General features: G+C 36.3%; 6 protein-coding genes across 11 annotated transcripts in view; 4 read left to right on the top strand and 2 right to left on the bottom strand.

Annotated features, from left to right (window-relative positions):
• The first annotated feature begins 16,535 nt into the window (after positions 1 to 16,535).
• On the top strand, positions 16,536 to 26,046 carry LOC144443824 (uncharacterized). 5 transcript variants are annotated; one of them, XM_078133424.1, is made up of 7 exons: positions 16,536 to 16,633; positions 19,777 to 19,922; positions 20,355 to 20,387; positions 20,690 to 20,749; positions 21,859 to 21,921; positions 23,278 to 23,578; positions 23,740 to 26,046. In XM_078133424.1, exons 2-7 carry the CDS (start codon positions 19,802 to 19,804, stop codon positions 23,849 to 23,851), a joined length of 690 nt encoding a protein of 229 aa, XP_077989550.1. In that variant the 5' UTR covers positions 16,536 to 16,633; positions 19,777 to 19,801; the 3' UTR covers positions 23,852 to 26,046. The 5 variants fall into 5 exon arrangements, with proteins under 5 accessions (XP_077989550.1, XP_077989647.1, XP_077989653.1 ...); XM_078133508.1 differs by having other exon boundaries at positions 16,552 to 16,634; positions 19,780 to 19,922; XM_078133521.1 differs by lacking the exon at positions 20,355 to 20,387.
• Positions 26,047 to 28,825: 2,779 nt separating this feature from the next.
• Positions 28,826 to 35,681, bottom strand: LOC144441984 (peroxisome assembly protein 26-like). The gene is made up of 5 exons (XM_078131259.1): positions 35,365 to 35,681; positions 33,537 to 33,683; positions 31,914 to 32,221; positions 29,849 to 29,998; positions 28,826 to 29,430 (listed from the first exon to the last, which is right to left on the bottom strand). Exons 1-5 carry the CDS (start codon positions 35,544 to 35,546, stop codon positions 29,315 to 29,317), a joined length of 903 nt encoding a protein of 300 aa, XP_077987385.1. The 5' UTR covers positions 35,547 to 35,681; the 3' UTR covers positions 28,826 to 29,314.
• A 278-nt stretch (positions 35,682 to 35,959) lies between these two features.
• LOC144453830 (F-actin-capping protein subunit alpha-like) lies at positions 35,960 to 51,720 on the top strand. Its single transcript, XM_078145199.1, has 8 exons — positions 35,960 to 36,020; positions 41,827 to 41,890; positions 42,422 to 42,473; positions 43,080 to 43,143; positions 45,362 to 45,574; positions 47,185 to 47,264; positions 48,705 to 48,861; positions 49,219 to 51,720. Exons 1-8 carry the CDS (start codon positions 35,994 to 35,996, stop codon positions 49,429 to 49,431), a joined length of 870 nt encoding a protein of 289 aa, XP_078001325.1. The 5' UTR covers positions 35,960 to 35,993; the 3' UTR covers positions 49,432 to 51,720.
• Positions 51,721 to 54,898: 3,178 nt separating this feature from the next.
• LOC144444852 (TBC1 domain family member 25-like) lies at positions 54,899 to 86,822 on the top strand. Of its 2 annotated transcripts, none has more exons than XM_078134510.1 (4): positions 54,899 to 55,016; positions 65,898 to 66,007; positions 76,705 to 76,856; positions 79,087 to 86,822. In XM_078134510.1, exons 1-4 carry the CDS (start codon positions 54,963 to 54,965, stop codon positions 80,802 to 80,804), a joined length of 2,034 nt encoding a protein of 677 aa, XP_077990636.1. In that variant the 5' UTR covers positions 54,899 to 54,962; the 3' UTR covers positions 80,805 to 86,822. The 2 variants fall into 2 exon arrangements, with proteins under 2 accessions (XP_077990636.1, XP_077990564.1); XM_078134438.1 differs by having other exon boundaries at positions 78,880 to 86,822.
• Positions 86,823 to 95,998: 9,176 nt separating this feature from the next.
• LOC144434435 (metabotropic glutamate receptor 3-like) lies at positions 95,999 to 100,574 on the top strand. Its single transcript, XM_078122887.1, has 3 exons — positions 95,999 to 96,971; positions 97,601 to 98,766; positions 99,852 to 100,574. Exons 1-3 carry the CDS (start codon positions 95,999 to 96,001, stop codon positions 100,572 to 100,574), a joined length of 2,862 nt encoding a protein of 953 aa, XP_077979013.1.
• Positions 100,575 to 113,919: 13,345 nt separating this feature from the next.
• The window catches only part of LOC144434425 (NACHT and WD repeat domain-containing protein 2-like), a 25,499-nt gene continuing 1,297 nt past the window's right edge, over positions 113,920 to 138,121 (bottom strand). Inside the window, exons 3-25 of the mRNA XM_078122878.1 lie at positions 137,968 to 138,121; positions 137,400 to 137,509; positions 136,728 to 136,813; positions 136,194 to 136,310; positions 135,765 to 135,880; positions 134,776 to 134,993; positions 133,774 to 133,920; positions 133,161 to 133,274; positions 132,200 to 132,396; positions 131,523 to 131,665; positions 130,689 to 130,791; positions 129,830 to 129,935; positions 129,513 to 129,619; positions 125,914 to 126,244; positions 125,103 to 125,405; positions 124,158 to 124,377; positions 123,512 to 123,662; positions 123,004 to 123,175; positions 120,209 to 121,792; positions 119,624 to 119,737; positions 118,756 to 118,928; positions 115,070 to 115,165; positions 113,920 to 114,012 (exon numbers count right to left, since the gene is read on the bottom strand). The exon at positions 137,968 to 138,121 is cut by the window's right edge and continues 60 nt beyond it. Of these exons, the coding sequence (XP_077979004.1) occupies positions 113,962 to 114,012; positions 115,070 to 115,165; positions 118,756 to 118,928; positions 119,624 to 119,737; positions 120,209 to 121,792; positions 123,004 to 123,175; positions 123,512 to 123,662; positions 124,158 to 124,377; positions 125,103 to 125,405; positions 125,914 to 126,244; positions 129,513 to 129,619; positions 129,830 to 129,935; positions 130,689 to 130,791; positions 131,523 to 131,665; positions 132,200 to 132,396; positions 133,161 to 133,274; positions 133,774 to 133,920; positions 134,776 to 134,993; positions 135,765 to 135,880; positions 136,194 to 136,310; positions 136,728 to 136,813; positions 137,400 to 137,509; positions 137,968 to 138,121 (4,913 nt within the window). The 3' untranslated portion in view covers positions 113,920 to 113,961. The remainder of the gene's footprint in view (positions 114,013 to 115,069; positions 115,166 to 118,755; positions 118,929 to 119,623; positions 119,738 to 120,208; positions 121,793 to 123,003; positions 123,176 to 123,511; positions 123,663 to 124,157; positions 124,378 to 125,102; positions 125,406 to 125,913; positions 126,245 to 129,512; positions 129,620 to 129,829; positions 129,936 to 130,688; positions 130,792 to 131,522; positions 131,666 to 132,199; positions 132,397 to 133,160; positions 133,275 to 133,773; positions 133,921 to 134,775; positions 134,994 to 135,764; positions 135,881 to 136,193; positions 136,311 to 136,727; positions 136,814 to 137,399; positions 137,510 to 137,967) is intronic.

The following is a 138,121-nucleotide window of genomic DNA, read 5'->3' as shown; positions in this document are numbered from 1 at the left end:
AAAAACCCACCAATACATTTGAGCTCTGTTTTTGCATATATCCTTAGCAGGTGTGATAAATAGTCACAAACTACAAAGTACAGTAATTTGTGATAATACAACCCTCAATAAAACACTGTTACATTTGAGCTCTGCATGTTCTTTGAATATCTCTTAGTAGTGTGATAAATTGTCACAAACTACAAAGTATAATAATTTGTGATAATACAATCCTTGAAAAAACACTGGTGTGTTTGCTTGCTCGTGTTTGCTAGCGCGTGGTCGTGGTAAGCAGAAATGAGACAAGCTTAATGCAAAGATATATACAATACAATTAGTGTCTGTAACTTATCCCAGGAGCTTAGATCACATGATAATTGAGTATGACTTACTTTTACATTACAACTTTGACAGATATTAGTCAAACTGACAAAAGTGTCAGTATGAACCTACATCATAGGCACTCGCTGGTTTTTTTTATCACTTGTATGTCTTTGTGTGAAGTCTTTTCTCAGCTCACTTCATTCAAGCAATCCCATCGGTGTTTTTGTGTGCCAGTTGTAAAAAGAGATGAGGAATGGAGTGGCGAGAAGAAAAGGAGGGGGGGGGGGGGTAAAAGATTTGTTACAGAGAGCTCTGAAGATAGTCTAGAGGATCTGTGGTTTGGAATCTGAAGAGCACTTTCTCTGCATCTAGTATAAAAATGGATGGCTCTAGAACCAAAATAATTATAAAATTTGAATTACCAACAGCTGTATCTGATTGGGAACATGTTAATATAATACTAAAACCATATGTGACATTATCGCGTCCTCACATGACTTACTTTCAGACTTAAGATGGAGGTTGTAGTAAACATTATTTGCATGTCAGACACAGTTGAATATTAATGAGTAACTGTAAAGGAAGTGGTTTAATTATACAAGTGCCTGTCACTGTGTGATGGATTGTTATCTTTGTTTAGACATGTGGTCTAGCTAGATTTTTCATAGATGACATCTATTTTGATAGCTAGATGTGGTAAGTCACAGATAGCCATATATGTAGCACAGAGTAAGGAAATGAACTGCAGACAGCATTATTAACTATCTAACAGTGATTCAAGTATTATTGTCTATTTTATCACTCCTGCCTTTAAATCTCTTAAATATTACAGCCTTAGCACATCAAAGAGAATTGATCAAGCTATACACGAATATTGTGATAAATCACTTGTAAGATAGGAGTAACAGCAGCTGTGTTGTCTTTTACTGATTAAGGTCTGTCCTGAGGATCCTGAGTGTATTGACCCAGATAATTGTGACAGACAGGCAGTGAATTCTTTCTTTAATAATGATCCCCAATTGTGTAGACTGTAATATACAGTTGTATTGTTCGGCCCTCTCTTCATAAATGACTGACTTGAGTGCTGGCTGCATAGGTCGAAGGCTCAACATAACTTACAGACTACCAATTTTGCAGTTCCTATGTAAATATAATGTTTGAATACTTTCCCTCAACAAAAGCCGTTCAGATTATTTGTGAAACCACCATGTTAATTCATGTATTCAGCCCAAGAACATAAATGGTACACGTTCAGTGATAATACAGCTGTAGCTACCTTTTGCATAGATTTTAACAGAAACAAGTAAGGCATTTATAATGGTTGGCCATACCATCACTCAAAATATCATATTTCAAAAAAACATATTTTTTTTGCATGATATATGGTGTCACCAACAAAGCACAGCATGCAGCAGAGTCACTGAGTGAGTGCAGAAAAATATGTGTAGTCGTGAACTTTTCACCTAGATCACTTGTTAATACATCCAATCAGTGGCCTACTCACAGCTCCAGGCTGAGTGCTTGTCAGTCTCAGATGTAGAAGCCACAGGAGGACAAATTAAAGAGATGGCTTTCATAAATTTTGATTGTAAATCTCATGAATCTGAATGTTTTATGTGTGATACTTTTGTTCTACCTTGGCGAGTGCTGAACACTAGCTGCTCAGATAGGAGATTGTCAATGATTGTATTATATGAATTCATACACGATTGATTGATACTTTCAAAATTGCAAATATTACATGTAATCAGCAGATTTTAAATAATAATATGACAGGATTTATGTAAATTACATTGCCTAGAGTTGCCATCAACAAGGCAACTGTAATGACAAATTTTTCTGATATCCCTGCATTACACTCTCTACAACTATGGATTGTCGGAATCATCAAACGACATCTGGTGTTACTGTCTGATGTTAATGCTGCCCATTTATTTCTATGTGAAAGGCCGACACAGCAAAGGCTACATACTAATAATAATCCTTTCCTCCCATCTACTTTTCTAATAGGATGATTTCTTCCAATTAAATGGATACAATTTTTTTTTCATATGATTGCATATGTAGGCTAGTAGAACATAAACTGTATGATATACTATTTAGATTGGCATACCATGTCAATGCATATTAATGTTTCTGTGTTGGATTTATTTGAATGAAGACACACAAAAGTTTTACCGAAGAAGTAACAAACTAACTGTACATAACACAAATTATAATCTACGTTTAAATTATAGACATACGTATACCAATATAACAAAACAAAATCTTTACTGCCAGAAAAATGAAATCCCAAATACATGTAGGTGGCCAAAGATGGAATATGTTTTGTTGGAAAATCAGGTAGTTATTGCCATCATAGACCCTTTCGTGCAGGGTCTATGTTTCCATTGGCAGCACATTCTCTGTATCAAGGTGTTAATGACAGGTGTTAACAATAGTTGCACTGAATACAACATAGATAAAGAAAAGTCCCTTTCTTGTTTGTTTCTGTTAAAAAATCCTGTTTAATTTGCCATTACACTCTCTGCTAAAGTGAAGTGCATTTGACTTGTCCTAAAATGCCAAATTCCATCATTTTTTCCATGAGCCATAATGAATTATGTTCACAATATTTTTATGTGACTGTATAAACGTTTAAACGACACATAACCACACTTGGGATTGTAAACATTTTCTGTCTGAAAAGTCCCGAATTTTCCCTGAAATATATATGCATGGAATAGGAAAGAAAACAGAATCTATAATTTGGTTAAAACTTTAAAAAGTATCTCCACTTATAATTTCCATGAAATATTATTTTATCCCTCATGGGCTGTAAATTTAGGATAAAAAGGGTTTTCTTGATTTGAAGTTTGGTACGTGCAAAGCAATGGTATCAACAACCAGATAAAATCCTTTTTTAAAACAGTGGGGGGAAATACATAGAAGATTTTAAATTGTTGAGTCTAATCAGCTTTGAAAGTAACTTCATAATTTGTAAAGTGTAATAGCACAATATAAATCTTTTGTATTTCTGTCTGTTTAGACTTTTTGTTCAGGGATATTTTAATTGTGACATTCATTGTAATAGTTTACGCTATTCGATGCTGTAGAAGTTATTTGAGTTCTTATTGTTATCGTGACAAAAGTGACTTGTGTTATTGTTATCATTACAAAAGAACACAGTGACAGTTCAATAAAGTACATGTACCACAAATAAATTCAGATCAATACTGTCCAGTTCAAATTGAGTGCAGAGCATTGCAGTACATTTGAATTCAGTGCAGTCCAGTTCAGACGTAGTGTAGAGCAGTAGAATTGAATTCAGTGCAGTCCAGTTCAGATGAAGTGTAGAGCAGTACAATTGAATTCAGTGCAGTCCAGTTCAGATGGAGTGTAGAGCAGTACAATTGAATTCAGTTCAATCCAGTTCAGATGGAGTGTAGAGCAGTACAATTGAATTCAGTGCAGTCCAGTTCAGAGGAGTGCAGAGCAGTACAATTGAATTCAGTGCAGTCCAGTTCAGATGGAGTGTACAGCAGTACAATTGAATTCAGTGCTGTCTAGTTCAGATGGAGTGCAGAGCAGTACAATTGAATTCAGGTCTGTCCAGTTCAGATGGAGTGTCGAGCAGTACAATTGAATTCAGGTCTGTCCTGTTCAGATGGAGTGTAGAGCAGTACAATTGAATTCAGGTCTGTCCAGTTCAGATGGAGTGTAGAGCTGTACAATTGAATTCAGTGCAGTCCAGTTTAGATAGAGTATAGAGCAGTACAATTGAATTCAGTGCAGTCCAGTTCAAGTGGAATGTAGAGCAGTACAATTCTATTCAATCAAGTGCAGTTAAAAATGGAGTCCTAATAGAAGCTCTGCACAACTGCAACTATGTCACATTTTATAGTTCTGCACACTGCAACTGTGTGCTATTTTACAGCTCTTCACCACTGCAGCTGTATGCCATTTTCTGGTGCTGCAACTATGTGCCATTTTACAACTCAACACTACTGCAACTGTGTACCAATTTTACAACTCTTCACCACTGCAGCTGTAAGCCATTTTCTGGTGCTTCAACTATGTGCCATTTTACAACTCAACACTACTGCAACTGTGTGCCATTTTACAACTCAACACCACTGCAACTGTGTGCCATTTTACAACTCAACACCACTGCAACTGTGTGCTATTTTACTGCCCTGCACAATTCCAGCTGCATGACGTTTTCAGTTTCATAAATATATGCCAATTATTTCCCCCATCAGTCATACGATTTCGAATATAACAGGCTCAGGCACCAATTTCATTTAATTTACATGTAAATCCAGCTGGTTAGTTTCTATCAGAAGTCATAACTTTACAGTTTCTCTACTAATTAAGAGATTCTTGTTATCGTAAAATAATCTCTATGGCAACCTTTGAGTATCTATAGCTAACACATATGACTTCAGTGCCTAGCTAATTCAGTTGCATATGTCCAGGTGTAAATTTTCTTTCAAATGGATGATATTAATTTTCACTTTTTTATAGACTTTGATGACTGCTTTGATGATGATGAAATTCTAACTACCGTCATCCCTAAATGACCAAACTCAACCAGCAAGAGAGCCCAGCAGAGTGGGAGGAAAAAACACATAGTTACCATGACGACAGTTGATAAAAGACAGGAATGCCCTGGCAACAAATATGAGAAAGGAAGAGGATTCAATGATGACGATCACGACTGCAAGGTATATAACTTTCTTGAGCCATCATTTCAAAGGTTTTATTGCGGGGTTTATCATCCTTCAAGACATTACTGTAGCCAATAACATAAGAATTAATATCACCAAGCGCTGCTAAGTTGTGTCAGATCTAATTCAAATAAATTGCCCCCATATTTCACCAATTATAAAATTCTCAAATAGTTTCCATCACATATGTGGTCATATCCTATCAGCAAGTACATGTAATATACAGGAAGATAGGAACTTGCATGTTACTAGTATTAATTTTCACAAATAAAATTGACTGTGAAGGAAACCCTGCAGTATACCTTTACAAATTCTAATAAGTCACATCACAACCAAATTAAGATATGCAACCTTTTAGTTCCTTCAGTATGAATAAATATGTCATCAAAATTTAAATTTCAAATCAGTTTATGAATCAATTCATTTTACACATAACACAGCTGAACAGTTTCACATCATGACATACATGTATGTCATATTTTTTACAAAAATCAGAGATGTAGATAATGGCTAATAGCAGTAAAAATAAACAGCTACTCAACAATGTTTTTGCCAGCTACTTTTTCAGGAATTTCTTTTAAAACTTTATTTCAACCAGTACATTTCTGTCCATGGGGCATTTTTATGGGTCTTGTTCCTAGATATTACTGCCTAATTTTCACATTTTGGCAGCACCTTTTAAAAGTAGCTACATTCCTGAAAATATATATTCATTTTCATCCACAACCTTTCATACCATATTATAGATTGTAATATGTAGCATTGCTATGTGTTTTACTTTACCAAAATATGGACTTTTTGTTGCCAGATCCATCAATTACAGCCCTTTGGCCATCAATTACAGCCCTTTGGCCATGAGTTTTGCAACAAATTATGCAAATTTGACCTTGACATCTACAAGTAAATAACCTCATAGGTTGGCTTTTACTCCCAAATGAGAAAAGTTGTACATAGCTGGCAGTATTTCTGTTGGCTCAGGATACTCACTGACCTGAAAAACACTACATGCACATATACGTAAGCCATTAGGATAAAAGAATAAAAATAGATATGTTGTGTTTTCACAAACTTTTACAGAAATGCATTCACAGAGATTCACAATCACACATCACTGTCAGTACATAAGTATCTGTGTTTACTGGAGAAGGTGTTTTTAGACTAAAATTTCTGTAGTGGAGCAGTGAGATGGGCTGTAATGTTGACGTTTTTAGTACAGTTCCATTGATGAAAAATCAATGTAAGAACCAACATACAAATGTATATTTGTAATATTGGCATATAAGGTATGTCAACTTGAATATATAGCTTTCCAAGGACTTATGAAAAATGGCAGGATTTGATAACTGAGGTCAACGTACGGAAATGTTAATTTGTTTTCTGAATAGCCAAGATTGTAATCTATTTTGTTCAGTTTTTATTCATTTCCTCCCCTATCAACTGTGTAGATTTGATTGTAGTAAGCCAAGTATTGCATTCAAACACTTATAATGGAAAGGTGCGCTATTCAAATTAGTGTGAATATCTACTAATTTTAATGTCATTTGCTACGAATAGTCTTGCAAATTGTCACTAATTAATATATTATGATATTTGATGACTCTAAACAGTCACAAGGATATCGCCGGTGATGGTTTATTGATGACTGTTTGTAATAAGGCTGAAAGATTGGTTGTCCAAGCAAATGTGTGTGTGTGTGTGTGTGTGTGTGTGTGTGTGCGTGCGTGTGTGCGTGCGTGCGTACATGCGTGTGTGCGTGTGTGTGCATGCGTGCGTACATATTGACAGTAAATTTACTATTTTCAGCAATTTACATGTCTCAAAAAAGGAATTATGCCGCCCAAGTCTGAAAGGCTATTAATAATAATGTCCCTGTATGCAAAATCACATTGTATAAAGATGAATTACAGAATTTGGTTGGAATTTCATCCATACTACTGTGGAAGATTATTATATTTCATGAAAATTTAAATTTAATTATTTTAAAGTGGTCATATGGATGAAGATTGGCCATTTATTTTGGATTTTTAATTTATAAAACAATTTTATCACGGCATCCTACTTGAAAAATCAATGTCACAACATATATCAAGTCCTTGTTTGTAATTCAAAGAATTGCACAATGTACAATCGTAACATGCATTTCTACACATTTTTTGGCTTGTTGCAATGGGTTATTAAAGTTAAGTGACAAACACAGACTTAGACAATGTTGTATCACATTGATTTTTCAACTAAGACGCCATGATAAAATTGTTTTGTAAATTAAAAATCCAAAATAAATACCTACTCCTCATCAATATAGTAACTTTCAGTTTATAAAGACATTTTATTTGTTAGAGACATAAGTTGAATAATGATGTCCTGTTTTCATTTTGGAGGTTAAACTTTACTAATAGTGATTTTCTGTGATCATGTATATCCAAATTAACATAATTTGCATATCATTTGCATATATATCATAGATTACCATACTAAGTTTAATATATTAATTTATGTGAGGGCAAACTCAACTTCATTTTCATTTGAGACATAATATATTGTCAAGCAAATCAGAATGGCAACATACAGTCTTCTAGTATGGTAGCATACAGTACTGTATACAGTTTTCACGTTCATTCATTCATGCATTTATTCCTAGAAATATAAATACAATGTATAAAAGCTCACATTCTCGCAAACTAGAGCTGATATTTCTTCTGCGATATCAAGTCTTGAACAGTGCTGTAAAAGAGGTTTTGGTTTATAACGATGAAGCTTATAGTGTTCTAATGATGATAGTATATTAATAGTATATGGTAGTATATGGAACACGTCATGTATTCTCAAAGTACAACTGAGCACTGATAGCTTCTTGATTTTGAAGCAAATGATATTTAATACCTAACAAAAACCATATGGGTTAATATTTCTTTTGACATTAGTAATGAATCACACTAGTGTAGGTCCATATATATGTATATGACTCAAAGACAATATCACAAATGTGTAGAATTCTCGCAGGTGACTGTGGGCGTCATTTAGCTGGCCTAGATCAGTTTTCAACAGTGACAGTGCTTCCATCTTTTGTTTCCAAAGTAATCATGTTGAGAATAGATCCATACAAGATTTTAGAGCTTGCCAAATAAAAAGGATATAATCTGGCATGATCGTACAATTCAATACCTTGTATCAGGTATACATGTATGGTCACAGTTAACAAATTGTCGATGACCTTATTATTTTCCACGAGAATCTATCACTTTCAGTGTTTTGGAGGCATATTTTATCTCAAAGCTTCTACTGAATTTATCGAGAGTACAGGCTTAGTGTTCAGGGGCATTGTTTTAATTTAAAACTTTGATCTATCTACATCAGAATTATTACAAGCTTCTGAGTTTGCCTGTCACAGGCTGTGCTATAATTATACCTCCATATATATAGACGAGTATACCTTTGTTTTAAATAATAAAGTCTATATCGTCATTAATCACTCTAAATATAATCAGATATCACTTTAAGTTACACTCGCGCATGACTTTTTTCATTACACAGAACAACAGCCCACATACTGATGAGTTCACATGCAGTTTTCAATAAACTTGTTAGTTTACTGTATGGGTGTGTGGGTGTGTGAGGGTGTGTAATATAATTATGTGCACTAGACTTGCCAGCCATCACATAATCAACATTATTTATAAACATGGGCATGCGAAAGATAACACCATCATAAATAGAGAAATTGGCCACCACAAGTAAGGAAGTAGGTAGTTCTACTTCTAGGTAAAAGCTTGAGACAAACATATTTCTCCAGTTGTGTCATGTGTAAGAAGAGAGTTTGAGCTGAGGGGCATGTTTTAGCTCAAAACCTTTCTGCTAAATCCATCGTGTGTGTTATTGAGGACATGTTTTAGCTCCGAACCTCTCTGCTGAATCTATAACATGTACAGTTATAGTCTTTGATGACACCTTTTAGCTCAAACCTTGTTCCTGAGTGTATCACGTATACTGTTATGGTTTGAGGGTATATTTTACCACAAAGCCACTCAGCTGAATCTTCTGAGTGTAGGATGATCTCCAAAATGTCAAATGGGGTCAGCCTCACAATCATCACCATCTAAAATCTTTCTCAATCTGTTTTCCTCCCAGGTGAAAGATGCAGTGTTAAGGTTGCTAGGAGACCAGTCAGCCATGGTGATGATTCAGTGATGCGAATAGGGCTGTTAGTGATGACAAGAAATTGAAACTGTATGGATATCATGAACAAAATGTACATACTGGAGTCTGAAAGACACACTGATGAAGAACGAAGAAGAATTTAATATGGAGTATATTTCTATTCTTCTATTACCTAAGAATTACCTTTATTTCTTACAATTTCTGGAATGAATATAATGATTTACATTTAAAATGACTAGTACCTTTATGCCTTGACCTGACCCTGAAGCCAAGGATGAAATCCTTGGTTACAAAATCCAGTAGGAAATAATCACCCAATGTACAAACATAAAAACATTCTGTGTCAAACTAAAGTATGTGTTGTTTGAATAATTTGAGTAATTAATTTCACTGGAATATCAAGTAGGGATACAAATACAGTATATTGAACCAAAGTGTGTCTTTTATAAATACTTATTAATTTCACCGATATACAGTCAAAAACATTCAGTCGGGTTTTATGTTTTATGGAAAATTTGAATAATTAATTTTACTACTAACCAAAGTTTGTGTTTTATCTAAGACAACCAACACAATGGTGGTTATGTGATGTTTTATGAATGATGCCAAAAGTTAATTTCACCAAAATACCAAATGGGACACTATATGTAGTACAGTTAAAAAAAAAAACAAGCCAAAATATGTGTTTCGTGAATATTTATATCGTGCTTTCTAATTTTACAAGATATATATTGTATACACCTTGACGTTCTTACACAAGCTGTCATTGGTCAAAATCGAATCACATGACCTACTTTAAATAGACTATTGCGCGGTGATATAGCCCACGCATGCACAGACTAATGCCTGGCACTATTGCCTGCTCGATTTATTTCGACCATTGCACATCTATTCTGAAAGGGAAACTTTTCTATCGATGACAAATGATGATGAATGAAGAGTAGCTATATGAATGATTGGACGAATATAACACATGCGCTCGGGCAATATCACAATTTAGTGCCTGCCCTCGGGCTGGCACTCTTTACCAAAATGTTGATGATGCCCTTCGGTTTGGGCATCATCAAAATTTTGGTAAACAGTGCCAACCCTTGTGCAGGCACTAAATTGTGATATTGCCCTTGCTGGCATGTGTTATTATTTGAATGTAACGCTTCATCAGATTTTAACAAATTGTGTTACTTCAGTATACTGAGTCATATGTGAGGAATGAAAGACTTGTTGATAATATCAGGCAATATTGTCATGTAACAACAGAAAGATCAATTTTGTACAAAAGTTATAGTATACATTTTAAATGAATAAACAGGTTCACTTATAAAAAATTTTAAAAAATGTGGAAATTACCGAAAAATATTTGATGAAAAAGTTTACATTGTTTCAATACATATCATACTATTAAAGGTGTTTGGAAACATTATATTTAAAATAACTGAAAACTATTGTCTTATTTCAAAGCCCTAGTAGCTGTATTTTCTTAATATTTTTCATTTATTGTTAGTAGTTTGCGGATAGAATATAAACCAAACACTTTCTGGAAACAGTTCAGTCCTAAATACTGAATTGACCTGTTGACTAGTCGTTGATGGTGCTGTGAATACTTACTTGATGTCCATATGTAAACAGTACAAATAAATAATGCACATTTTAATTACTTGTAAACAAGTCTAAAATAAGAAGAAGTAAGTTATTGTCACAGCTACTAAGACGTCACGTCAAGTTGTAACAGCTTTTATAGATTTTGAAGTTTTTTTAATCTGAATGGAATTTGTTCTATTGAACCCACAGAGAATCATCATAGTGTTACTATCTCAAGTTGGGGATAATTTCAAATTCAGAAGTGATTTTTTTTGCTTCCAACGGTATAAAAACAGTTTCTTGAGATAGTAACACCAAGACAAATCTCCAAGCTATTGAGATGTGGTCACTGATCGACTAGAAATACCATATGTATATAAAAATGATAGTTGATGCAGTATGACTGCAGCAGTACACTTCCAAAAAAAATAATCAGACAATATTTATGAAAAAAAAGAAGAGTTCTGGTTACAGCTTCTATGACTTCAAAAGGTTGATAACTTCTGTTATGAGTAGCACAGAATTCACATTTTTTTAATTCTGTTATTTACAAGAATTGAAAACATCTCTCAGTGTACCGGTAATTTTCTTTTTATCAAAGACTAATACTGGAAACCAGGACATTTTCGGTAAGGACTTACTTTGGCTTATTTCACTGGTAAACTAAAAAGCAAAAATAAGTAGTGACTAAAATGCCCTCTTCTACATTGAACACAATGTACCAATCTGGTAATGAGAAAAAAATTATTCTTTGAGGATAGCTGAAGACTTTAAAATTGTAAAATATTTTAGTAGTGTAAATATCTTGGTCAACAGAATTTGGATTTCTGATAACACGTGCACCAGCTGTAGTTACTGATACATTCAAATATAAGATAGCACTGAGGATGTTGATGTTTGTCTTTAGTATGGTTCCAGAGATTTCAATATTACATAATGCAGTGTACTAATACAAATACAAATACAAAATGTGTATTTTAAATACAGTATACAAATTCCTTTAAGCGAATCCCAAATTTCACTGACATCTCATCAACATCATGATGATTGGAATCAGTGAAAATGTTTGATTCACAAACTTTGACTCTGTAAAAAGTTTATTCAAACTCGTAATAATTCCCAAAGGTTACAAAGCTCAGATGAAATAAGTAAAATAAAATAGACTGAAGTATACTGTACAGAAAATTAATATTAAAGTTAAAAGATAAGTTATGTTGTGCTGTCTCATGTCTGAACATAGATTTATATTGTGAGACATTAATTAGAATATTTTCGTTAGTCATATCAATTTTAAATCATTTGGTAAATTTTCAAAGGTAGGAGCATATGTTGTTTAATTAATGTTTGTCTATGATGGGAATATACTTGATATATATAGGTTAATAAGAAATGTATCTTCATCTTCAACATAATTTGATTTACAAGTTAGACATGTTCTTTCCTGTAAAGGATAAGATCTGTGATTTATAGTCATGAATGTAACTCACAAAAGTATATATAAATGAATAATATATGCACATGTAGTGCATATAAGCTAGTAGTATGCAGCGTTGTCATAAAAAGTCACCATCCACTACTTAATTCCCATCCAGCTTTCCAAAGCAACACTGCATTCAGTTGAGGCCATGTTGGATTCTGTGGTAAAGACCATAGCAATCAAATACTAATGATAAACATCGTATTTAAGGGCAGATTTGTTCATAAATGATATGAATATTTCTGGTTGGCAAAAATTTCTATATCACCAGAACAGATTTTTGGAAGATATGTAAAGGAACGCTGGTAATTGGTTGACATGCTTTGTATATATATATGATGCATTTAGCTTTTGTCTATAATTTAACAAAATATATCTGAGAATTGAGGCATTGTGTATTTTATTGATGAATTAATATTTATGAACATCGTGAATGTTGCATGTTGAATATTAATTTTAAAAAAGTGGTGAATGTGTGACATAAACTCTGTGATAGAATAAAAGTGGCCACCATTCAGTGAAGGCTACAATGGATAGCACCGTTATAATGTGTAGAAGCTTGGCAGTAACCATCATAATCTGTGTCTATGATTACACCATAATATGTTCTACCTGATATACATGTGTCATGAACTTGTCCTATTTACATATGACCTTTGACCTCGCACACACCTCAGGGATGGCTTTTTACATACATGTAACTTTTAGAGAGTTGATAGGTCACTCACAGAACACAACTTATGATGGTTTGTGGACAATTTTGCTGTCATAGAATTGTTTGTAAGGACTAAGGAGTCGTCTCAGAATGTCGCATGAGCTCCAGAATATTTTTTGTTAACAAGATATGTTTGTTATTGCTCATTTCTAGAGCTAAACATGAATATTTTTGCTTGACTTAATAGGAGACACCTTCTGTCTCGGAAAGCATAGACATTGTGCAAATAGGAGGTAAAAAGAAAATTACCTCCTCTGTATTTGCAAAGACGATTTACATACTGGCTCCAAAGTATACAATTTGTACTAAATGTGCATACATCTTGTGCAATAAATGACAATAAAAAACAGCTATCAGTATATACATGTATAGCCTGTAAGGTACGCTGTGACGGGGCACCCTCACACATCGGCCAACCCCTACCATGTGTGAGAGGAGGCCAGTGAGGGCAAAACGTCACGACGTATCTTACAGTGTATACATATACAGATAATTTTGTATACTCATTTATTGCAGAAATATGTGAAAATAACAAACAGGTTGTAACCCTTTTGTATCCTTGCAGTAGATAAAAAGAGGAAACATTTATATTGTTCATAAGGTGTAATTCTTACTAGCATATGCATGAACTTTTATTTTGGAAGGCATTTTTATAATAAAAAACATTCACTTTCTTAACCCATGAAATCATGATTTGATTATACTTTCAGGACATATTCGGTCTATACTTTTGTTGTAGTCAGAGTTGAGAGGAATTTTGTGTGGGGGGTTGGATGGGGTAGGGTGGGGAGTGCGGGTAGCACTTTACTGATTTACCTCTACATATATATATACATGCACAGTACTGTTTATATTTAGATGTGCCAATAAATGTATGGCAGGGTAAGCTTTGTAAGAAACACTTGGATTGCCTAAACTCAAAGTATGTAGTTGATTTGGGCTATAACCTAGACTGCCGTATGATACGTCATGTCATTCCGCTTTCACCGATGTGTGAGTGCGTCGCCGTGTCATGAGCTCCCTGTCATGTGATTGAAAATTACAGCATATTTCTATGTTGTATTGTATGAAAGAGTACTGTTATTTACACTAATATTTTGAGATATGATTGACTCACAGAGAGAAACTCAGGACATATTTTTTGCTGAAATGTAGTATTTTTCATTTGGAAATAAAAGAAAATTTTAAAACTTCAAGCATAATGTTTATATTATTTCAAATTATTCAAAATTGCTGATACAGCCATTATCATCATAGATTAGAAATTTTACTGATCAGAACTTCAGTTAATCTGTGGTTAACAATTAAAAGTGGCTTTGAAGGAATCAGAAAATCTAATAAAATCTCTTTTACATATAGCATGTAGTGAAACTTGTAATGAAAATTTAAAAAAATCTTCATGCCTTTTAACAGTACAGACATGAATATTTTTCTGGTATTTAGCTGTTGCTATGGGTGTGGTCTTGTTGCTAGGCATGTTTGCATACATATTTTGAATATACCCATCACTTATCTTTGTAATATGCATCATCATGTCACTGTTGCTAAGGGTGTGGTCATGGTTCCTAGGGTCAATTATGTCATAATATTTTCAACAATAATTGCAGAATAAAACCTCCAGAAACATCCCCACCAAGTTTCATGCAGTTTCATGGTATAAGTTTTTGATCAAAATTGACAATTGTAGACCTATTAATTTGGATATCGTTGATGGTATCATCACCTTGTGAATACAGATTCATTTACACTTGCCAACATGCATTCCCCCTGAATTTCAGCCCAATCTGCTTTATATAGTAGTTTTGGAAATATAAATTTTTGACCAAAAAGACACATTTTAGACCTAATTTGCATATCACTGATGGGATCATAATTTAACGATGAGCAATTCTTAATCTAAACAATACTGACGTTGTAGTGAGTACAATTATGATATTTTACCATGTGAGGGCGTCATTACATTGGCTACATGTAAAACTTTGACATGACCGGTCGACCACATATGCTTTGCAGGGATAATTGATAGACTAGTAACTCCCCACACACAAACACTTCTGACGAACCCTCCATATGTCTCGGTTGCAAGTATTTCAACTCTTATTCCACGTATTTTTCACAAATAAAAATTGTGCAAGCAGAGACACTCCAAGTTCCATCAAAAGGTTGTGAAGAGGAATCTTTCGCTGTAGTCTCAACGGTATTACATTGTATTTCAGGTTTGATTGAGTCCGTCGGGTGTCCTCGGATCTGACGCTGAATATGACGCTGAATAAGACGCTATCTGAATCGGAATCTGACGCCAACTTTATACTCGTCCATATGTTTTCTACCTGCAGTACACAGGCATTTGTTTCCCGAGTTATGTCTCAGAATATTTCTATCAGAATACAATAAAATGACGATACTATCGTTAATATTGACGTATTTAGCCAACACTATATGAAAGGGGTAAAATTACACTTGTTTCTGTGATCGCGCAGATTTACTCACTGCGAACATGGCGAAAGAAGACACTCACTGGTATTGGGAAACAAATGCCTGTGCTGCAGTAGCGCCTAGTAGTAGTACAGGTACGTAGCTAGGCCCATAACTTTGTGATATTACAGCGTAGAGTACCAAGAGAAACTCCTCGTACAAATTATATTGCACATTATTTACATTTAATTAATTAATTAATTACTTGATTGACATTACATGTTTCTCTGAAGATGTGTTGTTTTATTGCAGAGGATTTTGTAATCATGTTGTTTCAGCAAGCCTTGAGTAGGAGGATCCGGAGTAGGATATACTTCAGTCAAAGTTAGGTTTCGTCTCGCTGCCAGTACAGACTTCGTGACATCATACACACGAAGTGCGCGCTGCTGAGAGGTGAGTGGCCGCGAAACGTTCGTGACAAACTCCGGTCTCAACCCCCCTCCCCCGTGATTTATGTCTAGTTCGTTATTGTTGGAAAAAAGTTATACTCACTAACTCAGTAAAGAAAAGATGAACTTTACTTTGATGTTAGGGGGGGGGGGGGTGAGTCACACATTAAAATCTGAGTAGTCTGTGGGCTACGACAATAATTGGGTTAAAAAAATGTGTTCTATCAGTCTTCTTACCTCACTTTGTTTTGTTTTGTTTTGTTTTGTTTTGTTTTGTTTTATTTTATTTTATTTTGTTTTGTTTGTATTGTTTTGTTTTGTTCGTTTGTTCCGGTTTATGTTTTTACTCGTAATTTTTAGTAGTGTATGTATTTTAATTTTTGTTAGTGCTACTCCTAACAATCTTTAATAGTGAGCCCCTGCCCCCTGATACATAAGGGATACATCATACATACAATAAATAAATAAATAAATAAATAAATAAATAAATAAATAAATAAAAGGATCCTATCTATCACTGTCAATAGTTGCATGGGTTAATTTACATATATACTTAATATTCACATTTTTTGTTTATATGTAAATATCGTATCGTATTTTCCACTCTCCCTATCGTATTATTTAAACGAATCCAGAGTCTGCTAATAAAATAGGTCAGGCGCTAGGCCTACTCGGAAGTAAACACACACACAGCGCTGTCCTTAATTTGCATAAAAATATCAGTCAAACTTTCGTATCGTGTGCAAACCACGTGTAAAAGGTTGGAAAATTGTTGCATTTGACACGAAAACAAAATTTCCGATCAAATTTGACGGGGGAATCTTGGTGAGAGGTAAGATTTATCGATATCAACATTTGCCTGAATGACCTATAGTCCCCTTGGCCTGTTTATAGAAGGTATTATGATTGTAATGTCTCACAATGTGTGTTTTGATTCTACTGTGTGTTGTCCTCTGTGAACTTGCTGGGTACCTAGATCGCCGCGGCATTGCGCATGTAAAAGGTTTTCACACAGGTCGAGATACTACTTCGTCAAACCAGTTAGTTTCGTACTTTTCATGTCGTTTTTTGACCCATTTTTAATGGGATGGAGTTAGTACTCCAAATCTTTGCAACAGTTGTAACCAGGAGTTACACGTGGGAAGTCCTCAAATGTTCTTTCAAACTCCATCGTTCCGTCTGTAAATTCCCGTCTCCCGCTTTTTTTTTTTTTTTTTACCTCATCGTCGTTGACAGCGGGTCAGTTCGTACACGATCCATATGTTCATGAAATTGTGTTCAATGTAGTCGTCTAGGCAACTTCTAATGACATTTTCTGCGTAGATAGTATTTCGCCACAGCCTAAAAATATTTCACAATGTTCTCGTAAAGATGTGTACATTTCATAGGAGATAGAATACAAGTGAACTATTTTGACCGTGACATGTCTTTGTCAATGTCATAATGATAGCGGGTATATACATGCCGTGGTGTTCACGCTTTTGGAGGTGGTGGGTGTTCTTAGTTGCTTGCTTGCCAGGCGGGAAGGGAGCAGAGTCAATACTTTATTAAGCATGATTGGTTTGAAAGGGCCACTGCAATTCTATTTGTCACTTTTCATCAAGTCAATAAAAAATAGCCACTTAACACATTTCTATATATCGTTGAGGAGAAAAGTGACCAAGAATAGTGAAAATCCCGTTAGAAACTATGCTGCTTCCACATTCATGACACCCTCTGCTGAGTGAGTATTTATATTTGCATATGAAAGCATTCCTGTTATGTCATCATAGTAGGAACCCATAACCTTGAACTTCACCCTCGTAACATGAATGGCTATGGAGGCTCAGTCACAACAAGTTCTAGAAACTGTATCTTTCGAACGGGACGGCGAATGTTCGTCAGATTTTTCAAGTGAAGAGGATCACAGCCTAGCTTTCATCTTTAACGGTGTTATTGAACCCTATTCCTTTGAACCAGACGGTACAAGTGAAAGTTCAACGGGTGGTTCTGACGATGAAGATCTTAACACTAACAGGCCACCTACACAAGATCAAGACAGACTTTTAAACAAGAATTGGCATTAAAGTTGTCTTTTATAGTGTCCTGTCTGGTACTATAGTATGTTTTTACAATGTGTTGTTGTGTAGTTGTGTTCCGCGGTATTCAATTCACTCCAGTGCTTTCTAACCAAAGTGGCACATCGAAAAAGAATGTTTGAGCGACAGCGACGCGATATGTCCTTTGTTACATACTTGTAATACAAATTGACCTTTGCTAGGTTTGGCTTCTTCACTTTGTAGAGGTTGACTTTGTTGTAAATGGAAACAGTTCGTCATACTAAAAGGCAATATTCAGGATGATAGAGTTTACATGCAGTATATTATCCATGTGTATCTTGTACATACATTTCGATGTGTCATCTACATAGTATTGCGGGCGGCAATGCACCAACGCAAATGCTCATATAATATCGTCTGGTTCGTCATGTTGCACATCACTGTTCTGTCACGTTCTACCTAAATACTCGTGAAGCAGGCCGGGAGGGGTACAGATTTCACCCTTCCCATTTCTATATGACGCATGCAGTAAATCAACATTTAATCATACATTCCTTTCATTAGGGGGCAGTATGAACATATTAGTGTAAAGAAAGAAACAGAATTGCAGTGGCCCTTTAAAATAGCTCGGTAACATTTCCTTTTACCCATCATGGAATTGTTACACGACAAATATATTGAAACGTTTTTAGGCTTTCACTGATTTTGTTCGATCCCACATGTGTTAATACAAGTATTTGTAAAAGTAAAGACTGATTGAGACTCGTGCAGAATGTGTTGCCCCTTGTCCAAGTGCCAGTGAAGTTGTAGACTTGGACATATTTGAGTAGTACAAAAGCAGAGTATTTCTTCACCTTGAAATAGGTTCATAAAGGCCGTCCAAATAATCAAGTTTTCATGATTAGTAAATGCTACTTTAAATTCAAATGTGATTTATATCTTGAAGCATGTGATTTGAGCATTGCAATGGTACCAATTACTTAAAAAGTATAAAATATTCAGGAAATGGCTGACATTTCCATGTGGTCACTGAACTATAGTAAAATAGTACTGAAAATAGAGGATGTGGAAGTGTGGGTCATTTGAATTGAATGTGTGTGACTGTTTAGAGTTGCACCTGTCTACAAAGTCATACATTCTCCTATCTAAAACACCTGTTAATTTATAATTAAAGTTTGGGTAAGGTCATTAATTATCATGCAAGTTTTGAAACATTCATTAAAAGTGTGCAATTGGAAGTGTTGTATTTGCATGAATTTAATGTAGCCTAACTCGTCTCAATAGACAGCTGATTGCAATGAGCAAAATGTAAAAAAAAATATGACCTGGCTGTTCTAATAGGATAGTCATCAGTACGTTACTGTGAGAATGAACAAGTTAAAGATTAACCCAAAATGTTGTCATTTGAATAATTTCTAAATTCATTACATATGGAAAGCTTTACCACATACATTGTATATGCCTAACACCTCCTCTGTTTATGTAAAAGGTTTGTGCACTTGTCCTCAAACTTAAAAGATTTGGTACACAAAACGTTCTTGAAATTAGTAAATATTTAGAAAGCTGTGCCTCAATTTGCATTTCTAATATGGGTTGTGACCGTCTCCTCGACAGGTTCATCTCATCCCTATGGTGTTAAAACTGTGCCTAAAATAAAAATGAAATTCCTCAACCCTTCAAACGTTGTGGAAATGTATTTCATTTTCATTAGTCATTTCGCATATTGATGTACACTTTGGCGAACGGCAGCCCCATGGAAGGCTTGATCATGTTCAACCAACATATTATGAATATATGCCTTTCAAGAGGTGGGTGGGGGTTCATATTGACCTTAAGTTTTGAACTGAGAATGTAGCAAATTGATGTACCTTAGAGGAAATTTTGTTTGATTTGCTGAAAAGATGAGTTATTTAATGTGACCAATGTTATTTTTCAGGAGAGAGAGAGAGAGTGGAGGAGAGATGAGTAGCAGAGATACTGAATGTTATAATTGTCACCGCTACGGGCATTACGCTCGTGACTGCAAAAGTCGTGGTGGTGGAGGAGGCGGCGGCGGACGTGGAAGAGGTGGTCGTCCTAAAGGTGAGACTTTGTGGGTGGATTGATTTGGTGGATTGCATGCGTTTCGTATTGATATTTTCATTCATGATGTCACCGGGACAGTCTGTCCTTCTCATACCATCATTTCACTTGCCTTACTATATTATCCATGTACATTTGAGAATTTGAACATGTCTCTTGAGTATGAAGCTTGTGAAGTTGAACACAGAAAGTGGAGTAGAGAAATGACAACCAATATTGCAATAAACAGACTGTTGACAAAAAGACTGCATGCTGGTATTTAAGACTTGATGTTTCTTAAGAATGCTACCACTTGTTTGTAAGATTGTTTCAAGGACTCCTCCACCTTTGCCTGATTTGAGTGGTCATATCTGAGGGCTTTGTAGCCCCATGATGATTTCCCCCTCTGTTACATTGCACAGTGTGACAAAATCACGGTGACTTTATTAATAGGTCCAGGTGGAAGGGGCCGTGGGGGTCTGAGAGGTAAGATTTGTTTGCTGTGTTGTTTATTTCTGTTCTAAAATTTTTTTTCTTTTTCTTTTCTTTTGGTTATCTTTTGACATATGTTGTGAACCATGGACAAGTCTATACCTTGTTGTATGTTGTACTTTGATGACAGGGTCTGTGATTATGTACTAGTGATTTTTCCCCCTGTCCGTGCTTCAAAGTAGTAGTGCATTGTACTCCTGTTTTTTAGTAGAAACAAAGTACCAATACTGTGTTTGTTTCTGTATTTGCTAAAACTCTTAGACAGTAGTTAATTGTTGCCCTATACTTCCCTACAGAGAAATGCTTCAAGTGCAACAAAGTTGGTCACTATGCTCGGGACTGTACTGCTGATGCAGGCAAGTTCTTACAAAAAAACACTGTATCTGAAAGCAAGGAATGATTTAGGGTTGGGGTAAGTTTGGTTGACAGTTTTGAGCAGTCGTGGCACTCTAGAAGTGAAGTAAAGGGTTAGTCATTGGTTTGTGAATTGGATTTGTGTGATTTCCCGGTTACACTTGTCAGGTTTGCAGCCATCATCACAACGATAGTTGCAGACCTGACTACCACCGTAGTCTGTGGTAAATTGCCTGTCTCTAAATGTGAGTGGTAAGGTCAAATGAATTTTTACTAGATGATAACAATCACCATAGTTTTCAAGTTGTAAAGACATGCACTTCCACAGTATGACCCGTGTAAAAACGTTAATCAGTGCCTCTGGTTTTATGTAAAGTTGATTGCTTTGAGAGCCCATCTTTCGGCTGACTGAAATCTGTTCTTAATGTTTGTTTATTGTGAATGCGCAAACTATGATTTGAAATAATGGTGTTCAGCATTTGAGGTTTCACTCATTTTGATGGTCTGGACTCCTGATTGAAGCTACCGAGTGTTCTTTCAGAGAACTAACGCATAACACTTGTGATTCATACAATTTCATCAGAATTCTTGGTTTGCTGTTGTCATCTGCAAATACATTTGCATAGCACTTAATACATCCACTGACCCTTGCATATTTCCGTTTTAAATTACATTTGGCAATCTTCCAATCAATGGAATTAAACTTGTGATGCATTATTTTCAACTGTGTCTGGATTTCTGTGTCAAGAGAGAAGCAGAATAAAACCAAAAAAAAAAACATTCCGTCCTGACCACTTTCATAGCATTTTGTTACAGATTCTTACGTCAGTGTGAGCATGGTGCATTAAAGCAGCTAACGAAACCAGCTTTTGCCATGAAATTTGCACACGTTTCCATGAAGCAAGACAAAAAATGACTGTCTTGTGTGTTCATTCAGTTGGCTTCAGGCTTCTTGCTTGTTAGTTTCTCCCACACTTACGAAGCATGGCTTTCCTTTTTGAGCTGCCTAACTCTGCAGGTGTAACCTTCAGCGTCTTGTGTTCGAGTTTCTGAATAGCCAGCCATCTTTCAACCAGTCGTGGATATTAACTCGGTGTGTTTCCTTTCACAGATACCTGCTATCGCTGCAATAGGAGTGGACACATTGCCCGAGACTGTCCAAATGCAAGCGAAGGTGAGTTTGTGTCAAGTTCAGAACTTTGTATACTGATTTCTGGTGATATGTGGGGGTGTGATGCGTGTTAATATATAGACATTGGAGAATCTCAAAAGGTTTTGTGTGGTTGTATTGGCCACATTTCACTGAAATGGGCAGTTATTCAATACAGTAGTGTACTAGCTGTTAATCTGTGGTCATCTTCTTTTTGATCGTGATTAGATTCATATCAGACCCCAAAAAATAGCCCTTAATGTCCCAACATCTTTTATTTTGTTTTCTTTTCATAAGGGAAATGCATACTAGGGTTTAATGTGTAGTTCAGCCCTCACCATGTTTTGTCTGCTTTTCCTCTGGCTTGTGCAACATAAAGGAATGACGTTGTGTTTATCAGCCTTTACAAGGTTGTTCACACCTTATCAGCCTTTTCTATGTTTCAAAATGTTTATGGCATTTTTAGTCCCCAATGGGCATGGCCTGGAGGGAGTTTATACGTCGAGTTCTGTCCGTCTGTCCATCCGTCTATCCGTGTGTGCCTGCATTCACCCTCATATCTCTAGCTTGCACCAACCGATTTCAACCAAACCTAGTACAAAAGTAACATACTATGTGAGACATATGCACGTCACTTTGTTTTGTGATGGAATCAGATAATGTCAAATGCAGCCATATTTGTTGTTTAATTTCACAGTATGCATCATAATTCAGAGGTATAATGCACAGTGATTCCATTCATGTGCCTGCTGTATTATCATATATGAGCTTTCATTTTATTTTGACCTTGAAAGTCTTCAAGGTCAAACAGCCAAGTTTGAATTATGTTCACACCTTTTTGAATCAAACATTTCAAGTGATGACGATTTAATCATGACATGTTCGACTGAAGCATATGCATGTTACTTAGTTTCGTGACATTTAACGTGCATAGCAAAATAGTGGCCATATTTGTGATATACAACACATTTTGCCTGTTATCTCCAAATGTTTGAACACACATGGACACCATTGAAGTGTCTACCCTCATGTTATCAATGAGCTTTCAAATACGATAACCTTTGACCCCAAAGTGAAATTATCAAACTTTTTCTTTCAAAGCTCCCTCAATTTGAATACACAGACTATTTAAATGTCAATACCATACGCAAAATTGTGATGTTTTGTATCAAGAGAGCATCATTCAAATTTGCATAATAACTTTGGAATACAAAACACCAGTTTGGGACTCTGTCTTCAGTAAAGACTTAAGATAATACATATATCCTAACTAACTGATGATCGTGCCTTCACCGGAATTAGTTCTTGATTACACTGATTTTTCATGTTCGTGTGAGCTGATTTAACATGAGAGTATTTTCCTGATTTTATCTTGCATAGACTTATGTTACAACTGTAGCCAGAGTGGGCATTTAGCCCGTGACTGTACTGAACAACGTAGTGAGAGTAGTCGTACCTGCTACAGCTGTGGACAAACTGGTCATATTTCTCGCGACTGTGACAGAAGTGGTGGTGGCGGCGGCGGCGGTGGTGGTCGAGGTTCCGATGACAAGACCTGCTACAACTGTGGCAAACTGGGACACCTTGCTCGTGACTGCCCAGAGGGTGGAGTGATGAATAGTGGTGGCGGTGGCGGCGGTAGCCGTGATAGTGAAGGCGGTGGTGGCCAGACCTGCTACAAGTAGGTGTTATTGTGCTTTGATTATGCTAGATGAGTGTCGTATGTCTTTCATTACATTGTTACATTGTTCATTACGTTGTATAGCTTTGTTACATAGTTCATTACATTGTTATATAGTTTTGTTACATGGTTACATTTATTTTCCTTCTCATCATTTGTAGGTGTGGTCAGGTTGGTCATTACGCCCGCAACTGCTCCAGTGAGGACTCCAATAACTGCTACAAGTGTGGTTTACCTGGTCACTATGCGCGTGAATGTGGCGTCACCGCTTGAAAGCCTTCACGATGACTGAAGGATTATGAAGCCTATCTTACAGTAGTCAGAGTGACCAGTACCAGTTGCAGTAAGTCAGGGGGCACAGGAGTTTATGTTTTGGTCAGAGAGCAATTTCTTCTTTACAAAAAAAAAGGGGGCAACATTATAAGAAACAGGTGACAGCCTGATTCTAGATTTCGACATTTAGAACTGGTAAAAACTGGCTGGTCCAGGCTGAAGTGAGATATGGTGTAGTCTTTAAAGAAACTGTATTTGTTGCATAAACATTCAGTTAACCCATACCAAGTGTTATAATCATTATATGCGAGTAGTTTTCTAGATTTTCCTTCTGTTTTTGATAGCCCTGTTTTAGGGTTCCCACTGTTTTCTTGTTTTATTTCTTGCTCTCGAGTGATTTGTAGAAGCCAAACCACCGTAGAATGACAGACGTCATTTTCAAAATATTACAAACAAGGTACCTTTAGTAAAGAGTTTTAGTAGGTAAGGTGTTCATATGTTGAAAGATGTCTGTACAACAATGAGGAAAAAATGATTAAATTGATGATAGAACTTTGCACAATTGCAAATCATTTCTGATGTGTTAATTTTGTAAGAATTTTGAAGAAGATCGGTATTCAGAGTTGCTGGAGAGAAATCAACTGATGTGTGTTTATTGTGTAAGAAGTGTTATGTTTGACACAGCGAATTATGAATTACCTAGTTGGAAAAACAATGGATGCGGAGCATTAGCTAGTTTTCATTTGAAGGAATGAGTTGATGGAAGACAAGTCCTGATCAGTGGAGTCAAGGCTGTCAGTTATACTAAATAAACATCTGAAGTGTTGTACATGTGGCCTGTCTTGATAGTTGCCCCCTGTTGCTGACTGGTGATGTTGAGAAGTTGAGAACTTAAAAAAAAAAAAATTCATGAGGAGAGGAATCAACCAAAAGCATTTAAAGCCACTTGCTTGGCATTTTTTGAGACCATGTCTATTATTTGTGTAGGCATTATGGAGTAAGGAGGAGGGGAAAAGATGTTTTGAGTTTTACACGCACATTAAAGAGACCATCGTGTCCAACCAATCAGTCCCTCCGTGACGGAACATTTGTTTAGATAATCAGTCGATGACGATGTTTTGTATAATCTAAGTGTCATCTGAATGCACTTGTATCAGAGCATTGGTCGGTAATATTTAGTGCCTTCATTTATTAAAGGGTGAAATTAATCCAACATTGTACGGTTGTTAACAAGACAAATCTAGATGTACAAATATATGTAGTGGAAAACTTGATTAATTCAGGGGGTTCATTTATGCTGGCTGGTGTAATAGCTCACGGCCATTGTTACATTATCTTCAGCGTTCGATTAATTTCGCATACAGCAGTTCGAACTTATATCAGAAGAAAAGAAGATGGAAGCATCAATGAATCCCTTGTTTTTGTTTTTTAGTTACTTAGATCCTATACTACCAAATAACATGGGTTGTTGTTTTTCCCCTCCCAGTATGTTTACATGTAGGACGGGCGAAAACAATACAAGTTGGGTGTGAGATAGTCGTGTAGGTTCTTGGGCATGTTTATTAACTGGACTTATATCATGCTTAAAAAAATTTCCCTTTACTGGTAAAAGAAAAACCCACCAAGGGGTGTCATCCATGTATTTTGTTTGACAATTCATTTATTTATGATCTTGTTAAATTCTTTTGTTCCGGATTTCATACATACATACATATAATTTTGTAGTCAAGTTTTGGTGATGGTTCTGCACAGTTCGACTGTCAACTATATGAAGGGTATTTTGTCATAAAATTTATTGAAGATATTTCTACATTGAAAAGTTTGTGTTTTAGAAAAAATTATGTAGCCAGCCATAAGGCCGATTACTTTATAAATTAGCTTTGTCAAGGAAAGAGAAAGACTCACGAGAAGCAGCTGTTCACTTTGCATTATGAATATTATCGAAGTACTATAACCGATTTAAACAAGGTTGACTCAATACATTTCTTACTATGTGGTTTTTTTGTTGGTTTATTTTGCCATGTTACATGGACTGCATGTCACTCACCACCAATGTTTTGGGGGTTAAAGAGGAGAATTGAGATCTTTTCATCGTTGAGAATGAAAGTCCCTTGTGATACTGAGAATTGTTGGGGAATTTCTGTACTTGGAAGATACTTTATTTTGCTTTTTGTAAAATGAAATAAATATGAGAGCATCAAACTATTGTGACTTGTCTTCTGTATGACAGTAGCCTACATGTAGACTTGGACTAGCGCTACCACTTTGTTATCCCAGCTCACGTTTTGATTTTCACTATTCTTCGTCTATGATGCTAGCCATGTCACACTGGTCTAGAAGCCACACTCATAACGTGTGCAAATATGCAATTTGAATAAGGTTGTGTTTCCATGACAACACAATTGCGGTTTCATCATGTGACCAGATAGTCTGTAAGGTACGCCGTGACGGGGCGCCCTCAACCATCGGCCGAGATGAGGGCGAAACGTCACGACGTATCTTACAGTCTAGTGACCAGATTGTGTGATTCAAATGTCTAATTATGTGTTTGACCAATCACGCTTCATATATAGGAATGCCACTTGAGACTAGCTCTGAATGGTTGGCAAGAGTAGACTTGTAACAGAAAATTCAAAAAATCTCAGGTTGGGGTAGCGGAATAGGGTAGTAGTGATAGTAGTTCAAGTATACAGGTAGTTAAGCATGACAACTCTATTAGTGCCAACAGTGGCTGGGATTTTATATGTGCTGTGTTCCTGATACATTGATCTTAATACCCCCCCCCCCCCCCCAACATTAATTAAGTTTGGGTTTTTTTGTGTGCTGTGCTGTGTTTCTGATGTCGACCTTGATGACCCCCCCCCCCCCCCCCCCCCCAGTAGTGAACTATTCAATTGTGACATGTTAGCTCTGTGATCACCCTCTAGTGCTATTTATTATAGGATGGCATTGTATGTGAGCTGTGTTTCTGATACATAGGAGCTGGAAAACTCTAGTACTAAGAGTGGCATGTGCAGTATGTATGGTGTGATCACCCTGTAGTAGTATCGTGATATTTAAAGGGAGGTGAAGATCCGTGAATGGAGTTAAATATCTGAATGGGTGCACTGAATTATATCTATTAAGTCCTTGTTAATAACTCTCGGGGCACGTGAAGATTTATGAGATTCAACATAGATTCATAGTTCTGGTGTGTACAGTTCACTTCTAAAATTGTTTATTGATAAAGCATGAGTGACAGTGGACTAACATGGTCATAGAGTCAATCACACTGCCATTACATTTACAGTTTTTAAAGAACATTATTATTTCACTATTATATGCCCAGGATAATTAAATGATGCCATCAACAGACTACAATTTGATATTAAGTTCATTTATTGCACGAATTCGGCTAAAAAATACAAAATGTGTATCTGCTGATAATTATTCAATAGTACTGATTTCAATACGACTTGCATTGAGGGAGATGCATGTTGGGGGGTTTATCAAAATCGGGGATTGGGAATTTTGGTCAAGGTATATATACCAGTAGAACATTTCACTAGTTTCTGATTTGAGGAAAATGTTCTTTAGGACAATTTGAACTTCAATACAACCACATACTAGTAAAAAGGAGAAATGCTACAATGTCTTGTGACTGATGATTCACTTGACCAAAGCAGATTGCTTAATCACACATGTCTGTGGTGCCCATCTGATTCAAAAAAGGTAACTTCATCTCTAACAAACATCTTGTCTCTAGTAATAACATGATTACCGGTAGTTGTCGGTGGCCTAGTGGTTAAACCACTTGCCTCTTACCACTGCAGTCAGGGTTCGAAACCCCATTTCAGGGTTCAATTAAATTTACCACGCTGTAAGTAAGAAGAGTGTCGTTCAGTTTGACTCTACTGAACAACGCAGGTTTTCCCCGGGTACTCCGGTTTCCTCCTGCATTAACACTGAACCCATGAGGGATGGCCCTCACTGGACTTCTTGGGAGACAAGTGTTTATATACTTAAAGAACTATCCAGTATAAATAAAGATTAGTTGACAGTTCTGACTGGTAAGAAATGTTATTGAACTTGTATGAAAGTTTACATAAGTCATTTATTACCACATGTTGATATTGGGTGGTCATTGACAGTGAGATTTGAGTTGTCATCCAGTGTTTACACTACCTTGAGTACAGGTTGATTATATGCACATAACCAAGACATTGCTAATACCCACTGGTATAATCTACCAAATGTAATTTACTTTGCGTCGTCATAGTTTGCTGATAGTGTGCTTTCCATAGTAGTAAATATCCACTAGGCATGTTATCAACTTCCTCTTTAGGACTTGCACTTTTCGAACAGTTGCATTTACAGGGTTGCCACCAATGTCCAGTCCCCTCTTGACAACAGATGAAATTTTTTTGTTGTGGGTCAAAATGATAGAAACAGTTTTCTTGTTAGTCACCAAACAGTAAAGGGATATTCACCTCAGTTTGGTGCATCACTAAATATTGGTGTGTGTCAGTGACATGTTAAATTGGCATAGAGGGCGCACTGGTAACCAGACACAACATGGAGATGACATGAGTGCCACAAGCGCAGTAGTAGTCTGTATTCTGGCAAATCAATGCACATGACAGCAGAATTATAAATGTTTTTTCTATAGGTCTGCCAGACAACTGTTTTTATGCACTTTCACACTTATCTTTCAATCCCTAATCCAAAGTGGGTCTTTAACAGCTGTGGTTCAACGTTTAATAGAAATGGTAAGTAAATAGTAATACTATGTTCTTGTTCCATGACCAAGGGTTCTTCTTACTTACAAGTAATGTTTTGCTCGTTCAGGTCGGCAGGCTTTGTCAAACTGTCCATTTACTGGCTTTACTGCTAGGCGGTGTAGTGGCAATGACGTGATCACAAAGATGATGCAATTGTATGCCCCCTCGTCCCTGTTCATGCTATTCCCCCCCCCCCCCCCCCCCCTTGTCTTCTGATGTGGAGAGATTCTATGCCTGGATAACCTGTCCCGTTCTCTGTTGACATTAGCAGAGTTTCAATCGATGATATCATCGCCACTACACTGCCCAGCAGTAAAACCAGCAAACAGGCAGTTTGACAAAGCCTGCTGACATAAATAGGCAAAAATTTACTCGTAAGTAATAAGAATCCTTGGTCATGATACAAGAATGTATTATTACTATCTTTTACCAACCAAATGGACATGTCTAAGTAAGTAAAATTGATTTCCTCATGGGTTCATAGCTGGTTCTTACAAACACAGATATAATTAGCTTACAAAATTCACAACAAATATGTACACCTTGAACCTGACATACATGATCATCATGTAGATAACTAAATTTCTCAACTGAGGATTTTTATAAAATTAAGCACCATATGTTTCTTCAGTTTTGATTACAAGATAATCCTGAGAATAATTAAGAATTGTTAAAAGTGGTGAAATTACTGAAGCACACCACATTAATGTCCGAACTGCTGAGAGGTACTGGCAACATGGTATGGAGCAAACATGGATTTCCAGATGCGTACAATACCACGCCAAAGCTGGGATGCATATGCAAGTCCAGACACGGTATCTAATGAGAGAGAAATTGTACAAGAGACATAGTTACTATTAATCAAATATAGTGTGTTGAAAATAAGAAGTCCATTGATGTGTGTACATTGTGGTCTTTCTCAGCTTTATGACATCTGCACTCACTCACTCACTCACTCACTCACTCACTAAATTAAAAGTTATTGTAAAGTTTCCAGCTAAGATAAAAAACATAGCTACGAAAACTTCACATTTCTTTCCATCACTGGGGACAAAAAAAATCTTCCTTGAAACTTCAAATTCCTTGTAAGCTTCACACAGATGAAGATGAGATGAAAACAAATATGCTGCTAATACACATTCACGCAGTAAGATTGCTTTCCAAACATTTGATATACTGGTAAATTACTAAAACATTAGAACATGACTTTTCTTATCTCCTAGACATGATTACTCACCTAAGTTTGTCTTAAACAAGATGAGATACAGGAAAACTGCAACTACTGCCAGTCTTTTGATGAATGTGAAATTTGCAAATGGAATAGAGCTGAAAAGATGTTGGCCTAACTTCTGTATACTGGCATTGAATCCTTTGGGAAAGACCACACCTGTAACAGTTAACAATATTTAGATTTGCTGTTACAATAGCAGTATTTTTGTTAATGTTTTTTTTTCTACTTCTTTGTCTTTAAACAATTCAAATTTTTCATTCCTTAAATGACAAAAATAAATTTTTGCATATTTTGACCTCTGATGATAAACTTCCCTTTGGCAAAAATTTTCTTGTTGATGAAAACAGTCCTCCAACAGTTGGGTAAAGGATTGTATTGTATTCACTTTATTTCTGTATGTTATTTTTTGTATGTTTTACCATGTTTTCTATGGTATATTGTTATGCAACAAAGATTGTAAGTATACAGGTATGGTATATCATGTTCCTGAATAGAAGCCTTTAGGGTCCATCAAGTAAGTTACCATAGAACAAGTACATGGCATGTAAAAAATGTACACAGTAACTAATCAACTCAAAGATAATGTTAATTTATGGGAAATTCAGATGTTAATCAAAACACTATCAGAGCAGATCCAATTCTCAGTATCTGAAATAGAATATTACTGCCTAGGCACATCATAAAAAATAGCGACACCATAACTTCCACTCCATGCACTTCACATGCATTACTATAGGCGAGTATGAGAATAAGTCGACTTTTATTGTTCTATTTTGACCATCTAGCACGAGGTAAAATGCTATTGCAAATACTTAGAATTAATGACACACATATCATATGTACAAAACAACACAGACTTGTATGAAGTACACTGGAAACTTGGAAGTATGGTTGAATAAAGTGGAGCATAATCTTGGAGTGAACTACATCAAACTTACTAGTATATCACCACATTTAGAAAGGCGCGATATACCAGATTTACGCATTGTTTGCTTGCTATTGATATCCCAATGAGAACACACAAGTATAGGAAATTAGGCATTTTTGTAGTCAGTCTGTCTTAGAATATGATTTTATCACACCTACAGTTACTGAGTGCTTTTGCTAAGATCTGAGAACCCAAGTACAAAAGGAATCTGGTAACGCTTGCATATATTCCCATACCGTGTATCATCAATTTGGCAAGGATTTCGATAGGTAAAACCAAGCTCCAAATTAGCAGGACTTCTAAACATTGTATCGAGACTCCCAAATTAGCAGTAGTAAAGGGTATATAGACTATTAAACATTGTATGTTACTGTGACTACCAAATTAGCAATAGTCCATGGCACATAGACTATTAAACACTGTATCTAGACTACCAAATTAGCAGTAGTCCAAGGTACATAGACTACCAAACATTGTATCTAAACTATCAAATTAGCAGTAGTAAAGGGTATATAGACTACTAAACATTGTATCTAGACAACCAAATTAGCAGTTGTCCAGGACACATAGACTACTAAACATTGTATCTAGACTACCAAATTAGCAGTAGTCCAAGACATGGACTCCTAAACATTATAACTAGACTATCAAATATATGATGTGGTAGTCTTTTAGACCAAAGGAAATTATTAGAAAACTGTAGCTGAAACAAATCACTTGGCTAAAATCTGATTACAAAGCATAGAAGTTAAATTTGCATCGTCATAAACCACAGCCTCTTTTACAGCACCATCTAAAATGCCAATGGGCACCGGTTAGGCACTTGTTATTTTGCAGCGTTGCAGAAGAAATAACAGCTCTGGTTTGCGAGAATGTAAATTTGAGCCCTATGAAGTACCTGGGGAACACAGGTAGATTTTACCTACTTATCACCTTAAAACAACATGGAATAAAGAATTGCTTTCTTATTTGATTTCATTTCATGTTAATACTAGAATGTTATAATGATAATCTGACAGACAAATAAACTAAAATAGTTTTATTCCTTACTTGTCTTCTTCCACTATCAATACTTACAGAGAAAATATTTTGTCATTATAAAAATTGTAATTTTTACTTCAGTTGAATCAAGTATTTTGTTACCTTTTCCCTCATTTTGTTGATCTTTCCCAGCTCCATCCTGCTCCGTAGTTTTCTCCTGGGCCACAGCATTTTCAAATTTCTTAACAAATTTGATGATTGCAATTTTCCTGTCGATGTTGACGACCGTGTCGCTGTCTGCGAGACGTATGGCTTCACTACATTTCATCTGTGGGAGTAGGATGTTGAGAATGTACACTTCTAATATTCCAGGATATGCCGGCAAACGTTGGTTGGGTGGAAATTTCTTCCATTCCCGAAATACTGGTTCTGCTGTCTCAAAATCTTCAAACTTCCCATAGAGAAGAATACTGTTATGAAAGAAGAGTTTAAAGGACATTTAAGAAAAGTAAAATGAAAAGTACTGTGCTCACATTAAAATGCAATAAATTTGTAAAGAACTTTTTTAGACTCCAGCGAAATACAGCAAAATATGAAAGCATTACCATTCCTAGAGCTTTTGACTAGAGTCTCTAGTCTTGTTCATCTACTGCCAATTGTTGGCATAATAAGGGATCGTTTTTCTCTTTACCTCAAAAAAAAAAAGGTAATTTTCGGGAGAAATATTGTTTCCTCATCTTTGGACGTAAAAAGATGGATACTTTTAGCAAAATTTAAATCATGAAACATAATTGGAGGCACTAAGATATAATGGAGTCCTAAAAGTTGACAAGAATTCAACAACTTCGATGTGGAAAGACATTTCTTTCCTATGGAAACAGGCACTGGATATGAATGTTCCCTCGTGCAAGCTGTCATATAAAAGGTAAAGTTTTATACTTTTGTGCTTGACTGAAAGATTTGTTATTGTGGGGGGCTTGATAAATCATTCTCAACATCCTCGATGCATGGTTAGTAATGTCAGTAAATGGACAGCAACCATATGAATAGGCAAGCACAGTATTGTGTTTTCAAACCCTAACTCTCTGTAGGTCAATTGCAAAGAGTCATGGTGAGCTTCAAAAAATGTTGATCACTTTTAAAAAATACATGTCAACAAAAGATGTCTGTACAATCAAGGAAAAAGTCATTCACTTCTATGGCTCCAGTCTAGGTTGGTTTAGTCTAGTTCCTATACTTGTCGACATTCTGTGCGATCACTATCCTCTCTGCAGATGATCGTGTAATCATAACACGTATAGGAAACTAGACTAAGGACAGTTCGGTAGAAATTCTCCAGGAATAAGGTATACCGTGTTTCATGATACTCTCTCTGTTAGATTTAACTGAAAGATCAGCCATTTTGGGTGCTCTTCTCAGGAGAGATGAGAAGGATGCCCTGACGACATATTTTTACAGTGTATTTACTGAATATAACTAATTTACTATGTGTGTGTGCTTTGAATTCATTTGTCTTAAGATCACAGTGATGGTTGTTAGATGGTACGAGAGCATGTAGTGAATACAAATTCTCTTGTGGCATACAGAAATTGTACCAAGAAATAAAATGCCAGTCTATCAGAGTGTACTAGTATGTAAAAGTAACACAAATATACAAACTGTATTCAATGTTGTCTGTGAACCATACCAATGTTACTATTACAATCATAGATATACCACTATTCTGTCTCGTTTTACATTACTCACACTAGCCTTTATCTACAATTAACCTTTGTACAACCTTACCATATTTGTATTAGTTTTGCAGGCAGATGTCTAATACCATGATAACATTCTTTCAGAAAAGGTAGTACTTGTTGGTGCTGACTAGTTTCACCATAGGCCTGCACAATCAGGATACAGAGAGATTCCACCAAGTCTGACAAATATGGCCTACCAAAGGAGAAAAAACCATTATCATATACAACTTTTCTTTACAACACATTTCTGGTCTAACAAGATGATCAGATTTGATCCCATCTATTTCAGAAATAAAATACTCAGGAAGCAAAAGAAAATGATGGGAAATGGATATTGAAGGTACCAGCACAATTGCTTTCCAATCTGTTGTTTATTACACATGCACCATTGTGCACACATACAAGTGGTATTTGCACTGTGGTGCAATACTGGAAAACATTATTGCATACTTGCATGTACATAATATCCAAATTGCACAGTGCCATTTTTACCAAACTGTGTTGTTTTGGATAAACATATTTAATAGTAACAGAACCCCCATTCCATGCGAGTTCAAGTGTGTGTACTCAGGGGTATTTGTACTTGTGCTTGCAGTGTTTTCTTGCTGCACATTCACTGGCAATATGTTCATGAAAGTATGGCTGTATAGAACCCTGCAAATACCAAGGGAAGCCTGGCATGCTTGCACTTGCGCCTCAGGTTCCATAGTACTGAACAGTTACCTAAACTTTGAAAACCCAATAGTTATAGAAAAGTTGGCCACATAGCTGAATCCTGCATTGTTGGAATGTCATGGCATATTCACTTTTCAAATGGGATAATTTACCAAATAATTTTGTAAACAACTAGTGGCTATCTTTTTCATATTCAAAGACTTGACAGATAAAAGATAAAATCTAAAGTACAATATTTTTTTGGCACAGATTTTAGCAAATTTGAAAAGATATAATCAATGATAATAGTGATAACTTCAAAGAGATTAGTTAGAAATGATAGATGATTTAAGATAGGACATAATAAAGTAATAGGGGCGTATATGTGTATGATTATTTTAATGGCTATGAAACTTTCACCCCAGTAATTGGCTATGAAGTTTGCAATTTTGCATAATTAAATTTAGTCATGTTTAACAGACACTTGGTGGTTCTTAGCATAAAAGAGGCTGTGGTTTATTATGACAATGCTGACAAGGATGATCTCGGCAATCTTTAGATTAGGATCTATCATGGGATTAATTAATTGATTTTGATGAGATCATCCTCTTCTTTAAACAGAACAGGTTAAGTAACAGAGAACACAGATGGAGAGTACACTTTCTGACTTCCCAAATATACTACTGTGATAAAGCTGCCAAGAATATGAGCTACTGTTAGACTTTCAGCATCTGGTTCATGTTGTTTATCAAAATTAAAAAAAAAAAAAAAAAAAAAAAAAAAAACATTCTCTCATTTGACAATTCGTTAGAGTTCCTATTCCTTGCAATTTTTGTTTTGGCTTTTACACTGTAGAGCGGCTTCTCTTTAAGTATGTTCATAACTGCATTACTTTATAATAATTTACTTTTTTATCAATAATTTAATTATCATCCTGCAGGGGTTTGTTTAGCCTGAAGTCTTGGCTTGAAAATGTAGTCAAGTCAGTATGTCGACTCAGATAGCCACGACCATGGCTGAAAGAGTTGAAATAAATTGACATAAATAACTATTACGGGTAAAACTAAAATCACTTGACTTAGCCGTATTAAAGAAGAAGAACAAATTATGATAACTATGCCCCCCCCCCCCCGACGCCCTCCTCAAATTCTCCTCCTCTACACTATTACCACTTCGCTTTCAATCCACTAAAAGGTGAAGAACATAGTCTTAACTCTTACAATAAATTCTCTGACCCTCCTCTGTCACGTTCAGCAAGTTTCTGATATTGTTTAGCTTTCGTTATCACATCAGTACAGTGTTGCAGCACCTGCGAAAAGTGTCTGAACATGAGCTGAGTATTGCCCTTTTCCACCACCCCTCGGAACTCCTGAAAGCACTCAACTTCGAGTTCATTAGACATGGCTGAGCTATCTAACTTGTGGGACTGTAGTTATCACAGTCGCCGTTATCTGCTTGAAGACTTGAGTCATTTGTATGACAACGGAAACAGGAATCTGTGCTGCAGATAATAGTATGCACCGCCGTGCGATGTGTGTTGTATCCGAGTAATTCTGAGTGTGAAATACTGATCATATGTTTCACTTCCTGTTGACTAGCCAACTAAGTTCGAAATTCTTGTATGGCCGCTTTCTTTGGACTATTGTAATGTATTTTTTTTCCATTTGAAGTTTTTAAAAGGAATATTAAAGATTACTTTTGGGTCACTTACAGTTCCAACATTGTATCAAAATCAATATTTCTGAAATAATTGAAACTTGCAATCTAAATATATTTTAAAGCATTTGTCAGAGATTACCCACAATTCCACGAAGATCAAGGCGTGAAGGGCGGACGCACAGACAGCACCATGGAGGAGATTTCTGATAGCGAAAAGGTACAATTCCACTACATTCTTGAACTATTTTCTAATTTATCGAATCAAATGGTTACTGTGAACCCATCAAAATCATGCGATAGAAATGATATAGCTGGTTTTAAATATCCACGGTTATGCGATTACACTTCCTGTTCAGTCAGTGTTGGATGTACACTGCCCAACGATGATATTTGTCAGGAAGTTTTTTTTACTGGCCTGGTTATTTAAGTTTCGCACAACGCCTAAAGCGAAACTTTTCCGTTGTAACCAAACATTGGGTTTCAAACAGTTCTGTACAGTTATTCCACGTCATTAATACACATTGATATGAGAAGTTTAATTAATTTGAAATGTCGGTGGACATTTTGTCTGTCGAGTCGAGGGCGTTCATTTACATTTGGAGTGTTGTGAATGGGCGTGTTGTATGGTCACCTACGTATATATTATTGCATATCTCCTTATATGGATATTTTTCGTGACACATTTCTGGTTTGAATTATTTTTATTTCGTTGATTAATTTGGATTCACACTGAAAGCTGTAGAAAGATAAACAAAATAGTTTTCTTGATTTGAAAACTTGATTTATTATTACCTGTCTAACTGTTCACCACAACAGTACCAAAGTTTTGTTGTGCATTGAAATCCAATATTGTTCATTGATAAGATATTATGAACAAAATTTTGGATGGAAACCCTACAAATTCGACATTGATTATGTCACTACCTTTGTAATGACATGCATGTAATCTAACAAGAAAGTTAACCGTTGGCATAAACAGGTACTTGATCATGCACATGTTTTGTGTTAGTACTGTTTTGTTGTTAATATCCGGGTTAAATTTTGTTCATCAGATACAAATTTACACTGATTTATTCTGAGATGTAGTAATATAACAAACAATGAGTACAGTGGTAAAACCCCCCAAAAAAGTCCTGAGTGTTCGATCTCAGGTGACCGGTTCAGTACAGTACATGTACTGTGTAACCACTTCCCTTAGGAATTTTGAATATCAACTGATTGAGTTCATATTAAGCAGCAGCCAAAGCCATTAGTCTGCTGATAATTCACATTCAGATTTATACATTACTGAAGGAATCATGTGATTCATAACATGTTTGCCATGTGTTAATGACAGTGACACCTTTTAAATCAACCAATGAGTACAGTGCCACTTATTGTATTCAAGTAAATTTTGATATTCCAATTGGTTGGGGTAGTGCTGAAAGATCTTCGCAAACCACGACCTGTTTTACGGCAACGTTCTTTACAAGCCTCCCACTAACTCTGGCTTGTGAGAATGTGCTGAAAGAATTCCTTATCAAGTACAACTACAACTTACAAGCCATTTGAAACTTGTGTCACTGAGTGATTATAACTTTTGTAAGTTTGCACCTGCCAGCCTTGTATGGATTATACCAATTTCAGAATAGGTAAACAAGCTTGTGAACTGATGAAAAAGGGCACATTTAGGTTAAGTCTTTGAAGTCAAGCCTGTAAATTGTAATATTTCATAGTTTGGGAGAGTTTGACATTTTAACAGCTCACTTTGTAGTTATGTAAAAATCATAGATGTGTGGTATTAGAGGTTTGTTTCCGATGACGATGATGGTATGTATATCACCGAATGCTTACAACTTTCTATGAGTCACATGCTTCCCTCAGTAGGGCTTGCATTTGGACCAATAACAAGTGTTGCAAAGGATAGTGTCTAGGAACTGAGACCTCTGTTAGTAAAATATGGGTTGGAAGTGTTGTGTAGAGCTGAAGAACATAGTTGATTTGTACAGGATTATTTTGATCATTGCATTTTCTAGAAATGTTTAAATTAAGACAAATATAAAGGTACAATGTAGACGGCTTGCTGCTTCAAATACTTTGAATCCATACTGAAAGTAACAGTCAGTTGAAAACAAACTTCCAGTTGGGTCATTCATGCTATGCTTCATGTATTAATACAAGGAATGTAAAAATTAGATCTCAGTGTAAATATATTTTTAGTTATTTAAATTGTTAAATCAAACAATTACTGGGTGACTTATTACAGTGATAATGAGGTAAAAGCCCTCTCATGTCATCAATCATAATACAGTAATCTGTATTTGTTCATTTAGGTGATATACCAACATTGAAATTGGAAACAAACCTCTCATGCAAGGCACCTGTGGTAAAAAAATCATGCAATACAGGGTCATAAGACACATGTATGTATATCTTTGTTGTATGACTGTAAAGAATTAAGTCTGTAACTCTAAGTTTCATCCCAATGGTAGTATTGTGAAGATACATGTAGCTTTTCAGAATGAAGAATTGAGGGACAGCATTACTGTCAACAGAATGACTAAGAATAAATGCTTTCCAAAATATGTGATCAATATGGGGAATCAGAGGAAGTTTTACTAGTTTGAAAAAAGAATGAATTTGATTTATCAAAAATGTCTGAGTCAGCTGATGTCTGTCCTTGGTAGGATTCTTCAATATGTAGTCACTGTACATACATACGTATACTCACACAAATATCTGCAGTGTACTTCCTACTTTGGGTGTATTCATGTTTTGTCTAATCTCTAAATAGAATGGCAGGATTTGATGTTTTGTCCATTAGACAATGCTGTCATGATGGCTGTTCAGAGCATGTGACAGCTTTCTTTGTAGTGTGTGTACGATACTATACAATTTTTTATTACATGTACAATGCACAAGCCAAGATGTTGTCATTTAACAGAAAATATGGATATACCCTGGATGTTTTATGTCACGACATGTGTCTACATCACTGGTTCTGCAGTGCTCAAAATGTAACTCAAAATGTTCCAAATCGTCATTATTTTTTCCTGATTTTTGCTGGAGGAGTTATAATTATATTATTTCCCAATATTTCTCTTCTTTCAGCTGGAAAATACTCGTAACCTAAGGGTTTGTCACTACTCATCTGTGGTCTAGCAACTCATACTGACAAGGTCCCTTAGGTCACTTGTATTTTCCTTGGCTGAACGAAGAAAAACATCAGGGAATAATATCTAATTGTCCTTCCAAGCGGTGGTAAAATGTAGTATACTAGATTAGACCATACAGTGCAGATGTTTGGGTCACTCTATACTTTTCGCTTGCTACTGTAATTTGAGGTACATGAAAGTGAAACATATACTGTATTTATAGGAATACCATGCTATTTATGTAAAATAGACATAATGTTACAATGTGGTAATAGTGTCAATAAATCCTTTATTTTTAGTTTTGACAAGGTGACAAATGCTGATTTAATAGATTTGTTTTTAAACTTTTGTTAGTTAAAAGCTCAACCAGTGTTTCAATCCTGCATGCAGAGAGGATCTTCCTCATGAATCTAAACAGAATAACAGCACAGTAGAACAAATAAAAAAATATACAATGAAAAGAAACGAAATTTACTCATTTTTGTGTAACGGAAATTTATAGGAGAATGTGCCATGGCTGATATCCGTACATTTGTATTTATTTCAGATAATTAATCTTCTTTCTATCTAGCTAGGGGGTATTTGTTTGTACACAAAAAACTACAAGGTGGGGAAAAACAGGATTCACAGCAAACAATAAATGTTATATGAATGTTACAGTATAAAGTATTTCCATTAGATAATTGTTAAGAACCTTGGCTCCAGTAATTTACAGAAACAGAACAAAAACAAAATTGCAAGTTTGAGTTTAGAAGGCCTTTTGATGTACCCGTAATGTTGCAAGGTTGTAGTGTAATCTGAACTAGTAAGATTAGCAACTTAGATATTTTATATTTTGATCATTGTCATATCATGGATCAATAACTGAGGTATAAATCCGTGGTCATATACTGCTGTAGTGTAATGATATGTATTTAGTTTAAAAGTCACTGTCAATACCAGATTAATTGTAAAAACAAGTAAAAAATCAGAACAGTAAACAAAGGCTTGTGATATCTAAAGGACTGCAAACTATTACCAGGGAAATATGAAAGACAATCTATCTGACTAAGATAGACACAAATTAAAACTATTGTTGTTGCATGTAGTAGATTACACAGTATTGGATGATAGCAGTGACTTCACTATGCAGATGTAATCACTCTTTAAATTAGATACTGAAAAACACTGGAAGTCCTCAAAAATATGCACTAGAATATGATCAAGTTAGAAGTGACTATTAGGTAGAATGTGCTAGCACTTGAGAATATTCACTATTAGAGTCAGAGATGCCACTCTACTGTTAGTGTAGTAACACCCACATCCCATTAATAACACACACATATATGTATATGGTTTGTGTTAGCTTGCCTGATAGTTGATTTTCCATTTTCATAATTTATTGCAACCTTGATATGTAAAGCAAACAAGGAAATGCTGAACAATCAAAAATACTTGCTGCAAGAAATTGTAAAGAACAATGTTTCGTTGTATTGGACTTATGAACCTAAGTACCACAAATGAGTAGATTTGTCACAGTATACCTATGAATACGTTGTAGTAATGGTGGGTTGAAGAGTCAGGGTGAGGGGTGGGGGATATAATATTTAGAGCTTGACGTCCTGATATTAGGAATTTTGGTAGAGTTACCCCTGTTCTCACATGAGTGAAGGAACTATTTCCAATGTATACAAAATGTAATGTACAAGGAAAGCGACAAGAATTGCATTATGGTCAAAATATGTATGTAAAACAGTTTAAATCCTGATGGAAGTGAAAGAATACACATCAATAATTAATCACATTGTTGGAGTATGCAGTGGTATAATGCAAGAGTTAATGAATTATTTTCCATAGGGAATTCTCATTGTTCTTTGCCCCACATCCTTGCTTTCTTGATGTCCTTTCCTGTAATGTCAGTGGACTGGTGTACTATATTTAGAAATACCCATGATATAGTGTCTGTGGATATACTAACATTATATTGACAGTTCAAGGATGGACAGTTAAATTTGTCATGCTAAAAATGCCAACATCAGTCTAGGATAGTAGGATTAACACTTGGGTATGACAAGCAGTTGTCTGGCAACACTATAGAAAAGTTGATTATGAACAAAAGAATGGCCATATTAAATTCTTGTTATCTGTTAACCTCATGCTAGATGGTCAAAATAGAACAAGAAGGTTGACTTACTCTCGCGTGCATCTATAGTAATGTATGTGAAGTACATGGAGCAAAAGTTATGGTGTTGACCAAGACATTGAGTGTTCGTAATTTTATGATGTGCCTAGGCAGTAATATTCTATTTCAAATATTGAGAATTGTTACATGGGATTCAAACATTGGGGTTTAAACTGTAACTAAGACAGGAAGAAATGATTTTAGCCAAAAGATGTACGAGCAAATATTACATTTGTACATGTACATGCTCATTCTGTCCACAAAATACTAAACTCTGTTCAACCATCATGGCTAAATGTCAAATGTGAACACGTATAGTAGCAAATAGAGGAGTGACAGTGATTGATTAATAACGGAACTTGTATTGAGCTGTATATTTAGGAGTTACCATAAATCAATAAAAGAAAACATAAAAATAAGTTACATATAACCTTACATATATATCCTACTTGACTAGTGTGAAGGGTACTACATCACGTTTACGTGTAAGCAGCCTAGTGAAATCTGTGCAGTCCTATAAAAAGGCATCCTCCTTCTTTCACTTCCTTGTTCTTCCCTTCATGCCGAACAAAGCACCAAGGGTGAATTCCATTTCTTACCAGCAACCTCCATTTCTCTGTTTCTGCCATACAGCACACCAATGACAAATTCCATTTTTTAGCTGCAGCCTTGCATATGTTTTATTATATTCTGTCAACTTCAGTCTGTTGATTTATGCTTACTTACAGGTCCAAATTGCAGCCGACTTCATAAAGCATGCCCCACCAGGAGAATTCAATGAAGTTTTCAATGGTTAGTTTAATATCTTTGATTGCTATGTCTATGTGCTTTGAAGATTAACAATCTTGACAGCAGTCTTCACTATATGTTGAATCATAGGCATTGGGGTTTCTCTCCAACATTTATTTTGAATGCAAGATCAGTTCAACTAGTGGTTAGTTTAGTGAAAGATATGTACTTCAGTATTCAGCCAATGATGTGTTCAAAACAGACCCATTTTTTTGTAACCCCTGCATGATCATCAGATGTGATATTCTTTCAAATTGTAACTTATAGTACCATTCTGTTTCTGTATCATGTCAAGGTGTAATCGTAGAAAAATCTTAGACGATATTTTACATTGATACATCAATATTACAGTACTATTATTGGAATTGGTCTGTAAGGTACACCATGAAAGGGCGCCCTCACACATCGGTCAACCCTTTTCAGAGCAGGCCGATGAGGGTGGAGTGACGAGGCATATCTTACAGATTATATTGGAATTTATGGACATATTTTTTATATGTGAATGTATGATCATTTTGACACTGCTACTTTCAGATGTAAGAGTGTTAATCAATAATGATAATCTCCTCAAAGAAGGGGCTTCCAGGTAAGTCCTAATCAAGTGTTCAGATATTCCTAGTAGTAATCAAACAACAACTAACTACACATAACCCTCATTATACAAGGGCTTTATAAGATTTCTTTGTAGAGATTTGGAGAATCAAGCATGTGTTTATTATGTATGTAGGATATCAATTGCTGTGTGAAATCAATGGACATGTGTACTGCTTGATATCAGTTTAGTGTATTGCCTTACCAGGTACAATTGTTATGTGGGTATGGTGCCATGTTAATTGGAATTATAGTTACACAATATTCACTTCCCTATATTTGTCCTAGAATATGTTTGTCATAAACACCAGTCTTCTCCATCTCAACCCCCCCCCCCCCCAAAAAAAAATAAAATAAATAAATAAATAAATAAATAAAAAAAAAGGTTTAAAAAAATAGCAAAAGAAACGCCATAGAATTTGCATTATTAAATAGTGTTATGTTGATTAATTATCATGTTTTCAAGAACTTTAACAGTGGAACTTAAGACTCCATGACTATGTAGGTCTTGGGGAGAAGTCTGAATTTTTGCGCATAAACAAAGTTTCATTCGTTTCTTAGATGTCATTGTCTCACAATGGTGTTGTGTCTTATGTTACAGTGCATTTTCACAATATAACAAGGACCAGTACACAGCAACCAAAGTTGAAGGTGCTGAAGACCAGGTAAGGAAATCATTCTGTGCACAGAGTTGTAATATGAACACTTCACATACTACAAACCTGTGTTGTAAACCCAATAGAGTTGTAATATGAACACTTCAAACACTACAAACCTGTGTTGTAAACCCAATAGAGTTGTAATATGAACACTTCAAATACTACAAACCTGTGTTGTAAACCCAATAGAGAGTTGTAATATGAACACTTCAAACACTACAAACCTGTGTTGTAAACCCAATACAGAGTTGTAATATGAACACTTCAAACACTACAAACCTGTGTTGTAAACCCAATAGAGTTGTAATATGAACACTTCAAATACTACAAACCTGTGTTGTAAACCCAATAGAGTTGTAATATGAACACTTCAAACACTACAAACCTGTGTTGTAAACCCAATAGAGAGTTGTAATATGAACACTTCAAACACTACAAACCTGTGTTGTAAACCCAATACATAGTTGTAATATGAACACTTCAAACACTACAAACCTGTGTTGTAAACCCAATACATAGTTGTAATATGAACACTTCAAACACTACAAACCTGTGTTGTAAACCTAATACAGAGTTGTAATATGAACACTTCAAACACTACAAACCTGTGTTGTAAACCCAATACAGAGTTGTAATATGAACACTTCAAACACTACAAACCTGTGTTGTAAACCCAATACAGAGTTGTAATATGAACACTTCAAACACTACAAACCTGTGTTGTAAACTTGATACAGAGTTGTAATATGAACACTTCAAACACTACAAACCTGTGTTGTAAACCCAATAGAGTTGTAATATGAACACTTCAAATACTACAAACCTGTGTTGTAAACCCAATAGAGTTGTAATATGAACACTTCAAACACTACAAACCTGTGTTGTAAACTTGATACAGAGTTGTAATATGAACACTTCAAACACTACAAACCTGTGTTGTAAACCCAATACAGAGTTATAATATGAACACTTCAAACACTACAAACCTATGTTGTAAACCCAATAGAGTTGTAATATGAACACTTCAAACACTACAAACCTGTGTTGTAAACCCAATACAGAGTTATAATATGAACACTTCAAACACTACAAACCTGTGTTGTAAACTTGATACAGAGTTGTAATTTGAACACTTCAAATACTACAAACCTGTGTTGTAAACTTGATACAGAGTTATAATATGAACACTTCAAATACTACAAACCTGTGTTGTAAACTTGATACAGAGTTGTAATATGAACACTTCAAATACTACAAACCTGTGTTGTAAACCCAATACAGAGTTGTGATATGAACACTTCAAATACTACAAACCTGTGTTGTAAACCCAATACAGAGTTGTAATATGAACACTTCAAACACTACAAACCTGTGTTGTAAACTTGATACAGAGTTGTAATTTGAACACTTCAAACACTACAAACATGTGTTGTAAACTTGATACAGAGTTGTAATATGAACACTTCAAACACTACAAACCTGTGTTGTAAACCCAATACAGAGTTGTAATATGAACACTTCAAACACTACAAACCTGTGTTGTAAACCCAATACAGAGTTGTAATATGAACACTTCAAACACTACAAACCTGTGTTGTAAACCCAATACAGAGTTGTAATATGAACACTTCAAATACTACAAACCTGTGTTGTAAACCCAATACAGAGTTGTAATATGAACACTTCAAAGACTACAAACCTGTGTTGTAAACCCAATACAGAGTTGTAATATGAACACTTCAAACACTACAAACCTGTGTTGTAAACCCAATACATAGTTGTAATATGAACACTTCAAACACTACAAACCTGTGTTGTAAACCTAATACAGAGTTGTAATATGAACACTTCAAACACTACAAACCTGTGTTGTAAACACAATACAGAGTTGTAATATGAACATGTCAATGAACACTTCAGTCAGAACAAACCTGTATTGCTTTTACTACATTTGAAATAATTGTCATCATGAAAGACATTTGGCCTCCTTAATTGTGAGTGTTTTTAACTAACAAATCACCATTGTTGACAGAAAAGGATTTTACTGCTCAACCCAGGGTATGGTCAGGTGACAACCATCCCCAGAGTAGCGCATACACAGGTATCCTCTGTACGAACAGAATACACTGTGTTGTATCATGGGGGAGGTGCACAATACATCTTGGGGGACCAGGCAACATCATCACAGCATCTGAAGCCATGTCTTCTCATGTTTCAATTTCAGGTGCTGATTACAGAGTATGGGGATTTAGGTGCTGGCCGTTTTTTGGACCCTAGGACCAAACGTACATTTTACTATGATCACCTAAGGAAAGAAGCTAGTGATCCCCAACCTGCTAATGATCTCATAGATCAGACAGCAGAACCATGGAGAGAGGCTTTGGACAATGCCTTCAAAGTGTATTGTAGCAGTCATTTCAAACACGGTGTTTCAACAGTAAGTATAACTAGTTTCCATCTATAATAAAAATGAGTTTTTTCTGCTCAAGATGTGAACTGGGTAGTATTGTTGCAGACATATATGTTTTGTTGAATGGTGAATCTAATTCTAGAGCTTGTCTCTTTTTCACAGAATCTACATAGTTTTTGGTACAATTGTGCATTTTTATGCAGCATTGTAATGAAAGAGATAAAAAAATATGTTACTGTGTCAGATGACATTGTCTGTTTTATCATGTACATGATGTAGTGAAAGGGGCACATGCTTTGCTGTATATTAAAAGGGTACTCACAGTATTCTACTTTCTGAAACATGCTTAACCACCACTTGCAATTGACAGAGCTCAAACCTGATACCAAGGTATAACCCATGAATGATCTGATAATGAAATTTTTTGTACTTACAATAATGTAGCAGAAATCCCTGCTATGTAATCAACTGTTCTAATAATGCCAGAAAATAATTATGATGTCATAGAAGGTATACATCGTCATTGACATTAACATTATAGTAGAATAGTTTACTCAGGGTTTTATGTATATGTAGTTATTTTCACATGAGTAAAAAGCTTATCAACTCAGTTTGTGTCACTTTAACTAGTTTTTCACAGTGATGGGAACGTATAAATACAGATTAGTTGCATAACTGGTGATGCTGTGTGTCACTGTACAATGCAACATTTACCCAAAATGACTTGTAGTAATCATACAGTTGATTGAAGCACGTTAAATTCGTTGTATCATAATGTGTGGTCATATGTAGGGTCGTGGGGATGACAAGTTAAGTACATGTTTAGAAGTGTTTGTTGATGCGATATGTGTTGACACTCCTGTGTGAGTCCAACTCTACATAATAGAACGTACTATGAAATGTATGGTATGCTTGGGAAATCAAGCAAAATGAACTATGACACAGGGAAATAAGCTGTTTAGGTTGTTACATCTTTGTTGGTATTTCCAACTTTACTTGGTCTGCTGTTCTTACTGCTATGGAAACCAAGCTATCAGCAAACAAAGATAGCCACAAATGAAACCATTGTCATCCAATTTGTAATCTACCCCATTGTCTCCATTGTGTTTCTCTCTTTTTGTTACGTTTTAACCATGGTTTGTAATAATTTGTATTTGAGTAAATAAACCACTTATGATATTATATTATTTATGTAGTAAAAATAGGATAACAGTCGATGTTCACCATGGAAAAAAAACCAATACCTCTATCCTATTCCTGTCTGTCTGTCTTCCTGTCTGTCTGTCATTCTGTGTGTGTGTGTGTGTGTCATGGAAAAAAAAAAAACCTCTATCCTATTCCTGTCTGTCTGTCTTCCTGTCTGTGTCATTCTGTGTGTGTGTGTGTGTCTCTCTCTCTCTCTCTCTCACTCACTCTCTCTCTCCCTCCCTCCCTCCCTCCCCCTCCCTCCCTACCCCTCTCTGTCCCATATGGATTAAGTATCTAACTACAGCATTAGAAATTTAGTGTGCCTGTTCACTTAGTCTTTGTTCAAAAATGCATATGATAACGTGTGCATCATCATTAGTCTTGTTCATGACTTCATAAATGCTGTTATACGCAATTATTGAATTATATCTGTACTATTCATTCGACAGGTTTATGGTAAAAGTTCAGGAGGCAGTATAACACTGATAGCATGTATTGAAGACCATCAATTCCAACCTCACAACTTCTGGTAATGTATTTTAATCCCATTGTTATGTTTTATATTTGTGTGTGTTTTTTCACATACAGGTAAACTTCATCAAAAGAATGTATGTAAAGTAGAGAATCTCAGAATATGCATGTCATTTTAAGAGATCTGTGTTTGCCAGTGATATGAAGTATAGTAACATATTGGGATTAAACTTGATATCATGGTCACAGTTTTAAACTTTATTGCATAGTGTTTCTCTATGTTAGGTAATAGTTGCATAGATTTAGAGGCAATGAATTGAATTACAACCAGCAACAAACAAGCATGTTGGAACGACTGTGACTTGTATTACATGTCATGTTTTGATAAGATCAGTTTTATGGCCTCTTTTAATCAATAGCTCACATTCACAGATGAATTTCAAGTTCCCCTGGCGTTTTATGTACATGTAAAGAAGCCTTAAAAAATGTTCTTATCAAACCATGCATGTCTCTGTACTTCATAGATGTTGTGCCAAGTATTAGTAATCCAATTCATATGTTTACTTTTCCAGTTTGTAACAGGTTCTGCTTGTAAATGTCTGTTGCTGGTTGTATGTCATTATCCTAGCTATAATATAAAACCGAGCCATAAAGTCCTTCACTTGTGGATAACGTCTTACATATGAGGGGGTGGATTGGTGTGGGGGTGGATGGTTAGGTGGGTACCATCTTTGTATGAGGGATGGGTATGGCCTTTTGTGTGGGCATTATCTTTAGTATATGGCAGGTATTGTATTTTGTATGTGGTAAATTTGTATGCAATGACTTAGTTGAATTATGGTGTCATTAATGTTTGGTAAAGACCGTGTGTATGCAATATGTAGTTTTCTTCCCATTTCTCTTCTCACTAACTTGATGATGAAAGGGGAAAAGCCAACACAATCGTTACTTCTAGTGCCAGATAATCAGAAGAGACAGTTCACTATTGTAATTTGTATGTTGTAATATACTAGTAGAACTATACAAAAAGATTGGGTAATTTATAGGTCAAATAGAGTTCAAACTTGGGTTAGGCAACAGAGCTGTAAAACTTACATACCAAGAGATTTGTCAGGAAAATGTATGTATTCTGAATGAATGAATGTTTGTACTGACAGGGATTGCTAAGGATTTTAGAATTGATTGCAAGGTTATGGTTTGAATGCTTTTAAGCCACCAATGGGGGCTATACTGCACCTCCTCAGGGAACATACAATCCATTGCAGCCATTCTAAAGGAATTCAGCAGTTACATAGCAACCTCTATCCTACCATGTCCCATAGTATATCTACAGCAGGGTTGACTTGGGAACCATTGTGGTTCATATCTTGCTCAAGCACTTTAGCCATTTATAAAACAAATGGCAGCAACAACGCTTGATTGGCCAACTTGCAGATGTCAAGCCAGCCATGCGTAACCCTTCAACTAATATGACTTCATTGATATGTTTTGTTAATAGGAATGGGCGTTGGCGTTCACAGTGGTCAGCTACATTCACCCAATCATCAAATTCAGCAGAAATCTCTGGACTACTTAAAACTCAGGTCCATTACTATGAAGATGGCAATGTACAACTTGTCAGTCGTAAAGAGATTAAAGAGAAAGTTACTTTTTCTGTAAGTCCATTTCAGTATCATTTTGATTGAATTTAGAGAATGTTTCAACAAGTAGTTTTCATTTGTGTTTCCATCCCCACTCTCTTTAAAGATACAATATCAATTCGTAAACTATCAATAACACTAATTTCTCTTCTGTCAGTTTTGAAAATAGCAAAAATCTGTTTTTGTAACGTTAATTGTAAGTTTATTTGCCTTACACCAGTTAATCACTTTGTTGAATTTTCCTCGGTACTAATTGTTGGACAAGTTCATTGTTGTTCCCATATGCAACAACAACAACAACAACAACAACAAGAATTTTAGTCTGTTTGTCCAAATTTACTCATGACTCATTATATTTTCGATCATTTCCAGGATAAAGAAACTCTTGCAAAGAATTTCTATAAGATAGTAGAAAGTATGGAAACGGATTACCAGACTGCACTAGGAGAAAACTACAAAACAATGTCAGACACCACCTTTAAGGCCTTACGGAGACAGCTTCCAGTCACACGTACCAAGATTGATTGGCAGAAAATTGTTAGCTATAGAATCGGTCAAGAATTGAAGAACGATACAAAAGATTGAAGACAACTGTACAAAGAGGAGTTTATTTCAACTTCAATGTATTGTATTTTACTTCATTTCTTTCTTTCCTTCCTGTTTTTTTTGTCAATCTTGATCAGAAAACTGTGAAGAAATTTATAAATACTTGTATCAAAAGTAAATACCCAGATCTATGTAAACAAAGGGGTATAGTAATATTGAAATTACAGCATTAGTGGAGAATATGTATCAAATTTGTAATGTCCTGATATCAAAATGAACCTATGTTATGCCTTTGGGGATGGGTGTTTAGTTTAACGACAGACTGCCAAAGGTGATTTTGCTAGTTTGTACCAACATTTTCTTCTCGTTTTTTTTGCTGGCTAGACAAGTTTTATTTCCTAAAAAGAAAATATAGTATTATATATATGGAACTGATACAGCAACCTTTCTGCAGTGATATCACCATACTAAAATATATGTGAAAATGTATTTTTCCGGAATATTTCATCACATGAAAGGACAGAGCAGCTAACTGATACTTAAATTTTGTAAAGTTCTGTGACTTTATTCCATTTCTCTGCATTTCAGTTTATATATGGTACAAGTAACTTTTTTCAGGACAAGACTCGTGTTTGAAGTTATAGAACCCAAAGTACATAAAGTGCTTGATTAAACTTGAAAAAAAAGGATGTTGAAAATAGTCTTTATTGGTGAAGAATGATACCTATAACATGCCTCTGCAACAAGACACTGCAGTAGCAATAGTGAAGTTCATGCAATTATGTGCAGTTTAATATATTCAGAATTTCAGGTGGTGTTTTGTAAGAAATTACTTCAATGAAAAGATCAATATGTGTATTTGGTTGGTCATTTGATTGGTCAAGTTGCATTCAGCGACATAAGAATTTTGAAAATATGATTGTGATAATTTCTTGCAGAGAAAAATTAAACCCCTCATCTTCACCATTAGTCTAGTGCTATCTGTGGCATCAAATCTCAAGATCTCTCCTTTATTAGACTACAGGGCTCGAAATTAAACAGTAGTCCCATGTCCACAGACTACCAATTCTTGTCATGGGGCTACCATAATTTGCAGCTGGTGGCCCACTCAGGCTACCACTGATTATGAAATGTTTTAAAGGAAGGAAGATTTACAGAAACAAAAGTATTTTAATAACAGACATATTTCCAATAACTCTGTTTTCAGTTCAGGAATAATGGACTATTGGTCACCATGATCCTTGGGCTACCACTTTCTGAAATTAGTAGCCCAATACTCAATAGGACTACCAAAGAAAAAAGTTAATTTCAAGCCCTGGGTCACTATTCCACCTTTTATGCACAGATAATTGTACAAATTGTTACACATGGTAGTGGTAAGATACCGAAGCTTCAGTGGAGAATTACAAGATCTAAAAAGTATGAAAATATTTCCACAATGGTTTTGAATCGAGTGATCGAGTCAAACATATCCATTTTTTTAGTGTACTACACAGTATTAGCACAGCGAGTCTTATTTACATGGATTTTTGTAAACTTGGTTTGTTTAGTTTTTTGTATGTTATCCATGCAAACCAAGTGATCTATTAGACTTACATCAAATAGCGTACCAGAGTGTACATTTAATTGACGTTGTTATTCTTGCACTTCTTAGGATACTGTGATTCCCATCAGGGACTCTACGATCTCTGCCAATCAAATTGATTTTACGTAATCACAGCTAAACATGTTCTCTGGACTCTGACAGAGTTGTAAAGTGGAAAGTGTGTGGGACGTAGTAAGTCCCTTGCTTGTAACAAAGCTATGCCTAATGGAACAAAGGATATATCACATTGATAAAAAACACACAATCACATTCTCATTGTCATACTCGGATAAAAATATATTTCAAACGTAGAGTTTACCTTGTCGTATGTTTTTAAGCTGATTGGTGATTTCTCAGACCATGCTCACCTGGAAGCACTGTACACCTTACATCACTAGTTTGGTAGATAGAAATACTTGGTGAGTCCACAGGGCAAAAAAAAAAACCACACAAATTTTGATGTCATTATAGTAGAGGGACTGGGGTTATTTAGCCAGGGGATTGATTTTATAGCTTGTGCCAAAGTCAGATTTGCAAGTTATTTCTTGTCCTATTTTACGTAATTTTGTGAAAGAATTCATGCTGACTTATACAAAAGATTTCATATTTAGTTGGTGGAAGAATCAGATGACATTCAGTTCTGTACCAAGACATTTTGACTTATTTCAAAGAGTATATTATCTCATTTTTGCCCAGTAAATGATTCTAATTTTTGGCCCAGGTCTATTAATTAAAAAAAGAAATCCTCTTCCCAAAATAATTTGTGTGTTGTGTCTTATGTTTTATACTTATGTGATAATCTTGTGTACTTTCATCTCCTGTATGAGAAGAAGCTTGTATATGACAGTACTCATCTCATCTTAAATATATTAAAGGGTTTAAAATTCCATGTGAAACCTCCCTTGCTAACTTCTGACTTGGCTTACCATCATGTGCACCTTAGTCTGTAAGGTATGCTGTGACAGGGCGCCCTCAAACATCGGTTAACCCAGAGCAGGGCAGAGCGATATGATGTATCTTAAAGTCTGTGTGCACCTCAGAAATACAAATCTTTAACTTTTGCTGTTACTTTGTTAAAGGAAGCTCAAAGCCATTCTCAGTTAAAGTAAAAGAAAAAAGGTTGGGGTCAATCAAATTTGTTACAAGTCAAAATTATACCAAAATCAAACTCGTTTAAAATCCAATATTGGTGTTGAATACTGTGGAAAATAAACTATTGGTGATTTCCTTGAAACCAAGGTGATGAACCACCAAAATTTCCTTCATTATAATTTCAAAAAGACCAGGAACAAGCTTTCACATGGCAAAGGTAAGAGATTTTGGGAACTTCATACATGTGTTAATTATCAGGGGCATCAGTCCTAGTACCTTAAATTCCTATTTTTTTACGTGTATGTATGTACTAATGTAGGCTGGAAGATATGTTGTGTTGTTCAGCTCAACCAGGCTTCTCAGTGAGTACTGGCTTATAGAGTGGCACGAGTGTCATATTTTACTGACTAATGTGTATGTAGCATGTCTTTTTCCACTTATTGACCAATCAGAGAACTCCCTTTTAAATCAGTAAATATCATATTTTTGGAGAATGCCATCTTTAATATATAACTTGATACTACATAATGAATCATCCTGTTTGGTAATATGCGTTCATTGCCACTGATTATATTAGCTGTGAGGGATGCAAGTATTACTAATGAGTATATTTGAAGGGCTTGTTTTGTCTCGTTTACCCAGACTCTGCTGGAGCACTACTGCAAGACCACCCAGTCTCGATTACTCAGACTCTCGCCACTGGGGGCTCTCGTCTGGAAGACTGCGGGTGGTCTCATAGTAGAGCCCAAGCGGTGAGTGTCTGGGCAACCGAGACTGGGGTTTGTTTGGAAGGTTATAGAATATTCTTGAGGTGTGGGATGTACATTTTGTCATCTCTTCAAAAGTTGTCACAGAAATGTTATTGAGTAGATATTGTTACCCGTGTTTATCACCTCATTCATAGGAATTAACCCTCTCCCACCACCACCACCACCACCACCACCACCACCACCACCACCACCACCGTGCACCACCACCACCACCACCACCACCAGTAATATCACAGGGCTTACAGCTATGACAGATCAACAACTGAATTTACATCAAAGCATACAAAAACTTGTGTGAAAAAAGACGTTCGCTTTATAGTACACAGCCATCTCCTTTCACTAGCGATTCACATCACTCTAGTTTAAGTGGAAAACATACAAATGTTGTAGTTTGTAACATAAACTAGAATAATTTTGTGAACATTATATAAAAAAATGAAGGAAGAGACCCACTGCTTTACAAGATGAAATAAAATGTGTGATTATATGAACATGTTTTGAATAATCGATTATGGGAAGCCATAAGCTTACTGATCATAAGTTTTCCAATGTCGCAGTCTATTTTTACGGTCCATTTGATTTTTATTTGTTTACCAATGCAATTCTAATCCTATCATCGAGAAAATTCGATCATGTTTAACACGCTTTTGTCAGATGACTATTCCATTGGTATAGGACGTGATCCTTCAGGTGGATGCGATATGTTCGAGTGGGTTTTAAAAGTGACCCGAAGGAGATCCCACGTCACGCATAACCTCGATTTAAACTCGGTGGTTTGACGTATCTCTGTCACGGTTAAGGGGGTTCACTTCGTTCAAGAAGTTTCCTTACCAGTGCAGATATTCTCGCACACTGTCTTATCAGTGGAGCCTTTAATACATAGGCCCATTCTTTAGATTTTGACCAACTGTTTCTATACATGTATAGCTCTGCCATGCAAGACAATTGTTTTAACATCTAAATTTTATTCCTCGGTCTCTCACTAATACATCCATGGTCTATTTAACAGCACTGAGAAGGAGTAATACTGTCAATAACACTTTTTTATAGCCATAAAATATCATAAATTTTGCACATGTTTAAATGGTAGATGACAAACTCTCCTTGCGTGACATTGACTTGAGATCACAGTCGCTTGTAAACTGTTATTCCTTTCCTAAACGGTTTTATTCTTGTCTATGACGGTCTAATACAGAACAATGACGTTATTATAGGGATTGGCGATATTCTTATAAAATCGGTAACGATGTCATTTCCACAGTCACACACACGTGTTGTTAGCTGCAATAATTGTAGCGTCTTGTTGCGGTTTTGTGTTTTTTTTCGTCTGTTTTGGTGACTTTTTAAGTTTTTGTGTTTAACGTTAGGTGCGGGTTAAACACAAAAACTTAAAAAGTCACCAAAACAGACGAAAAACCCACAAAACCGCAACAAGACGCTACAATTATTGCAGCTAACGTGTTGTGTGTGTGACTGTGGAAATGACATCGTTACCGATTTTATAAGATTAAGAATATCGCCAATCCCTATAATAACGTCATTGTTCTGTATTAGGACCGTCATAGACAAGAATAAAACCGTTTAGGAAAGGAATAACAGTTTACAAGCGACTGTGCTTGAGATATTATAAAACTAATAGTTTTTATCTCAAGTCAATGTCACCATGGAAGTGGGTTATACTTCCATGATGTCACACACCGCGCTGTGTCACGTCTCTCAAACCACTTTGATCGAGAAATCTCCGCATGACTGTGACGGATTATTACTGTTCGGGACTAGAGTCTGAGCATACATCGCGCCCTCTTCCCTCTGAACATGAAATAGCGAAATACTTTGTAAACCGTTGAATAAACACTTGGTCGGTCAGGGAAGCAGCCATAGTGTGTGACGTCATAGTTGTTCCGATTTTTTTCTGATTATAACCATGATATAAATCATCAAATTGAAAAAAAATACACATACATACCACCGCCTAACTTGCAAATGGTATCGTCCGAAATGTTAACCCTTTGACGTCACTGACGTCACTTGGATTATTACGCTTGCGCAGAAGGGGGTTTCCTAAATTTCACGGATGTTGTAGTTGCTCTTCCTGGCCAGATGTGAGCTGAAATTTCACCAGAATGGCTTGTGTTAGCTCGCCCGCTGATCGGGACGCGATTCGCATCAAAGTAAAGGTAAGACGGGTTGAATTTGGTGAGGTGTTTTAGCGATTTCACGTAAGTTTCCATAGGCTATGTACGTACAGCTACTGTCCAGTGTGTTCGGTAAACTAAAGGTTGGTTGGTTGTGTACATGGCGAGAGCTCCAGACTGGTTATACAGACTAGACTGCCACTTGCGACACCGGAGGCCTGTCAATAGAAGTAGATAGCACATTTTTTGAAGAAAATTTTCAGATTTTGTCACGACATTTGTTCATCGTGTAATATATCTACTCTTATTTGGTATTGAAAACAAACTGTCTCAACTCGTCACCTAGTATAAAGTACGTTTTACATTACAAACGTATAAAGATCAACCCAGGAATATTAGCGTCCGCCCTGTGTACACGTACGTACACGGTACACACTGATTACTAAGAAAACAATCTCAACACATGGTATTTAACGTCATAAAATAAACTTTAGCACTGTCCAATAGAAAAGTTGTAATATTCCAACATCTACAGGTGATGATGAACCATCACATATCTGGTTAAGTAAATGCTTTATATAATTAAAGAGTTTATTATTTTAAAAAAATAACTGTTTTTAAAAACACTAAAGTAAAGTACAACGTACACGATGCCTTGGCCATCCTCTGTACCAGACGTTGTTACTAATAATATTACTACCACCATGAAGGTGAAAGCCACGTCACTCTTTGTCGAATTGTCCAATGTAGAAATTGCCATGTATTATTTAGGTGCCTATTACATGTAATGCACTTGTTTCGACCTATGTTGACATTTTGATTATTTTGCTGTACTGACATGAAGATTAGATATTAGAATAATAAATACAAAACAGTTTGGATGGACTTACAATATATATCCCAAACAACAATCTGTATATGGGACAGAGAAATTTTCATTTGTCTGGTTTCTGAATGGGTATGATAACAATGCTATGAGACACACAGCACTGGTTGTCAATGTTCATACTCTGTTATTGCTCAGACCACTGTCTGAGGTTATTGTTTCACTGATTACAGTGATTTGTGTATTCTTCACACAATTCCTTTGTTGTCTATTAGTGCAACCTTGCTGAGTCAAGATTTTATGCTTTGCATCCAAATAGTTGTCTGCTCTGAGGTAAAATACAGACATGGCCACTCCTACCAGTTGAATAATTTTGATTTTGAGAGACATAGAAAAATCAAACCTGTTGTTGTATGATCATGTTACACAGTATCCCATTGTGATGTGCATATCTGAGTTGATGGCATTTAGTCACTTGTAAAACCATAGACCTTACACACCTATGGTTAAACTTGGGAAGGATACAGTTAAGGTTTTTGACCTTCAGTGAAATGAGTTATCCTATTGTGATGCATACAATAGAGTAGTTTTATGAGCTGTAAATTACCATGGTAAGCTACTCATGGATTTGCATTGAGCTGTAACTACCACCAGTAAGTACCCTGTACAAGACAAGTACTAACTGCATGTAGATTAGTAGGATTTGTGTATAATATATATATATATCACAACACAACGTCACAACTATGAACTGGTAATATTAAAGTACCTTGCAGGAAGTTATCTTAGACTCAAGATTTTGTGTCCAAAAACACTTGGAGTAAACTAGTTGTTTCATGTTATGACCAAATTTCAGAATGTAACATGAAATGAAAAATTGTTAGGTTTGGTGACTCTTTATTTATGTCTCTTTAAATTAAAAAAAATTCTGACTTGCAGTAGTCATCCACTGAGAGAGGAGTACAATGAAGGGGGGGGGGGGGGGGTATAGTGTAGATGATATGATCTTTTATAATTTTGAGAAAACAAAAGAATCGTGCTTACACACATTTTAGTGATAATTTATTAATATCAATTTAGTAATAATTTATTAATTGATATGAGAGAAATAATATGGTTTATTCCCTTGACTCTCACAAGTAACAAATACATATTTTCTGCTTGACAACAAAGTGATACTGATATCATACGGTTACCCTGATCAGTTGTTTACAAGAACTATGTACACCCAAGGATGAAGAAACCTGTGTAAAAAAACAGACTAGTTCCAATTAGATAGGATTTGTCCTACAACATTACCATCTTGCTGACGCTCAAGAACACTAGTCATAAATGGTTTGGTTCTGTTGCTATAGGTATAGAGTTGTAAGGGCTCTGATGTGTGTTAATTGAGACTTTCAGGAGATAAGATAAATTTTACTGATGAACAAATATATGGTATTATGGGTATAATTAGCAGAAGAGCCTACTACAGATTTTTAACAAATTCTTGAAATATTTTCAGGAAATTTGTGATGTCATCAAAAAACCTCCTTTATTAAGTGGCTCACAAAAGGACAAAAGTTATTTCATTCTGAAATGACAAAAAAAAAGATTTGCATTCTAATTTCTACTATTCTATTCTTTCTATTTGGAAAATAGTGTTAGAGGCTGGTAATTCTGCAGTGCCTCTAAGTTCAATTTTTGACACAGTGATTAGATATACAGGTAGGCTAAGGATGAATTTTATTGAATGCAATATTCAAATTAGCAGGTAAATAGTTTTACTGGTATTATTAATATAGCTTAACAGTATATACCATACTCTCATAGTTCCATTTATTATATCACACATGGATGTACTTGTCTACATGTACATTATGTATTAGTTAATAATATATATTTATGTGTAGGTAGGTACATGTATATATACGTAGATACTGTAGATTAAAATGTCACCTCTGTGTGTGTCACCGTGTGTGTGTCTGTGTGTCTGTGTGTGTGTGTGTACATACATATGTACATACGTACGTATGCATGTGTATGTATGTATGCATGTATTGTATGATAATGTATGTATATATGTATGTACGTACATTTGTATGTATACATGTAGATATGTTACGTGTGTGTATATATGTGTGTGTGTGTGTGCGTGTGTGTGCATGTGTGTACATACGTATGTATATAGTCATCGTCGTAAACCACAGCCTCTTTTCTGGCACCATCCAAGACGCACTGCCAAGAGGTTTCGCGGAAGAAATAACAGCTCTGGTTTGTGAGAATTGTATGTATTGTGCATGTACAAACATGTATGTCTATGCCTGTACATATCATGTACACAGTACATACATATGTACTACCAAGGGTATTTATATGAGGTAGTTTATTGTACAACACTGTAAAAGTATGTTTTTCATAATTATAAAAGTTGATTGTGCAAGTATGGCTTCATGTTATGTCTGTAGGATGTCATTGGGTTAATTATGGTGTTTTTGTCGCTCTTTTACTTTGTTATGGAAATTTACATAACCACTAACTGGTAGTAAACAAGTTCTGGTACATGTATATATAAATAATCAAAGCAAAAATAGTAATCCTAACTGCCTACTCAGGGAAATAATAGTAAAATAGGTTTACTTCAAGATCATGTATGATTTATGATGTTTTTTAACAAAATGAATATAAATATGGAAGAGATATAATGTTTGTAGTTTATATTATATTGATGTTACAGTCTTAGAACTAACACACAATTTCTGAGTTTGTATTATTTTACAAGCTAATGCCTTTATCATATTATGAAGTATATGTGTGAGTTTTATAGATTATAAGTGCTATATGTCCCCCTACCTCCCACTCCAACCCCCATCCAAATCAATGTTTAATCAACTTTCCTTGTGATAAGTAATACCACACTTTCTGAGGCCATTGCATTTCATAATGTTATGCTAGTTGCACCATACACATACACATATCTTTCAAACATTTCTAAGAATTATATTTTTAAAAAATTGCGTAGACATCATCATGAGTGTCAGTTTAATAGCTATAAAAAAATTAATGATAAATCAAAGTAAAAAAATGGTATGTTTCCGATAACCCTAATTTCAGACGCCAACCCTAAACATTTTTTAAACATTTTCAAAAAGATGAGGAATGTTTTGTCTTCTTGACCTTCATGCACATCTGTTTTCTTCGTTCACAGTGATGAACTGTGATGTGATGTCTGTACATATTCATCAAATTATCACAGAAGGGGAATTTGGACTGACATTTTGTTTGGTTTTGGGTGGAAGCAATATTTTTGAGACAATTAAAAAGATAAAATAAAATCCCTATCTACCTACCTACCCTATTCTCTCAGGCCATGTTATTGGAAACACATTTTTTTTTTGCCTAACGATTATAAACTGCATTTATTTAAGGTACATACATTGTAGGCAAGGGTGGGGTAGGTTATACAAGTTAAGTAGAAAACAAAATGTAAATGACAAATTATACAATTATTCCTTTACATTTATGACTGAAGAGGTCAATTTACAAATTAGGGAGGAAATAGCTTTATCTTTACATTTTGCCCAAAGCTATAGCTGGCTTGCAATTCAGATGATAAATTTTTAAATAAATTTCTAATTGCGATTCACTAGTCTGTAATATACAGACATTCGTGCCATGCTGAGCAAGCACTCGGTTGAGAAGCCTGATCACAGGGCTGAACAACATGATGTATCTTACAGTCTAGGGAGTCACATGATAAATTTTTTGATAAAGTTCCTTGACCTCTACCTAGACAAATGGTGAAATTTCTATTGATAGTGTAAAACATAAATAGGTGATTATCAAGTATGACAGATATCAAATTATGATCTTACAATCTTTATTTTGAATTTTTACTGTGTATGCAATTATGAGTTATGAAATTACCCCATTCCCACCCTCATTGGTAATTCCGTATAGCACAAACTTCAAGAGAATAAGCTTGTCTTTAATGATAACAACATTTTCAAGAACGTGTACAAGACAGTTGGCATGCCTTAAAGTTCAACGACCTAACCTTGGGTCAGTACACAATGTGTATGTAAATTGTACAGTTTTTATCACCCATCACATGAAAGGTCTAGGTACATCCAGTGAAGTACAATGCAAAAGCTATTATGCAGGATCTCTATTAAAGGAGATGTAAATAGCATGACAGTAATCACATGGAGGGCAGGTAAAGTTGTAAAGGCTCCTTTACCATCAGAATATCTTCAGATTCAAAGACATGGCACAGCTGGCCCCTGGACTAATAAAATTGGCACATGTATATGAAGTAATCACAGAGATAATTGAGGGAATATTGATTTTGATGTGTTAAGCTTCACAACCTGAGGAGTTTTGACCATTGCAGTGTACAATATAGATTTCTCAACTTACAGCACAACATAATTAGCTACTTCCATGATCTCAGTATGATCTATATCAAGGCCTTCCTGGAGGAACACAGAACATACTAATAAGTCCAAATGTGTATTTACCTCACAAATAAAATGTACATATCTTTGTTCTTGGAATTGTATCCTGTGCACACTGTGTGCGGCTGTTGTGTTACATTAATAGCTGTCATACAACCTAGTCATCATATCCAACATGGGTGAGGAGATAGACAGCTAATGATGTATAAACAGAACAGCTCAGTGAATGGACTATATGTCAATTTGGAACAGAGCAGTTAGTAGATATTCAGCATCCTTACAATAATAATTAGATGTAAATTTATTCAAAAATACACACTCTTGACATACATGTACTAGTCCATGATCACAAAAGGGTCACAAAAGTTGCACAAAGGTCTCAAAGTCAACTTTTGAAAGTTCAACCTAAGATAAAAGTAAAGTAGTGACAAATGAATGATGACATATTACAAGTGAAGGTATACTGTGAAATGTGCTTTGATAATATGCAATAACAGATTTTGCAAAATCCATATATTTGAATGTTGCAGGTGAAATGTGTCATTTACACTTTATGGGATTTTTCTTGTAAGGTACAAAGGAGCTCCAGCAGGTGTCTTTCAGAAATTTGTATCTACATTTTGTATTTTAGGGTCAATAACCATGCATTGGCCATTATTATATTCAATGTATATATGTGTCACTGTGTCTTACTTTACAGTTTGACCTTGTCAAATATGGTGATGGATTATCATATAAACTAAACAATGTTAATCATAGTATTAATACCCTTGTCATGGTATTCATATAGTGCACAGATGTTATCTGTAGATGTTTCAGAGTACATCTTGTATATATGTACAACACTAGTACATTGTCATTTCAGGACATACATAAATTACCATAATCATTTGATACAGACTCTGTGTTTTAGCTCAGGTTTGGAAACCTCAAAATAGCTAGGGGTAGGACAAAATCTGGTAAAATTTGTATATATTTCCACACCTTGTTTCACTGTATTGTTGGAGGGGGAACCCTGGTAAATACCCTGCGTAACACTGGTAAATTTTATGTATTTATTTAAATTAATGGTGATGATTCTAATACTAATGGCCAGTGTTGCATCTTTGTCATTTTATCACACAACTTATACTGTAAGATACATGTATGTTGTGTTATTCAGCTCTATCAGGCTTCTAAACATACAAAGGCTGGCTGATTATGTGGCATGAATGGTCGTATCTTATAGACTACACAAAACTAGCTGTATGCACAGGTTTTCATGCTATCATTTGCAAATGTCACAAAACGTGTATATTGACAGGTACAGGTAGTTAAGTTTTCAATCCCAATGTGAAACTAGTGTTTTTTGGAATAATTTATTAATGACACACATGTATTAGTGTTTTCAGTATTAACCATTATAAATAACAGAACCTGGTTTGGTAAGTTGTAACAGAGTGAGGAAATCTGGTAAATATTACATAGGTCATGTATCATACTTTTAACTGTCATCTCGGTAGATTTTACCTTCCTACTACCGAGTACCCTTGAAAAACACTGCATATCATTTGATTATAAAAAATAGTAACCTTGATAGAGTGGTCAATGTGTTTTTAACAATTAAACATTTTGATAAAGATTACTGCAACCTTTCAGGTTCAATATGATTGTGCACATGATTCAGTAATTTAACGGCAGAAATTTAACAGTTCTTAAAACATGAATAATTTACAACCCGTAAAGATATTATCATTACATGTATTTCTTGATGTTTGACATAATTGCATCATTGCCAGTCAGATAAACACTGTCAAGGTTTCATCTTCCTCGGTTTGACAATTTCAAGATCAGCAGCAGTTGTTATTTTTTGGCCATGCATACAACAATAAGTGCAATGCCATTCCAGGACATTCACACTGTGAAAATGACCAAAAATTGTGTAGTGTAGTAATTTGTGTGTGACATTGTTGCACCATGTTCACTTTAGACAATTTCAAGGGCAGCAGTTGTTATTTTTTGGCCATGCATACAACAATAAGTGCAAGGCATTCCAGGACATACAATGTACACACTGTGAAAATGACCAAAAATTGTGTAGTGTAGTAATCTGTATGTGACATTGTTGCACCATGTTCACTTTAGACAATTTCAAGGGCAGCAGTTATTTTTGGTCATAAACTCCTTTGTGTATCTTAACAATATTTCCCATAGGGCAAAAAAAAATAAGTGTGTTTCCAATAACATGGCCTCGGAGAATAGGGCTAAGATAGGCTGGGATTTTATTCTCTTTATTTTATCTTTTTAATCGTTTTTATTTTTGAAACATATTGCTTTTACCCCAAACCAAATGAAATGTGTCAGAATACCCCTTTTGTGATACTTTGATGAAATATGTGCATACATCACTAGGAAAAGAAAACAGACGTGCATGAAGGCCAAGAAGACAAAGAATTTCTTATCTTTTTGTTTTCAATGTATAAAAAATAATATTTACATGTAGGGTCAGCGGCTTAAACTAGGGTCGGTCAGGTTATCGGAAAAACACATTTTTTATTATTTTGCCTAGGTAAGAAATTTGTGATTAAGGCCTTTCTTGTTTAAACTTTAATGCCACAATATTATTGTATTTGTCAAATCCAGGGGGATTGAGACCTTTAATGAATTCATATTGATGTGATGGATGTGATCATGTTAGGAGACCTCAGGACTCTGTCCTCATTTTCTGTTCCCAAGTGTTTTCTTTATAATGATTAATTCAACTCGGATGTAGGTACATCTTTTAAGTCATACTGACTGTCATACTCAGTCCTAAGCATACAAAGACTTGTGTCAATGTGTCATGATGATACATGTATTATAAAGTATAGACCAATTTGATTACAATCTGGTGAAGTGTACACGTCGCAATTTCTTTTTGGCTGTTACATTTACTGTCGTTTGATCTTCTGCGAGTGCTTGTTACACACATCCATATCCCCGAACTCAATCTCCTACTTACGAGTAGCCAACCAGAATCAGTCTTACATTATAACATTCAGCATTTGAAATTGAAAGAAAGAGAACCACCAAACGATAACGATAACATCGTTGTCTGCGCTCTGTGCTAGTGCTTTTTTCAAACAGAGTGCTCTGAAGTACTGTACTTGTATGTTTTTGTGCATTACATAATTTCATTGGTTGAGTGAATTCACTCAGTGCTCTCCTGTGGCTTAGGCAAAACCTATGGTATTGTGTCAGATGTATGTATGGAGCACTCACAAAAAAACAAGTGACTGTGACAGTAAACATAACAGCCAAAAAGAAATTGTGACATGTACACTACATCGGATTTTAATCAGATTGAATGAGGACCAATCTCGTTACAATCTTATGGAAGAATACAGCTCAAATTCTTTACCCTATTTTCTTCAGTGTATTTTTTTTCTGGAGAGTAATTACATGTACTTCCTCTGCCTCCTCTGTGATATAACTCTCAGAAACAAAATCGAAAACAAACGACATTAAATCAATGAGAGGAATAACGGTACGTAGATAGAAATCAAGTGGTATTCTTACATCAGATTTTGATCAGCTTGAATGAGGACATAGGAGGAAAGTTTCTCATTTACTCAGTGTAATGGTTGGTAATTTTGTATGATTGCTTTATCCATTTGAAGTCATTCATTTCAGAGAAGGTAATAGTCTCGGAAGTGATCACAGCATACCAGAAAGTGTATCAAAGCAACACTTTTATAACCATAGCAACTGGAGCATGAAATTAAAGATGGCATTTTAAGAGTCAATTAGAATAAAACATACATTTCCAGGTTTGTCAGGGTCACGTAATAGCTACCGTATGTTTTTGTAATTTATATCAATAAGAATATAATACAATGACTATCCAAATCCTTCAAGAACATAATATTTTCACACTCAAGTTTTACTAAATATAGAAGTACGCCTCAGCAATGTTGAATGAATGAATTGTCATTCTTTCCATGCTGATATCCATTCCACAAACTGTAAAAAAAAATATTTAAAAAAAAAAATTGTTCAAAAAATGAAGAAAAAAAGTCAAAATGTATATATACACTTCAGCAGTAAATAAGTACAAAATCAGCTTGAATCCTTGACTTTTTCAAGGAGTTGTTATTGAAGTTTTCATAGGTTTTGAGATTTTACAAGTTCACAGCAACACAGTGGACAGTTTCATAACTTATGTGTGGTGATAGTCTCTATCATTTTACCAATGATATTATGCTTAGTCTGTTTATTTTGAGAATACAAGTACTGAAGTAGACATATGATGTACAGTCAAACCTGTGTATACATCTAGCCACCCACGGCACTGACATAAAGTGGCTGTTCTAGGGAGGTGGCCGTTCTGTCAAGGGTTATTACACCCTAATTTATTCATATAATCAAGTGACTCTATGTATATATAGATTGTGCAAACTTGCACTTGGAGATTTGATTCCTTGAAAATAAGTAAATACTTTATGTTATAATGATTTTGATGATGTGAGGGTTTAAAAAGTTCCATTTGATATAAACTTGACCAATGTTTCAATTCTACACAGACGATCTTCCTTAGGGTCCTGGAATCATGATATTTGAGAAATTTTGACTCTCTACCTCTACTAATTACATGAAAGTAGATCACACTGTTGTCCCCAAGGTTTTGCTTTCACAAAGGCACTTAAAAGAGTGATAAAAATTACTTTTATGGTGTCATATTTAAAAGTCATGGAAAGAGTAAGTTGTCTAGAAATGACACTTCTGACATTTTGAAATGAAAATTATTAACTCTTGAGGCAGTTTGAATGGTTTTAGTGTCATTTTGACCTTATCTGAAATGGTTTGAAATATGATTTTCACTTCAACATGAAGTACATGTACATGTAGCTCAGAGTGACCCCTCTATGTAAATGTTTCTCATCTTAACACCTGACAAGTTACTGTATGGGTCTGTTAAAAGAAGAAAGAAGAGAGAAAAAGTTAGCATGCATGCACTTGAATGATGGTGTGATACATGTATTTACAATCTTACATTTAACAGTCTAGATATCTTTGAAATCACAAAGTCAGAAGGAAACTATATGAGAACCATCATTGTGTAAAGGTCTCACATGTCAGCGATAATCGCCCAGATGCACACTTATTGCATCGCTTTGTTACCATAACTGACATTGTGATATTTTACTGATCTGGCCATAGAGGGTGTCATTTTTTGAAAGTATTTTGTTTGAATGATGAAATGAAGGATCTGTCAGGTCATAAGAAACAGAGAAATAAAAAGGACTGCCTTCTTGCTACCCAGAAGATGTAAAATGGATATATATATGTACCCCTCCAGGAAGAATATCCTAAGTCATGTGATCGTATGCAAATGTAGAAATGTACATTTTGACAGAACCCCATGACACTTGAGTGCAGGTTTTGTCATCAGTCATACGAGTGAAAGTATAGTAGAGAACACAAATACTAACACCTCTGACTATCCACACCGGCATTCATTGATCATGGGGTTCTGTTATTCCGATTAGACATGTTTTTGTCCAAAACAGCAAATTTAGCACAACAAATCCTGTCGGGTATTCACATGACAAGTAGTATGTGCATGCACTAATGCAAGTAATCACTGGTACATACCGATATGTAATAATTAATAAGTTATATTTCCTTTTCTATGTATTTCAGAAATGTTCAGGATTGCTGCAACCAGTGTACAGAAGCTTTAGTGTGGATCCACAGTTGACAACCTTTGAAACATTACAACAACTCCTTGCAAATGCATTCTTTCTCAACAGGTAAGTTACTTGTGAACAATTTTGGAAACTCAGATATTGCAGCAGCAACGACAACAACAACAACAACAACAACAACAACAACAACAACAACAGACAAATGCATTCTCAGGTAAGTAATTGATTTAAGCAGAAGTGTGGTGTTTAGTTCCAATGTGGAAGGTACATAAAATATATGAAATACATGTACATTAGTATGTATATGCAAGGAACAAATATTTCTGATAGTACATGTATTTTGTATTGTTTTAACTGTAATCTATTCTCTGATACTGTATTAATTTCTCTTTTTGGGTAGTTTCTATCATTGTATGTGGCAATGGAACACTTTTCTTTATCAAATCAGAAATGAAATAAATAAAGTATTGCTACTGGGTAGGTGTAAGAAAATAAACTTACTATTACATATTGTAAATTATGAGAAAAGCAAGCCAACTATTTAAAGTTTAGTATGCTTGAATTGAAAAGCATAGACTTCTATTCTACACAGGTATGAAATTTAACCGAGTCTTTTGAATTTAGAGAACAGATGGGACACAAATCACTTTTATCAATATTTTATTGTAGATAGTATGTGGTAAACGTGGTCCATAATTTACATTATCAGTGAAATATATGTGATAGGAATGTACTCTTACCAGTAATATGGAAAGTTACAGTGTGGTATGATAAATTGAACTGATATGGTGCAGGCATTAGTCACCACCATACTTATAGTCTGGAATCCATGCTGTCTTGTTCATTATAGCATGCCTGTTTGTAGCCTGAAATCCATGCTGTCTTGTTCTATAGTATAGTATAGCATGGCTATTTGGGGATCAGTACATTGTAGTCTGTAAGAATATACACCATTTTAGGGCACGCTATTGGCCTGTCAAGATGACCGATAGGGTGGCATGACGCAATGTTATGTATCTTATAGGTGAATGGTAAGTTATGAATATGATGTGTCAAAATAACATGTAATTTTCAATATCAAAACATGCACTATTTCCCAAAGACTAACCCCAGATTTTAAAGGTGAACTCTAGTTAAACACTAAAGGAATTCTGACAGACTTTTCATGTACTTGCACAACCACAGTAAAGGTGAAGGTCATACTTGGCACAACATTGTAATCCTATATTTGTATCATTTTACAATTTGAAAGATGAGGTGCTATGAAATATAAATTTAATGTTACAACCCAAAGAAGTAGTGCCTTCCTATCTTTTAAAGGCCAGGGGTTCAATCCCAGGTTCATCCATTAGTGTTATCTTATCAGTGTGTAGATACAAATGTCATGCTATACCTGCATGTACAGTCTAATTGATATGGAGCTATGAAGGATTACATAGGAATATTCTCTTGTTTTGAAGCAACTTTTTCTATAACTCTGGCAGACTCGTCCTTTTACGTAATGATCAAAGTGAAAACTTCCATCTTAATTACACCCACTACAAGGTCGTCATGGTTTCACTTAACTAATAGTTTAACATGATTATCTTATCATAATATTAATAATGGACAATTACTTAAGGTTTTGCATGCACATAGCATACTGATACAAGAAACCTAATTAAAGTGATTGCTTCCAGATATGAAATAGTGATGAATAGCATTACATGTATGTTTGTAAATACATTCTGTTATGAATTATGCATGATGACCCTTGACCCTTTCCTTGTGAGACATTAACCTCTTCCATGAAATTGTTTCGATAAATGTTACTTCAATTGAATCTTATAAAATAGGATTATAGAGAAAATGTGTAATTTTCACTTGGAATTGTTTTCATATATGTGAATTCCTAATTCACGCTTTGAATTTTTTTTTTTTCACGATGTTTGCTTTCCTCTAGACATGAAATCACCAGACTGTGTCAATAGTTTATGCCTACATTCTTAATTAATATGACTCTTCAAAATTGAAATAAAATAGAATGCCAGCAAGCCAGACATCCTACATGTTTGACAAGTTACAAAGAGATTAAAATCCGTTTGAAAATAAAGTATTCCACTGTCTCTATTTGTATTTCTGATCAAGTCATCCCTGTTGAATTATGAAATCTCAATGAAGTATATTATATTGAGAATTTCTATCAGTGTTCTCTCCAATGTAGAAAAAAAGTACAGTGCATAGCACCCAAGTCGCCATGCTTAAAAAAGCATGTTTCTGCAATGCTTCAAAAGTGTTCTACCATCCTTGAATTTGAATAATCTTGGAATGACGATATTACGATTAAATGTTTCACATGAATCAAAATGGCTGATCCCAATGTCCATTTGTACATGTATGTGTTCAAATATGAACATGTCAAAGTATTTTTCAGTGTTCAAGATATATACATTATAGCATGATGATGATTATACAAATCATTATGCAAATAAACACTATTGATATGTAAATTATTATGCAAAATAGTCACATATTTACGATCTACATGTACCTTGGGAAGGACACTGTTCTATCTAGACTTATATCATTGTTGTGAAGATTTTCAAACACATAGGGGGGGGGGGGGGGGGATATGACCCCAGAAATTAGGTTTTGTTAATTTTCCGAGACTAATGTATCAAATGTACTGGGATCATATAACACTGTACAGCATGTATATGGTTGAAAGTGTCCTGTTTACAGTAAAGGGGAAATTATACAAAGCCAAGTGAAATAAATAATATCATCGTACAGAATTGATATTGATAGCATCTCTAATTACACCCAATTAGGTTTATATCTGAAAATGTCTTAGGCCTGCAATTTGAATCATTCATCATACATTGTACATGATGTATTAAGTATAACTAATAGGCCAGGTCACATTCTGAGAAATTTGGATAATTATGTCATATTTGGAGTCATTAAACTTTCGATAAATATGTATTGTGGGGAAGGGGAAGGGGAAGGGGGGTTGAGAGAGAGCAATAATCCAAGCTTTGAAATTCCCTTTTGAATAGATTTTTCTTTTCTTTAACGGCAACAGAACGTACATACATTGTATATACTAGAACAGGTATAACACACAAATCATTAATTTCTAACTTTGCAGCTGTCTTTTCTTCACAGTTCTTATCATTTTAAATTTCTACTAGCCTTGGGAATTTGCAAGTATTTTCTATTTTAGTCCATATGCCTGAACAGTTAGGCAATTACAGTGTGTCTTATCTCCAATGTTCAGTTTTCATTTCTGAGCATTTAAAATGTAACCAGGGCAACAAAACCTTCTCTGATCTACTTGCAAGCTATTGGTGTTTTGTATACACCACAATAATCCTGTATGACAATTTTCAATATGTCTCAAGATTGGAATCTGTCTGCATGCAATCATAGTTTTTATCCTGCTGTGTGGTTCACTATGTCTGGTTCTTGTATATATTACACTTTCTCTTCACATGTTATAGATAGGGATTAATTTGATGTTGATGGTTCAAATAAAAGGATGTGAGTTAGGGTTTTGAAATTGTCGTATTACTTTGTGTGATTATACTGTCCTCTCTTTGCCATATAATTTGTAAACCAGCCATGAATGCAGACTTCAGGAAATTCCCATCTAGTCAGTACAATTTAATTTCACAAGTGTGCTGAGTTTCAATACAAGAAGTCTGAGGAGCAGTTGTCTGATGGGTAAATATTAGCTACACGTACATGTAAGGAGTTAGAGCTGATGGCTTGGTTGGGGATCAGTAAGTTTAATATAAGAAAATACAAGAAGGTGAGGAGCAGACTGTCTGATGGGTAAATATTAACAATCAAGCTGCATGTACATGTAAGGAGTTAAGAGCTGATGGCTTGGTTGGGGATCAACAAGTTTAATATATGTGTAGGAAAATGCAAGAAGATCTTGAAGCAGTGGTCTGACTGTATAATCAGTAGATATTGGTACATTGTAATCAAGGAATTTGTAGGGATTTTGTAGAGGTAAGAGTTGGTTGGATATCGAAGACTCAGTTTAATTTATCCTGGAACAGTTGTCGGACTACAATATTGGTAGATATTGGTAATCAATCCATTTGTAGGGAATTAGGGCTAAGGGCTTGCTTGGATATTAAAGAGTTTGATGTAGGAAAATGCAAGAAGATTGAGAAACTGTCCTGACTATACAATAGGGTAAATACCGGGTATTGGCAATCAAGCTAGAGAGTTAGGGCTATATAAAAATGTAGCTTGATGGGGGATCAAAGAGTTTAACATTGGAAAATACAAGATGATCGAGAAACAGGAGTACGACTGTAAAGTGGGTAGATGCAATGTATTGGTAATTAAGAGTTTAGACTAGGGCTTGATTTGGGATCAAATAGTTGATATAGCAGAATCCAGTGAGAACTGTTGTCTGACTGTACAATAGGCAGATATTGGTAATCAAGGTATGTTTACGGAGTTTGGACTAGGACTTGATTAGGGATCAAATAGTTGATATAGCAGAATCCAGTGAGAACTATTGTCTGACTATAAAATAGGTAGATATTGGTAATTAAGGTATGTTTACGGAGTTTAGACTAGGACTTGATTAGGGATCAAATAGTTGATATAGCAGAATCCAGTGAGAACTATTGTCTGACTATAAAATAGGTAGATATTGCCTATCAAAGTATATTGTACATGTAGATGTAGGGAGTAAAGCTTACATTGTAAGTTAGGTTTGAGATTCAAGGAATAGGTACCATATCAATATGCAATAGTGTCCCAGCATAGAATAAATTTCATTTTGAAGGTACATTTGTACACTGCAGTATTTATATGTGTAGTATACAATGAAACTTGATTTATATTATGTACCAGGAAATTGAGGAATGTATACTGTTCTTTGTTTTCTTAGGAGAAATTATTCTCATCATATCAAAAAGTGCAAAGTACATAATATATATTAAGTGGCTAGGTGAGGAAACAGGTGAGGACTAGGAGATTGGCAGTCGATCATGGGTTGGATTCTCCATGGGATGAGGGGATACATGTATCTGCAAATAATCCAAAACATACATCAGATTCAATGCTATACATGTAGACTTATATCATGTCTAGCTTTCTTACAAGGGTGAATGGGGAAATATGATAATGATCAAAGACTACATGTAGTCAGAAATACCAGAATACGTATTATCAAATTATATGAAAAAGTATCATATTTCAAACATCATGTAATGTTACCCAGCAAAGAAATATGATTATGGTAATGTATATAGGAATGATAACATTCAAGCCCCCACAGCAAAAAAAATGTAACTACTTGATACAGCATTGTAAAATCTTTTATTCATAAACATAAATTTTTTAACCAAATCTAATAATAATACTAATAAGTTTATTCACCAATATAATAATAATAAAAATTAATCTTAAAAAAGATACACATACAGAATAAATGGCAAAAGGGATCAAGAAATAGCATAAGCTAGTCAAGCTTGTATCCCCGTAGTGACTAACAAGCACACTCGTACTTGTAGGTGTATATATTCGATGTTCAAGATTGCCATAGAAACTATAACAAATAAGAAACATAACAAAATGACAAGGCACAACAATCAACAGTGGAACAGTAAAATTGATACACATACAAATCTACATCTACAGGTGCAATTTTTGAACCATTATTTAAATTTCAGACAAATCAAAGATATGGCATATATTGTGGAAATCTGTTTTATTTCCAGTTGTTTTATTGAAGTATGTGCCAATGTACTCAAATAGTACAGATGTTCACTATGTATTTGTATAGGAATACAGTTTACAGAAACTGCCATAGAGACCTACAATACATGTCACATGGAATGTCTCAGCGCAGTGCCTGACTGAATACACTCCATAATGCATGCAGATCTCAGCAAATATTATAACTCAGATATTCAAGGAAAACATTTTTAAAGGCAATATAGATGACTTGACATCATTAATATTAGTTAAATTGGATACAATTTCCTGCTATTTTGAAGTTATTTTTAAACATTAAACTGATGGATCATATTAAAATTGAGGAGGAAGCAATCAAATTGTGACACATTTACCTGTCTGTTCAGAATGATTTAGTGAGGGTCAAGGTGTCTTGTTTTTCTTGCAGCATCTGTACTCCTGTGAACTTTCACGTCATCATTATTCCCATGTCGATAATGTCTGTTAGGGATTTTTGATCAAATTAGGTACAGGAAGTGAGCAGGAAGGTGAACATACTCTTTACTGATAGCCACAAATTATGTCTGACTGTGTTATCATGTTGTGGCAGTTTTATTAACATAGTAGACTAGACTAGTCTATAATAATGTTTAAAGGGAAATTGACTCCTTGGGAACATAGTGAATTTAATTCACAAGAAGGTACTAGTATATAGGCAAATTACCAACACATAATTTATGCTAGCCTGTATGTATATTCTGTATTCTGTCACTGCTGAATATTCCAAAACATTGTTTTGTTCAGTTGATGGATCATCATTATTTTCAGGTTAATCAAAAAAATGTTAGGGAGATCATAAACAATTCGTATCTTCAAATGGAAATTCATCTGTGTTGGTAAACCATAGTAGTGAATTTAACTTTTTGTTCCTAACACAACTTTGAACATTTTGCCTGAAATTTTCAACTGCATACTTCAGTCTTTGTCAACAGCTTGACCCACTATTCAGTACACGTGACCTTATGGACAAAGACTGATGTGGGCAGTCAAAAATATCAGGTAACATTTTCAAAATTGTGTTGGGAACAAAAGTTAAATTCAATACATTTTGTACTATGAGATTATAGATGTTGGAGAAAGACGTCTATGGGGAGATGAAACTCATTACATGAACCAGGACTGTGTTAATTATTACATAATAGAGACTTTGTTGGGTAATGTAAAGTATGTAAACTTATTTGGATCCTACGCAATCAAATTCTTGTATCAAAAATAGATATTTTAAGTTTGAAGAGATATTAATAATAAGTCAATCATTTATTTATTTTCAAATGTGGGTTGTACATTTGTACTTTGTCTGATTAGCATGCCCAACAACCTGTAAGTGTAATTCAATCTCAGATAAGATATTTTCATAAAACTCTATATAATGGTCTAAGAGGAAACACTTTAAGTAAAGTACATAAGTAACCAGATTTGATATGTTCTCTCACAGTGTTGTTAATACTAACGACACAATGTCTAGTTGTTTACATTTCAGTCCATAAATTGATGATGTCATGAAATTCTATGGACTACGACATAAATAATACATCTATCACTACTATTGCTGTGATTTATTTAAATCTTCTTTTATTTTAATTAAAACTTGGATTATTTCCACTACGGCATTGCCTGGTCTATTCTAATTCATGTAGAATAGAATAGAATAGAATAGAATAGAATAGAATAGAATAGAATAGAATAGAATAGAATAATTGAAAAGAACAGAACTGGGAATATAATAGAAAAGCTCTGGGAATGGAACAGAATGGAATAGAATAGAATAGAATAGAATAGAATAGAATAATTGAAAAGAACAGAACTGGGAATATAATAGAAAAGCTCTGGGAATGGAACAGAATGGAATAGAATAGAATAGAATAGAATAGAATAGAATAGAATAGCATACCAGAAATTAGAACAGAACACAACACGATACGACACGACACGACACAATACAATACAACACAACACAACATAACACAACACAACACAAAAGAAACAAAGTATCGCTATTCTATTCTATTCTATTCTATTCTATTCTATTCTATTACATTCTGTTCTATTCTATTCCATTGTCATTAGTTCTATAATTGTATTCTGTTCTATTCTATTGTTATATCGTGGACTATTCTATTGTTTTATACTATTCTCATTAGTTCCTTTCTATTTCAGTCTATTCCTTTCCATTTCATTTTCTCCAACCCAACCCATCGACGCTCTGTACTGATAAATCAGTCTTTGACACTCCATGTAGATGTAATGAAATCACTGACTCTACTAGTACTACCCACACACAATGATATTAATAATGTTACTATTTTAGTCCTCCATCACTCTATTAAACCAAATCATTGATTGCTGTTATCAAATTCCTAACGTTTAATTGAATTTGTTGTCATTACAAATCAATATTTTCTGTTTCCAGAAAGTCAGAGTGTAGCACAATGTATTTTATTTTAGCACAGAATTATATTTGAAAACCACATGATCTAGGACTAATAAATACATAAAAACAGATAAACATTTATTCATTCATTTATCTATCTATCTATTTATATATATATATATATATATATATATATATATATATATATATATATATATATATATATATATATATATATATATATATATATATATATATATATATATATATATATATATATATATATATATATATATATATATATATATTCATTTATTTATATATATATTTATTTATTTATTTATTTAATTATCCTCAAAGGATATAGTTAATAGCTCACAATGTGAAAAAAATAAAAACTACAGTTTACAAAACACAAAGAATCTGAAAAAGACAAGTAAAAACAAAGACTGCCTACACTAATTGAACTTGGCATTGATGTAACAATCTGATGGCTGACATCAATATTGTTAAATACAGTAATAATAAATACAACAATATACAAATGGTAACGGATCAACTTGTCCCAATTTCAACTCGTCCCACTCAACCAAATTTTCAAGTGAATCGCAATCATATAAATTATTTTTAAAAAATATTTTTAAAAATTGCAGTCCCAGCTATGAAATGTACAGTCCTTTGATATAACTACAAGCAGTGACTTCTGAAATATAAATGATGTAATGAGTTTTGTGTTATAAATAACCTAGGCGTGTCAGCCATCTACATTCGCTGTCACAACAATAACAGTAACAGCTGTATTAGATGATGGTTTTAGAAGGTTAGAGTGAATGCACCAGCCTTTAAATGATGACAAATAAATGTTAACGACTAGTAAATTGAAAACTAACATTGTGTACATATCTATATTTATAACTATATGTATTCTTGATGCCATTACCTGTTGTATCCACTAACAGACACAATATCCACAAAAAAATCTACAAGATGACCAACTTGAATATTCAATATTCTTGTCATCTATTCAAATTTATTATTTAACTTTATTTCAGGAAAGAGAAAGAACGCAACAATGCTTAAAAATATCCCATAGCTAAAACAGACAGAAAAAAATATTTTTAAAAATACTCATGTGAATGTACTGTTTTTTATTCTTACATAATGTAGTTATTTGTTCCTATCCATTCACGTTAATACTTGTTCAAGAGAAGTGCATTGTTGAATGATTTACATCATTATCTGGTGCTTTGACATATTACATACATCATGTATTTCAGCATTTCAACAAATATCTTTTTATTCAAGACATACCTTTTTTATTCACATAAAACAGGTCTTTGTGTTATTGACATTTTCTTTTAAAAGTTAAAACTCTGTCAGGGAGGAGAAACTTCATATTCTACAGGGGCAGAAGGTTGTTAAAGTAAATATGTTGTCACATTAGCATTTCTATTGACATATAACTGTCTGCAGTGATAGACACCTGCTGTATATCATATCACTTATGAGTGGGAAGTGTTGCTATGGAGATGACCTCAAATAATGAGTAGTGGTTGTTAATGATGTTTAACTGTTAGAAATTGAGAAATTGTGTATTTAAGATACCAAATCATGATAACAGTTATTGTACATGGACATCCTGTATCTTCTGAGAGTGAGAACTATTAAATTCCAGCTATAAATCAAAACAAATTAGTCTTGTGGGAATGGATCATGAGCATTCACGGTATATTTCATCCATCATCAAAAAACCTACGCAATGATTCATATGACAAGAACTGAGTCACAAGTACACAAAAATCACATATTGCTAGTCAGAAAATGAAGAATTCTTCTGATGTCTGATGTAATATCAATATTTATCAGCAGGTAACTTTGTATTTTTTGTTTGTTATGTATTATGCAATCAAATAACAGGTAAAGATGCTTCAGTCACTATTGATACTGTAGTAGTGATAGTTGAACCAAAACGAGGAAAATAGATTTCCTACGATTCACTGGTTATACATGGTATCTAGACAGTGTAAGATACTAAATGTACATTGTGTTGTTCCACCCGTGTGATGGCTGATATGCCAGCACGATACATGTTGTATGTCATATTTAGTTAAGTGTATACTTACAGACTATATGGTATCTAGAGTGTAAGATACTAAATGTACATTGTGTTGTTCCACCCGTGACATGGCTGATGACATGTTGTATGTCATATCTAGTGTATACTTACAGACTATATGGTATCTAGAATGTAAGATACTAAATGTACATCTTTTTGTTCTACCTGATATGGCAGCACAGTATGTTATATCTAGTGTAAGCTTACAAATGTACAGACTATATCATGGTAGCAAATACTATTTAGAAACCCAAGAAGACCAAACATTACTGGATAAATTAATTTTGCTGTATTACTGTTTTCGCTTGCCTGGGTGATAAGCTGACATGTTTTTTGTTGTGGTCACAGTGTCAGCTCTGTAAGTTTGATATGTATTTCAATGTTTTTTTGTATGTTGATATTAGCATACAATTACTAAATTTGATAAATTTATTTATATTTCAATGTCTGTTAATATGTTTTTGTAGTAGCTTACAATTACTAAATTTGACAAATGTTGTTGTATTTCAGTATCTGTTCATGGTACTATTTCACTGTTCGATCACTAACGTTGAAATTGTTCCTCTACAGTGACTTCACTATCAGCTATCTATCCCGTGATGAGCATGGTCACGAGGTCTACCTGTCTCTACTTTCTGACTGGGATTTAGATGCTGCCTTTCTTAGTGCATCTCAGCCCTGCTTACAAATCAAAGTGGATGCCAAGCCATTTGAAGGACCAGGTGAGATCTACATGTATGGTCATTCCTGTCATGAAATTTATTTTCAAAGAGGGATAAGCACCATGTATATTAGTGTGTTAGGAGGTAATGTGTACTGCATTCACAGTGTTTTCAATCAAAGTACTGTATGCACGATTAAGTGCTGCAATATATTGATACATTACTGAACTTGTCCTGAATCATTGATGTAGATTTAGCTACAGTTGTCACAACATTGCCTACTCAGCTGCAAAGTTGAATGACAGTTTACTTTGATAATGCTGCCGAGTGGATGCGCAATATTCATTGTTGCAAAGAAACCCCCGTCTGTAGGTAGATATCATGGCTAAATGTACAGAGTGGTGTAAAAGGCAACAAACCTCGGTATCTGTAAGAGCCACCAAATTTGTTATGATTGAAGTTATCAGTCATGACACACACAATTGCAGCACATCTTTGATCTGACCATACTAAATTTAGTACAAAGACACAGACCTACTTTGTTAATGTATCAATATGTCGCAATAGTTTATCGTTCATACTTTGATTGGAAGCACTGTGCATGTAAGATTCCTGTGGTAGTCTACATGTATTACCTACTTACTAGTACAGAACATATAATTAAAATCATCACTTGCAAGTGGCAGAACTCAAACCAGGTATTCAGGCATAATATATAAATAAATAATTTGATAACCTAATTTGATATTTGTATACCAAAAGTAAAGTAAGCAATTATCATGGAATATTATGACTTGTTCTTCAAAAGGTTGTCATTCAGATGAAGAAATTTGACATTGTAATATTTTTACTGAGTTGCTTGCTATTTGTGTTATTTATATAAAACTAGTCAGTGTATACATATATGGATGAAGATTTTAACTTGATCCAGTTGGTAGACCAAGACCACTTCTAGTTGATGCCATGTTTGAATGTTATTCCATGGATCCTATCTTCAGTTCCGAGATGTATTGTGTACTCCCTCCATACAATGTCATGTATTCTGTACACACAAAGTATTGTGCACATGCTACCCAGAGGGATTGTTGTCAGATGACAATACCCTGGCTACATGTACTCAGGGAGTTGTTGTCACATGACCAAACCTTGGCTACACGGGATTGTTGTCATGTGATCATACCCTGGCTACTCAAAGGGGATTGTTGTCGCATGACCATACCCTGGTTTTTCTAGTTTCTAGTAAACATCAATGATGATGTTTAGTCTTTGTTCTCAGAAATTGTGAACAACTAAAACAAGTCAAAATATCTCTATTGTTTAATAATGAAAATATATTTCATACTTCATATGCAAGCCCAAAAATAATCACACAAGTGATAATGTCTCACGCAATGCATCTTGGAACCAAATAATCAACAATTGTTTTATGATGTAGCGATATCTGTTTGTCCTGTGAACAGTTTTTCCATCAGTGTGAATCGTACTTAGTATGCACTGACAGTCAATGTAATACTAAACCTGCATGTACTAATTTCCGGTGCTTTGAGGGAATTTTGTAATAGTTCTTATTTGATTTTGCTATCCCATCTATTTTATGTATATATTTTGTGTGAAATAATGGATTTTTTCTGCATTCTAGGTCTCATGTCAAAATTTGTTGAATTTATTAAGAAAGTATCATTGTGGAACTGATTTTTTTTGTCATTTTTGTAAACATTGTAGTAGAGGAAAGAACATTGATTGGAAACAGAAAAGTTCAACAGAAGAGTACAAAATGTGAACATTTTGATACTGTATATACATGTACTGAAAAAAAGGCAAATTAAAGTTTTTGATGCAATACAAAAAAAAAGCCAAAAAAAAGGAAAGAAGAATGAATTAAGCGTTCTTGAAGGTGAAAATCAGCTCAAGTTTCACTTGTTTAGATGTAATCTCTAAAAATATAATTTGTAGACAAAGATCCATTATTGTTAAAAAAAAACAAAAAACACCTTGTCTTGTGTTTGTGAGTTGTGCATGCCTGTCACCTTTTTTTATTTCTTTTTTTTCCTTTTCTGTGGAATACCTTGTTGTATTACTTCAGGTCGTGTGTGTAGATACATGGCGGAAGACAAAACTGACTCACAGTCAGCAGATGCTTCATGGCACATGCTAAGTTTGAGAGAGCTCCAAGAAAATACACCCCTCGTAGTGAGTAGTGATACACCGTTAGATTCTGGTACTTGGTACCGTGTAAGCCTAGAGGAAGTATGTACATTGACTGACAAAAAATCCAAACTTAATTCTTTAGGTCTGGAGGACTGGGATATTGTTAGTGCTAAGGATGTGACCGGAGCTGGCAATGGCAATTTTAGAGATAGATCTATGGTGGGTATGCCACTGGTTGGAGCGTTTGTCACCCAGGTGGAGAAAACAATTAATAGAGTACAACGGATTTTTATCACCTCTGAAAGCGAAGATGAAATTGCCAAAGCTGCACGGCCACCTCTGAGTGATTCTGATTTCCATGCATTCTTAGACCATCAAGGCAGACTACTGAAACCAAATGAATTCCGGCTTCATGTCTACCACGGCGGAATAGAGCCATCGCTACGGAAAGTTACCTGGAGACATCTGTTGAACATCTTCCCAGATGGAATGACAGGGGAGGAAAGGTTCTATTATTTGAAGAGAAAAGCCAACGAGTATGAAGACTTGAAGAAGAAATGGCTGAGTGATGAACGTGAAGAGGTCAAGTATATCATGAACATGGTACACAAAGATGTTCTGAGGACGGATAGAATGCATAAATTCTACTCCGGCGGGGATGAGAACTTAAATGTAAAGAAACTGTACAATATACTTTGTACCTATGCATTATCACATGCCGATGTATCGTACTGTCAGGGGATGAGTGACATTGCATCGCCAATACTTTATGTCATGAAAGATGAAGCCCACGCATATCTCTGCTTTTGTGGCATTATGACTAGACTCAAGGGTAACTTTATGTTAGATGGTGTGTCTATGACCTGTAAATTCAACGATCTTGCCAAACTGGTGGAATGCTGTGACCCTGAGTTTTATACATACTTGAAAGATCAAAACGCTGAGGATCTCTTCTTCTGTTATCGTTGGCTTCTGCTTGAACTGAAACGAGAATTTGCATTCCATGACGCCCTCTCCATGTTAGAAGTAATGTGGAGTTCCTTGCCACCGGATTTCCCAGAAGGAGAACTTGAGCTTTCAGGACCACCGGCACCTCTGTCTCCGTGTATGTCTCCAACCGACAGAATGAGATTTAAATTTGCAAGACAAAGGTCTACCAGCATTAGTCAGTGTAGTAGCTGCCCTAGCAGCCCCAACCCCACACAGTCTAGTTTTGATGAAACTGAAATCCCAAACAGTGTAACTACAGTGAAAGAAAACGGTCCAACACATCCAGTTTTACCAAAACAATGCAGTAGTGTAGACTCAGTACAAAGCATGGAGTCAGGGTGTTCATCAAAGTCAACTAGTGAGGTTCATTCCACCATTCCAGACAACAATTGCAATAGTGAGGAGATGATCTTGAAGGAAGATCACTTCAGTGAACCAGATATCCCGAAAGAGAGAAAGACGAGTGAAGAAAACAGTGCGTCACCATCCTCCTCACCGGAACCCTCCCCCAATGTTACCATGGCTAACGGAGGTTCAACTAAGAATAGTTTCGCGACATTACCTCAACCGCAAGAATTCGGAGGTGGGAATCCTTTCATGCTTTTTCTGTGTCTGACATTGCTATTAGAACATAGGAATTACGTTATGGGTAATCACTTAGATTACAATGAGCTAGCCATGCACTTTGACAGAATGGTACGCAAACACAACGCAGAGAAAGTATTGCACAGAGCTAGGACTCTCTTTGCTGACTATCTCCGTGCTAAAGTCAGCTCATCTCAAAACGAAAACAGCTCAGTATTAGACAGTCCAGTTAAACAATCGGTAAGTGCAAACCAATCCAAAGCCGTCAACGGAGAATCTTGCTAGAAGTTACTATGTGTACATGTATATATAACGTATACTAGTATATTGTGTGTTTTACTGTGTTACTGTATCATAAAGCTCAGCCATTTACAGTCCATGTAGAGAGCTTGGTCTCCATACAGCCTATGTAGACAACCGAATACTCTTCTCTATATCGACTTTATCAAATTTATGTGTCACATAATATTTTTTGTGTTTTCAACCAAGAGTGTACACTCTGATACATTAACCTATTTAGGTGCAGTCAATGGGACTCAAGTACATGCTGTGCATGTCTGGATGACAGATCCACACTGAAAAGGGGGCTTCATTTTGATCTGCACCTTTATTAATAATTAGTACATATTTGCCCACCCCAACCCACCCACCATCAACACCAACTGACCCCTGGCATTACACAGTCAACAAAAGGGATTTAAAATGAGATTGCTTCATATCATTAGTAATGTTTACTCATATACAAATTCCTGTCACTCACAAATAGAACTACAATTATTGGACTGTTAGATATCATTACTTTGGAACAGTAATTCAATGAATGTGACATTTCAATCCATCTACCATGGCTCTTGACAATACAGTTATTTAATTATTTAAGGTCGATGTTAAATTTGACTGTGAGATGCGTCGTGTTGCACCCACCTCACCGGCCGGGGTTGACCAGTGTGTGAGGGTGCCCCGTCACGGCGCACCTTACAGACTAAACTTGAATCTGAAGGAATAATATATCCATTAATTGATGGTATCTGGTATCTTTGGTCCCATGCAGTGTTCATGATGTATTCGTTTCTAATTTACCAATCTAAAGTAACTATATTTTACTGCCCTATGGATTCTTGGAACCATGAACGATATATTTTCCACTCAAGTTACAATTATTGTCATTCATCGAACCTTTATTGCCAATTCATTCATTCCTTAGTGAGAAAAATACACACAAAATGAAATAGAATGGAATCATAAAATAGAGACCTACGTGTAAGTTTTGTGCAAATATTGATATTCAAATGAATATAGTACTGCATTGCAGTGGTGTATGTTAAGATTATTCAAGTGCCATGTTGGAACATTTATTTAAAATACACATCAGTCAAAATGCGTGCATAAATCATAGTAATACAGTGTGCATCAGTTTTAATATTTCACAACATATTCATAGTCTTTATGAATACTGTAATTACAAATGTTATAAGTTGTGTAAGTTTGAAGATATTCATCAGAATAAGGAAATAAGGTCATTCTACATGTGAATAGTAGCTGTATTTACATACGTGTAGGTAGAAGTAAACATAATGATAGTAAGACTGAAAATACAATTCAAATACTAACGTGATAACTGCCGTGATATTATCAGGGATTTGATCGATCAAATGAACTATTAGATAGTATTTCCCCAATATTTTTCTTCATCCAACTAAGGAAAATTATGAGTGACCTCAGGGGCCTTGTCATTACGAGTCACTAGACCAGTAGTGATAAACCATGTAAGTCATGAGTATTTGCCAGCAGAATAAAGAAAAAGTATTGGGAGATACTAAAATTATACCTCCCCAAGCCTAATTTATGAAAATAATGGCAATTTGAATCATTGTTCGACTCATATTTAGAACACCACAGACTCAGTTATGTAGTTACGGCCCAGGTTGACATGATGTAGAACAACCAGGGTATTTAATCCATATTTTCAATTCAAAGACAATAACTTGGCTTGTGTATGGTATACTTAGTGCTAGTATTAAAAAACAGTGTGCAATATATGTAAAGTCCCAGTAATTGTGACTGGGATTATTTTATCATCATTTCTGTTTTCATTTTCAAAGTAGTATTGTTGTAATACTATACCGGTAGCTGAAGTATGCATGATAGCCAAGTCACACCCCATCATCAGTGTACCAGCTGAAGTATGCATGATAGCCAAGTCACACCCCATCATCAGTGTACCAGCTGAAGTATGCATGATAGCCAAGTCACACCCCATCATCAGTGTACCAGCTGTAGTATGCATGATAGCCAAGTATCACACCCCATCATCAGTGTATCAGCTGTAGTATGCATGATAGCCAAGTATCACATCCCATCATCAGTGTATCAGCTGTAGTATGCATGATAGCCAAGTATCACATCCCATCATCAGTGTACAAGCATTTACATTTTGTTGACAAATGGCTTAAATGCATGAGCTCAGTATTGACAATGACTAGTAGATGGGTAATATGCCATTTCCAGTTACCGAAATTCCGATCATTTTGCATGTAGGGTTACAAAGATTTGGCAAAGTGAGAGCTAAAAGTTGGTAATGGCCAATGAACGTATAGGCAATGCATGAAGCCATGAACAGTTTGTGTTTATTAAGAACTCCATGTGTTCTTAAATGATCATTACAGTAGTGATTACTGATACTAGTCACTGATAAAACAGTACAGTGAGAACAACATGGCTACATTACTCAACTATTCTGTTCTGGCCCTCACCTCCATCCACAAAACAGCTTGCAAACAGCACCCCCTAGTGGCCAAACCATGAAAGCTTTAATCTCTCTGATAACAAGAATATGGCATATTCAGCTAATTAGAAGAATTACACCATTTCCAGTATAAGATTGGTGTATATTTCAATAGGTAAACAATAATGGTAAACAGTTACAGCTACTTTTACCGACCCAGGGGGGCTTATGTAGATTGCAGCCATATATGATTATCTATCAACTATCATTTTGTTATACAAGGTTTGCTGTACATGTTTATCAATCAATGAATCATGTCCAAATGTAATACTAGTATTAAACTTACATCCTATGTTTTTTCTATATCACTAGCCATGTCTCTGGCTACCTATTAATCAGCCATATTACAATGAATCCTGGGTGATATTATAGTGCCATTCCTTTCCTCAAAATGGTTCAATTTGTTTTTATTTCAACAAGTATATTCTTTATTCAGTGGCAATGAGTTTACATTTTCCTGACACAAGATAGGCAAGTTATGTTTTACCTGTACCTCGTGGCAAGCACTTCAGTTTTAAGAACCCACTCCATATGCTAAAGAAAATGTTTAGCTGTCGAAAAATAATTGCATTCATATATATATTATTAAAGAATAAAAATATTAAGATAAACTGCTATTCAGGGCATAATGTTAGTAATTGATATCACTGATAGAGGGCACTATATTAGTCTGACCTTTCCACCACAGGGGGCACTCTATCAATCAGGGCAATGGTAATACTAGCATGTGAAGATGGCATGGCCAATGCAATTATTTGATATTAGCTGTCTGTAATACAAATTAATAATATTCTTGTTCCTTTTACAAATATTTTGTGAGCATGATATAATATTTAGAACTCGGTATATCCTCTGAAATGAAGTTAGCATGACTACTGGTGTTGTAGCCGTCCTTAAAAATACACATTTCATCTCATACATTTGTGCATATGTAAAACTTTGTGCAATAAAGTGTGGTGCCAAGTTTATGTGTAAGTCACTCAGTTTCATTGATATTGCTGATATGGATCAGAAATATTGGACATTTTATTTTGTTTGAAATAACAACTTCTCATATTTATAACTGTAAATAACAATTCTTTGTGTTGCAAACGGATGAGGGCTGACAGATATTAAAGGAAGAGGGGACAACTATAATAAAGTGAATTTATTCCTTTGTATTTCTTCAAAATTGGTTTTGGTTTCTGTCAGTGTCAGTCTAGCCTACCAGTAGATGTGTAGGACTATCGCTACTACACTATTTCCACTATCCTAACTGACATTTTGATTTTTGAATTTTCGCTCATCCAACAAGTCTACAATGATAGCAGTGTCCCACTGGTCTAGAAGAGCCATTCCTGTATAGACCGTTATTGGTCAAATACATTATAAAACATGTGTGGAGGGGCATGGCCTCTGGACCAGTGTGATACAGTTATCATTGTAGTTAGGATAGCAGAAATAGTGTTGTAGCATTAGTCCTACACGTCTGCAGGTAGGCTAGAGTCACTTTGACCTGATATAAAACACCTATTGTCTATGTTATACATTTACAGGTCTGTATATGATAGGCCAGTGAAATGTTGCACTAGCCAATCAAATAGGCCTACAGTTACAGAAAAAATAAATTACATTTGTTTGTTATAATAGTATTTACAACTTTAGTTCTGCTTACACTAATCTGTTGAATATCAACCCATGTGATAGGCCAGTGAAATGTTGCATTAGCCAATCAGATAGGATTACAGCCACAGTTACAGAATAAATACATAAATAACTTTTCTTTGTTATATAATAGTATTTACAACTGTACTTTTACTTACAGTTATACCAAGCAATGTGTGAAATGTATGATGTTATCGGTTGATATCTCTTATATACAGGATCATTTCTTCAGACGGTGTGAATGAAAGATTGTTAAGTTTGAGTCAGTAATACATTGCAAATGTAATAATGTAAAAGATTTTGGTCCATCACTGATCACTGTTGCAACTTTTCAAAACAGTAGTATTTAGCAAAACAATCATCATCCCAATGGCTTACAACTATGGAATTCAAGCTATCTGCAATCTCGGACACAAAGTAAAATTATTATTGTTGCATGTGGTAGATTACACAAGTTGGTGTAAGTGGTGCCTTGGTTATGTGGATATGATTACCATGTAATCAAGATATTGTAAACACTGATTGAATGTGCAGACACTTGGGATAACTTGCTATCAGAGACCCCACCCTATTGAGAGTGTAATTATACCGATGTCCATTGATAGCTTATATCAACAATTTGCAATATTAAGTTTTAGTTCATGTGTGTGTCTTAGGTGTCCAATGTCACAGTGATGATGATGATGATGCTTATGACAGCGTTATCTCACTGTACAAATCTGTCAACATCATCCAACATTGAAGAGACGAAGCCAACATCCTAATAATTGATACAAATGACATGTCATTCATAAACTATGATCCCTCCTGTGTGCACTCACCAACAGTATAGCCCCATCATCAGAAATGTTGTGTGAGAACATTGATAAGTTATAAGTTATGATACTACCACATGTAGAATGAATTGACAATACCCTGCCCAATGCAGATCAGACAGTGCAATAGAAACATTAATTTGGTTTGATTTCCAAGATATTAATTTGGGATATTTATGTCTGACGTCCATCGTAGTAAACACATTTGTGATCTAATTACACCATACATATATTTAGTACATGTATTAGTATATATTTATTGTATTCAAATGTTCAAATAGCAGAGCTCATGATAAAGGGAAAAAAAATATTGTATAAAAGTAAACTTTTTTTCCCCAAAAAGCATACAAAGAAAAGTGTACCTGAAATGTTATCAATTTGTTATATATTTCATGTCAGTGATGTGAGTAATATAATGAATGGTGTCATATATGTCTATGAATGTTCTCAGTCATCCAGGTATGAAGTTAATTACGAAGTAATGACTATCTATCCAACTGAACTTGCTGTTGTTTTGAATGGCAACAGTTTCATGTCCTATCCTGGATGCTTCCTCAGGCCGACTGATGATCTAATGACAGATGGTTAGTGACACCTGATGGAGTAGAAATGTCATGTGATGATGAGAACCGTTGAGGAATTGGGGGTGAAGGAGGCCGTATATGTCAAATTGGAGGAGCCTTCTCTTAATAGGGGAGGGGACTACATCACAACTTGGCAGGCGTGTACAACACTGTGATCAGGAAAATTCCTTGACAGTTTTCATCATCACATGATAATGCTACTCTGTCATTTGTCACCACAACCATCTGTCATCAGATCATCAGTCGGCCTGAAGAAGCATCCAGGATAGGATGTCAACTTGAACTTGCCATTCAACAGCTAGTTCAGTAGAATAGGTGTTACATATGTTAAAATGTGCATATCAGTGAAATAGGACTTAGTGTATGTATGGTACATAGCGTAACATTATATTGTAATGTGTATGGTAAAGTTTAATAAATATATCGTGTTGTATTTCAAAATTACAATGATGACTTTCTTTTCCTTACAAATAAAGAGAACTTAGAGAAAAAAACAATGTCTCTGTTTGGTTTTTAGCACTACTGAACTTAATGAATGAATGAATGATGGTGAAATGTCTGTGTGCGTGTGTTTGGTGTGTGTGTGTGTGTGTGTGTGTGTGTGTGTGTGTGTGTGTGAATAAAGAAGTGCTATTGGAATGGTGAAATGTGTGTGTGTGTGTGAATGAAGAAATGCCATTGGAATGGTGAAATGTCTGTGTGTGTGTGTGTCTGCATGTGTGGTAATGACGAAATAAAAACCTGCTTGGCCGATTACAATGAAACTTGGTAGATGGTGGTATTTTTGTGGTCTAGGTGGTAGATTGTGCAATGATGGATAGTTGAATTCAAGGCAATGTGAACTGATCAGGTATATGTAAATTAGGTCTGAGAAAAGATCTCTGTGGTATAGGCTTTAAAAAAAGAACTGGCTGTAAGAGTTTGAAATTCAGTGAGGGTGTGTGTATATGGATGTCTAACACTTGCTCAAGATGAGAGATAATCACAGCATTGGTATGTAAATTATGTCTAAAAAAGATGTGGTTTGTGGTATTAAAAAGGCCTCAGTAAACACTAAAACACCTGGGCCATTAAGTCTGATATCTCTAGGGCTGTCTTGATGAATAATTGTTCAACATCGAAGTCTAAAAAAGATTTTATTTTGGTTAAAAAAAAGGAGCGGATCAGTGTGAAAGTTGATGGGTTTCTTTCTCGGGGAGTGAATTGTTTGATACAAATAGTTCCATTGTCAATGTGCAAATCAGAAAGTTTGGTAAAAAAAAGACAACTTAAAAACTACCAGGCTGATATTTGTGAAAGTTAAATTCATCTTCATGTTACTAATAAATTTAAGACTTACTTCCCCACAAATTATCTCCCATCTTTTTAAGTTATAATCCCATTGAAAAGAAATTGTTTTGAAGGGGAATGGCGCTCCAGGAAACAGAGACATTTTCATAAACTGTGGGTTTTGCAAATGGGGTCAGCAGAAATAATATATTCATGGTTACACAATGAATATTTAGAAATCATGAGTGCTTATTCCCTTCAGTGTAATCACATCTCATGAATATTCATTGTGTAACCATGAATATATTATTTCTGCTGACTACCATGAAGCAATGACCCACAGCAAAGATACCTTATAAATTCACAAGATCAACTTGATGTTTCTCTAAAATCACAAGTAATTGTAGGTGATGTAAAATCATCAAATGACTCTCCAGGAACCCATAGTAATGTATATGAAAATATCTTTATTTTATGGGGTTGGTGTTCCCCTTTAATATCAATAATAGCATAGTCTTTTCAACGTTTTTCCAATGGCAATCTTCGAAGAATATCACCCTACCCGAAAACTGAGAGACAGTTAATATATAACTTATTCGTATACATGTTATAGCACACCATCAACAAAAACAATATACTGATCACACAGGGATGTAGCTAAGGACAGGTAGCCGGCAAAAACAACCGGCTTCTCCGCAATTTCTTACCGGCCGGCTACTTTTTATCTCTGCCCACTAAATGACTAGTGCCAGTGGTGTGAGGTTTTATGGAATTTGTTTTGTTGGGTAGATGCACAGGTCTCACCCGTAGGTATGGCCGCCTACTTTTTCTGCTGTACCTGCCACTTATAAAATTAGCGGAATATTCATCTGTGGCCATACCTTGTAAATGACTACATATATCTTCTCTTCTACGAGTATCACCAACCATACATTTCCACAACGCGGCCAGGTAAGTTCCACTGTTTTCATGCATTTGTTTCTGGCTGCCCAGCGCGCAGCGCTAAGTTGACGTCAATGCATGGCGTTCTTTGTTTAAAGGGCGCCACCACAGTTCGGCTGACAAAGCCTTACTCGATGCGTTCGATCTCGTGGTCTCTTTCGAACGGTTGCTATACAGCTGTTGTCAAAAACAATGAAATATCGCAACGACAAACTGGTCAAACCATCGAAACTTATTTTCACTAAATATTTGGCGGTTATACGAAACAAACTGTCCTGATCAAGCCGCCGCGAAACTAAAAGAACATGAGATGTCCGGATCTCATGAAGATCCTGGCAGAGGAGAAATCGTTCCGAAATTTTTTATCAGTTGAAGATTCCAACACACAAGAATGGTTATCGCTCTCACGACTTGGCATTCTATTTAACGATGATCCCGACGAACTAGCTGAAAAGACCGAATCCATACTTCAAAATTGGCTACAGATGAAAAATATTTTTCTTGGGGATGATAAAAATGACGAGTCAACAACTGGACACGGTGATGAGAATAACAGTGTGTGCGGTGTGTCCGTAGATGATCTTTTAGATGAGACACCAATGTTCATTTCAAACCGGTAAGAACAACTTTCCACGTAAAGCTACATGTAGAACAATCTGATTGAAATCCGATGTGGTGAAAGCGGCTAGATGTCCTTATTTACCCCTATTAATCGTGTTGTGACGTTTGTTTTGTTCGGAGTGGGAAGGCGGCGATCACTCCGAACAAAACAAACGTCACAACACGATAAATAGAGGTAAATAAGGACATCTAGCCGCTTTCACCACATCGGATTTTAATCAGATTGCATGTAGAAGTAACTCAGAAAATATTTAGATTATAATGGAATTAACCGGCATTACGGTACTCGACTGTAGAGTCCTGATCAATTGCAAGTAGGCCATACAGTCAATGTTCCGATAAGCTCCGATAGCCAGTACTAGCCTATTCGGACAGGGTTCGGAATACTTTCTTTTCTGACACAGGACTGTCTAATACGCCCCACGGCCACAGACGTAGACAAGTTCTTGTGTCATTCCCACGAAACCCGTTTTGTTTTAATACTTTTGATCAAAACATTTTGAAACATTTTGAAAAAAGAATGTTCAAAAAACAAGCTACGGAGACATACGACGCCTAATTTGCACGAGTTTGGGGTTCCTCTACGCATCTTTTTTTCTTCCAGTTATTCACTTCATGAGTAGGTTAGAGCATTTCGACTGAAATATGCTGTCGTTGATGTATTTCTTTGATGAAATGAGTCGCAGTCTGGCACTTTATGCTCTTCGATGGTTACTTTTTTCATATCGAAACATACTTATATCATTACAAAAACCAAATCATGCCTACCAACTATCAATAAGTATTCACACACACACACACACACACACACACACACACGCGCGCGCGCGCGCGCGCATAGCATTATGACGTCATATTTAAGGGACCATATTTCTAAAGAAATAGAGTGTACCAAATTGCTGTGTTACTGCTGAATACAGTTTGAATGTCTATTATGTATGTGAATTATTTTGTATACATTACTGACTTGAGTCTTAAACGGGGCCTGACTGTGCTGTCCATTTTATAAACATTTATGAAGCAGCAATGAAGAAGCGCCTACAACTGTATCGTGTACGTACACACTACAGATAAAAAATCTACCAAAGGTGGCGCTCTCACCTGCAAATTTCCAAGATCAATATTGAAGCTCAGAACAAAGTGCAGGCTTAGACCTCTTTGGTGCAGGGATGCATTTGATTTGCACAATCAAGATTTTGATTAATCTGACGTCATTTCTGGAAAGGAATCTGTAGACAATCTACCCCACAATTATGATTGTAGTTACATCAAATAATTCTACAACGTTTCTACACATTTATCAATTAAAGGGCAAATTCCAGATAATAAAAATATTTTCGTAAACTTTGGAGTCATTTCATGATTTCACAAGACATATTAAATTATTGAAAATCTATTCACCTTCATTGTTCTCATAGTAATCCACTGTTGCATCATGGGACTTAACAGACATACATATTCATTCGTTGAACAATGAATATTCACGACTATTTATCATCTGAAGGTAGTACAGAGCTGGGGACTGCTGTACTAGTATTATCAGGTGTATCGAAATCCGATTATTAGCCTCCAACGGGCACCGCCCTGAGGGAACTATTACATTGGGGTCGACGTCGGTGCGTGCGTTCGTCCACTCTCATATCTCTTGCATACACCAACCGATTTCAACCAAACCTGACACAAATGTAACATGGTATGTGAGATATAAGCATGCCATTTTTTTGCGACTGAATCAAAGATGCTAGAATGGCGGTCATATTTGTTCAATATACATCATAACTTTGGAAGTGTAATATATATAGTGACTCCATCCTACACCCATACATATTTTAAGACCATGACCTTTGACGTTAAAAGTCCAATTTGAAATTAGGGTTATCTTCATAGATCTGAAAATAAAACATTTCAAGGGGTAATACTTTCATCATGACTGGGGTTGACTTTGCGAAACATGTGCAAATCACTTGACCTTGACCTTGAAAACAGTGATGGCCATATGTGTGATAGAAAAGCACATTTTGCCTGTTATCTCCAAAAGTTTGGTACTTATGGACACCATTCAAGTGTCTACCCTCACATTATCAATGACGAGCTTTCTAATGAGACCATGACCTTTAACCTTCATATTCAAGGTCAAATAGCAAATTGGTCAATAAATTATGAAGTTTTGTAATTCTTGAGACACCATTCAAATTTGCACATATAACTTTGCCACAAAACACACCAGTTGGACTATGTGCTCATCGAAGGTTTGTACCATCTGTTCGACCATTGTAAACAAACTTTGCATGCGTATGTGCACAATCATTCTTTCCCATTTTCTCACGACAGACAACAGAGCAAATTTATCGCATGGATGTCCTGTGATAGCGGTGACCTAGTCAACGGTGAGAGTGTCCATGTGGACGAGATTTCTTCTAAGCTCGAGGTGGGTTGAGTATGATGTATTTATACCAACTGAAATATTTCTATGAATGTTTTCCTGTAATTTTGCGTTAAATGGTCATCCCCGTTCGCAACTTGATTTGATGTTGACTATTTTGATGTAGACTTTTTTTTTCCGAGGGTCGAACATTACAAGGTATTCTTGACGATAATAATTATATAACAGTCACCACGCATTAATGACCAAGAAAGCATCTTTCGAACTTTATGGTTTCATGCAGTGATTTCTATTATATTCTTCTCGTGTATCCATACTTCCCACTCTTCCTCCATCCGCCTGTCTGTCTGTGTCTGTCTGTCTGTCTGTCTGTCTGTCTGTCTGTCTGCCTGCCTGCCTGCCTGCCCCCCCCCTCTCTCTCTCTCTCTCTCTCTCTCTCTCTCTCTCTCTCTCTCTCTCAAATTAATTATAGTTTACCTGCTATATGAAGAATTGAAAGATGACACTCTTATTTTTGCAGAGAGAAAGCCCATATGACAAACTAGCTGAGAGCGCACTATCTTTACTAGCAGAAAGGGTTAGTGAAAATGAACGGAGACAGGAGATCTTTCTCAGCAATGTTACACTGACAGATCGCCCTTTATCGGAACTGTCTCAAGATTTCACGAAATCGGAGGAGAAAGAAACCGACGCTAAAAACAAGAAGCAAGTTGCCAAGAAAAAGAAGTGTAATAAATCAATCAAAAAGTCATCAAAACACTGGCCGACAGTGTCTGAAACCACCAAGTCAAGTAGTTGGACTGAATTGCAGAAACTTTTGGAAGACAAACCATTGCTCACTCACAAGAAAAGCGGAAGCAAGCTCTGTGCGAAAAAACCGGCTAATATTACCGTTCCGACCAACCGCGTCAGTGCTACGACCAAAGATGACGGTAACAAAGGTGATGGTAACAAAGAAACGGAAAATATACGGGAAAATAAACTAAATTTAAAGCCAAAGAAAGGAAAGGGCAGGAAAAGACTCGGCGTTAATGGTACCCCTTTGGAAGACATAAAGGAAGAACGAGAGAGTGATGTCGACAAACAGAATAATAGTGAATCTTGTACTGTCGTTAAAGAAAGTCGGTTTAAACCGACAGCAGAACCTTTCGTTCCAATTTGTCAGAAAACCACGACTGTGTCTAATCATGCTAATGTTACAACCAGTTCTGCTACTGCGCAAAAGTCTAGGCTTCCAGTAACTTCTAGTGTTTGCTCAAATGTGAACAAACCCAACCAGCAACAATGCCAATATGTGACTCCCGACTTCTCTCGACAGTCAGGGGGGATGCCTGCCCGACCTGTTATGTTTGTACTACCACCAGTCGCGATGAATTTTCAAACCACCAACAGACAACCTGTACAGCACAACTTGCAATTCTCGAAACCATCTCAGTTCAACATGGGACCATCGTCATATATGAGAAACCAATTTCAAGGGGGATTGGAATGTTCTCCTCCAAATCTGCAACGAGATACAAGACCTGTTTTGTTTGCTGGAAATAGACCACCCTTTCGTAGATTCCAACCACCGGCACCGCAGTATTTCCAAGGAAGGCCGCCAAATCAATGCCAACCGCAATTTCAGCCAATTCCATCTTCAATAACTGGGAAAACTCCGCTGTTAGAGGACCCCAGCATTGTTTCATATTCTCAAACGTCAAATCTAAATTCAATTGGAATAGGGTGAGTCAGTCCAACCATCCATCCATCTATCCATCCATCCATCCACTCACCCTTCCATCCATCCATCCATCCATCCATTCATCCATCTGTCTATCCATCTATCTATCCATCCATCCATCCATCAATTCACCCACTGCATGATTGCAGACAGACAGACAGACAGACAGACAGACAGACACACACACACACACACACACACACACACGGGTACTGATATACATATTATCAGTCTCATTTCGAATGTTTCACAGATTTCAAATGTCCGCATATTAATAAGAGTTGCAGTCATTCCAGGTTTCTTCTTTGTTCATACAGGCAGGACAGTCCCATTTTCAACAGATTTGCCTATGAATTAATAAAGGCACGGCAACTAACACATGCACCAAGTACGCATAACATCACACCAATTCAGAACCACCTTCAAAATCCAGGCACGCAGCAAGTCTTGATGCAACCACAAAATAGCCCCACCTTACCACAAAACGTGAACATGTCGCAAGGTTCTCAGTGTAACGGCATGCGCAATGGTGGTGGAATGCACGGGGTTCAACAAACTGTATCTCCGTTGCAAACTCAGCAGCAACCGTACCAATGTCATGATGGTGTCATGAAGGGAAACAGCGGCGTTTCAAGACAGAACTGGATCAAGAGTAACACTAATCAAAGTACTGCTGTAGGCAAGAGTGGAACAAACCATGTCACAAAACCAAATAAGAATACGGAAGGTGGCGTTGGTAGCAACGAAGCAAAATGAAAAAATGTATCCTAAAGCCTCAAGTTGATGCATCTGGCAAAAAATATAGAAATCATTTCCACCGTCCTGTTGCGGAATTTTACAGAATTATCTATACATCTGCTTTTACTTATTGTATATGCAGTGTATTTTAATATCTTAAATTATTTTGATAGTACCAGCCTCAGAACGGTCATGGAGGATGATAGAGATTGAAAGGGGTAATGGAAGCAGAATTTCGTCAACTTGGCATTTTTGTATGTTTTATATCTAATCGTGAATTTTTAGAAAGGAATACACAATATTTTTGACATTGTATTTGTCGGTTTATGATGAGTTTCACTTTATTTTTAGAACTCTTCTTTCACACGCATGCACGCGTACGCACGCACAGACACACACAGACAGACACAGACACAGACACAGACACAAACTATACATGTATGAAACACTTTGTATCTATACCCCCCCCCCCCCCATCCATACTTTTGTTGTTGCTGGGTGTGTATTTTCCGAATGGCCAGGTATGTTCATTACCTTCGAGAGATTGCCTCCGACATAACCCCTTCCTGAGGCGCAAGATAGAGTTCATCCTTTTCGTCCTTGCCTCTACAGAGTCTGACTGCCACACATGTGATACATATATTTACTCCCAGGGTTATATCATGAACAGCATCATGAACTCCAGTTATTTCCATCTAGCCATCCATCCATCCATCCATCCGTTCGTTCGTTCGTGCGTGCGTGCGTGCGTGCGTACGTACGTATGAACAGACTGACGAGCGGACGAACGAACAAACGAACAAACAAATAAATACATAAATAAATAAATAAATAAATAAATAGACGTGTCAAGATATATTAAGATATGTGATCCTGGAATTGATTGATCAGTAAAGTCTGGAAGAAGAGTACCACGTATGAAGTTCATTTTTTTTACGACCAGGTCGCGATCGTCTAACCCCCAGTTTAAATCATCCGATCGCAAGACCATCTGACCCGATTTCAACCATTACGAAACAGTACATTGCCTTTTTAAGTTGATGTCAGTTTTCACACCCACTATTTCTCGTGAGACTTCACAATTTTTGCGATTTTATTATTTTTTTCTCCAATACGTAAAACAGTTTCGGATCGGCAGTGAAAAGCTAAGGTGGGGTCGGGTAACCGGAACCAAACAATTATTTTTTAGGCCTAATATGATAGTAAAATTAATTGTACCATGTAGCCTAAGCTAAAGGGACACAATATTACAAAAAAAAAATGGATATATGACAAGTCATTGATAGTAGTGTTTTAAGTTCAGAAGTGATCATTGTACATATGTGATACTTTTCATGACGAGTTCCACCACAGACTCTATCAATCAAATCACATTTCTCGATCCAATTTTAACGTGGAAGCAAAGTTTGCTTTCCATTGAGCCACCTGTTACTTAGTTTTTAGGAAACTGTATTTGTGAAGTTATCATGATGATGACGTAAAGGGCTGTGAAGCAGGTGGCGTAATGATATGTACATATATGTCTAGGAGTTTTTAAAGTAAGCGACTCTTGAGAGATATTAACTCTATGTTTGTTGAGAGACTAAAAGATTCAAGACACATATAACATGACTGAAGTGTCGTTTTAATTAACCCACCGATAAAGTAATTAAAAAAATGTGCTGCTGTTACAAGCGACTTATTTTTAATTACCGACCTCTTTCTTGTAGCTATGTGAAACAGGAAGAAATGTCAACAGGCGGCTGTTTTCGTAAACGTTTGTGTGTCATTGTCGATACACAACTCATGATTTTCATTAACACTCAGACTAAAAGCCTCTTGCGTATTTCATTTCCTCTAAACTTGACAATGATAAAGTTTAACCATGTACATCACGTGGAACACTTCTCGATTCACGTTTCACTTGGGTTAAATTTCAATGTTGGCGATGCTAATAGGACATACCCTCGTATCCCACCCTGTTGAGGTAATCGGTATGGAGCACACTACACGCAAAAGCCGATGTTGGAAACTAATATTATTGGTGAATTATTTGTACGCACTACAGACAGCACACTTTCTTACTGTTCACAATCCGTACACAAAAGATGGAGATATATTAATCGGTGGGTTATTTCCAGTACACGATTACGACGACAGTACAGCAGCATGTGGCCAAGTTCTCGAGATTTCTGCGTTGCGAATGATCGAAGCAATGGTATTTGCCGTGGAGAAGATAAACGCAGATGTCTCCATTCTACCGAATGTAACACTTGGCTTTGAGATCTTCGATACATGTCTGGACCCGATGACAACTTTGGCAAGTTCATTGGAGCTTGTTCCTGCCCAGCGCACATTTGTTTGTTTCGGTGACGAAAGTCGTAAAGAAGACACATTTTTCAACACTCCGCCTTTCTGTAAAAGGTTTATGACCGCTACAGTGGGGGCAGAGAGGAGCACCTGTAGTATTCAAGCTGCTAGTCTATTGGGTTTATACCATTTGCCGCAAATCAGTTTCCTCTCAACCAACGACGATTTCAGCAATAAAAACAAGTACCCTTACTTCGCACGCACCGTGTCACCAGATAAATACCAAGTTCGAGCTATAACTGATTTGTTGCTGTACTTCAACTGGACATTTGTATCTGCAGTCTATTCAGGAGACGTCTACGGAACTGGTGGCATTTCGTCATTCCATGGGGTGGCTGAAGAGAAAGGAATCTGCATCACAACGTTCTTAGAACTGTCTGAGACAGATTCAACGAGCGACTATGATAACATAATAACAGGTCTATTGAGGTACCCCCTGGCCAGAGTGGTGGTAGTATTCGCACATTCAGATGAGGTCGAGTTGTTGTTAGAAGCTAGTATGAGGGCAGGGACCATTGGACAGTTTTTGTGGGTTGCAACCGACGGTTGGGGGTCCAGAGTTTTAAAGACGATTAAAGGAAGGGAAGAGGCTGCATTAGGTAAGAATTAGTCGACAATTAAATAATGCAGACTATTGGGAAGTATATATACATTTAGTTATTCTCAATGTATGCCATGGATTATATGAAAAGTACAATCTTAGAGGGGAACACGTGGAAACGAATTATCATGGGGGGGGGGGGGATACTTACTCCAGAGTTTTCCCATGACTATTGTCTTCTCGATGAGTTGTAACGATGTCACTGTGCTCTCTCCAGTAACACTTCCCCTTTTTATCCTGCCAATAACATGATGTCGAATGTATAAAAAGAGGAGGATGGAATTTGGTTCAGGTTTTATATTATGCTAAAAAGGCAAAGATAAAAAGAGCGGGTTTTTTTTTGTAGCTGGACAAAGTGTACACAATGAATTTTTCTATATGATCTGTTAGTAGGAAACATCAGTTGTACCTAGTCTTTCTGAAAGCTACATCCATGATCATCCAATCATCTCTTACGTTTTATCGCCTTGGATAAATGTTGGTTTGATATTTCTTGCTCCAGACGACACTTTGTTTCAGGTTTCGTTATCTTAATTGTAATAGGATACGAGCAGAAATATTTTATCATTATCAAATCTATATTGAAATCTTTCTCACATGTCGATATGTCATCCTTTCTCACCCTAGGCGCTATCTTGTTCAAGCCATCTACTGCATCTGTTCCAGACTTTGATCGATACTATGCCTCCATCATACCATCGGAGAGTGAAAACCCATGGATTTACGAGTTCATGGAGGAACATACCTCTTGTTCGAAATATCCTAATCTGACGGGAAAGATTAGTTGTGATGAGACTGACCTGTTCACTGAAACTCACACTGAGGATCACGCCTCTCTAGTCATTAATGCGGTGCTAGCTATTGCCATGGCGACCCATGTCGTTCAGGAACAGTACTGTAGTAGAGAAAAGCCTCTCTGCGATGCTATCAATCCTCCCCCCGGGGATGTACTCATGACGTATCTCCTTCAGTTAAATTTTTCTGGTGCAGGAGGGAGGGTGTACTTTGATGAGAATGGAGACCCTTCAGGTGATTTTGAAATACTGAATATCCAGATGAACGAAAAGGGTGAATATAGTGTAGTAACCATTGGAAAGTGGACTCAGGAAATAAAAGGTCCCAGCAAATTAGATTTATGGGGTGAGATATACTGGTACAATGGGACTTCCCAGTTTAGTTATGATCCTGGGACTGAGAATGGGACTGTCCCCAACTCTAGTTGTAGTCAACCATGTAAAGAAGACGAAGTGATACTGAGATCATCTGACTGGCAATGCTGCTGGTGGTGTCAGCAATGTCAGCCCATGGAAATTATGGTCCACAATGACACTGAATGCCAGGCATGCCCACAATTCACCTGGCCCCATCAAGACCTCCATCACTGCGTGGACATCTCACCAGACTATTTGACATGGTCTAATCCATGGGCAATAACTTTCACTACGATGGCATCAATTGGTCTGATTGCAGCATTGGCAACAGTAGCCATGTACATCAAACACAATAGCAACCCTTTGATTAAAGCATCAAGTCGTGAACTCTGTTACGTCATCCTGTTCGGTACCATGTTTCTTTATGCCGCGGTGTACTACCACATAGCCAAACCTTCGGACGTTACCTGCTACTTCTGCCGCTGGACTGGAATTGGCCTCACAATGATCTACGCACCACTAGCCACTAAAACTAACAGGATTTACAGGATTTTTGCCAGTGGCAAGAAAACCAACAAGAGACCACGTTTGATAAGTTCGAAGTCACAGGTTGTCATCGCTTTGGTACTGATATCTGTCGAGGTAAGTACACAGACAGACAGACAGACAGACAGACAGACAGGCAGGCAGGCATTGCATTACATGTCAAAAATGTGGTTTTCTATATATAGGTTCAACTGTACGTCGTCTTGGTGATCGTTTCGTGGAACATCTCCGTTTGACCAGACAAAGGAATCGTAACTATCCCGTATCTATGCATTTTATTACAAACGATCATAATGTATCAGATATGTCCATTTCAGGAATTTGTAAGGTTTCTGGTGATGAGAAAGCTTTGAGGTTGAAGGAAGAAGAAATCATTTTCCGTCTTGGAACGCTGGAACCCCTTGGAATTAATAGATTATTCTCGTCTTTCCCAATCTAATTATCATGATTATTGGGTATTTTTTAAATTTCAGGCGTATTCTATTGGGTTCTATTAGGTGCGTGCGAATTTAAGAACTTATCCCACGTACAACCGTTTATTTATATCACGCGCGGTTTTGTTCCATTATATTTAGAAATGTTCGGGTTGTCACCTGGCATTTCTCTGTCTCGCCAATTTTTCCTTTGAAAAAGAATATTTATTCGAAACGTCGGATTTAACAGCTATATATACGGACTGGTTTATTAGTTCCTTATGCATTTCTACATACATACATACATACATACATACATACATACATACATACATACATACATACATACATCCTCTAAGACAGCAATACCGTCCATGTAATATTTGGACTCATCCGTCTCTAGATAATAATGGCAAGTAAAAATCCTCATCACCTAAGACAACTTACAATGTATATTTATAAGGCACTTCGATTGAGAGAAAACTTTTCCTTTTCATAAGTTATATTTATTCTTGACACGTTTTTCGGTTGTATATTTCCGTTCCATGTACGTAATATGCAATCATTACTTACTTTTTGTCTTGCTTTATTTGTTTGTATATGTATTTTGGGCCGATGGCCTCTAAATGCGAAATTTGAATTTGAATTGTTATGCCGACTTGTGGTTGAAGTATCCACAAGAATAACACCAATTAGAACTGATGAAAAACAGGTACTAGTAATACAAATTAAATTACTTATACTGACTTTTTTATCGTTCTGTGACAGGTTATCATCACTGCCATTTTCCTGCTCCTGTATCCACCGAAAGTAGTCGTTGTGATGCCTGACTCAACAAAGCCCTATGTTGATATGCTATGCCTCCCTGCCCCGGAGTTTAGAATTACTTCGTTTTCATACAACATATTGCTGGTGTTTGCCAGTGCCTTCCAAGCCTTTAAAACCAGGAAACTTCCGAACAATTACAACGAATCCAGGTTTATATGTTTCAGCGTCTGTACGGCCCTCCTGATAGCAATTGCTGTGCTACCCGCCTACGTTATATCGCCTGCCTCGAAGTACTTGGTTCTTTACAGTATAATGGGTCTTATTCTAAATGTAACTGTCGTTTTGTTTTGTATATTCTTCCCTAAGATTTACGCGATCTATTTCCTTAACGAAACTGATTTGAATGTACAATTCAACAGCCCTCATCCCACCGATACAAATTTCGCTGTAAACACTGTCTCCAGTCAAAGTACCAATTCCTCACGTCACCAACCGTCAGCTGAAACTGGTGTCGATAAACAAAGAGTCGTGCTTCCTTTCATCCATCGACTCTTTGCGGGCTGGCCAAAGTCAAAAGTCGATGACGTCAAGCAAGACACAACGGCGGAAGTTGTTCACCCAACAAAGGAGGAGAGTCACCTGGAATATATTACCAAGCGAACTAGTATCTCCTTAAGTTACTGTAACAGTACAATAGATAGGAAAATAGAGTCCGATATTTAGTATCTATTGATTCAGAATCAAATCGCCATTTCAGTCAAAGTTGTTATTTTTTTCAACAAATTCCAACATTTTGTTTAATATTCTTCTATTCGGATCTAGAAGCAAGATAACTTTTATATATGTATAGGCTCATGTCTAAGTAGACGTAGAGACTGTCAACTATGGGGTGGGATCACCGCCAAATTAGAATTCCTTTATGTATTTTATCATTATTTTTGACTATATTACCACTATTTTATCATGATGTTATCATTCATTGACGATTTTATCCTTATTTTGAAGTTATGTAATCAATATTTTATCATTATTTGATGATTAAAGTAGTCAATAGTCAACAGTCGTCTTGACTTTTTCTTGGTAATTTCTCTTTAATACTAATTGTTGCCGCTGACATTAATAGAATTAAACATGGTGTGCGTTGGACGTTCCATGAAGTCAAGACGACTAGGTTGTATTTTATGTGAATCCTCATCAGTGAGTGAGTGAGTAGCGTGCGTTCTGTATGTGCATTGTGCATGCTGACTATTATATGTTAAGGTTCACTTTTACGTACTAATTCCAACGAAGTGTCTGTAATGTGGCAGTATGGAAGGATCTCAATTATAGGCCTATATCTCTCTTATCCCTGTTTAGTAAAGTTTTTGAGAACGCCGTGTACAGTCAAGTTTATAAGCATGTGAAGTCTTATATATTCATTAAAACCAACATGGATTTGTTGCTGGTCGATCCACTGCTACATATCTTTTATCTTATATTAAATACATCAGTTCCCGTATTGACGTTAGGTTGACTCTAGATATCTAGACTTTTCAAACTCATTTGACAAAGTCAATCATACGTTGTTAATTCATAAACTGCAACCTTATGACATTAGCATGGATGTCCGCTTACTTGAGTAACAGGCAGCAGAGGGTAGTTTTAACAGGGAAATATCGTCATGGGGTCATGTTATGTCCGGGGGTACCACAGTTTTTGGACCACTTTTATTTGTTCTGTATGTTAACGATATATCGGAGTGTGTATTGCATTCAAGTTATCTTTATATGCTGACGACTCCAAATTGGATAGGTCAATTAATTTCGAGTAAGTCCGACTGTCTTTTGCTGCAAGATTTGGATCAGGTCGATGAAAGATGAATAAATAAAATGCTCTTGTATTCACCATGGAACGTAATTTTACCATTTTCGATTATATAGTTCATAGATGTCATATAATTAATCGGACAGATAAGATGAAAGATTTATAATTAGGTGTCATGTTAATTGGTATTAGCTCAATTGAAGTTTGCACATTAATTGTATTGTTTCTAAGGCTTTTAAGATGGTGTAAATGTGTAAATTGTATTAATTATCTATACAGACAGACCAGGAGTGGGTATCATTGAAAAACCAAATAAAAAACCTTAACTTGGCTCTGGGGATGCTACATGAGTGATGAATTGAGACCTGTTGTATATCCATTGTACTCAAACTGCAGAACATGACAAGGAAGCTCTTGTCATAAAGAAAAATAAACAGAAGGGTGAAATCAACACGACAGAAGAAAGCACTTTGTTTACTTAAATGTATAAACAATTTTGAAAAGAAATTTACATCAATCATAAAGGTGAATTACAACTGAATTACATTCTACATCTAGTTCGTGATGTCACAATTTTGTCCCATTATTAAAGTTAAACATATTATAACGAGGTTCGATAAGACTCCGTTGGGGGATCTGATGGTACATATATACCTGAGATTTACTAAAACAAATATAGACAGTCTGACTGTCTTTCCATTGTGGTGTAGTCTGTTTCCGATTATATGTATGTCTTTAAAAAGACTTTTTGACCTTTATCAAAACGAAAATCACTGTTTTTCGCAAAACCTGAAACCCTTCTTCTCCAACAACCATCCAAACCAACAAATAGCATAGGCAATTTCGAAACGACATTCGTGTTTGTGATTAATTTTGACATTTGAGATTACTGATACAAGTAACTGATATATCCCCCAGCTTTATAAGTTTTCATTTCATTTCCTACATTTGTGTTGGGTTTCACAAAACAATTGATGTTGTTAGTAATGTAATGGCAACAAAATGGTGATATGTTACTCTAATCATGTTCCTAGCTATAAAACCCTATCAATTACCATGCCATAATCTGATAGATGAGACAGACAGACAAACATATAGACAGACAGACAGACAGACAGACAGACAGACTGAGACAGAACGAGACAGACAGCGACACAGAGACACAGCGAGACAGAGAAAGAGACATACAGACAGACACACATACACAGAGAGACGGGGAGAGACAGAGAAACAGCGACACAGCGAGATGGGGAGAGCGAGAGAGAGAGAGAGAGAGAGAGAGAGAGAGAGAGAGAGAGAGAGAGAGAGAGAGAGGGGGGGGGAAGCAGAGAGAGGGAGATAGAGAAGCAGGGGAGGATGAAAAGGAAGATATATTTTGTATTCTTTTATTCATTGATTATATATGTATGTATACTTGGATGATAAGCCATACTTAGTAAAGTATATCGACGTGGCCTTTGACTTTAAGTTGATCCCACACGTTATTTACTGTGTATGTAAATCAGTTAGTACTGAATTAGTACATTGGATTACCAGATGGCTGAGCTGGTAGCTAGCAAGTATTGAAATTTCTGTTCGTTTGAGCGAAGCGAATTAGAACAGAAATGTTTTCTTCTCGTTGACGTCCATTCGGAAACGATAGTTACATCTGTGATGGCTTATATGCTAATTAGATGCACCTTTATATGTACAAGCTGAACCGAGTTCAGTCTCTCGGACGTCTACATCAGTTCAGCTGACAAAGAAAGACGGCTCAGAAAGTCAGACTCCACAACACTCAATGGAAGACTTACAAAGCTCTCTCGGCCAAGCGGTACGCCAAAGTTGTGAACAGCTGAGAATACAAATAAACCAAGAGATAACCTCTCTGAAGAGAGAATTAGGCCAGCAACAAGAAGCGGCATAAGACCGTATTTGCAAACGTATTAAGGCCTCAGAGACCCTTTCTTTTAAGAAGAAAGGATATGGAGACCAATCGAAGTTCAATTCAAAACTCGCTGAGAAACTGGACAGGGCCGAAATCAACCTACAAGAAAACAAGCTCCAACAGGTGGCTCAGGACCTGAAGGAAGGTATGGAAATAATCGAACATGTGTTGCCATTTGGCCTAACTTCAGCTCTATGCACATTTACCAAAGTAGGTAAGACCACCAGTTAAAAGTGGAGAGCAGAAGGTATACCTATAGTAGTTTACCTGGATGATGGACTTGGCAGTGAGACTTCTTATAAGAAATGCCATTTGGCTGGCCAAACAGTTCGGAAAGATTTATTTTTGTCAGGGTTTGTGGAGAACAGCGAGAAAAGCCACCGGACCCCATGCCAACAACTGATATGGCTAGTGATTAATTTAAATTTAGTACTACGCACAATTCCAGCCCCCCCCCCCCCCATAAAAAAAACACGATTCAGTCAGATCTCAACAAATTGACTAAAAATAACTATCTCAACAAGACAACTAGCTCGAGTCGTGGGGAAAATCATCGCACTCTCTCCAGCCTTCGGCTCGGTGACACGGTTGAGAACGAGATCTTCATTTAAAGCTATTTCAGAAGTTGAAAACGAAATTCGCTTTTGGCTTACAGATCTCTCGTCTTTGAATGGTTTGCCTATAAAACCAAACTTCGATTTCGGCGAAATAGTGTACACAGATGCAAACAACCAGGCTGCAGGCGGTTACCTCGCATCAATCGATGGCGAAATATTGCACGGCATGTGGTCTCCAGTAGAAGCATCAGAAAGTTCGACTTGGCGTGAACTGGCAGCACTCAAATTTACCATACTTTCATTTATTAGCCATCTGGCGTCCAAAAACGTTAAATGGGTCACTGATAATCAAGCTTGTTGTGGCATCATTAAAGTAGAAAATTCAAACTTGCATTTGCATGAACTAGCTTTACAGATTGATGACATTTGTCGACTCCATAATATCAGACTAGAACCACAGTGGGTTCCGAGGAGCGAAAACGAGAAAGCAAATGCAGTTAGTAGAATCATAGATGGAAATGACTAGGCAATTGCTCAAAATGTTTTTTTCGATGACTTGACAGTGTCCTGGGCAAACGCAAATAACTGGATAGTACCGCCCATTTGTATGATATCACGAGCTATTCTGCATTTGCGTGAACATAAAGGTCGAGGAACTTTAGTTGCCCCTTACTGGAAAACTGCCCCATATTGGCCATTATTATTTTAAAACAAATATCGGTTTCATAACAGCCGTGCGAGATAACATAGTTTTTCAAAGAGACATTACCGTCCCAGGTAGAGTATGTTCTGCCCCGTTAACAGGTGTCACATGTTCAAGTTTCATAGCATTGAGGTTGGAGTTCACCTAATGTTTTAGCCGATTGGCAAATATGAATGAAATAACATTTTCTATCCTTTATTTTCCATCCAGATGTATTCACATCGGGTATTTTGGAGTGATTTCGACAAGATAACAGATGAATCACTTCGCCAACAATGTTCTGATCTACCATTTGTTTTGTTGGGAGCCAGACAACACTCCACTATCGCAAAGTACAAACAACCATTTCTAAACTGGAAGCAATGAGCCTCTTCAAAGTCAAATGTCCGCATTTTACCGGTGGAGCCAATATATTTAACTTTATATCTGCAACACCTATGCAACACGTACGGTTCTATCTACAAAGTAACCACTGCCTTCTACGCTATCCAATGGGCTCACAACATGGCAGGTTTACCTACACCAACCGAACACACTACAGTTAAACTCGCATTTGAAGCAGCGAAACGAAAACTGTCCACTCCAACCACCAAGAAGGACCCATTCACACCACAGTTTTGCTTTCACTAGTATTACGGTATAGCAGCTCAAAGGCCAATCTCTCGGACATTCGGTTCTTGTCAATGTGTCTCCTATCATTTGCTGGTTTCTTTTAGGTACGACGAATTATGTAATATACGTAGATCAGACATTGACTTTCGCGAAAACCATATTTCAATTCTCGTAAGGCAATCAAAAACTGATGTATACAGAGATGGAAAATCCGTAGTAATTGCCAAGTCTAGTATCGCTACATGTCCAGTAGAAATGTTGTCACGGTATCTTAGTTTAGCAAACATTCAGGAGACTTCAGACGGCTTTATTTTTAGACCTATTTCAAAGATAAAATTATTATCTCGTGCCTTTATAATTACGATGAGATATTATCTCGAGTGCACAAGATAATATCTCGTGCGCACGACTTATTATCTCGTGCGCACAAGATATTTGTTTTTGCTTTTGTAGATGGCACTAATGGGCTTTCATGCTCTCCTATCTCTGACAGTGACTACAGTTTTTCCTCACACTGATCTGGATTTCAGGTTCCCCAATCGGCTAATACGACTACTACCTTTAACCGAAGACGATACTCTTACTTAGCTTATCTTTTCCAAAATGACACATTGGGAACATACATTGCAGTATTCTCTGACTTGTTCGAGTGAGTGAGTGTCCATGCTAACATAGCCAGCCATTTTTTTAAATTTAAAAAGGTCACATGTAAGGTAAATTTGCAGTTTTGTACAAGATACACAAATATTGCGTTTTGTAAAAATACAAAAATGTGCCATTTAACGGACAGTTCATAATACATTTATTTGAAATTGAAAATTTGTGCAAGAATGTTTGAAAATGTTTTAGTCAAAGCTCCATTTTGCCATCATCACATTCAAGACTCCTAAGGGCTTATTCCCTTCAATGTAAGCATCTCATGAATATTCATTGATCAACCACTAACACTCGTTTATACTAATTCCCACAAGGCAATGCTGGCCCACAGCAAAATTAAAAGCACAAGGGCAACTTGTTGTTTCTCTGAAATCGCTAGTCATTGTTGCTGGTGCAAAATCATGAAATGACTCTCCAGAACCCATAGTTTATGAAAATGTCTCTATTTCATGTAACAGTGTTGCCCTTTAAACGTATACAAAATTATTTATGTGGATCGTCAAATATTCCTTTGGTTACACATCAAGTCAAACAACATTGCTTCTATTTTGTAGTACAATGTATTCATAAAACCATCTAAAATACAAGTGATAAATATTTTTATTTTTCAGGTCTGTCACCAATTGAAGTCCAGAGATTAGAAAGTTTCAATAAGAGATATTTTTTTGACAACAGCAAAACCTCTTGGTTTACACACTCAAAGCATCTGGACCGAATGAAACTGAAGACCATGTGCAGAAAAAAAGAGGCAAGATGGATTAAAACTAAATGTGGATACATTCCCAATGCAAGAACACCCTGAGCCATTTTCATGTACAGATGAAGAAATGGAGGAGACTGTTTGTGTTGAATAACTACTAATGAGTTCAATTTAAAGTCTATAATGAGCAGTCATTGAATGCTGTGTTCTCATATTCTGTGTTTTAAAATATCTGCGACCAAACTATCAGTACAGTGAAAATGGTGCCCCTCCACCTAATGCATGCACAAAATATCATGACCCTCATTCCCCAAGCACTTCCATGGAAAATAATGACCCTCCCTAAAAACACCCCCTGCCCCTGTAATTTCTGTCAAGTTCCACAGTATAAACTTTTCAACTTGACCATTGGTCTCTATAGCGACCTTTGATCACTGTAGTGACCGCAGACCTGCATTATGGATGTATAGTGACATCAGAACGCTATTATGGTCTGAGATTTGACTGACAATATCTAAAACATACATGCTACAGATTCGACATGAAGATGCTTTAGGATACATGGGTAGAAATATAGTATTTTAAAGATTGATGAATAAATCACAAACAAGTTGCTCTTTCTTTGGTGTAAGAGTTGAAGAGGAAGACGAGTAATTTCACTTCAAGTTACACAGCTCGTCAGAAGGGAGTAGAACAGCACGATTCTCGTGCGACCCTCAGCTCACCAGGATATAGATTTGGGCTTGATTGGTGATTTGTTGTTCTCTGTACATTGATGCGTTGATGTTGTATACGTATGGGCCGCAAGATTTGAGTAGTAACATATAAGGTGATAGCTAAGAGTGCCAATGATGTCCTTTGTCTTAGCCGTTTTATTCAGCTGTGTCCAGATCGCTTCATTTACTCTAGTTACCCCGAGATTGTCCAAATTTTGGGGACGGTGGCGTTGCGTTTGACATTGTCATCTGAAAGCTGAGTATGAAGCACTTTGTTCACTATATCTGCTACTGCTTGATTTACAGCTGGGCTGCATTCGCCCTCTATATCATACAGCTTGCTGAGTTCAGCTAGCAATGTAATGTCACTGCCATCCCTTGGTTCTGACTTCCCCCCGAGTCGGTAACATCTGCAGAGTTTGGCCCATTTCCGATTTCCTCCTGATCGTTTAGCTTTTCCAAGAATTGATCCATACCATTGTCAGACTCGAAATCATTTCAATCCTCGGTACCGTCTTCATTTCTGGGCATATTTCGTGCCCTGGTATCGATATCATCATCTTTCTCTGAGAGTTTCACATTTGTCTGTTGGTCTGTTACAATGGCGTGGCTGGCTGCCATGTTGGAGTTTGTTTAATGCCATTACCCTAAAGATTATATATTCCAAATTTCATTACAATTGAGCCAGCCGATTTTTAGAAAATGATGACACAGACACACAGACACACAGACAGACAGACATTCCCCTTTTAATACCTCCCGTACCCTTATGGGAGGTAAAAATGGAAGAATTGAAAAGAGAGGTATCGAAAAATGAAGATGAAGTAGTAAATTAGCATAATACATTTCGATAGATGACTGGACAGTAGATAAACAACTTGATTGAATTTGCATATATATGAAGGACATCTGATGGCAATTAGAATCATCCAATACGGAACTTGAAAACCCGCCATGTTGAATGCTGCATCATGGGAAATGTGATAATAAATACTGATCAATTAGCATTGTAAACAATGTTGATACATTGTTTGTAACCACAAATAATCAATTCATAGTCACCCTGACCTTTGTGGGAGGTTTATTTTATCGGTAGCTCCAGATTAGGTATTGCGATAACCACAGATAAACCCATAGTCCTTTGCGTCTGAGCATGCTCAGTTTGGATTGCAAGTTCCCTATTGTGTGTGGCAACCCAGGTGTTTTGACATTAGTATAAAAGGGAAAAGTCACGTGTAACCAACTCCCATATTAAAACTGTCTCGGGTTCCAGGTTTATATGTATGGTACTGTGTGCCAGGTTCACTTGGGCTGCCGACATTGGCCGTCTGTGCAAGGGCATTCGATTCAGTGTCCCTCCCCCTATGGGGATTGCCTTCTTTGTCTGTGGATATTCTCTCATGTGCACACCTCCTACGGTTGAATATCATTTCCTGCTTCCCATATGAATAAATCATTTGATTACGCTATATAAATATAATGTATTTAGTCATCATACAAAATCCAATCTCTGCCGTAGAACATCATAGAATAACATCGTTTACAACATGGATCATCAGCTTGCTTCAAATATATCCACAAATGATTCATTCATTAGAAATGTGACTTTTGAGAATCCTTTTGTTGTAAATAGTGCTGAGCTGAACGGATTGGACATCATTCTGACTTTGCTTTCCGTACTTGCCATTCTTACTAATATAGGAGTAATCATCGTTGTGGTTACGTGTAAAACACTGAGGAAGAAACGTCACAGTTGCTTCTTGGTTAACTTAAGCATGGCCAACCTGTTGCTTGGCATCGTAGCAGCTGTTCACATGGTATTATTTGTCACACCACAAAACGTCTGCGGATTTAGAGTACTATTAGTTTTACTGAGTACCAGTTTATTGATGGAAAACAACATAACAATCGTACTGATGTCAGTTGAGAAGTTTTATTACATTCAGTATCCAACCATGTACCTGAATTATGTAAATAACAAGAACGTAGTCATTGCTGTTGTAGTATCTTGGTGTATAGCGCTCCTACTCCCAATGATACCAGTCTTTACAATGTCGGGCGATGACATTTGTAACCGACAGATGTATCCGAGACCAGGTATGCGTACATTTATGTGTGTTATGCTTTTCGTGGCACCCTTAACTATAATCTTGTATGTCAATATTAAAATCTTGCGGACCTTACGTATACAACATCAACGCATCAACGTACAGGGAACGACAGATCACCAATCAAGCCCAAATCTACATCCTGACGTGGTGAGGGTCGCACGAGAATCGGTGCTTATGAATTTTGCCTATGCTTCCTTTATAACTTTATGTAGTTTGTTCACTTTTACCATTCAGCATAGGCACATGGAATCACAACTCTATGTTCGTTTAATTGTAATGATTTTTACTGGACTTATAAGTCCAGTCTTACACGTCTGTATGTTTAAAGACATACGAATGCGTATTAGACAAAGTTTATCTTGTAAAAGCAACTCGGTAGATGTACAAATCACCACGTAGGCCTTCATAAGACTGACTGTAGACATAGGAACACCCTAAATCAGTCATGTCGTATGTGGAATCTAGTGTTCGCTTTGTGGAGGTAATTTTAAAGAGATATCTTGTTATACATTCTGATAAAGAAATAAGCGGATAGGTTACCATGATGTGCTACTCCTTCAAGAACAGCTGCTTAACTTGAGGTCAAATTTAATAGTCTTCTTCTTCTTCTTCTTCTTCTTCTTCTTCTTCTTCTTCTTCAACTCTTAGCTTGGCATACAATTGCACTGGACACAGCGCAATATGTTTGTTGTGGCTTGAAATTTTAAAGTACAATATTTTTAACCATGTATCTCAGAGCATCTTCATGTCTATTTAGAATCAATGACGTGTTTTAGATGAAGTCAAGTCATTATAGCGTTCTGTGATGTCACTATAAAGGTCAAAGGTTACTAAAGTAATCAGTTGTGATCTGGTCAGGAAACGTTGCCTAAAAGCCTAGCCTACGAAGAAAATTTCGCAACAAAGTATCAAAACTGGTGACCTATACATTGACCTCTCTATATAATTAGTGTACAACAAAATCTTGACAATTTTCCCGTAGTGATTAAAGGAGTGTGAAAAAGTCTACATGCGACGAGTAGCCAAACCGACCTGTATTAAAACTCGTGGTGAGACAGAAGGAAGTTCAACACACACATGCCAATGGTTGTGTTAGTGCGACAAAAACTATATGTGACAAAGTTGATGAAATTGGAAGCAGAATTAGAAACTTATAGGATTTGGAGCAGACGTCTGTTGGTCCAAATTAAATAGGAATACACTTTACTCAATAATACCGTATCACTTCACAGTATTAAAGTTGTTAAACTGTTACGATGCTTACCATGAAGTATGTAAACTTTCTGATGCGTAATTATAGCAATGTTGTGTGGGTTTGAATTTCGTTTATTATTTGCCATGGAAACGGGTGTGCATTTCCTGGGTATGTAGGGGATCACGAAAACCGAGTGAAGTCGAGGATGGCAAGCTTTCCTGTTTTGAGAATACGAGGTGGGCATTTGAACAACATGTTTTGACAACTAACGTTCATTGGGACTTGAAAAAAACACAGATATAGAGCTAAATTTCTTGTATAAATCATGAAATTGCAAGACTATACCCTTACGGAAGGCATTCAGTTTAAAACTGGTGTTGCCGTTAAATTACTAGCAAAGGAAACTGTTGTTTTTTTAAAAACCCAACACAAGTTTAGCCAATGAAATGAAGACATACAAAGTTGTCTTTACTGTAAAGGATATATAGTTATTTGTATCATTAATCACAAACACAAATGCCATTTCGAAATTCGGTTCTTGTTTTTATTAACCCCTGCAAATCCAAAAAGTCTTCTTTCTGCAGGTGTTATTCAAATTTTATTGAATTCTTTTCACGACACCGCTGAAGAAATTTTGTTCCTAGTGAGAGTCATGGCCAAACATATTGTTTTACTTGACAAATCCGATGACACCACGACTACATTATCATCTAGAAAACGTAGGTGGTTTGACTTTGTTTGCGCCATTGCACATAAGCTTAAATTATTTGGTATTTCGACCGACCGACCGACAAACAAACAAATCAAGACTTTAGTCAAACAAATGGGATCCTTGAGAAGACTACTTTTTCTATGTCTAACCAACTTACAGACATTGGCATGACGCTTATGTCCTTTTTCGGAAATCACAGACAAACGTATTTCTAAATTTATGGCAGCAGATTAATTCTATTTATTTATTTATCTATCTATCTATCTATCTATCTATCTGTCTGTCTGTCTGTCTGTCTGTTTGTCTGTCTGTCTGCCTGCCTGCCTGCCTGCCTGCCTATTTATTTATATTGTTTCAGTCGTTCGTATTCGAAATTACTAAATTGTACGGAGACACGTATCTCTAGAAATGAAGTTTGTCTTTACTGTAATCATATAGCTACTTGTATCAGTAATCATAAATGTCAAAATTAATCACAAAAACAAATGTCATTTCGGAATTACCTTAGCATTTTTCATTCGTTTTTGGCTGGTTGGTTGCAGAAGAAGGGTTTCTGAATCAATTAGTTTAAAATAGCAATTTTAGAAAGCCATTATTTTTCGCTTCATAAACGTCAGAAGTCAGATACGTGTACACGTAATAGACGAAAACAGATTACACCACAATGAAAAGACAGTCAATATGTTTTTTGGGGGTAAATTTAACATACCCGGATACCAGCAGAATGGGACAAAAATGTGAAATGACAAAATAAATAAATATAGCCTGCACCGTCACGGACAGACAGCATTGTATCATTTTGGTGATTCCCATAACGTAAGGGCAATTTCATCTCCATGTCTAACAAATTGAATGTAAATTTCTTTTCAAAATTGTTCATACATTTAAGTATACAATTCTGTCATTTTGATTTCACCCTTCAGTTTATTTTGCTTTATGACAAGAGCTTCTTTGTCATGTTCTACTATTGTAGTACAATGGCTACACAACAGCTTTAAATTAGTTCTGTCTATTCATCACCGGTGTAGCATCGCCAGAGCAGATAGCTTTACTCCTGGTCTGTCTGCATAGAATGAATATATTTTACACTTTTCATGGCTTGAATCAATAATTTGTTAAATTAGACACGAAGGGACATCTTCCCTACAACAAAGACATAGTTTTATAATAAGAAATCCATTTATGGTTTTTTCCAGTTCACTTGCACGCCATTCCTGAAACATTAGCTTGAAGTATAACGTTCTTGAACATCGCATTCAGTGGGAAAATAATCATAAATGGACAGCATGGTTATCGCTAGGCTAGATTTTAGCGTACAACATGGATAAAGTTGGTCTCAGAATAAGAATCAGATTTACATTGGAGGAAATAGGTGTGTGACTAACGACGTCTAAGTGAAATCCTAATATATTTAGAGAACACGATTCTTTCTTAGAGGTAATATCAAACTATGAATTTGTACTAAGCAACCAACATTTAGAATTATTTGCGATTTTGGAATTTAGTTTTGGGGTGTGAAATATCGTTTTTTTTGAAACTAGAATCGAAAATCAAAATACAAACAACGTGCCACAGTAATGAAAGGTTAAGGGGCACTTTGCTTTTTGTGATAAAGTTTTGTTATTTCTTGTTACATTCTTGATAGATATTGTGGGAACTGAGCAAAGAGAAGATCAAATGGGGAAACTGCTTGTTGCTAAGGTTATAGGTGTTATAGGTCAACTTCAGATGTATGTGTCAGAATAGTTCAACAGGAATGCATATCAAACCGGTTACACAAGTTTTTCCTTTATTCCATTTGTGTTGTGCGTATTTTACATTTATGTATATCTTGATATAAAAAAAATTGACAATGAATAGGAATCTATGTACATTACTTTCTGACTAGTGTTGTATAATTCTTGTGCTTGCCATGGAATAATACTTCCATGTAAATGATGGTTAATACCTCTCCTTTTGAAAAGGGCGAACACAATTGAGACAGACCTTGCATAAGAAGTACTTTTCATGCTTATGAAGCCAAGAAAGGTCATGTTCATCAGACCCTGCATCAAGCGACCTCTATGAAATAGAGTTACAAAACAATGGGTAAATCTGGAATAGAGGAGACCTGATGTAGGCCGGGGAAAGGCATCATGGGTAAGTGGTGTGAAGCTCATAACATACCGTACCCGTGATGCCTCACCCCAATGACAAACTGGGCTCCTCCAAGCAAGATTTAGCATTTTTAGCACCAAGTCAGAGAGGTAGCATGTAGCAGAATCATTGAAAATTAGCTGTTGTGATTTTCTATGCATAAGATGAATTCTATTCAAATTTTGTTATCTTTATTAAAGGCAACCCCCCACCCCCCGCCCCCTTATGGAACTCTGTTATCAGTTGTTAAATTTGTCGAATGTGGGTTGTGGTGTAGCGATTCATGCTGTCACTGCTCTCTGTACTTCTAAGTCTTCGGCTTCATTAAATGGCTGTGTATAAATAATAGATAAAAACTGATTATCAATTTCAGTTTATATTTCCAATTAAAACATCTGTACGGTTTCCAGTTATCTTATGCTATATGTGGAGTCATAATGATCGAATAGTTAGACCATGGATGTATTAGGGGAGACCCCTAATACATGTCCCCCTAATATACATCCAACGTTAGAGTGACCATCTTAGAATCTGCAGGTTCGAGCCGTGATGCTGTCATTTCTTTCTGACTGACTGACTGACTGACTGACTGACTGACTGATGATGTCATTGGGCAAGATTCGAACCATTATTGTGTCCTAGTCAACCCAACTGTATGATCTGGAACCTGGTATAGGTTTAAATATGTGCTTGGGGTAATAATAACTCAACCCTTGTAAAAACCATATATAACCTTGGATGATGTCCTAGTCCATCCGAAAGACAAAACTGACTAATATAGAGTCAGTGGTGGACTGCGTCTGTAGCATTCTATGTCACTCATGTGACACAGCGTACATTTAACATATAAACAGAACAAAGGGAGGTGAATGAAATCAGTGATAGGAATTTTACCAGAGCTACACAAAGACGCACATCCAAAGTATTCAATAAATCAGCTATCACAGACCATGTCGCACAAAACAATCATGTCATCATGTCATCTGCAAATATCATCGTCGACAGAGAACGGGACAGGTTTTTCAGACAAATTAAAGAATCTCTTCACGTCAGAAGACGAGGAGCAACACCATGAACAGGGACGACGGGGCATGCCTATTATGTCAATTCTACGATCACTTCATTGCTACTACGCAGAGATAAAGCTAGCAAATGGACAGTTTTGATGAAGCCTGTCGACCTGAACAGGCGAAACGTTAATTAGAACACTTGGTCGTGACACAAGAACTAATTATATCATTACTGTTCATTTGCATTCTTTAGGATAATGGGTGGTACTGGTTATACGTATAGGGCAAGATCTATGCATACTTATTAACCTTATTTGCATATCAATGAAATGTAGTGGTTGTCTAATCTCAAGAGTGGTTGATACGAATTTAAACTTACCAGCACCTCTGAGCCCACGAGTCTCAGAACGACCAACTCGCCGTCAATAATCGCTGCAATAACACGACCACCAGACAGAAGAACACATGTTCTTATCTGTTGGGAAAAATGTTGAGCTTCGTGAATTATTGATGTTAACATGGTTCCTTGTGGTGAAACTTACACTGTCAATATCGGAGAATGTCTCCACATCACTTTTCTCATACTCTAGTTTCTGCTTTACTGTTGCCATAACAATGCATCCTTTGTATAAAGACTCATGTAGGGATTCAACGCAGTCTGTAACATAGATTGATAATTACTGGATTTACCAAGTGTTTTGTTCTCAATCAGTTATCAATATATTATTGATTATTCTTCCCGGTACAATGTTAATTTTAAGTAAAATGACAGTTGTTATGTTTAAATCTACACTAGTTGCAACAGGGGTATATGGATAAATCAAGTAACCAGATATATTTTCACTCAAAATTGGCTTTAAAACTTGTATTGTTTTAACACAATGGTCAAATATCCGTGGGTGGTGTAGTGACAAGTTGAGAGCGAAAACTTGATTTTGAATCTGTCGCCATGTTAAAACTGAACTAGCTTGTAACTGTGGTATCTTTTTTCGATCAGACAACCACAACCTATTCAATCACTGACTACTGTTAAAATACCAATGATTAGATATATACATTATTAATATTATATTATACCAGTATATTGATGGTGGAAATCGAGGGATCTGATTGGTCTAGACATCGAACTAGCGCGTCTAAAACAAGTGATAATGCACTGCTGGTACGATAATGCACTGCTGGCACGCGTCCAAATTTTGTTCGTCTACGAGCGTTGAGTTGTAGTCCGCCGTGATACTGATAGTGAACTCTTCGAATTGTCAGAGGAGGATTTTCTCTCAATGAGACAATATTTTATGAGAAATTATGAAGGAAATTTCGAAAGCAACCCAGTCATCGCGTATTTGTTCAAATCATTGCCTACTACATGTACTAAGGTCAAGGTGCTAGGCATGCACGAGATCGGTCCCAGCCTCGGCGCGGCGCGGCTAGCTGGAGTGGAAACATTGGTGAGCTGTCCTGTCCTGTCATAACAATGAAGCAAGTGAAAGAGGTTACACTGGCCGACTTACCATTAATCTAAATAGAAATTTGTCTGGGATCCTGTCCTAAATCTGCTGAGGTAACTTCCAGTAATATAAATACATTGTAAATATCAACCTGTCTATCACTTCACCGAGTCACGAATTCGGCCGGGAGCGATCGAAGCGAGTCACGAATTCGGCCGGGTGCGATCGAATAAACCACTTCAAGTTTATACCTTGAGTCAAACAGGTTGTTTATTCATCACTGTGCACTTTTAATGAGCCGATCAATGTACAGATTATCCCTAGAAACGACGAGCAGATAAAATAAATCCAGTCGCTGCACGACGTTCACATTATTGAGGCCAAGATCAGCTGTCTTGAAAAGCAGCGTTATTGTTATGCAAATTAGACACAGAGGCGCATACTATGAAACGAGAAAACGTTAGTTCTTATCTTGTTTCCAATCATAAAATTTTGCTTTCAAAGCTCAAACTATACGGTTGTACCGATCATGCATTATTATTTTTTAATTCATATTTGACGCATCGGAAACAATATGTGAAATATAAAGATCATTGTTCTGATATTACAAATGTAGATGTTGGTGTCCCACAGGGTTCGATTCTCGGACCCCTGTTGTTCATTACATATGTCAACGATTTACCTTTATATTTGAATGATACCAGTTCCATATCATTTGCTGACGACACAACCGTATATGCTTCTGATAACAGCATTGTTAAAATTACATCAGCAATTAACAAAGATCTAACGAGTATTAGTCGCTGGGTCTCAGACAATAAGCTCTGTATTAATGGTACCAAATCTAAATCGATGTTGATTACAACTGTACAAAAACGATCACACTTGCATACACAGTGTCTTGACGTTTCTGTTAATAATATACAATTAGATTGTGTAAAGAGCGAAAAATTACTTGGTGTTATGTTACAGCATAACCTGGAGTGGTCTGATCACATAAGGTATATAGAATCCAAAGTAAAGCCAAATCTATATCTTTTATCGAGAATGAAACATTTCTTTACAGTACATTCCAGAAAAATATTTTACTGTAGCTTTATTTTACCCTATTTATGCTACTGTTCTAATGTGTGGGGTACTACATCGGCTGTTAACATTCAAGTATTAGAGCGTATTCAAAGACGCTGTATGAGATTAATTCTAGACACTGATCATACAGTACCAACAAAAGATCTTTATCTTCGTCTAAAATGGTTACCCCTGACATTAAAACTACAGTTAAACAGACTTGTCCTTGTATTTAAAGCTATAAAAAAAGTTGCACCTGATAATGTAAATGCTCTGTTTAACCTATACTGTCCCACACGAAATTTACGGTCAGTTGATCAGTACCTTTTAGAAATACCTAGAGCTAAAACTGAGTTTTTTAAAAAGTCATTTACAGTAAGAGGAGCCAAAGATTTTAATAATCTACCTGTACATTTGCGTAAAATAGATGCAGTTGATGTTTTTAAGAGGGATTGCTATAATTTCTTATTTACAAAGTATGTGGATGAATCATTTTAAGTCAATTGTACTTATTGTATCTGTAAATGTATTTTAAACAGTCTATTGAAATTTTATTCCTCTTTTGATTGTCACCAATGTCAATTTTAAGTGTTTGTTTGGTATTGAATATTTGTAGTGCACTGTATTGCCGTGTATTTAATTGTGTTGTTATTTTGTATTTTGATGTATCTCGACCTCCACGAAAAGAGGTTTAAAAACCTATGGAGTTATCGAGATTAATAAATAAAGATTAATAATAATAAATTATCAATATACTAGTATAATATAATAGCGATAAACCACCCCCTGGGGAAGGTATACCACTCGGTTTTTGACCAGTGAACTCAATATATGCACTCGCTATCGCTCGTGCATATATTTCGTTCACTGGTCAAAACCTCTTGGTATACCATCCCCAGGGGGTGGTTTATTGCTTAAATAATCAACTTGGTCGACCTTATTCATAAGTATTGCAGGAACGAGTTGAAATCGTGATCATAGAGGGCGTTGAGTTTTGGGTGTGAACCTAAAATATCAATTTGATTTGATTTATTGTACCACATTATGTATACAGCAACAAAAATGACATTCACCCACAAGTAATTCAATACTATGACAGAGCACCGTGATGCACAAGTGCAAGTGTGGCATACTCTGGGCATCTGCATGACTACATGCAATGTCATCTGCGGCCGTATTTTCACGAGCGTATCGAGTCAAAATGCAGAAGAAAACACTACAAGCGCTAGTGCAAATATCCCTGAGTACCCACGCCTATGCGATTACGTGTTATACAGACGACCGTGCGTTCATTTGCATATCGCTTGCATACAGATATGAAATAATGTTTTCTGTAACACTACAGTGCTAATACCAATTGTATACACGCGTACTGATGCAAGTAATATCTGGTACATATGTAACAATGATCAGGATGTACAATACTATGATTAAGTTATTGTATCTAACTGACCAGTTGGCAGCTTAAAACGACGATTTATCGTCTTCCGAAAAATAAGCCCTTAATAATCTGAGTCACAATCAAATGATTCTACACTTGTCAACATACCCTGCCATCAAAAGTAAAACTTGCTACCATCTTTCCTTGGTCAGCATCCAATATACCGACTGTTTTTTTTACGTGCTCTTTTGAACAAACCAGTATGTTGCCGTCAAGTCTGGAATCTACTATTTCGCCGTCCATTAATTTTTGTGGCATTCGCCAACTTTTCAGTTGTTCACCTGGGGAATACATCAAAAATGATAAATATTACATTGTAGAATTATACGATAAAAAAGCAATGTTGCTTTTATTGTTGGTACTATTGATGATTTTACTAATCCTGCCCAGGTCGATTAATATTTCTTCTGAGTTCATAAAAGATTTAAATAAATGTGTATTAACCCTTATTTATCTCCCAGAAAACAAACCATTTACTCATTTATTGCACCTCAGGCGTGTATCGAGAGTGCATGTCATAGTAGTTAAAAGTAATGTGCGATTGTATCGTTCGCATTTCACTTACTAGTGGTACCATGTAAAAGCGTTCGACAAAACTCGATCTGTTGGCTGAAAGAAACCAGATTACTTCATTGGCTGTTCAAACAAAACACTATGATTTTGTTTCTGGCACGACCAATTACATTATGGGTTTTGGCTTCTCCTTTTGACTCACCATGAAATGTTTAATTTTGTCTTGAAACAGTAAAGCACTCACAAAGATCATATGGAATAATGTCATGACAAAAGTTCCTGGTTACCAAAAAAGGGGAAAAATTCAACTCCTCAGGTTCCACGCTTCTGTGTGCATACTCAAACACCTTTGCCATGCCGTATTAATGTCATTGCTCCTTAGTAAGTTTTAAGTGAATGTTATGTGTATTTTATACACTGACTCTAGCCGAAAATTGTGTCTCATTTACACTGTGTTTCTAACCTGACTCCGAGGACCACGACGTCCAAACGCCACCTTTCGCTGTAACCAAACTCTGACCATCTCCTATGAAACCTTTGAACATCTCATCTTCGGATAGCGTACATTGTACAGAACCTATAGGAGAAATGTTACATTATACATGTTTTGTAAATTGCGCACGAATCAAGTTGTACTCGTTATTATATTATTAGACATCTATGCACAGTGCATTAAGGGTTACACAGTATGAGATGGCTCGCACTGATTGCACACAAAGGTCAAATAATGCGATATGTAGTTGATTGCCTAACAACATCTAAGATGCCTTTCTCAATATCATCCTGATAATCATTAATCATGACATATGAGGAGAATTAAGTGTCAATAGTTACACCCAATAATCCTTGGGACTAACTAGGCATCTTTACTTTAAAGATTAAAGAAACCAAACTACACGGAATTTTTCATAACTTTTGGTGAAGTGTAAGTTGTGATTCCACAGCAAAGTTTCAACTATATCCAATGGACACTTTCCATATTTACCATTTCTCTATCCTTTGCCCAGCCCTGAGCGTTGATTCGGAATTTGCATCGCATCTTACTTACCCTTGTCAGCAACTTTCAACACCGAGTTTTTCTTTATATCGGTACAGCATTCTGCGAATGCAATAGAACAATCCGACTTAAGCATCAAAAGACCACCGTCCGGTGATAAGTCGAATGAGATGTCTGTTGTCTTTCCACTCGTTGACGTGATACCAAAGATCACCCTTCTTTCTGAAATGCTCCAAACCTGTAAGCCACTGGAATGGAAGTGCAGTATTGCCACATTGCCCTTCAGATCAGTTTTGATACGGTAGCAATTCTCATTTGTTTGTGGTGTTAAGCTAGCAACTACTTGACCATCCTCGGTACTCAATAACATCACATTTTGTTGGAAAGGGCTTCCAGCCAGGATCTCTTTCCCAGAATTTACCACATGGCAGTCTAAATATTGTGACATGTTGCCTTCGCCACAACTGTGCATTATTTCCCATGTTTTGATATTTACAATACTGAGAGCTTTCTCTTCCTGGTCACCGGTTCTCGAGAATGCCTTCTCATCATCTAGACATTGCAGAAGATTGTTTCCACTTTTGTGAAACGGTATGTGCTGTACAGAGTGGTGACGCTTTGCTCGGCCATTATGTAACTTCCAAAGACTGAAAATGACACCCTTTCCTTCCTTTCTTGATATCGTTGTAAACTGGTTAAACGTTTTATTTTGTAGCGGATGAAGTTGTCGGAATTCCTCCTCCTCTTCTCCTAACTTCCCATCAGCTTCACTATTCTTTGACGTTTCCTGGCGTGTCGTGTCCCAAACTCTCAGGTTATGATCGTCATAGCAACATGATACAAGCTGCTTTCCTTGAGTTGTTACCACCGAACGAACTTTCAGTTCTGGGTAAATCTGTCTGTGAACTCCTGTCTCCATATTCCAGAGTACACATTTGAAGGTTCCAATTCCTAGGAAGTATGGTCCAACTAGTGAAGTGCATAACCTGTTATAGAATTGTACGTCTTGGTTGATATTTTCGAGGAAAGTGTTGTGTAGTACCTTGTCATTTCGTATGTCATACATCATTAACTTATTGCTGGGTTTTGTAGCGAACAGTATATCTCCTCTGTACGTGCTAGTCAGTAATCGAATACCTTCTTCGTCGTCAGCTTTGAATATCCTACATCGCCTGACAAGAGACAACCGGTTGGTGGTGTCTGCGATTGTGAATGACTTGTGTGTTGGGTCTTTAAATGCTACCAGGTTATCGGCCACGGCGTACAAGGTCTCTGAGTAAACTGTGGGTGCATTTCCCAACTCCGCAGCCACCTCACCCTCGATTACGTATGGCTCAAAACTATCACTCAAGTCAACCATCTTAACGTACCCAAAACCCACAATGAACAACCTTGAACCAACACTGAAAATATTCATGGGACGACTTCTGTCTTGAGACGATGTTTTCTCAATGGTTTGCACCAATTCACCATTCTGGAATCGGTAAATGTTAGTGCCATCGGCATGGACCACAGCAATATACCTCTCATCATCCAAGAGCTGTATGTCATCTATTGATTCTCCAATTTCATCAATACTTCGTAACATTAACCCATCATTCAAGAACCAGATCTTCACCGACTGATCATAGCTTCCTATTGAAAAAGTCAAATGCTTGTGTTACTCAATGATATTGTAGATGCTGGAAACACAACACAACACAACACAACACAACACAACGCAACACAACGCAACACAATGCAACGCATCACAACGCAACGCAACGCAACGCAATGCAATACATGACACTAACTTGAACCTCTTATGGCTCGAAACATTGATTTTCCTCACTAGCTTTAAGCTATGCGATTCCATTGCTGACCAGTTTTCAGTTAGGTTGGGGTCAGAATTTATGGCGGGGGGCTGGGGGCTAGGGAGAAATCATTTTGGTCCAAAAAAAATCGCAGGCCCCACGAAATGAACCCAAGAATTTTCGTAGGCCCTCTCCCGGCTACACATATTTTAATGTGTACTTATACAGTACCAGCTCAACTTCAGAGATGTAAAGTTTGGTACAATACATTAAACTAATAGTGGAAATCAACTTTAGCGTCCATACATAACAATCATTATGAGAGATTTCTATACGAATAGATGTGGGCATTGCGAAAACGATCTCACATTGGGCTGTACTTGGAAATACTTATTAGCCAGCAGGGTTTTCTCTTTCAATCTTGATTCTGAACAGAAACAGCATCCCCCGTGGTAGCTAGTGGGGAGACAGACAGACATGTACAGACAGACAGACAGACAGACAGACCGAGGAAGGCATACACGTACACAAATGCATTCGCATGGCTGTCGCCCAACTCAATACTAAATATAGGTTTTGAATAGGTTTTGAAGTTATTGCCGTAATGCCGCAAGAATTTTTTTTAATTTACTCTGTAAACGATCGCTCCTGAAGTTTATTTAGGTTGAATTCATGAGCAAAATATTTCGGGGCCACCCCTTTCAGACCGTCAGAATTATTAATATGTAACTTGGAACTAGAGTTGTCCCAAAATTAAAGATGCTGTACTCGATATCGTTCAAATATACATTATATTTTCACTTTCCGGTAATAACTTTGCATTAAAAAGTACTCTCACTTCATTTGGTACATAAGCTATGCTATTCTGGAGAAAAACTCTGATTATGGTTGATTATTTTGGCTTTTTTGCCTCTGCTATCCATGGGAAATGGAGTTCACAGAGTAATCATTATGTGACATCTACACCCGTCCCGGGGGAGGGGGTAAATGCACAACATTAGGTAGATGCAATGTGCATCTTGTAAACATGCAGCGAACACCTTGTGTCTTTACCTGTGATGACGTATTTTCCGTCCTTGCTGATCTTCAGAGATGATATCTTTTCAACATGTCCCGTCATCGTATGTACCATTGGACCCCCTGGTTTCGTCATGCAGACGTGTGAGGGAAGCAGACAAGCGGGAACGTTGCCAATAGCTGCCACGTCAAGCAGGTGATAGGTATCCTACAAATGGAAATATTAAACAGAAAAGTTGAAAATTGAACAGTGTGCGGGAAAATCACCATCAATGTGTAAATTTGACCTGTCAAAATAACCGAATAAAGCTTTATCGACATGGCCTCACCATCCCTAATTGTAATTGTAACAGAGAGAGAGAGAGAGAGAGAGAGAGAGAGAGAGAGAGAGAGAGAGAGAGAGAGAGAGAGTGTGTGTGTGTGTGTGTGTGTGTGTGTGTGTGTGTGTGTGTGTGTAATCCTTGTCACGATGAGAAAAATTTCAAATTCAAGGGAATAATATTTGATAGAAAGAATATGGTTTGTAAGTACTACTACTACAAACCTTTGTAAGACGCCCAAGTAACTGGCCGGGTAACTGGTAAGGGCTCAATAGAATGCCTTCCTCGGAGAGCTGTAATGTTTCCTTAATAGTTCGTATGTCTATGTCACCTGGAAACGTTGAGGTAGCTAGTTTGAAGTCGTCCATTACATCCCTTTAACAACCAACAGAAAAAGTAGGTACATTTAGCATTGGAACCGAATTTTGAAATACTAGATTTTCCTATCCGTTTTGGTAGGTAATTATGGGATAGATAATTCTGGAAGTTCAAAAGACAATTGTTACTCGTTCATCGATTTTGTACCATTATTGTATAATAAACTAGTAATTTTTCAAAATTTAAAAAAAACACACCATTTTTTTAGTTATGGGGGCAATCTTTGGAAAGACGTTCGTGCTACGATCCGAGAAACCATGCAATAGGCAAAGTGCAATTTTAACCCAATGTTAACCTATTTCCCGCCAAAATTTCTGCCAACAAACTCTTGTACGTTTATGAACATATATCACTACATTTCCAACGTAAAACAAAAGCAAAGGAATGGTGTTTATCATAGTTTATTTGTGTAGCAGAATTATTCATTTCTTCAACCATTTCTCCAAATTTGCCAATTTAAAATTGTCATAAAGTTTCAAGTTCATGGAATACCTGAGTTTCGTAGCTTGAATTTTAGTCACCAACCAATCAAAATTACACAGTATATCTTTCTTCAGTGATTCCAGATCCATACAGTTGACAAGATGCACGGGTAACTCGTTTAACTTTCGGAGATTGTAAGCAGCTTTGCCGAAGGAGAGTGGCTGATCCGCAACGTGACGATCTGCTTCTCCCTTCTGCCCCTGTTTGGACACGTAGCCCTTCTTTGAACCTGTAAATTTTAAAACTTTGAATGTTTATATATTGGGATACACTGTGCCCATCTTTGCATGAAATACGAATAACAGTCACGACAAACAGATTTTTGTAATATTACATATAATACTATTTTTTTTCTTACAATTTTTTCCAAAAGGAAAACTACATGTCTATAGAATGTGCAATCGTCAACACAAGAATGATCAAAACTGTCGGGCTTCGGGAAAAAATGAAACAAGTTTGCTTCTACTCCTACCCCCAGTTCGGTTTATGTGAACATTGTGAGAAGCGAGTGGAATATTGTCCATACGGCTAAATGTTAAATACAGCCTAAAGAATAATGTTAAAAGTAAAATTTAAAAAACGACATAAATAACAAAGTCCATCTTAAAAATTGAAATTTGATTCTGCTTTTAGCTCGAAAACGAAAAGAAATGCTAGCTATCGTTACATCGTAAAGATATTGGTTTAATATCTTACTTGGAATTCGTCTCCTTATAATATTGCACTTTTCGATACCATGCCTTTCCTGTAATAAGAATGTCTCCAATAAATCTATAACGCTTCTATGATTGTTTACCACATCGTGGAGTTCTATAATTATTTTAGAAGCACGGCCAAACAAACGGTATAAATCAATCAATTCAATGAGACCTATTTTACCTTAAAAAAGCGAATTTACATGGGGTCTTTATTATGCAATATTTAATTATACACGAATGTTAATCGTTGGCTTACCATTAGCCCATTTCCCCATAAAAAAATCAGCTAGTCCACCATGAATTATCTTCCTCTGTTCAGCATCACCAAGGTAACGGTGTTTTGCAGCTTCAATGAACTGGCGATGATACCAATTGATAACACGTGACCCGTCTGCGCCTCTCTCTGTTAGGTATTGCGATAAATGTGAGCGTATACGAACCCACAGTAGTGGTGGAAGACGGCGAGTCGGTGGGGTCCAATATTGATAGACATCATTCAATACGTCATCGTCACATGACAGGATGTCTTCAATTTCTGATTCTGATAAACCACTTTTTGCTGAAAGAAAGAAATCAATGACAAAAGTATCATATCCTGTGATCATTATCCAAATATGGCGTCTTGTACGTTCCACAACTCCATAGGTAGTTAGGGATACTTTGTGTGAGTTTGTAATGAGTGGAATATAAACACGAATCTAAAAAAAAACAAAAAAAAACAAAAAAAAAACCACACAACCACGTATCTTTCACCACGCTTACGATTATCCTTTAAACACATTGTTCCTTTGGTTCAATGATTTTTCTGGAGTCGTTTTGCATATCAAATAAAACAAACGAAAAAGTCACCATGCTGTTAGTAGTACATTGACATATTCTCGAAATACCCAATAAATGCCAATGGTGTCCTTCTTTGAACATTCCATGGAGATAAATAAAGGGCTGTTTAGATGCCATTGATAAGTTCATATTAACATACGATACCTCATTTCTTGTTCTAAATCTTAGATTGTTTTCTCCAAACTTTTATTGGAAAAATATGGTGAGTTTAGCTCTATAAAACACACCTGCTGTGAGATATCCCAGAGCACGCTGTACAAGCAAGGTCCCTCTCTCTTTTTCGACCCTTTCAAACAATGAGTTTATGACACCTCGGACAGTGCTGTCCAATGTGGTTTCCGCTCCTGGTGTGTAAGAGCGCCACCTACACGCCTCGTCGAAACTCAGCTTCAGGTACAGTGGCAGAGGACACTGGTGAAACGCACCAATCAGCACATTCATCTGTGGAGTTGTCAGAGTCCGTTGAGCAGATTTCAGCCATGTCTGGAGAATATCATAGACTTCTCCTTTCTGGAGTTGTGGTACCGGGACGAATAAACTAACGTCACGTATCTTTGCCTGCAATGACATTTTCGAAAAAATGTTGAAAACATTTTTTACATTAATCTTTATAATTGTGATTTTTTAATATATAAATAACAAAAATAAATGCATTGTCATGAATTTGTAATTACTGTGTTTGGGTTCTGACATTGCACTGTTTATACCTGTCGTCAAACACCTAGTAAGAGAAATGAATATTATTTATTGCAGTAGCTCACGTGTGTGTCAAGACAATAAGTACACTAATATAATATCGTATGTCTGATGATGTCATTCAAGTTTAAAGTTTAGTTTCCTCTGTTTCATTTCTATGACGCTCATAAGTATGCATGACCTATTGTTATCTTAGGAAGCTCGTCTCCTATGCCTGACTTATTGTGATTTCATTATTGTAATGACCATAACAGACCATAATCAGAAAGATTTGTCATCATGATTGTGAAGATATCTTCATTTCATTACACTTGGTATATTTCGTAGAATGAACTACTATTGCATTGCAGAGCATTGGATGTATTTCTCCTTTTTTTCTCTCTCCAAAACTTTCGATTTATTCCAAGCATTCTCGAGAGCCAGAGAATTAGTTTCCTGCTTAGACAACGAGAGATCAAACAGTGGGTATTTTACCACACGTTGCTGCAGAGGCTTGTGAAATACCTCATTGTATCTTACATGTGTATATGCCAACAAGAGGTGATGCCATTCTTGATTTAGTAATGACGTCAGAGCCCAATATGGTAGATGAAGTTGAAGTGAGGGACCATTTCAGTACAAGTGATCACAATATTGTTCTGTGGAACACAGTGGTCAGAATGGAAATTTCTGAGAACAAGTCAAAAACATTGAACTATAATAGAGCTGACTATGCAGAAATGAAACACACATTACAACAGATTAATTGGAACACAACATTTAAAGATAAAGTGCAGTACAAGTGATCACAATATTGTTCTGTGGAACACAGTGGTCAGAATGGAAATTTCAGAGAACAAGTCAAAAACATTGAACTATAATAGAGCTGACTATGCAGAAATGAAACACACATTACAACAGATTAATTGGAACACAACATTTAAAGATAAAGATACTGAGAAATGCTGGAATAGCTTTCAAGACATACTAAAGGAGACAGTAAATAAGTCTACACCGCTTGTTAACAGGAGAAAAAGAAGACAACCAGTATGGATGAATAAGAGAGTGTTGAAACAAATCAAACGAAAATACCATGCATGGAAAAAATATACACTTACCAAGGACTATGAGGACTTTCAGGCATATAAACTATCTCAAATCAAAGCAAACAAGGAAGTTCGAAAAGCAAAGCGACAATTTGAAAAGAAGTTGAGTCAGAACATAAAAACAGATACAAAGAGCTTTTATTCTTATATAAGAAGAAAACAGAAAACAAAGGACTCCATAGGACCATTGAAAGATAATACAGGCAAAACAATTGACTCAGATAAGGAAACGGCAGAAACCCTGAATACACACTTCAGTTCAGTATTTACTGACGAGGACTTGCATCATATTCCAACACCAGAGTTACTTCTTCAGGATGAAAACGATTGGCTGACTAATCTACACATTAATACAGAAGATGTTCATGCAGAACTGATTAAATTGAATCCAAACAAAACACCCGGTCCAGACAATATACACCCTAGAGTACTTAAAGAACTTGCCGATGAACTTGCAGCACCTGTCGCTACCATATATAACATGACAATGAAACATGGAGATATTCCTGAAGCATGGAAGCAAGCAAACGTAACACCCATATACAAAAAGGGACCCAAACACTATGCTGGTAATTATAGGCCAGTAAGTCTGACTTCCATTTTATGCAAGGTACTGGAAACACTCATCAGAAACGCCATAGTAAACCATTTAGAGAAGTACTCCCTTATCAATAACAGTCAGTATGGATTCACCAAAGGAAAGTCATGTGTTTCAAACTTATTAGTGTTTTTCGAAATTGTAACAAAATCACTCGATGAAGGAAGTCCTGTAGACATTGCATATCTTGACTTCAGTAAAGCTTTCGACAAGGTGCCACATGCAAGACTACTAGCCAAGCTACAGGCTCATGGTATAGCAGGGAATGTCAGGTCATGGATTAAAACTTGGTTAGCCTGCAGATCACAGCGCACAGTACTAAATGGTGTAGCTTCAGAGTGGTCATCTGTAACTAGTGGAGTCCCGCAGGGATCTGTGCTCGGACCAACTCTGTTTCTGATTCATATCAATGACATTGATAACGCTGTTAAGTCTTTCATACTGAAGTTTGCTGATGACACCAAGTTATGCACAGCTGTAAATTCACCAACAGATTATGTTAATTTCCAAGAAGACCTGAATAACTTAAGTCAATGGGCTGACACCTGGCAAATGTCATTCAATGTTGACAAATGTAAAATTATGCACACTGGATCATCAAATCCTTCATATACATACACTATGAATGGACAACCACTACAAACAGTCACAGAAGAAAAGGACCTAGGTGTTTTAATTCATAACTCGTTGAAATCAAGTCAGCACTGTGCAGCAGCAGCTAAAAAGGCAAATAGAGCTCTGGGAATTATCAAACGAAATATCACGTATAAATCAAAGTTTGTCATCATGAAACTATTCAACTCTCTAGTTCGGCCACACATTGAATATGCAGTGCAATTCTGGAACCCATATCTGAAAAAGGACATCGAACTCTTAGAAAAGGTGCAAAGGAGGGCTACCAAGCTGATACCTGAACTTCGACATCTCACTTACGTTGAAAGGCTAGAAGCACTCAGTTTAACAACATTAGAACAAAGACGGTTGCGAGGAGATTTGATACAAGTCTTTCGTTTTCTGAAAGGATTTGACAAAATTGATCAAAGCGTTTTATTCACCTACCATCCAACAAACAGGACAAGAGGACACTCACTCAAGATTTTTAAACCAACTGTCAGATTGAATATCCGGAAATACTTCTTTTCTCAACGTGTTGTACTCCACTGGAACAATTTACCAGAACATGTTATTGGAGCAGAAACTGTTAAAGACTTTAAAATTGTCATGGACCAGTACTGGAACACTACAGGGATTATATATGCCTTTAAGGCTTTTCTCCCTTACTTGCCATGGATGGATGTTACCATGGCAATCATATTAAATCAAAATCAAATCATATTAAATCAGTTTGGTGCATTCTCATACGCCAGGCAATATTTCCCACCGACGCCGTAAAATGGTGTGTGGTTTTGCGACGATGGATTTGGTGTAAAGAATTTGAATATCCCACCTGAAGCATCGGAAAACATGTGTATTCCTCTTCTGGGAGTGTAGACACAACCATCTTAACATTCTCAGGTAAATATTTGGGTAACCACGCGAGTTGTCTGGCGCCATCTGGAAAATATATGGGAATGTATAGTTTTTGATTCCTAAAGTGGTAGACACTACATGGAATCTGCATGGACGTTTTTATTTCATCAATCGTTGGCTGCAGATTCTCGGTGCTTACATTGGGGTATACCGTGTACATGTACTTATAAATAATGAGGAAATGACGTCACGCACACACATACCAAAATACACTGAAATAAAGAATCGTTTTACCTTGCGTTTCCATCTGATCCAGAGAGTCGAGTAGGATGACAAGTTTTTCTTGATTTGTTGCCAAATTCAAACATTTTGGAAGAAACTCCCTTAACTCTCTGAGTCCCTGAGAATGAAAAATAAAAGGGGGTGAAATATGGGTATGAAAATAGTGACCATTTCACGTGTGGGAAAAATATATTGCAATTTTTGTAGCATAAAATCATTGGTGATATTTATCTGGAATTACCCTGTCGTTCATATTTGTCAGTGTGTATATGCTGTATGTATGTATGTATGTATGTATGTATGTATGTATGTATGTATGTATGTATGTATGTATGTATGTATGTCTGTATGTATGTATGTATGTATGTATGTATGACTATGTATGTATGTATGTATGTATGTATGTATGTATGTATGTATGTATGTATGACTATGTATGTATGTATGTATGTATGTATGTATGTATGTATGACTATGTATGTATGTATGTATGTATGTATGTATGTATGTATGTGTGTGTGTATGTATGTATGTATGTATGTATGTATGTATGTGTGTGTGTATGTATGTATGTATGTATGTATGTATGTATGTATGTATGTATGTAAATACTATGTGTGTATGTAAATACTATGTATGTATGTATGTATGTATGTATGTATGTATGTGTGTGTGTGTATGTATGTATGTATGTATGTGTGTGTGTGTGTTTGTTTGTTTGTTTGTTTGTTTGTTTTATGTGTTTATGTAAACATTACTAGCGAAGCCTTAGCCCCCTGTGGTCAATAATGAAAATACTACTATACACATGTCGATAGTAGATGCTTCAAGTATAGCACCCAATTTACCGTTCAAAATAAGACAAACGTACCTGCGGAATTGACAGGCTGGAATTATAGGAGGTAACAATTTGATCGCAAATACTTGTCAGTAAACGATGAATAATTGTACTGTCTGGGGTCGTTCCCACAAATCTAAAGGAGAGATAAGATAAAGGTATATCAGTTGAAAGATTATAGTTGGATGACTTACGTGCAAATGTCACATAATCAATACATTATTTCGAATAATGCTGTTCTACAAAATGTACATGGCGTTATTATTACGAACTTTATGACTGCCTGCTATTCCGTCCGTCACACCTTCGGTTTCCCATTCGTCTGATATGTCTTAGAACTTCGAATTCCCTCCTTTCAATGCATGACCTACGAACCGATCCCTTTATACTAATATAAGGAAGTTGTACTCAGTTTATGTTAAGCGGGGTCTCGGTGATTGACACATTGCAAATACCCAATAAACAGCTGCAAGTTATATCGTTGGGTTTTTTTTTAAATGGTATTTGTGTATCTGGTGTTATTGTTTCCCTCAACTGCATTTTAACTTTAATTATTGTACTTTGTATTTTTAATTATTAGACTTTTAGGACTTGTTTTATTGATCAACTTTTTTGTTTTTTGTTTGTTTTTGTTTCTCAACATGTTTTTTGTACTGATATGTGCACTCAAGCATTCTGACCATTTTATTTTGGTCACATTTTTGTTATCAGACGCCATTTAGATGAAGTCATGTTACATGTAATCAATTTCGCACTTTGTGGGAATGTTACTTTGCAATGAAAAGAATATCCATAACTGGGAAGTTTAGATTAAAGATAAAACATCGACCATTTCATTTTTATTTAATTATGTTTGGTGTTACTTACCTCAGTACCACCTTACATCTTCCTTGCAGCCATTTGTTAACGTTCCTGGCTGCCATGGCAACTATCGATGTCTTGCCACACCCCGATTGGCCATACACAACAAGCGGCTGGTTGTCTTTCCCAACAACGTACTCTTCAATTCTCTATTGAAAACCAAGGTGATAAACATTGATTCGATATGAACACATTATTTTAAAAGTATTAGTGTGTTTCTGTCAGTAATATCGTTGAGGCAACACCCTGTCAATATTCATCAATGTGGTATTAATAATAACTTGAAAACTATTACACTTACACTTATTTTGCCCACTAGTTAATCAAATTTCAAATGACATAACATAACAGAGTGAAGGGATATTAGTACATAAAGCGTCAAGGGTACTTTCACCACGGCTGATGAAAGGAAACAGTGTGACAGTCTAGCTAACCAGATGCTTTGTTTCTTCCTTGTCTGTGTTCAAATTCATTACTTTCATGAAAAATGATTATACCGACACCATCAACTTTGACCAATTGTGTTTAAGTTGCTCGTGTAAATAATCGTATAGCCAAGAGTAACGAAGAGTCTATACAAGATTCCCTTTATTTACCTTAAAAATAAAACACCATTTTAAAAATACTTTCACCGAGTTTCGTGTATTTCAACAGTCGCTCCGACTACATTTACTGTCACTTACTTTCAGCGTATCGTGACGTCCATGAAACACTTCACATTTCTGCTGACAGAATCGTGCATGCTGAATAACTTCCTCATATAAGCCATCGTTCATCTGTTCCTTCTCTGCAATACCCCGTCGAATCATTTCTTCAAGACGACTTTGAAAGTTCTCGCAGAGATTTTCGACTGATTTCGAATGTTTTGACGGGTCTATTTCTGAGCATCGAAAAAAACCGAAATGATGACTTTGACTGTGAAGTTGGCGATTATCATCACGGTGTTACTTGTAAATGTACTGGGTTACAATACATAATTGCTTCACACCTAACTTACATAAACGCACATACAATTCAAATTAATACAAATATCTGTTAAATATGAAAACATTTCCATTCATATATATAGGAGTGGCATTAAAGCCGTACTCATAAACTGCAACTGGAATGTGTTTTTGAAAATGTTTTGTTAGGTACAATAACTTACTCGTAATACCATAAACAGTATTGCATCACCTATGGGTAAACGTACTTTTTGTAGCAGTATACATGATAAATAAAATCAAATTGATTTTTGGGCCGCACCCAGAAATCAGCGCCCTCAACGGCGACCGTGATTTTCAATCTGTTTCTGTACTGCTCATGGAGTATATCGACCTCTAAGTGACATGTACAATGTCTAATTATTGGTATTTTAACAATTTTCGGTTAGTACATTGTGGTTGTCTGGCCGAAACGTTATACTCCAGTTACAACTTATTGAACTAGTACAGTGTTAACATGGGGACAAATTAAAATCTGAGCTTTCGACCAAGTTTTAAACTTGGCACTACACTACCTACAGATATTACTGACCACTAATTAACAGATAGAATGTCTTTTTATAAGTACCTGACCAATTTTAGTGAATATGACTTTGATTGTTTGATGAACAAAGTTATCACAGTTGCAGCTAGTGCAGGTTTTAAAAAAAAAATTCCTTACTTCCTCGTTTCCATGGCACACTGTATTCAGCTATATTTTCCTTTGGCAAAACACTTGGAATGGTATATGACTTCAAAAGACTCAACAAATCCTGAGACATCTGATTTGGTGTTCCTGAAGAAAAAATACACAATTAAGAAATCTCACCACTCCGTATTTGTGATAACGCACGAAAGGTATTAAAAAATAATATTGGGGTACTTGAGCCCGTGTTGTTCGGTCTTACAATATTTCATATTTGCACACAAATATATGTATTGTTTTAATTATGTATCCACTTCCAAAACACGTATCTGTCAGTTAAGGAAAGCTTTAAAATGTCGACAGCTGGCTACCAGGGTTTCCCCCAATAATAAACTCATGTCTGAAATATGTTGTTGATATAAGTACAAGATACAGATAATATCGGAGGATATGTTTAAGACTGAAACATTATGTTGATGTAGCTGATATTTTTGTCCGTATTTAAAGTTAACGCCGAGAGTTTAACATGTCTTTTTTCCCGGATATTACGTTTCTGAAATATTTTGTTTCTACAATTATGGTACATCACTTCCATTATTGATAATTTCTATGTCCGTTTTTCGTAAAAAAATATCATTTGATATCAGACCTTTATCATCCAACTGGTCTATGAATTGCCTTGCAGTAGAACCACGGTCGTTGGCTTGGAGTCCAGTCACGTGACGTTTGAACCATGCACAGCTGGAGGAGGCGTCATTGGCTCGTAACAGTCCTACTTCTATTTCTTTCTCTGTGACTGTAAAGAAAGGAGGCAATTCTTTAAAAAGCTAATATTTTCTCTATGATGATAACTATCTAATCCTTTAAAGACTGGCATCGTATTTCTAGACAGACTTAGTTTTAAACAAAGTCATTATAAATAATACTGTGCAACTAATACTCCACGGTCTATAGAGGTGTATTATAGTATAAATGATGTTGCCTTGGCGTTTCACTCATGTGACATGACATTGTTCACACACACTCAGACAACTTCAAGTGCTAAATAAACTATTATAGAGGTGCCAGGCTCAGTGGGGTTGTAGAAGCATAGATCCGCCACCAACGTGGGTGGAGGGTCTATGGTAGAAGTAAACAAATTAACATGTTGATTCATAGACCCTCGAGGGTCAATGGTTGCATGATTATCAGTTAGAGAGTAAACAATTGAGGTCATTAAAATCATCAAGTTCAGTTGTATTTATTTCATCCTGTCCCTTGGATGAAACACCAAGCCAGCATCATTTTTGCTGTAAATGAAAGGTAACGGCTGTCTAAGAATTGCACTACACTGTCGTAGCTTTCCATAACCATGATAACTGTGAATTTATCAAAGAGACCCCCTTTTCCACCCAATGTACACAGTCACTTATGGGGTTGTAAGTTATGATTCCACCCTGAAAATTTGCATTGGGCTAGCAACAATTTTGTATAGCTATTTTTAAACATCATGATCATGTTAATGACTCCCCGGGACTACTCTTGATGTGTTATGTATGAGGTGTAAACATAAACCCTGGACACTTCTGAATGAACATTTTTTTTCAAATGTGTGGTACAAGTACTAAGCATCTTTCGATTAATTGAATATGAAACATGAGATTGGACTCACGTGAGGAGATGAATTTGTGTGCAGTTATATGGTCACCAAAGCTATAGAGGGCGGTCTTTGTAAGGATACTACTCATCCTTTGATACACCTGACCCCACTCAGCTTTAGCCTTCTCAGCCAACATTCTGATGCTACGGTGACCAAAATTTGGGATAATGGATGATATGGGTTGTAGCATATATGATGGGGGTACAGCATTGTCGTCTTTTTTGTACCACCTGCAAAGAAAGATATAACATATATTGATCAGAAAGGTTCGAATATGAGAAACAATGATGAAGGTTCATATTAATTCTGAGTGCCAGTGGTAACTAGATTAATTTATTATTATTATCATAATTCTCATGATACAGATCATTCTGGTTTTAGAATTACTAAATGAACTAAATGTCTAAGAAGGCTGTAATATTGACAATGGTCACATTTCAATTATAATATGTACGATTGTCCATCCAGACATGCGCAGAGTACGTACGATTTGTTTGTATACGAGATAGTGTTTGCGCGTGTGCTAACGTGATATCGAAACCATCCATATATGTTGGCAGGTGGTGTTGGCTGATGATAGTTATGACAATTATGATGGTGGTGATGACGGTGGTGACGGTGGTGGTGGTGATGACAATAGTGATGATGATGGTGGTGGTGGTGGTGATGTGATGGTTCTGATGATGGTGGTGATGATGATGGTGATGGTAGTGATTGATGGTAGTGGTGGTGGTGGTGGTGGTGGTAGTAGTAGTAGTGGTTGTGGTGGTGGTGATGACGATGGTGATGATGATGATGGTGGTGGTGGTGGTGGTGACGGTGGTGGTGACGGTGGTAGTAGTAGTGGCGGTGGTGGTGGTGGTGGTGATGGTGGTGGTGGTGGTGGTGGTGGTGGTGGTGGTGAAGATGATGCTTCCACCAACCGTAGTATTCGTCCAAGTGGTACATGTAGGAGTTTGGTGAGGGAGTGACAAGAGTACGTACATTAGCCTTCTACTTACCGATCAAATAATGCTTTTTCTTGCTCATCGTGTATTCCACTGTATAGCACCGCATATTCTCCACCATCGATTGCTGCCGGTAGAGAACGGTACCCATACTTGTGAGACAGTAGTGTCTGGTAGTATAAATGAAAATAAAACTTTTGCTGATTAGATTGTGTCTGTTCATATAGCAAGCTGGACTTGGATGATCCACAAGGTAAGCCAACGTTTTATGGAGAGAGAACACTTGTGGGACGTGGGTTAACCCTCCAGCCTACCAAGACGGCTATATAATTATATTATAAAAGGTAAATCATCTGTAACTACACATAGCTACCTTAAGCTTGGTACTTAGAGGGCGACGACCCACAGTAAAATGAACGCTACTAAAACAACAAATCAAAATAGAAACTTTTCACAAAATTTACAAATGTTTACAAAACTTACCACAAAGTTTGGACCGGTCGAAATCATCTGACAATTCCGGACTTCTTGAAGACAAAGTTGGGCGGTCATGTGATCATTGGCCGCGTCATCAGGGATTCCCCAACGCATGTCTACAATCTGTTCAAAATTGGAATCAAATATCTTGCTTGCTTCATTTGCACTATATTTTCCAGTGGAATCAATGCATGATACTATAGAGTGGTTTCAGTTTAACAAGTACACAAATCGTGGTCAAAGTTGAATTTTCTCACAATCTTAAACCTGTTAGTATTATATTTTATACTCACAGAAAGGCGAGAGAGAAAATATATATTGATGTATTGTTTCCTCAGAAGTGGTCAACTTACAAAAAGTGTAACTTAGGACACAATTTATATCGGAAGTGACGCTCGTCGAAACGTGCAAGGTTGAAACAGCTACAAAACTATCAATAAGATTTTAATGATTATATTATGCTTTATTACATTTACAACATACTATAGCAAGCATGGTATCATGAACTACATATAGTCTGACAAAATATAATAAACCAACCTGAAATTCATATCCCATCTCTTGGCAGAATCTTTTCAGTTTGGGAACTGCGTGATACATCAAAGCGTTACGTTCCTCTTTGGTGTCTGTTAGGGGGAGAGTACAGAGGTTTTAGACATATCCAGTCCTAGTGCTATATTTAACTTGACACACACACACACACACACACACACACACACACACACACACACACACACACACAGTGTCTATTTATTGAATATTACTCGCGATCTTCAAGGTCAAACGACTGATGTACGAGAATATTAATGAATCATTCTACCTTCTCCATACTTATCTACCATCTAGTCTACCAAACTACTCATTATGCATTCAAAGACATTTACGATCTATAACCGAGAACCCGAGCCTTCCATCGCACTACTCATCTATCTCCCTACCTTACTTTACCCTACCCCACCCTGCCCTGTCCTTACCTACCCATCCTACCACTTACCTATCTCCCTACCCTACCCCTACCTGACCCTACCCTGTCCTTACCTACCCTTCCTACCACTTAACTATCTCCCTACCCTACCCTACCCTATCGTATCCTACCCTATCATATCATATCCTATCCTATCCTATCCTACCCTACCCTACCCTACCTTACCTTACCCTAACCTACCCTATTCTGTCGTTACCTACCTACCTACCTACCTACCTACTACTCACCTGTGAAAGTTGAACTCATAAACACTCTAACAACTTTTGCCACATTTGGAATGTCGCCCTCTATGTCTCCTTCACGGATACGACGATATCGGTCGCTGAGGGAGGTCGACCTAAAATGAAGATGAATGAAAATAATGAATACAAAATACCAGACAGCAATATGCAATATAATGGTAGGTCCATCGTCAATGATCGTTACAAAGACAATGAAGTAGACATAGCAACCAAAATTAGCACCCCCCCCCCCACCTCTGATCAATCAGATCACAATAAATAAACTTAATATAAACAATCGATACCTGGTAACGTGAGTTGTTTATTTGTTTGTTTTTCAATTATGATAAATGCAAAATACCAGAAACAGATCAAGTAACTCTCGGCCTTTCAAACGCAACTTGTTAAAACACTGTCCCACGCACGTTCCTTCAAGATGTATTTCTCATAGTGTCAGCGGGAAACCATGCTCTAACTTGATGGTGAAAATGTTGAAACATTGGAAGTAAAAAACTTTAATAGCTACCCCGTTATCCTAATTTGGCGAAGGGTTGTTGTCACATTTTATACGTACTTGTCATTTGCTTGTTGTAGTTCAGGTTGTTCACAGCCATCGCCATTCGACTTCATTTCTAATTTAGACTTCATTGCTTGTATGTGTCGATGTAACATGTCTTCAAGGGACACCACTTCCATTGGAGTTGATACAACTGACCCGACTGCATGAG

Source organism: Glandiceps talaboti, chromosome 1 (genome assembly GCF_964340395.1).
Source record: "Glandiceps talaboti chromosome 1, keGlaTala1.1, whole genome shotgun sequence".
Classification (NCBI taxonomy): Eukaryota; Metazoa; Hemichordata; class Enteropneusta; family Spengelidae; genus Glandiceps; species Glandiceps talaboti.
Note: the sequence above shows the minus strand (reverse complement) of the source record. Positions and strands in the feature narration are given on the sequence as shown.

Coding starts and splice junctions, on each gene's coding strand:
- LOC144434435 (XM_078122887.1), top strand. CDS start 95,999: ATGGAGCACACTACACGCAAAAGCCGATGTTGGAAACTAATATTATTG. Junction 96,972..97,600: donor AAGGGAAGAGGCTGCATTAG/GTAAGAATTAGT, acceptor TTCTCACCCTAG/GCGCTATCTTGTTCAAGCCA. Junction 98,767..99,851: donor TGGTACTGATATCTGTCGAG/GTAAGTACACAG, acceptor GTTCTGTGACAG/GTTATCATCACTGCCATTTT.
- LOC144444852 (XM_078134438.1), top strand. CDS start 54,963: ATGGCTTGTGTTAGCTCGCCCGCTGATCGGGACGCGATTCGCATCAAA. Junction 55,017..65,897: donor CGATTCGCATCAAAGTAAAG/GTAAGACGGGTT, acceptor TATGTATTTCAG/AAATGTTCAGGATTGCTGCA. Junction 66,008..76,704: donor AATGCATTCTTTCTCAACAG/GTAAGTTACTTG, acceptor GTTCCTCTACAG/TGACTTCACTATCAGCTATC.
- LOC144443824 (XM_078133424.1), top strand. CDS start 19,802: ATGAGTAGCAGAGATACTGAATGTTATAATTGTCACCGCTACGGGCAT. Junction 20,388..20,689: donor GGGCCGTGGGGGTCTGAGAG/GTAAGATTTGTT, acceptor ACTTCCCTACAG/AGAAATGCTTCAAGTGCAAC. Junction 20,750..21,858: donor GGACTGTACTGCTGATGCAG/GCAAGTTCTTAC, acceptor TTCCTTTCACAG/ATACCTGCTATCGCTGCAAT.
- LOC144453830 (XM_078145199.1), top strand. CDS start 35,994: ATGGAGGAGATTTCTGATAGCGAAAAG. Junction 45,575..47,184: donor TCAAACACGGTGTTTCAACA/GTAAGTATAACT, acceptor TTCATTCGACAG/GTTTATGGTAAAAGTTCAGG. Junction 48,862..49,218: donor AAGAGAAAGTTACTTTTTCT/GTAAGTCCATTT, acceptor GATCATTTCCAG/GATAAAGAAACTCTTGCAAA.
- LOC144441984 (XM_078131259.1), bottom strand. CDS start 35,546: ATGTCTAATGAACTCGAAGTTGAGTGCTTTCAGGAGTTCCGAGGGGTG. Junction 33,684..35,364: donor GGAGGGTCAGAGAATTTATT/GTAAGAGTTAAG, acceptor CTCCTTTGGTAG/GCCATATTTGTCAGACTTGG. Junction 29,431..29,848: donor CTTGTTTAAGACAAACTTAG/GTGAGTAATCAT, acceptor CTCTCTCATTAG/ATACCGTGTCTGGACTTGCA.